Below are 117566 nucleotides of genomic sequence, written 5' to 3' on the forward strand. Positions count from 1 at the left end.
CTGAGGGGTGGCTGAGCGTCCACCGCTGAGACTGAGGGGTGGCTGAGCGTCCACCGCTCAGCCGAATTGAACGGTGATTGAGCGGCGGCCGCCCGCCCGGCGCCGCTAACGGGTGTGCAGCGGAGCTGCGCTGTGGTGTGTTCAGCACTTATGGGGCTGCCCTGCCGAGCAGCCTGCGCCGACGCCACCAACCTCCGCGACCCAGTCTGCTGGACGAGCATTCCAACAAACTGAAGACTGGTCAAATCACGACCGCTTTGCGACTGTAGCACTCGGCTCCGTCCTGGACGACCTCAGCCTAGGGTCACCTTGCCACTTGCCGCCTTGACTGTCTGCTATGACGGCTCGACACTGATGACCCTGGCGGCCGTGTCCAAGAAGGCCATGGAAGTCTCCCCAGCTGGCAGCGCCTGCTGTAACGGTATGCACATCGGCGGCGTGTCGTGATGCTGTCCACGAAGACGATTCAGCCGCGTCATCATGCGACGACGATCAGTGCTGGCTCGACGCACTGTGATTGCATTCAGATACATGAGCCCGTCGCACGTGAGGTTCAAGTGCCGCCTGAAGCCCCTAACACTGGCCTTCAGATGACGCGGGGAGAGCAAGCGTTGACAGAGAGACTGCTGTGGTGGGCGTTTCGATGAGTAATTGTTCAACAAGCTATTGTCCTCCCATGCCCAACAAGGCACATTCATACACATTGCAAGAAACGCTGGCAAATTAGAGCTCATCGGGGAAGGGGAGTGCAAATACCACATTTTGCCTGTAAAATCTTACGAATTTGGGACAATTCTTACAAAATTGCCCTGTGTCTGGTGTAGATCCCTTGGCCCACGAGGCGACGGGGGAGGGCGAGGAGGGGGGGGGGGGGGGGTGGTACACTTAGCCCTGTACTCGGCTGCGTCCCTGCACATGGCATGGAATCGCAACAGGGGCCTGTACCGCCCGCATGTCGACCCGCTTAATGCTACGCCCCGAGCCGCTCCCGTCCCTTGTCTTTACAGGGTGCCAAGCGCGGCCGCTTGCGTGACGCTGCGCGCGGCGCGGCGCCAACGGTGACTCGGCGGCTGGCGCAGGGGATGTTGACCATGGCCGCGACATGCCGTCACTGGGTTATCAAATCCGCTTGATGACGTCATAAGCGTTGGAGGCCGACGCCCCGCAGATATCCTCGTTTCGCGAAGATTAGGTCCGGTTCCTCCCTGCGTGCGTCACATGGGCAGTCAACAATTCGCGAAGATGGGGTTACAAAGGCAAGGAAGTTGGTAATCTTGCGAGGCTTTTGCGTGGAAGTCATGGCCCGGAAATTGCTCGTCTGGACAAGATTACTGGATAACGCACAGATTCAAGGCACAGGAGAGTAGGTATTTACCGGCATGTTCAGTATCGGTGACTCAGTCTCAATCAGTGCTTTTCTTTTGCTCTTTTCTGCTCTTTTCCGCAGTGATGCATGCCACGAGCAAATTTTGTACTCAGACACAGACACACAGGCGCGTGCGCGCATGTACGCACTACGCACGCACACGTACGCACGCACGCACGCACGCACGCACGCCACACACACATACACACACAGCTGTATATATATATATATATATATATATATATATATACATATACATACAACACGCTTGATTAAAAACGCCATGTCGCCAAAGTTCGTGCCAAAATGAAGAAGAATTCTAATCTCGCTGCATATCCTCAGCCATTGCTTTACACCTGCTGCTCCAAAATCATTATCAAAGCCCACGTTTTTCCATATATGGCTTACTGTCCTTGCGTATGGGGTTATTAGATCAAGTTCCAGGTGCATAGGATTCAAAAAGTTATAAATTTTGCCGTCAGGATGGTCTTTGGCATGAAACGCAGCCAGCACATAACACCGACTCTGAAGTCTTTAGGCTGGCCCAGGTTGATGGCTTAGTGAAAGAGAGGGACGTGCTGAAAGTATTCAAAGCCCTAAGAGCAATAAATTGCCTGAGGCTGTCCGATCTCTTCCTCACTTCCTCACTTCCTTAGCTACGTTCCTCGCTTTCACTAAGGGAGACGCTCTCCTCCAGGGCAATGTCTCTTCACCTACCCAGGTGCCGATTGGAAGCCACCAAGCGAGCCTTCCGGATCTTGCTGCGGCAACTTGGACCCACTTGCCTCCGACCACCACAAGGTCTTCAACTCTGACTGAGGAGAGATTAAAAAGTGGGTTGTTTTAAACTCAAATGTTTAGGCCATGCTGGGTACCTGGCGTTTACCTGGCGATTATATATATATATATATATATATATATATATATATATATATATATATATATATATATATATATCTCTCTCTCTCTCTCTCTCTCTCTCTCTCTCTCTCTCTCTCTCTCTCCTCTCTCTCTCTCTCTCTCTCCTCTTCTCTCTCTCTCTCTATCTCTCTCTCTACTCTCTCTCTCTCTCTATACACGCTCTCTCTCTCTCTCTCTCCTCTCTCTCTCTCTCTCTCTCTCTCTCTCTCTCTCTCTCTCTCTCTCTCTCTCTCTCTCTCTCTGTGTGTACGTGTGTGCACGTGTCTTATCTTTTTTGTTCATCCGTTCGACTTTGTACGTAGTTTATAGCTTCAAATTTTATCGTATCATATTTATCGTACTGTATCTTATCGCATTGAATCGTTCATGACATCTTATTGTATAGCCTAGTTCGTAGTGTCGTTTTTTGTAGTATACTTCATACTATCGCCTTTTATGGCATTTTTTGTAATGTGTTATGACGAGTAAGTGAGTAATGTAACAACCGGAAGCTAGCAAACGTTGTAACGAGCCAAAATCTGGAAAGCCACCTCGTGGATGGCTGTCCAGCAAGCAAAATACAAAAATGCGTACAAAACAGACCACTAATTTCGCATTAGCAAGCTTCTTTATACATACCTAACAAAAACAACATGAAACCAGACACCGTCGTTAAGTAGACGATATCTTTGTGGAGGCTAAATACACTGACAAGCTAGAACGTCTCAAAGCTAAACGATCTGGCTTAGGGTTCACAAGAAAACTATGTGTGCAAATAGGAATATCCCACCTTGATGTGGCTGTTGATGGATAACGCTAGCGATTTAGAACGACTGTAAACTGAGAGCAAACTATCAATGGACGGTTCTTAAATGCTGGCAGTGATGGGTATCGACGCTACAAAATTAGCATCATAAGAACGTTCATTAGACGTGTATCTAAGTACCGTTTTGATTAGACAGCAGTACATTCAAAATTGACACGAATCAGACAGACCTTGGTGAATGACGATTTGTGAAATTCTGAAGTTAAAAACAAAACAGCATGACATATGACAGGACACTTTGACAACAAACCCAGGCAAGGCAAGCGGTCAGCCGCCATAATGCATCAAATCATCATATCAAAATCAAGTGACATCTGCTTACGAACAGGACGAACCAACTCTAAATAATCCCCCGGATCTTAAAAAGCAAGAACGATCGCAGAGAAGACACTGCCATTTATTATCGCAACAGGAGGATCTCCAACTTTCTTGTGAGAAACAGCCCTGGCAAACCCGCAAGCTTAAATGTATCAGTGTAGTACATTAATTAATATGTTATCTCGAAAAATGCAAACTTCGTTCCATATACTACACTGGCGTAGCCACACCGACACTTTTACTACGTCTGGCAGCACAATTGCAAGATGGGGCACCTGCGGAGCACATGCCACACAAACATGAGAGCACATTAATGCAATACTGACGGGCAACGCTGACATGCTTCAGACGTGCAATCACACCTTCAAATTTGGGAAGGCATAATTTTCAACAAATTCTTTCCAATCCTAAGCAAATACATTTTTGCCCAACTCTTGAGTTATTAGGTGTTCGGCGGTAGCCACTGTACATGCGATTGTGGGTATGTGTCCTTGTATTGTTTCATGACACACGCATTTTGTACGCTCCAAGTAACGATGCGAGTTTTTGTCTTCTCCGTGCAGAAAGATTTTAAGATGGCGATGCACAAGTGCCATTTTTAACAGCTCAGACTTGCTACTTGCACCATTTATATCTATTCGATGATGAGATAAGGCCCCAAAACTTAAGAATGTACAGGTATCGACGAATATATGAGTGATTAAGTACGAACAATCGTTTATCTTACCGATACTGCTAAGTCAAAAGCCCGGAACCTCGAACGATATATCAAGAAGCTTGTTAATGCAGTATCAGAGGTGGTGTTTAAAAAACATGCATACAGGAAAGCAATCTATCGAGATACACCGACACATCCATGTATATATATATATATATATATATATATATATATATATATATATATATTGTTAGCCTGTCGAGGCCTAGTGACTTGTCCGAAAATGGACAGGTCGTTGGCCATCGAAAGTAAGCAAGCCTAAGAGGATTACCGCCAACTCTGGCAAGGGTTTTTGTTGCTGAAGTTTTCTGACTACTAAAAGTGGATGTATGTTTGCATATTGTTATCTTCTTTAGTAACCTGACTCTTCCTGGTCGATAGCTCCGCCGTCCATCGCACCGATTTTATTCAGTATAGCGCAGTCTACTCTGCAAACATTTATGCAGCATGGACAATCGCTGCAAAAGTAAAGGCATGAATCCATTCTCTGCGGCCACTGAAAAAGGATGCAACAAGGAACATTGTGCGGCAAGCTTTGGATTTTGATCACCGTCCATCTGTTGGGTGGGGACTGCATTACTGAGAGTGGGATGCCGAGGAACGGCAGCGAGCCGCCGCCGGGCCATCTCGTGAAGTAAATACTGACGGGTGCTGAAGGCAAGAACAGAATTAACGCCGGTGTGGAACTGTCGTGCAATTTGCAGCTAAATGATTGCCGATTCGACGAAAAGTGAAGGCAAAATGGACCTGACTACAACGAGCGGTGCGAAGGTGGATGAATGAAGCAAATGAAACCAAATGTGATAAAGCAGCACAAGGTGAGGCCTTAACTATGATTACCACGATCCCATCACCATGTTCGCTAACTTTGGCATTGATCAACAGGCGGAACGTAAATGACCTTGGCAGCTGTGACAGGCACGATTATCGTCATGCATGGCCAGACTGGGTGCGCCAGAACCACAGAAGCCTGACGCAACATACATTCTTTGCTGATACCTTTGTATGATGCACAGTATGCCAGAATGTGTGATCAATTTTATCGATCTTTAATTGCACAATGCGCGCTGAATATTGGCTGTAAAAAAACGTCAAAAGCCATAGATAGACCGGCTGCAGACAAAACTTGTTTCAAACACACAAAAGTGGGAAAGAATGAATTGTAAACCAACAGGCAGAGCCATATTCCATGTAAGGTAAACACATTTCATTTTGCATTAGTGAAGTAAACCTGGATCGCCACGATCTTATTGCTACCACAACGAATGGAAAATGACAAAGTGATGGCAAAAAGTTTCTGACGTTACGTCGTCAGCAACGTGACAAAACAAACTACAACACGCAGATTTTCCGCGCCAAACGGCAGCAAAAATGTTGTCCACTTTAGACTTTTATTGAGTTGATATCGGTATAATACTGAGTGTTGCCATATTTCAGAGCAGCGTGATAAAGACTGCCATGTTTGATACTTTGCAGTAATAGCACAGCGTACTGTGTAAACTCTTCGCTTAGAACACTATCCTTTTATGCACTAAGCAAGCTCCACTTCGTTTCGTCCAGTCCGTACTATTTGGACATATCTACTTAGCAATCGTGTTTTGCACACTGCTCGTCCTCAACGTTTCGTGAGTGCGGTGCCCCCTGGTGCTTTTCATCAATTTGCATGTGCGTATTTGTGCACAAAGAATTACTAATCGCAGGAAGTCACAAGAGGTTTGGGTCTGTACAGGTTCAATGGTTGCCTCGGCAGGGCTGAGCCTGGCCCCGCACGGGTCGGCCGTGGGAGTTTCGCTCCTGCGAATCAAGCTATGGTCGGCCAAACGGGCGGACGTGACCACACCTGGTCCGAACACTCCTATTCAAGGATTTGACCTGAATTTGGTTACGGGCCTGCAGTCAGGGTTCGGCTGAGACACAGCGTTGTGGCAGCTAACTATGCGTGGTCGGCGAGGCCCTCGTGATGTAAAGGCAGCTGTCATCCACGGAACCGCGCCGTGCGCTGTATCGGCACCAAAGCAAGCTGCAGTGTGGAAACCCATGTCGGCGGCGGTGAATCCGGGCCACACATCCATTGTGTGCGGCGGGTAAATCACCCGACCGCGCAGTTTTTTGCGGACAAGGGTGGCGTGACCTTCCTCGTCGCTGATTGGTCCGGCCCTCGCCGCCGCGCCGTTTGATTGGTGCAGTCGGTGGCGCGGCCCGCGACGTCGCGCCGCGTGAGACACGCGCGGGGCCGCGGGAGGCACGCGGGGGCTACGTAACGGGGTGTGGCTGGGTGCGCCGCGAGGGCATGCGCGGGTGGTTCTCAAGCCGGCCAACGGCGAGCACTGAATAGATCGAAAGATAGCAACGGGGAGATAATGTTTCCAACTTTCAGCTCCGCTTCCTTGCGTTCAGGTTTGAGACACTGGTTGAAAACGGGGAAAGTGCTCGATTCTTTTCGAAATTCATAATTTTGGTCCCCAGTTCCTGAGTGAAATGAATTTTTCTTGGTTTCGGTTGTCTTCGGGACTTGGCGAATAACTTCCTGTGTGATCTCATCAAATCAGTCATTGCAGTGGAGGAGGACGAGTATCATGAAAATTGTCAGGTTTTTAGGAGCTTCAGAAAACTGAGGACCTCCACGATTGAATCAAGAGGCATTGTTCAGGAGATGGAATCCTTGCTCTAGTAGATGGTCCACGTACCACATGCACAAAATAACCTCAAGCACGCAAACCCAGTGCAGCGGCGACTGAGCGTCGGGAAAACAAAAAACTGGGTGTGCATGGGACCTCAATATCTTAAATAAGTATACTGCTTTGTATAATGCAAATTCTTTTACTTTCAGTGCGACATGACCCTTTGCGTGTTGTGGACGCGCAACCGTATTGCTTGCCGCTGTCGACATTTCCTCTCAGTTTGGTGGGAATGGAATCTGGCGCTGACCCGTCATGTGTGCCACTCCGCTTCCCAGGCTGGGCCGTGTTGTTGGCGTGAAGCACAATGTCCCAAGCCTTTTTGACACTACGCAGTTTGAGTTGCTGTATGATGCAGTATCGGGGTCCATAAAAAATGAGACGAGTGTCCCATCACCCCACCCCCGCGTGCCGCCAATGGCATTCAATGGCCGGTGCGACCATGAGTGAATGAAAAGGATAACAACTCAAAGCAAACAAAAATCAGAGTGCAAAAGTGTCCAAGAGTATGCAAGTTAAGAAGCACAAACCGATCTGCAACAAACCATGAGTCCAACTGTTGGTCTTATGCTCCCCTGACGGAACCGATCGATAGCCAAAGCTCAAAATCATATAGATCCCTGAAGTAGGTGACGCTCAATCTGTCCAAATCTCATAGGCGCGGCGACCGACTGTCATTCTGTTGCCCACAAACGTTCATATTGGGGCTTGCCTACTCGTGGAGTAATGTGCACTTAGAGGTAACCATTTTGACCTCAGCGACATATGTTTGCATTTGGCTTGGGTCACCTGCGCCGGTGTTCATCGCTCCTAACGTGATCGAAAGTGTTACCCGATATCTATCTCGGCTCGGCTGGCGGTTCAGTGCTTATTCCACCTCCCTGTTTACGTGCCGAGGGTCAACTATCCATGGCTGCCATTGTGACCTTTTGCTGCTGGGATTTTCTCCATTGGAACTTTCTCGATTTAGTTTCGATGCCTTTTGCAGCTCGGAGTTTGTTTACAAAATTATCCTTTGAGACAACCTGGACACCTTCTGACGCCTATCCCTGATAGATTTTGTTCTTCGCTTCCTATTACGGCAACTTCCATCTTTTGATGATGTTTTCGTTGTTTTGATTTTATCATTTTTTATTCGAATTCCTTTTGGCTTTCACTTTTTAATCTTTGTCGTTTACCTTTCCTTGATTTTGACTTTTCGCCGCGCTGAGTTGGTCCTGCCGATCTTTGCCGTCTGACCTCTCTCAACCTACTTCTTTACTTTGTGTTTTGTGTTTCCAAAGCCACCATTGTTCGGCTTTTCTTGTTTTACTTACGTTTGGCAATTTCTGCTTTCATTCACGATTTGCCTTCTTGAATTTTGCATCTTGTTGTCGTAATTTTTGACCCGTAATCTGAGGATAGCCGTGGCGTATCCATAATTGAAGCGTGAAATAGTAATGACGTTGCAAACTGAAACAAACATTTTATTTATGACGTGAAGGCATCTTTTGCTGTCCTCGTTTTTTGTCCCTAAAAGCGCATAACGTAACACCGTAAAGCTAAATTGTATTTTGTCGCATAAGTGGACCAGTTGCAAAATCAGTTGCATGGAGGCGGCATCTGAAATTATTGCATTGCTACGTACCAAACATGTTAAAATCTTGTGCATAACCACATGTATGTTCCAGCTACTGCTATCGTCACTGTACCGTTCCAGACCCATTACCGTTACAGGTACCATGCCACCGTTCCAACCGTTCCGTTCGTTTGAAACTTTAGTTGACTTGGGGATGCCACACAATCCTGGCAAATATGGATAACCTTCGAGCAAACTGTCGCAGCACTTCGGGAAATCCGTGGAAGTTGCGATGCCTCAGCAAGGTATCCACGGTATTATATATTTTTGCCTTTTTCGTGACGAAAGCATGCTTTATTATGTTTATGTGTAAAATCACGCGACCTCGTGCGTTTGCTCCATACTACAGATATGGAGGATCTCCAGGCTTGCAGAAACCGTAGCATACAGAGTGAGGCCATTTATTTTCATAATGGAGCTCTAAACTGGCAACAAGACTGGCGATTCTGCAATACTCTTATGTGCACATACTAAGACAATGGGAAAACGCGCGCGTGAAATAGCAAATCAATACTCTTTACGCATAAGTTTGCAAAACAAATCCCCAGAATTGCGAACGATCGGTGGAGACAGAAGAAGCCAAAGAGACAAAGCATGCGAGAAAAGGCGGTGTTCGTTCACACGTTTGTTCAGGGCCGGCCTGGTTCGACATGACAGCAGCACGTTTCTTCAGGGCCGCCTCGTTCGGCACGACAGCAGCATGTGTCTTCAGGGCCGCTCGTTCGACACGACAGCAGCATGTGTCTTCAGGGCCGCCTCGTTCGGCACGACAGCAGCAGTGTCTCAGGGCCGCCTCGCTCGGCACGACCAGCAGCATGTGTCTTCAGGGCCGCCTCGTTCGACATGACAGCAGCATGTGTCTTCAGGGCCGCCCCGGCCGACACGACAGCAGCATGTGTCTTCAGGGCCGCCTCGTTCGACATGACAGCAGCATGTGTCTTCAGGGCCGCCTCGGTCGGCACGACAGCAGCATGTGTCTTCAGGGCCGCCTCGCTCGGCACGACAGCAGCATGTGTCTTCAGGGCCGCCCCGGCCGACATGACAGCAGCATGTGTCTTCAGGGCCGCCTCGTTCGACATGACAGCAGCATGTGTCTTCAGGGCCGCCTCGGTCGACACGACAGCAGCATGTGTCTTCAGGGCCGCCTCGTTCGACATGACAGCAGCATGTGTCTTCAGGGCCGCCTCGTTCGGCACGACAGCAGCATGTGTCTTCAGGGCCGCCTCCTCGCTCGCATCAGAGCAGCAGCATGTGTCTTCAGGGCCGCCTCGTTCGGCATGACAGCAGCATGTGTCTTCAGGGCCGCCTCGCTCGGCACGACAGCAGCATGTGTCTTCAGGGCCGCCTCGTTCGGCATGACAGCAGCATGTGTCTTCAGGGCCGCCTCGCTCGGCACGACAGCAGCATGTGTCTTCAGGGCCGCCTCGCTCGGCATGACAGCAGCATGTGTCTTCAGGGCCGCCTCGTTCGGCATGACAGCAGCATGTGTCTTCAGGGCCCTCTTTCGGCATGACAGCAGCATGTGTCTTCAGGGCCGCCTCGTTCGACACGACAGCAGTATGTGTCTTCAGGGCCGCCTCGCTCGGCACGACAGCAGCATGCGTCTTCCGGCAGCGATTCGCGGGCAAAGTTCCGGCTGAGGTCGCGTTTAACGCCTATGATTGTTATTTGCTGCTCGCTGGAGGCGTCTGTGGTGACGTGTGAATCGGCCATAAGCGGGCACAAGTGTCGGTCCGCAGAGTCACGCCACACGGGCACGGCTGGCCGACTCAGTTTAACCCGTCGTCGGCCGGCTATGGCAACCGTCCAGCTAGAGTCGTCTAGCCATCTGGTGCCGCAACTTTGACCTCGGCCTCACTGGCCCGGTTACAGTGCTGCACAGATCCGACCGCCCGGCCATTCATCAGCCCTGCCTGTAGCTGCGGTGCTCGGCCGGCGGGAGGCGAGTCTCGGTCGACCGATCTGCCCCCTCCCCCCAAGTCCTACATGAGGGACTTGCCACTTAGCCGCGCTACTCTGCACATGTTGCTATGTGCTGGAAAGCTCAGACGCAGTACGGGATTGGTTTAGGCTTGAGTAAATGATTGACATGATGGCTTAGTGTGAACACTCGTATTCAAAATATTGTCAGAAGGGAATCGAATGCATTCGGCCGCGCATGTTATGCGGCTAGGTAACTTCCTTCATCTTACCGATAGGCAAAGGTGCTTTCGATGGCATGATTTGCTCTTGGTATTTGAGCTGAATGGTGCCTTTCATCTTTTGGCTTTGGCACCCCGAAACCCAGTAATTACGCATATAATTGCGTTTGTAAATAATATGTGGTTCTTCTTCTGTTCAAGCTGTAGAACAAATAAACATTTCCCGATACGAAAGCTGTTCTATTGAATCTATACGCCGTGTCGATGTCTGCCAGGCAATGCCGTCCCCTGTTCCCTTCTGTGAAGTTTGCAAGCCGATAAAAAACCGCTTCAATCTGTCACTTAATTGGCACCACGCTTCATTTATTTATTTTTCTTGTCCCGATTTCAGGACCAGCGGTGGGCCTCAGCTCTGTGGCAGTTGTTGATCCCGCTTACACCAGTTCGCAAACAGCGCGGTGGGCCCTAGCTCGCCACCAGCCCACCGTAAGCCGGGGCCTGGCACCCCTCAGGCGGCCCAGAGCCACCCCGAAGCACCCGGCGGCGCCGGCGACAGGCGGCGCGGGATCGCCGGACCGCCTCGGGCAGCTGGCGTTCTCAGACCGTCGGCCGCGTCAGGTTCGCCGAAGAACGCGGCCAACGCCTCGGCCGCCGCTCGGATTCGGCGTACAGGGCCGACGAGGCGACGCAGCCAACAGCCTCACAGTCGGCCCATCGTCACTACGGCAAACTGAGACGACGACAGCCGGAGGGGGGGGGGGGGGGGGGCTCACTATCTGCACATCGAGATCCACGAGCGATCACTGTACCAGCGCAGCGAGATCCAAGGGCATATCTAAACGGGAATGTCAGCGTGCCGCATCGTATGAAAATCGCGGGCAGAGACTGCTCTGAAAATAACTAGTTTTTTAACCGCCCAGTTTCATAAGCATTCAGCTTTTCATCCATCCAGTTTTTTAACCACTCAGTTTTTGCTAACCGAGCCTCCCGCCGCTGGGGGAGGTGCAGTGGTGAGAGGTCGTAATCAAACGCCTGACTACTCACCCAGTCGATAGGGTTTCAACACTGACTTACAAGCTATCACAGGAAGTCGAAGCAAGTTATGCGGCTGCTCGTTATGCTGGGCAGCCTGCTGCCAACGCACCATCCCACTTGACTCGCAAGCACTCAATGGAAAAACATCGCATTATAATCCGGTATTGTTTCTCTCGGATGCACTCATCAGCTTTTAGCTTTGCTGTGCCACTATACAATAATTTTTAAAAATCCATGCTGTAAGAAATCCCTAAAATGTTTTGGAAATGCAGATTTCAACGAGACAAATCAATCTATGCTTGGTTTTTTAGAATCGGCTCGATAGTTCATGACATCTCAAGGGGAAGTTCATCTACCCTCGCCCAACAGAAGGCTAAGGAAACGAAGCCTGAGTGAGTACATTAGGCAGGGCAAGGGATTTCCCATCCTGCTACGCCGTTGGACCACCAGGAATTAATACATTGAAAGGCTGCACCACAATTAGGTGACCTTCGTCCCTTTTGAGAGATGCTTTGAGACGAGTGCAACGCTACTTGACATAAGAAATGCCTTTTTAGCCCTAATGTTGTGTGACTCCGAGAATCTCAGCTTGTGCGGGAGGTTTTGTGCTCTTTCAGCCTCCACATCGGATTGGAACTTATAAAACATAAAATTCTTGCAAATGCCAGCAAGCGAAAAATGGGAAGCACTTCACCAAAAATAAGCATCGATAAGCTCATTGTAAATTGAAATATGGTGCAAAAGCTTAAATGCAAGTCGTCGAATCGCGTCTGCTATAATCTGGCGACTTTTGACAAAACATGTGTTGCAAAAATAGAAACTAAAAACTCCATTTTGAGAGCGTTTTGGCATCTATGACGATCACAACTACATGCTCTTCAGAACGAAGTAATTTATAGTGCCCTAACATGGCTTGACAAGCTGACATATGTGCAAGAATTATAAAGAACAGGCGACGACTGTAATTTTGCTGATCTGATGCCACTAAGTCAGGTGGCGTCAAAATGTGCTCCCTATGTCAGTTCAGTCATTCTGTCATCATTCATAAACGTCACAAAGCATCATCTGTACTTCGCCTCCGAGAGTGAAGTGAAGAAAGTAGAATTCCTGCGTTGAAGTATGAGATATGTTTCACCTTACCCCCGGCTCAGCAGAATGGACTGAATCCCCTAAAGACGCCTGCATGCCTCATCAGTACAGTAATCGCCGCTGGCTGCACTAGAAACATAACACATCTGAGGTAACACGCATTCTTCACTCTCGGAGGCAACTTCTGTTGAATTCGCACCTCCCGGTTAAACGGCTCTCGGATGAGGTGCAACCCCAGGTTTCTGTCTTCTCTTTTGAAGGAAAAATACTCAGGCACTGCACCGGCAATGCATCTCAATCCTAGTCTGTATGCTTCTTTAGCTCAGTGTTCGAATAGTTGCAGCTCAAAGTCTCGCAGCAAAACCACAACATCCTAGCCTCTTTGATTCCCAAGCGATCGGCTTCGTAACTAGCCGGAAATCCTTCCGTCCATGCGATGGACGACTGGATGATTATTATGAGATAATGACTGCGACCTCCTCAACGTCTTAGCACACAAAACAGTAAATATTGCGTCACAGAAGATCGCCACAGCTGTCTGTAGTACAGCCGCGGTACTGTAAGGATTGCCTTCTTGCAAGTGGGGGTAAACCGAATGTTACCCGCCTTGAGTTCCAGCCATCTGATAAGGCGCGTAAGACGCCAGGCATCCAAGGCCAGTGCTGACGCTTCTGCAGTTTTCGACCACTGCCGGCTTCTTACCAAGAATCGGCTCTCCACCTACAAAGTCTGCATTGGAATCGTCCGCGTGCCGTCTGGGCATAACATTACACTACAAGTTTGGGCAAATAGGAAGTCACAAAATGTTTTATAAAAATCACCTCACCAAGCCCTCTAAGCCTCACCAACGCCCTTGGTTTTGGCTTCTTGCACTGCTGACCAGTGTCCTAGAATTGCCGACTTTGCGTGTAAAGCAACACCCTATGAGGAGGTGTTGCTTTCAAACATTTCCCTATGGAAAACATTTCCCTATGCTCTATGTAAATTTTTCACTCCTGCCTGACATTGTCTAATCGCACATGCCAAACCCCTATTTCCCTTTCTGAGGTTTTCAGATGTCATCCAAAACCGAGCTCACTTGAAACCACCGGGCATAAACGAGGCTCCACAGAACATGGACACCTATGGTTATGTCCTGCCTCACCTACATCTGAATCATGTCTATGTATGCACAGGGCAAGGGCGCCAGGTGCCTCCAAGCCTAAGAACCCCAGTGACTCCAGCCGCTTGCACGCATTAAGTTTGGTTTGTTTACAAAATGCATGACAATCGGCAGCTGTGTGCCAAATGCAAGGTTTTCACGCATTACATATGTTTTTGGTCTCACCACCACACCACGAAAGCAGATCCTGGTAGCAAGGCCTGAAAGAGAATTTTACCCCACGCTTTTTTTCCGAGGAAAGTTGACCACTAAATTGCACCACTCCCGAAATGCAAGAATAAAAAATTCAAGAAATGTGCTCTGAATTCAACTTACAAGATGAATATCACCATTTGGGCACCCATGTTAACATAGTTTAAGTCAAATCAGCTGACTGCAAAATCTTTCCAAAAAGTCTTTCATAGTCTTTATATTTATTTAACTACTTCTGTTTTCTTGGTATCATACGAGTGTGACACCACTATATTCTTCCTGCCTTTTCGATTTCCTTTAGAGGTGTCATCTGTTGCTTAAAATGTTTCACAATTTCTCTGCAAGATGCTCCAACTGCAAACTTGCAGGTATTTCATACATAAATTGGATTAATTCGCCAGCCGCCCAAACATGTTTTATATGCACCCAAGAGTGAACAATTCACAGGAAATGAAGGGGACAATTTAAACACGGAACTTATTTTTACCGCCATTTTTGCCCTGTTAAATCCTCGGTTAACCGTTCTCTTGGCTAATAGCGGTGCTCCATAATGATAAATCTAAGCCTGTAGAGTGTAGAGTGTAGAGTGAGCTTGAAAGACAAGCAGCATTACTGGCATGGTCCTCTAAAAGTTATGTAGCTTTTGGAGAAGAGAGATTGTTTGGTGGAGCATACCCATTATTGCCTTGACATAGGTTAACCATGGCAATCAAAATAAGTTGTTGAAAGTGATTTAAAGTGTTCTGATTTGTGTGTTGTCAACTTTGTCTAATGTCAACAAGCATACACAAATGAACTGAATAAAAGTCCAAGTTGAAACCAGCCAAAAATTAACTTTATTATGTTTTTATTACAAGTGCTGCCGCCAACAGATGTTGACAGCAGCACTTGTGAGTTGACATGATGAGTTGAGATGATGTTCAACATATGGGCTACTCTAAGTTAGGTTATGTTGGTTAAGTGCATGGTAAATGGTAACAAGAATTGTGCAAGAATCAGCAACTCACAACTGCTGCTGTGATACAAACAGGTTAGACAGGATGAGATGAGTAAGGCCTCTTTAGGTTAGGCGTAGTTACGCTACTTTCATGGAAATAGGCATTGGTATTTTGTAAGAAACAGTGACAAAGTGTTTGTTTTCCCTGACCCCATCTTAACAGAAGCCAGATGTATGTCTATTGTGTTTGACTTGATGATGGGCTGATGTGCAAGAGTCCAAGTTTGTTTTTTTTTTGGTTTGAGGGCTTTATGCCTGTTGAATTTTCCGTTGTTATTTTATTATTGAATTCATTTGCTTTGTTTTGTGTTAAAAGTGCTGTGGATGGAAAGTGCAAAGGGCAGTTCAAATTTTTGGTATCCATAATTCTTTATGCTCATTTTACTGTCATAGAATTACTATGCTTTAATGTTTCTGTTTCATTTTAATGGCCTAAGATGTTAAAAAACAAAACAGTTTTGCTAGGTTTATGATATTACGTCCATGCCAACTTGAAATAGATGTTTTTGTTTGCTAAAGCACCAGTCACGAGCTCGTAAGTTCCATCTTTTGTGAATTGACTTTTTAACTCCCGGACGATCCTTTTGTGATGGAGCTTTTCACTCCCACCCTAGTTCAAAAGCGATTCTGGCTCACTGCTGCTGATGGAGAAGCAAAGTAAATACGTGCTTATCTATCAACTAGCTTTTTTCTGTCGGTCTTTCACTGTTCAAGCAAAGCCGTACAAAATTCACTGGATAATGTTTTGATTGGTATTCCAATATCAAGCTATAGATCCAAGAGCAAGTGCATTGGAACATTCCGCTGTTCTTTATTGATTTTAAACCCAGTTACCAACTGATAGTATTTCGCTCTCGTAGTTGTTGGTGAAAATATTAAGGGTCGAACCATTTCATTAGTGATCACATATGTGTCATAAAGCAGTCCTCGTTTTCGTTCAAACGACGCTATTTGGTTTGATGGAAACATTTCGGACCCGACGAACCATAGCAATCACGTTGTCAAACACTTTCATGAAAAACGCAGAAACATCGCCTATCAAGGTTGACCACGGGATGCCCTAGATCGTGGCGAGTTCTAGGAAACTTCTCCTGGTTACGTTATCGGTCAAGACGCACTTAAGTACCGACATTGGGCATTAAGTCCATTTCACCGGGTGCTATCATAAACTACCACTCCAGAGACATTACGTAGAGCGAAAAGCCTCGGTTCATTTATCAAGACATTATATGGGGTCTGCTGCCTCGCCTGAATAACAACATTTGGAAGTGCGTTTTGACAGCCGAGGCGACAGGTTGATCAGACGACCGTTTGCTCTTCGTTGTTTTCATTTTTTGGATTGTTGTCAGGTATCGGCACGCGTACTAAATGGACACCTATGTAGAGCCAACCGCATGGGGCAAGCGTGGATGCATTAATGAATCGCTCAAACATCTTAAGCAGTGTCTTGCTTGGGAAATCTTGGTGCACACCTAAAATCAATAACATGAAAAGACTGGTATCAACTGTAAAAAGAACAAACATCTTCAGGGTATTTAATGAAATGACAGTGACGGAAGACTTGTACTCCAAAGGGACTAGACGCAAACTCTCCCACATATTTCGGGTATATGCAATTGTATACCAATTCTAAATACCCCGACGAAAAGTACGGTCAGCATGTCATTTCGGCTTTTCAATGTAGGTGCAAGACGGACCAATAACGACCAGAATGGCGATACCAGCAGTTAATCTGTTCAAGTAATACCAGTGACGAACCAGTAACGACAGACAAATCTCTTATCGGCACCCGGCACCCGATTTACGCCCCCAACTCGATTTCGTTCTGTGCATATTAAGTAGAAATGTTGAAATAATTAGTATGATTAGGTACTTTATTGAAAAAAACAACGAAACGTTTGCTCTATAACACTTAACTTCTTCCGTATTTGAATTATGCTGCCCGAATTGGGGTGTATATTATGCTTCTCAACTAGATGGGTTGGTAATTTTGCAAAAAGGGATGTGCGTTTGATAGAAAACGTGTGCACCACACGAAATTCAGGGCCAATCTTTAAGCTGTGCAAAATTTTGATCTCATCGGATATTTCTAAACCTCAAATGATAGCTGTGATGCGAATAGTTCTAGCTTAAGTTAGCTGTGATGTACAAAGTCCAAACTCCAATATTTTCTGCATCATTCAGTTCAATATACAAGCCCTACGAATCAAATAAAGTGCCCATGACGTGAGCAAAATATTTAGATCAGCTATTTTCTGATCGTAACTATAGCTTATTCACAGCATCTGGCCTCGACCCTAATCTGTGAAACAATGTTGTGATGTCATATTTATCAAGAATGGCTGTTGTCTCTGGAGCAAAAGACATCGTTAAGAACATCATCTGCAAGCATTTTGTGAACACATTTTTACGTAACCAACATATCTGAAGATATTGAAATTTTTTGCTCTGCAGGTTTGCAACTCGCTCCATACTTAACCTTCATGCTCCATAATCACGTTCTGGTATGGTCATATTCGTACACTTGTACCCAAATCCACGCCGTTTGCTCCGGGAGTGCTCCCAGCAACAAGCTCCGCTCAGCTGGTTGGGCTCCCTGGAGATCCAGCCCAGAACCCAGCATGAAAATGACCAGCTAATTGCTCCTCCGACTTGCGTGGCTGACGACTTTTACTGATACTGTAAATGAGTGGCAGTAGTTAATTGGGTGCTTCTAGTGAGCTGCATTAGCTGACTTTCGCTGACTTCTTTAAGCCTTCTCATATATGGTATGTCCTTGCCTAATAACGCGATTCCTGCCGGGTCTGGTCCGGGTCCTACCTCTTCCCCTGCTTCTTTGCGTTAATTGCTCCCGGTTAACTGGGAGAACCGCGACTTAATTTCATGTTTTCTGAAGTTAACGTAAGATTCTGCGCCGCTGGGATAGAGGGAGGGGCATTCCTGGTAACCTGCTCTTGGGGAACGGTACAGAAAAAATGACGTCACTTGGGCTTACGGCGAACGCTTCTTCACAGCTGTATGTTAACATTGACGTAAAGGTGAAATTTCGATAGTCATTGCTGCTGTATGTGACTACTAATCCGTCCCGAGGTTCAATCTAAAAATTGTACTGGGCCAACAGCCACAACGCTGCGGTGAACTGCGTAGGCTTTCAGAGAGTATGGAAAGAACCCAAGACCGTTCTGGGTGACCCCTGAATGATCAAAGATGCCGATGCAGGTCTACACAAAGGGTTAACACCGCGTTAGGTCCAGGGATCTGACCCTGCGCTCCACAGTACCGTGGATGAAGATCTCCTTTCCAGCCCCCCAGAAGAATGGTGCTGTGATAAACGGACGCAATTGTCAACTCTGCGCTACTGCTGGCATGGCTTCTACCGCATGCAGACGCACAGTTTTCAGTACCTCTCAGCCCGTGTGACGAAGCACCTCAGGATTGTGGAAACCGGTCGCGCAGGAAAGGAAGCGCAGGATATCAGCTCGCTCTGATAACGAGGAGTAATGGGGCGGTGCCGGTTTGGTTCACGCCGCCCCACTTGCCCTGTCGGAACAACTCCGGCTCCATCCGACAGACACCCCGCTATGATTATTGGCGCCGGTGCCCAGTGCGCATTTCATTTCGAAAACAACTCACTGGCACGAGCTGGATTCAGAGAACTTCGCCCGCAGAGGAATCACACTTTAGACCGGCACTGGGCAGGGCGGAACAGTGAGATCGAGATTCAAAATAGCTTCCCAGTCAGATCAGACAGGCCATCCACGTGTCTGGATGGCGTGTTGGCATACGTAGGGCAGTTTTTGAATGCGCACGAATGTAGTCGTGTCGCACTAGCACCTGGCTCGGCTCCCACTGAGCTTGGCCAGACATGTCAGCTTGAGTTAAATGGTAGCGTGAAGCGTCGTCACAAATTTGTAGGGCATAAATCCGCAGTGGGACAATGCCTACTTTTAGCGTCAGCAATGCTTATATGCTAGCGAAGCAAACCGCTACCCAAGTAAGCGCGGCCACGAGAAAGCCAATCTACCTTCGTGCTACTGTATGCGTTGTGAGCCTGACCTTAACGCACCCTCCCGTAAGGTTGCCTGCACCGGGGCCAAAGGCGGCAGCATCAGCCATAACCGATCCAGCATCCGAGGCAATTTTTGTGGGAACAACCTCTCCGCAAAATGGCAACCGCATCCATAGCCGGGAGTTTAAGGTGTGCTGCATCTGCCACGATGGAGCCACGTTTCCTCCGAAACTTTCAAGGCTTGCGCGAAAGCCATGCTTTTAACCAATTGTGTTGTGCTACCGGCTCCCTCGACCGCCGCAAGTAAGCGCGATGCCCTGTTAAATACAACCGCTGACCCAGGATTCAGTCCTGGTGTTCCGTGTCCCTGGCTCTATCTGCTGATATCATTAATCTGCAGTCCGGTTCCTCTCGCACAGTCGTTCGCTAACTTGGTTCGATGCCGAGAAGCTCGTATCAAACCAATGTTTGTCAAAAAACCACGGAATGTTTCCGTATCACGATGCAGGCAAAAATAGCTGATAAATGATAAGCGAACGCGTGCTTCCGCCGAAAGCATTACCAGCCACTTCAGATAGCAATACTGGCGTCGTTTGTGTGTTTAGACCAGCTGATAACCGTCGTAGGTCAGGTGAAGGTGAGTCGCGATGCCGCCAGGTGCGGACCGTTCCCCGCCACAATCCCTTTGACCCGCGGATCTGGCGAGGTCATTGCCAAGGTCGCCGGGTGAAGCGATGTGCTAACGTCCTGCGCGATCACGCCGGCGTCAAGCAGCGTGGAGTCGAGGCAGAACGCCTTGTCGCTGGCCCGATGGCTGATTGGAGGGGTCAAGGCAGAACGCACTGTCGCTGCCCCGATGGCTGATCGGGGGAGTCGAGGCAGGACACATTGTCACTGGCCCGATGGCTGATTGGAGGAGTCGAGGCAGAACGCACTGTCGCTGGCCCGATGGCTGATTGGTGGAGTCGAGGCAGGACGCATTGTCGCTGGCCCGATGGCTGATCGGAGGAGTCGAGGCAGAACGCATTGTCGCTGGCCCGGTGGCTGATTGCAGGAGTCCAGGCAGGACGCACTGTCGCTGGCCCGATGGCTGTTTGGTGGAGTCGAGGCAGGACGCATTGTCGCTGGCCCGATGGCTGGTCGGTCTAGCTTTCTTCGCCGCGCCCATATGGCATGTCTGAGCTCGATTTAGGAGTACAGAACTCTGTGCTTGCAAGACGACGCATGGAAAGGGGAATCATGTCTGCGTTCTGCTTAAAACGAAAATGACGGACAGATGTGTGCTATGGAAACGGGGGTTATGACCATGAAAGGTCTTCACCGGTCTACATTCATTACGTGGGACATGAACGGTCCTCAAGTAGACCTCTAGGCCTTCAGTGGTCCCGCTGTCCTGCTGGTAAGCCCGACAATGTGCTGCAGTGATTGCCAATGCCGCTTTTTTTCGTGCAGAGTGGTGTGGTTCGATATTACCAGTTACTCGGAAAAGGAGGTACCGGTGGTTTAAAAGTCACTCACTGCACGTTAACATTGTCATGGCGCGGTGCCAAGACAGGATATGACTGTGTAACAGCAAGTTTCGATCATCTCCCAGTTCAGATTAGGAAGTTCGACAGCCAGTGCCTGCCTGCACGTTGCTAGCGGAATGTGAAGCCCATCATACTGCTCTAACGAGCGCATGCAGCCTACCCTAGCGTGGATTAACCGTGAACTTTGCGGGAGCTGCGGGAGCCTGGACAATGCTCGAGCCGAGGGTGACGTGGCCGCCTGGAAATTCGCGGCCGCGACGACGGACCCGGTGCCACGGCGACCGCTGCCACCCGGGCCGGCCGGTCCGAGCCCATTAACACTGGGCAGCGCTGCGCAGCGCGGGTCGATGACACCACGCAAGTGATGTGGGCATAAAGCGGCCGACGGAGGTCATCGATTGTACGGCAAACAAATGCTTCGTTGTCGTTGTGCCGAAGGAAAGATGACGTTTGCAGGCCGAGCCCCTGCTTTTGTGGCTTAGAATCCAACGAAATAAATAGGTCCAGCGATCCACTACAACATTGTCTTTACGTACTACGTCACATTAACAAACGTCAACGAGCTAGTTAACGGTGGGGCATGGACATGCTAGCGATTGCTTGCGCCGTTCATTGTCAATCAAACCTCGGTCGTCGTGTCCGATGGTGACGAGTAACAGCCACCAGTACCACTTGCATCCGACATATCACATCGAAAAGAACTGCACCAGCACCCAGGCCGGCGAGACAGATACACTTCATCCTGAGACATAACGTGATGACGTCATGTCGTCGCGATGCCCAGCCGTGATTGGTTCCAGCGGTGACCGATCGGGAACGGGGCGGGGGGGGGGAGCCGCTCCTGGGGGGCGACCCAGCTTGTCGGTCGAGTCGGACGAGTCAGGTCAAGGCGTCTGCCCGCGGGAGACGGCGCAGATCCAGCTGGCTGACCGATCCAGACGGAGCCAGTGCACGCATGGATACCGCCCACTTCCCCGTAACAGCAGCACCCGGCTGAGAGAAGAGGCCTGCCTTTGCAGCTGCACCTGCCCCGCCAGGAGCGTCGCGTGCCGTCCACAGACGGCCGCCGCGCATGGTGCTGCTCCAATCGGGAGGATCGTGTTCACGGCCAGTTGTGCAAGGGTACGTGTCGTAAGACGGTGCGAACGTCGGCGGCCTGTTGGTAATCCACCGCTGCAATACGCGGCAGCGCTGGCCCGGACCTGTGACGACCTGTTTGAAAACGCTGTGGCGATCTTGTAATACTAGCAGAATTGTGCCGTTATAATTTCTATGCCATCAATTTCGATATTGATCTATTTTTAGAACGCCCTGGCTATTCGTCATGCCGGGGTGATGAGCGCCGGCTTGCGAAGTAGGTTGCCATGATTTTATCCATCCTGGAAGGCTGGGGAACACAAAGTACGAGTGGAGAAAGCTGGTAGCTTGCAGAAATTTGCTCAGCCCGATGAAGGTGCGATAATGCGCGATTTGACTGTGCAAATACCATGTCCCAAAAATTGTGGATGTTTAATGCACTTATATCTTTAATGCACACGGATTTTCATTTCGTCGATTTCCAGTGCCGTACCGCATTACCGCTGCAGCTTGTCCCAGAGCTTACATCCGCTATGATTTCTACAATTCAAGAAGTGCGTCGCATTCTCTCAGCCTCTTCCACGAGTGATGGGTCAGCGTGTGTGATTTGTCCCAAGACGCACTCATTGAGCTCGAGCAAACCCACACTGGCATCACTAGCCTGGACTAAGAGCTCTACATCCGTACCGATTTCGAAAGGCCGCCTAGTGAGCGCAGCCGACGGTGGACGAGCGGGCTGGTGCGGAAACGGCCGCGGCAGCTTCGAGAGTGACGGACGACGCCGCGGCGCGCCACCTGCCCGCGACCGGTGTCGCCACCGCTCCCGCCGCCGACTACGGCTCAGAGACAGGGGACATTTGTTGACATCCTGCAGGAGCTTGTCGTCACGGGCAGAGAGATGCCGACGACACTACGTGACGTGACGACGATGCTGAGCGGCGTCCCTGTGACGTCGGGGATCTTGCGGTGGGTCAAAAACGGCTCGATTGTCGAGGGTAAGACTTGGCACTAGAAGAGAAGACTTAGAGAATACTCTCTTCTCACTAGAAGAGAAGACGTAGTGATCAACTTTCACCTACTTCTGAAATAAAAACGGATGCAGCATGGACATGATGCTTCGGAATTCAATGAGTTACACATTAATCTATGCTGCTTGTTGGGTGAAACGTTAGTGTATATGCACACCAAAAACGAAAGACAGCTTGAATCCAAATATATTGCTCTAAACGCTAAATGCGGGCAGGGCGGGAAAGGGAATAGAATGTTGTGGGTGGCAGTTTCTCACCGCAGCAGAATCCTGCCAAAATGCTTACGATACGGCACGGAAAGTAACAGAGAACGATGCTTACAGTGCCAACACGGTCAGGGTACCAGTGAACTGCGTCGCAACAATTTGTTGCTAACATAGGCACTTCCGCACCGGAGTCTGGTGGTGGCAGGCAATTCGTAAAAATTTGCTTTAAGAATTATCCACCACCGCCTTTTGTAATTGAACCATCACCATATACAGCACGTGCGCTGTAATGCGGACTCATATCATTGCCGCAGCTGTTTACAGAACACAAGTTTGATCTGCTGCACCAGTCGAAACGTCCGAAATTGCCGATAATGTCGCGAAACCGTGATTTCTGCGTTCGCCGATGCAGTGTCGGTCGCCTGCACCCGCGCGGGGCTGGCCGGTGTTGTACCCCCAACAAGCGCTGCAACCAGGCGGGAAATGGTGCAGTGCCTGCAACCGTCCCTCCTCGAACGTCCGGGGGCACAGCGGTGACGCGAGCCAACCGCGGACCGGGCGGCCCCGGCGGCAGCCTCTGATTGGCCGACCTCAGGTGGTCCCACCGGCGCCGCCGGTGCACGTGCACTCAGTCCCCTAGCCCCCGGCTGTCCGTGACCCCAATCAGGCGGCCCGGGCATGAGATGTGTGAACACCGCAGCGGGTCGGAATCGACGCAGTTTTCTTGGCACCGACATGTTTATATAACAGGGTACGTCGGCCTATGTTAAATGAGCCGAATGCCAGACAGTCGTCTGGTCTTGGGTTTTGGGTGTTAGAATTTGGATCTTCAAACTTGTTCGCTGCACAGCCGAAAGCAAACGCGTTGAACAACTGAAACCATCATAAATTTGAATGAGGATGACAGCAGACAAGAATCTTACAGTGCACAGCCCTCCAAAAACTGATCCCGCTAGGTACGTGGGTGCCGGATGGTTGCGTTGTTTGTCACTTAGCTGCGGTTAGTTCGCTGGTGTGTCGAGCACGTCAGCTTCCTACGACAATGATATCGGATGGATGTCGACACATAAAAGCCGCTGTATGGGCGTCATGGAACTGACGTTGACATTATTCGCCGTTCATTGCACCCGACGACAGACTCACCGGCCCGATGGGTATGTCAAGTGCCCAGCTTTGCGGGCAGCCGTCCACGCCGTTGCTGGGGTTCCGGGGTGCTGGACCGAGTTCGCATGGGCCGGTATGTGAACTGGACAGAGAGAACACCTGCACAAACATTGTGCTTCACACTCCTGTAGTAATGCTATGCATGACAGCGTGTGTCGAACCCACGAGCAGGCCACGCCGGCCGGCTGAGACGCTCGATGTGTCGTGGGCGATGAATCGCGACTTGCGCGGATGGGATGCGGCATCCAACGCAGTGAAACGTCAGCAAAATATCTGTGCCTTCGTATTTGATGTTTGAAGGGAGTGTGTCTTTTTATTTCATTTTCAAATACGGGGTAGGGGATATTCCAACGTATGCTGGTCGATAGTCAGTAGCTATGAGTCATAGCCATAGTTTTGACTAGTTTTGCAGATATGAATTATAGCAGCAATGAAAAGTGCATTTGGACGTAATTACAAGACCCACCGCTGTCCAACGGCTGTAAAGAATGCGTAGCTCAATCCATCCATTATAGTACAGTACAACGGCAAAGGTCCGGGGTGCACAAATACAAAAGCGCAAAGCATAAGCACAACACTGGGCCACAGAAGCCTTCTAGATTGCGTTTTTCCCCGCCCAGCACATTGCACATGATTCTTAGGCATGGAACATAAAAAGTCGTAATTGCTGATCGACAAATGCCCAGATTTTGAAATCTAGAAGCTTAGATTAGGAGCGTACGTCTGTAATCTGTCCGTCTGCCTGCGTGTACAATTTTTGCCAGACGCCCAGTGCAGACGGCTGCACAGGTTGCCATGAGTTTGCGCACACGAGGAGTTCAGCCGTCGAGACGATCCACGACATAAAATCACACCTGAGCAATAGCGGTGCCCGCCACAGCATGCTCAAGAGGGGGCGTGCTTTAGCGTTTGGTCCGGAGGCATTTCGGTGTATGTGGGTGGAGTAACTTATACAGACGCCAATATAGCGTCGCCACGCGCAGGGGACAGGCAAATGACGCAGACATTGAAAGCTTAGAAGAGCTTATCAAGACAAAATGTTTAACACTGAGATGCAAACCAATCGCGTGTGGCTGAAGTCGGTGCCGTAGCCGGCTTTCCGTGCAGCCAAACAAGTGAGAGCCGCGTCACGTCACGTCACGTCACGTCGCGTCACGTCACGTCACGGACTCAGCCATAGATATTCGACGTCCCCAGTGCTCTGAACAGTACCGCGCGGGCACTGTTCAGTACGGTCCGAGGGTCCGAGGGTCCGAGGGTCCGAGGGTCCGAGGGTCCGAGGGTCCGAGGGTCCGAGGGTCCGAGGGTCCGAGGGTCCGAAGAGTCCCACTAATACATGGTAGCTAAACGGTTTTAAAATGTTAACTGGCATTCTCTTCAAATTGTTCAGGCACGAGTCAGCGCTACGCTCGTGACGGCACTACCGGCACCAAGGGTTTGCATTTGCGCGCAGCGAAGCAATTGAAAACCGCCCGCATTTACTACCTAGTTGCTGCTCCCAGTTATCTTAATAGTTATTCCCTCTCCTTTGAAGCATTCCTCTACAGTTATTTGGAGACGTTGAGTAAACCATCACTGAAAAGTCCATTAAGCGGCTTATTTCGATAATCTACAAGTCTATAACAAAAAATGACGAAATCTAGTTTTCTGTGGTTAGAGTTTATTTGATGTCGATATCCTCTCACTGTAAATTCTGTTAATTGGGGAGCTGTTAAAAACTGTGCAAGTGCCCAATGAATATGTGTTCTGAACAAATGTTTCCTTCTCGATCTTCAGGATTTTTATCTTCAATTTTTTTTTCTCAATTGCCAATTTTTCTCCACTCATTATTCTCCTTTCTGCGTTCCACGCGTACTACCATTATCACCTCCCGACCTCAGTTCATTGGCCTACACCACGAGGTCGGATACGGCCGATGCCATGCTATCTGCCGTGTAGTCTGGGTTCACATTCTGGTGACCCCGCCAAGACCGCGCATAGTAACAGCGTCAGCAGAGTCGCGGCGCCGACGGTCACGTGATACTCTCGTGCCGACGAGGCGGCGGCTCACGTGAGCAGCCGCCGCGACAAAACGTGAGCGGTCAGCGCCTGCGGCCGGCGCCGGATTCCGGCTGGCCTGCGGTGATGTCCGCGGCTCCCATCGCCACCCAGTGTAAATCATCGGAATAAAAACAATAAAAACTGCGCGACCTCTGCTGCGTTCGCGCTGGCTGCTAACCAACCAGATGACAAAAAGGCGTCGGATGACGCAGCAGCGACCCTGCAAATCGTGAATTGGCTTCGAAAGAGAAGAAGAAAAAGAAAAAAAAGTTGGCATTGCGCTCGGCACTAAGCAGGTGCTGGAGCAGGCTTTCAGAAGGTAAGGGAGTAAGTGGCATCAACCTAAGACTGCAAGTTTCGATGCTAGCGAAGCGAATGCTAGGTAATTTGAGCGCACCGATAGGCGAGTATCTTGCGGGCTTGCAAAATATTCTCATTATCACGGAGTGTCGCAATGACGCTGAGGTTTCTTCAGAGAATATGGCTAACGGAATACACCGGTTGCGAGCATCATTCCTGGCCACAATCTACCCGATCTATTGTGGCCCACGGGCGACCCCGACTGTGAGCATCACTTCTGTCCACAATCCGCCCGATCTGTTGCAACTAGCACTTGATGTATATATATATATATATATATATATATATATATATATATATATATATATATATATATATATATGCGTGTGTGTGTGTATGTCACATGACTGTCAGATTTGTGTACCTTTGCGGCTGGCGGAGAGTTATACAAACCCGGTTTTCAGTATGTTTTACATTAACAACATCTAAACCAATTATTTGTCGGTATGTCTTATGATCGGAGTCTTTGTTGTGCATGATGCGCGCAAATAATCTGACCACACAACCACTGTCATCATTGTGGAATAATTTTCGAGATACCATTTTGGGTGATATGTTTTTAGGCGTCACATAATGCCATGATCCGGCCGTCGCGTTTGAGGTGTCACGTAATGTCGTTCTACGGTCGCTGCATTTGAGGCGTCACATAACGTCATGATGCGGCCGCCGCGTTTGAGATGTCACGTAATCTCATGATACGGCCGCCGCGTTTGCGACTTCACGTAACGTCACGATACGCCCGCTGCGTTTGAGGTGTCACATAACGTCACGATACGGCTGTCCCGCTTAAGGTGTCACATGACGTCATGATACGGGCGCCCCGTTTAAGGTGTCACATAACGTCATGATATAGCCGCCCCGTTCGAGGTGTCACTAACGTTATGATACAGCCTCCCCGTTTGAGGCGTCATGTAACGTTGTGATTTGGCCGCCGCGTTTGAGGCGTCACATAGAGTCACGATTCGGCGGATTGCGCCTCTGTATCTGAGCCTCCATGCCTCTGAATCTGGGCCTCAATGCCTCTGTATCTGAGCCTCCATGCCTCTGTATCTGGGCCTCCATGCCCCTGTATCTGGGCCTCCATGCTCCTGTATGTGCCACCGTCACCTCTGTGGCAGAGCCGCCCGGGCCTCCACGTGAAGACGACGCGTGTCGTATTGGTTGAACCAGCCACGTGCCAAGGCACATGCGGGGAAAATGGGCAGTACGGTATTGTCATGGAAGCCACGGTATCACGTATAGAGGTATATTGAAATAATCATGGGTAGCGTCCGGCACATGCTGGCCTCCAGCGGGCGTTAAACTGCGAATTGGGCAATAATTCAACATACATTGGAAGCACATCAGTGAGAGCACCACTTCCATGCGTCACTTACTCACTGAAAGTTTCAGACGCCTGCAATATCGACATAAAGCAGAATCCGACACCTCATGGCGGGGCAGGCAATCGGGATTTTGGCATCGCCTCTGCCAATACGAACCTCCCGACCGGCGGTTAACTCACGCGTTTACCACGCATGCACACGGCATAGCCTGAAGATGTAAAGACGCATAGGCATTTGAACATTGCGGTGAGGTGATCATGGCTGGAACGACAGGCAGAGCTGGCGCAGGCAGGCAACACGGTTAAAAAACCGAGGCCAATAACTAAGGTTCAGTCTAATGGCTTCATGCACTACCGTTACGGATATGTCAGCAGCGTGAGAGTGGCCCATTACAACTATGCAGGCCAATACTGACTTATTGACCAAAATATAAAAAAAAAACTATTAATCCTGCTCTGAACAGGGCTGTTAACACGCGCCCGAGTGGCCGGCTAGATACCCTTTGCTCGGGTGTGTGTGGGGGTGGGGGGGGGGGGGGGGTGGAGTTGACCCTCCTGGGATCTCGGGAAATAAGAAAGCTAGAAACACCAAATTTACAGGATGAGTTGACCTCTACGTGATCTCACTTAGGTCAAAGTTTGAGGCTCCTAGGTCGTGACCTTTGGGTCAAACAAGGCAAAATAGGTCAAATTACAGGTTGGTCTCCAAAAAGCTCCAGAACCTAGATAACTGCTTCCAAGCAAAAGGTCATATGCTCAGTTAAGGTCAGTGACCTTTTTTGACCTTTTGGAGGTTAAAGTGACCAAAATAATACAAGACTGCTCTGAATTTTGCATTTGAATAAACGACAAAGATTACGCCAGGCAGTACGTTTCTAAAAACAAAATGCTGACCTAGGTCATTCTAGGTCGATGACCTATTCTGACCTCCAAGAGGTCCATGCAAGATGTATAATGCGGTTCCTGCTATCAATAAATTAGAAATGAGCACCAGAGCTATCCCATACTACAAGCCCTAGAGTAGTAAAATCGGTTGGTTTTGACCTTGGTCCGATCTTTATACCTGACCCTAGGTCAACGTAATTTGGTCATTCAATAGCTGTGTTGCCTAAGAAAGCATGTCAGACATGTATGGCTTCGTCTAATACTCCATTGTTGCGTCAGATTGAACGATTCCCTAAAAATTGTCTTCTTTGAATCCATTGCCTGACTTTAACCTGCCGTAGGTCAGCGACCTTACAAGGTATCTCTCAATTTGTGACGCCAAACGATCCGCTACTCAATTGTCTACAACTACGCAAAATTTGGCGCGGCTGCGCCGCGCCGTTCTGAAACTGTTCTCGAAAAACATTCGGTGGGCTATTTGACCCCACCCGAACGCGTGTTAAATAATCTTGAAATCCTTCATTTGCTATTTACATATGGTGTGCAAACCCGAACAATCATCCAAAAGGACCCTGAATCTCAAAATGGTAAACGTTGTCTTGGGTGTGCTAGCATCGTCCAAGGCTTTAGAAATACGTATGCACTACATAGCGTATGAGAATACGAAAAGAAGGAAGAAAGTTAGTGCTGGTGTGAATTGTTGACCGTGTAATTTATATTTGGAGGTAGGTAAAATTGATTCGCGCAGTGTACTATTAGTGATGCAGTTTCGCTCGCAGCGGTATGTATATTGATGCCAGTTCACCATACCATGTTTTCGAAATTTGTTCCAAAGGTGGGACACTCGTTAGTGATATCTAGCAAAACGCGTGACAACTGGAAAGTTTATCCATTCCATTTCACAGCGCTTGGCCTACTACATATCTGAACCCGTATGCGTTCAGGTGCACAGAACGCATCTGTGTGACGGTAGAAGCGCATGCTGTTGTCTCAGCCGTGTTATTTCTGACCCGTGTTGTTACTTCCCTCGGCTGCTCAGTGCGCAGCCACACACGTGTGGAATATGTCTGCTGGACAGAGGGCCTTTAGCAAAAACACGCGACTGTACAGCCAAGTCATAGCCAAGGATTCTAGCGTAAAACGAAGGGACAGGGCTTTTCCGACGAAATCTGCAAATTTGCTGACGGTCTCGTTTCGGGCTATTGCTATTTTTACGACTACCTCTCACTCGGTTTAGGCGGCAGCGTGTTGCTTGCCAGATCGATTTCGAAAAAAAAAACGCGACATTGGTCGCTTTACGATCGGTTGGATCGTGGTCCGATCCCTCCCTACGGATCGGACAGTGTTGGAAGGCATATGTGGTTTGTAGACGGCACACACGCCTACATCATGCGGGTGGCTTCATGGCATTATGTGCATGGTCTGCCAAGATCTGACATGAGTCCTGTAAAATGCTCAGGGCCACCGGATCCGCGGTTTTTTGAATGAGCGCACGTAAGCCGCCCACATGTAATAACCCGCGCCTTTGACAGTGCGGTACCCTAAAATGCGGTTCTTAAACGGAAAACATCCAAAGTTTCCCCTTACCGTCAATTACATGGGGAGCAGACCACTGTCGAAAAAGGGGTGTTCATGTCACATCATTGTTGCATGATAATGCGTAACATTCAACAGCTCGTACTAAAATACGCGGTAAGTGTTGCAGACTACAAATGTAAAAGAATCGTGAAATGTATTACTCCTGAAAACTGCATGGAACTGCAAAACTGCCATAATGTGCCCATTCCAATCGCGTTATGGTCAAGCTGCGTCAGGTCAGGCTGGGCTGGGCTGGGAACACTATTGATTGCATATCTGTGGTGGCCAAAGTTACTCTGGTCTGTTATCTTATGGGTGGTAATAGTTTTTGTTGCCATGGCTTTCATTGAACCGTAACATTTGCATAGCTAAAATTTATTTGACGCCTGCGTGTTGTTGGTCGCCAGAAACTCAGTGATGCCTCTCTTCCGCTTGGCCAAAACGTGAAACCTTTGATGTTTCTGATGCATGCATATTAAAAGAAAAACATGCATACACAGCGTTTCCTTGCATTCATAAAATATTTTCAATCAGCCGCATTAGTAAACTAATGGTCCGCGCTAAGTCCACATTGCCTGCAAGGTTCAGACACGCATGTCTGAGGCAGCTCCGGCCGCCGTCCCAGTCGTGACCACCCGGAAGCGTCGGCGCAGTACCCTGGCCTGGTCATATCCTCAGGCTATTCAGTGCCGGGCGCAGACGTTGTAACCACGTGACCTGGCCGCCGGCCGGGAGGGTCGCATTGGCAGTGGCGATGCCAAGATACGGCCAGCCTACCCCGCCACGGGGTACCAGACGCAATTGTTAAGTATCGATATTACTGACGTCCGAAAGATTCAGTCATTGAATGATGCATTAAACTGACACTGTCACTGATGCGCTTCCGTTACATGTTGAATTATAGTCCAATGCGCTGTCAAGCCCAACGCTGGAGGCCAAAATGTGCCGGACCCTAGCCATAGCCACGCCAACTTCAGCCCCCTGTACATGGCGCTGGTCGAATATCGCGTCATTGACGTGCACAGCTCACTTTGGCGACGACCAGCCGCTGTGAACTCCTGGACCAGGCCACACCTCCGCCGAGCGGGCGTGCCTTCAGACTAACCCACTAACGGCACGCCGCTGGGCAAAGGTCGCGGGCCGGTGTGTTGGTGCCATGGGTCGCACCTCCGGCGGTCATCTGCGAAGACCTGCCGCTGTTGCCATCCGAGGCCACGTTCGCGGACCGCCGCCCTGTTGCCACGCAGACTGGGCCAGTCTACCGCCATTCACCGAGCCAAACGCAAAAAAACGGTGACCGCGCGCAAAAACAGTCGACCTTCAGCTGACACTGCTCCCTTCCCCTCCCCAGAAGGACCTGTCGGGGCATAGAAGGAGGGCCGGCCCGCACCTGGCTACTGGCATAAGATAAGGCCACATTGGCAGGCACCAACTCACCTCGACAGAAGCTAACACTACCTGCTTTGCACGCACAAAACTCGAGCCGAAGCATGTAACTTCCTTCCCATCGAGGTCGAGCGTGACTGTGCACAAGCTCTGCACTACCCTCAGTTTAAGTTTAGTACCACACGCATGTTCGAGTGGCGTTGAACTCAGTCATCGCAGATGCAGCCGGCTACGGTCGCTTCATTCGTTCATTTGTTTATTCATTCGTTTCACTCATTTCATCATGCGATTGGTTTGATGAAAGGAGGTGCGATGAAGAACCGGTGCAAAAGTAAGCATTAATCAAGGTCCTGACGATATTGTTGTAGATGCACAAACAATTGCTTGCGTATCGAGCCTTCCTTGGCGGACGAGTGGCAGGCAGCCAGGAGTTAAAGACTACCGTTGCCACGGACACGCGTCTCCACGATGCGGTGCGAACAACCCGTGGAAAGGCTAAGTACACGAACAGCATGCGCAGAAGGGCACGGCCGGTGAGGTGAGCTACCCAGGCGTCCTTGGCAACATCTGATTTTTTTGGGACATTCTCCATGCTTGTAGAATGGGACGCTACAAAAAGAGCGCTGATATATGGGTAGTTGGGGATGCGTGAACTTTCGAGAAGGTGAGGGTGCGGGGAAGAGGACGAACACTTCCGATGCAATTTTTTTCATGCAGCGTCACATGGCCCAGGTTAAAACTTTTACTGTTAGCAAGGCAAACGCCACGTCTTACCTAAGTTGAGGGGACCTACATTCCCTACCCCTACCCATTCCGACTCCCTCATAAGATATTGCCGATTGCCTTTATGCACTGTGATACACGGGTGTTAACTTGCATTCTTTTGGGTGGGTCACTACCCCCCCCCCCCCCCCCATGTCCATTTTGCTCTCCCCAACAGCGAATTTGGCCTCCCCCAACCTTTTGATGCCGGAGTAAAGCAGGGTATGTGCAATGAAAGATCATGATTACATTCATTATAAAGCGGGTTTCTTCTTATTGTTTCACAGATAAAGAAACAAAGGAAATGAAGGCTGCAATGTCATTTTCAGCTGCTAATTTTCTGTTTTCTTTGGCATGATGCATAATTCTAGTCATGCCACTAGTTTGTCTTGTCCACTGGTCTACTGTTGTGTTGGTCATTGTCTGTTTTAAGTAGCAGTGTTTCATGTCCTAAAGACTGTAACATGTTACGTGGTTTTGTTTTGAAAGCATAAGATGAAAATAAACTGATCAAAATTAAGACCCAAAAAACGCGACCAGGTTATCAGCCGTTTGCATTCGGAAAAACGGTTGAGATGTGCCGACCTCCACTTGAACGTGAGCACTCGATGGAACAGTTATGAGGACTTGATCGACGCCAGCCGACTAAACCAATAGCGGCAATTACCTGACAACATGCCTAGCGCGAGTGCTGAGTTGCCGCCTGCACCCCACCTTGCGGCTATTAGCCGGGGGATCTCCGTGGCAGCCTTCAATAGCCCCGCACATCAACTTGTACTCCTTACTCCCAAGACTGTACACTTCTAAGAAAGCCCGGAGCTACATGACATCGACCTTCCGTCGATTACCGGAAACTGGTTCCGACGATCCACGCCAAACAAACTGATAATGATTCCCAACGTTAACATCTTCCGCCAAGGAATAGCGAGGAAAAGTATTAGAGATGGGGATTCCCTTTTCGGTAAGGGGGGGGGGGGGGCTCCAACTTCATAACGTTGAGAGAAAAGTGGGTCAAATCCATTGAGAAACTTGTTGTTTAGCGTGTCTATGGCTAGGTTTTTCCCTTTCAGCTCTCCAGATCTGTGTTCCGAAATTACACTCCTTTGGTGGTGGCGGACTCGTTAATAGAGACAAGGTGGGGACCCGCGATTTGTATTGGTCGGGACCCCTGAAACAATGCGTGCTCCTGTGTCGGTCAGGCCCCCACAGTGCCTAGCAGAGGGCTCTATGTAAGCAGAGGTCTTGAATCGGCCAGGACAACATTTGCTGAACAAGGGACGGGACCCCGAACGCTTGAGGTCCTATTGCGTTGGTTGATGCCGGCGCGCCCTAAAACACAAAATCAACACCGCCACAGACCCTCTGACAACGAAAGTGGATATAAGAGATTATGACGAGAGACCAAAAGAAGGCAACTGAAGTTCCAGTGACAGTCGGAGGCTCCAGTTCAGAACGGAGAGCTTTTCATCCCATTTCAGCCAAGGGATCGCTTTGCTGAACTGTAGTCCTTATGGGGGTCACCAGGAGCAGTGAGGGATTTTTGCGCGTCAATGGGGGGGGGGGGGGCCTGCAACTATCCGGGGCCAAAAACTCGGTTCAGGGGGCTCCGGCGTCAAGCAGGCGACAAGTGTATGACTGATCGCTCCAAGGGCTTCCGTATCGATCCGGAGACCCCGCCCCCCCCGAGTCACCAGCATGGCAGCCGTCAGGCACCCTGCGCTGTAACGGAATGAGCCCTTACTTTAACCTCTGACCGGAAAATATAACGTGCCTCAAGTGTTCTGCCAACTGGGGTCTTACCCGGAAAACGTAAGGGTTTCTTTGAATTATAATAGAAAAGATCGGGATGAGGCTAAAAATGACAAAAAGGCCAACACAAATAAGGGCGTCCATCCTTATCTCATTCAACATGTGAAACAAATTACGTAAACATTTTGTCTGCGTGCTCGCAATCTTCGAGGCAAGAACACCGATGATCGGGGTGGCAGTTTCCATCAAACCGAGCGGCGTCAGGCACCGCAGTTGACGCCGGGCGGCTGGTGTCTGGCGCGCGAGAACAACCGTCGTGAAATAATGCTTCCAAAAGTTTTTCTAAATCAATCCTACCTTTAAACTTTTAGCTTTGAGCGTATGTGTTTCTTGCATAATTCTGCGATGTTCTCTGAATAGATTAACAGTGGCTGCAACCCCAATGCAGAGATTCTACCATAGCTGGTGTAGTTCCATGGTCAAATTCCAGTACCTGTCTAATGTGCTGCGAATGCCTGTGTTTTCATATTGCGAGCCTGAAAGCTGTTAAGGTGAAACATGCTCACGGGTTGCTTTCTAAACGTAAGAATTGACATCATCAAGCATTCAAAGGTGCTTTTTTGGGAACGATACCGTTTTTGTCCACCAACTGGCCTCCACCTAATATTAGCCCCAGGGCCAACCCCGCGCGGTCTGTGGAGACTGCAACGTCAGACATAAAGGTTCTTGTTTACGGCTAACACGCACGCACACGGTCAAAAACATGCGACGTATTTTTTGGCATCCGGGTTCTGGAAAAGGCTGTAAATTCCCAGACGAACAGGGATTGGGCATGTCAAAAAAATCCATCACTCCATTTCGATCTACATTCTACGTCAGCTATCATCTATGTCCACAATGTCTCTGTAAAACACAGCAGATATTCTGCCAAAGCCCCTGAACGTTATCCCGCAGAAAGAGTCCACTGAACAGGTGCAAAATGAAAAGCAACAGTTTTCTCTATGCTATCATTTATGGCCTGGTTTTTCAGGTTATTGACTTCAAAATACTAACAGAATGACATCTTTCGGTGTCTTCTGCCTTGCTTTAGTGAATAAGGGTGCATATTAAAATAAGGCGGAGCAAATTGTGTCACTTAAAATCAAGTAGGTCGCATCTGGTAATGTTTTATATGTTTTATTTTTTCTCAATCCTGTGCCCCTCCCACTACCCGGATTCTGGCTGCGCACCTGTGCGAGTGAGGTCATTGTGCCCGAGTATAGGCATATTAGTGTAATCGTATGTGACCACTTAGAGCCAGCTCAATCTGCAACGCCTTTACGCTCAAACTGCGCCGCGCATGACCTTGACATTACGAGGCTTCATATACCACACATTCGAACTGAAGCGAGTTAGGGTCGTGTTCCCTTCAGAGACGCAGGGGCTTGGAGCAATGGCCTCCAGAAACAAAGCGGGCTTGCAAAGTGCGCGTGATGAAATGAGCACAGAAAGACATTCTTAACGGAATGTCATCTACTTAAGCTTTTTGGCGAAATGTTGAGGACCATTTTTGTAACTGGTGCATGGGAGAGTGTCTGTGTTTTGTGTTACGTTAACTGACATGCACATGTTTATCGATGAAACTTCGGTTTGTTGAGAACCTATGTGTAAACAAGTTCTGATAGCCACATGTGTTGCGGACGCTATTCTCATTAATGCATAGATCAAACGTAAAAATCATCAAGCAAATAAGGGTAAATTATATGCAGATTTCGCTTTTGGATGTGCAAGATGGAGATGCAACTTCACCCTTTCAGCCACGCAAAACAAGTGCTTGCCTAAGAAACTAATGCAAACTGCTGGGCTTCCATATGTGATTCCGGTGGCTAAGCACATGAACCTTAAAAAACATGCATTTATTGCAAAGTATTAAGTATATATATATATATATATATATATATATATATATATATATATATGTGTGTGTGTGTGTGTGTGTGTATACAGCTAATAAGTGGACAAATCCGAGAAGTTTTCACACCTGTCCCCTTAACGCGACTTCCGAGACTTTGGCCCCCAATCATTTTAAGAAATCGACACCAATGCTGTGACAGTTCATGCTTTGCCAATTTGACTAACTTGATTTATTGTCCTTAGAAACTCACAGTAATGGCGCACTAGCAGCATTCCATTGACCGTGCGCTACCGGGCACTGACGCGTTGTGTACATGTGCAATCCACCCCTGACAAGTCTCCAATAAAATCTGAAGGCCCTACCAGTCGTGTTTCTCAAATAATAGACCGCTCAAGACTTAACACATCTAGCTATCAGGCCATAAGCTACTACACTCACGGGGGGGGGGGGAGGAGGGGGGGGGGGGGGGCTGAAGCTCCCTAACTGAATAGGACACAGCCAACAGTTACAGTTACATTTTCAGGGTGACGGCAAAAACGTGCTTTTTTGAGGCATCAAATGCGATCTAGGGAAGGCACAGCACTATGTTATACTGCCTCACGGCCCAAAAACGGAAGCAAACAATCGACGCTCGCCGAGTTAGCTTTCTCGGACCTCAGCTGGGCGGTCCCACGGCCTGTTTGTCAAACCGCTCTTGTCGCAGCGCGGGCAAAAACAACGGAGGTCGGTCACTAGGAGGTCACAGACGTGGCGCTGCCATCGCAGAACCCGTCCACCTCGGGACATTGCTTTAAGCTGTTTCCGTGGAGCTGCGATGCCATAATGACAGGAGGGTATGTGCTCGATTCGGTGATGCCCAGCCGGTAATTTGCATGGTGAAAGAGGAATACGAATTACGAAGAGGAAATGTTCGCCTATCAAGAAAATTACTTTACGATGGAAAGGATTTCATTTTGAGGCGTAATGGTACAGCGGTTAGCGCCTTCGGCTCCCAAGTAGGGGGCCCAAGTTCGAACCCTGAGTGCGCCATGGCCCTTGAGCGTTAATATGACCTCTGCAGTCACTGACGCTCCGCGAGAGGCTGCGCGATGTCGTGCTTCGCGTTCCCTTAAAAAGAGAAAAAAGAAGAAGCTCGGCTTGAAACGTCGTCGATTCTAGTGCCTCCTGATATATTGAAGGTCGAATACCCAGTATAAGGCCTATGAACTCCTAATGCTGCAAAATGAATGCTGAAGACCCCCCTTACTCATGCGAAGTGCAATTGTGAAGTGTTTATTTACGAATGTTCGAAAACTTGAATATGGTTTGGTGTACGAATAGACCTTCAGCACGTTACGATTCAATCGCTGCGCTCGTGCATATTTTTATTGGCCGTCTTTCATAACCTCTCACTCAGAGCTTCCCGCTACATCTCGCGGTCATGCCTCAGTAGTTGTGCGGACATGCACAACCTTGCCACACAGTGACCTTGCCGAAAGGTTTTGGCCATGCTGTGCTGGTCGGTCATTCAGAGAAGCCTGTCTGTCCGATAACATATAGTAAACATGTGATCTATGTCGTCACTCCTACCGTCAACGTTACTGTGTACAATACGCTACACTATATGCCAATCGGAGCAAAACTTTCTGTCCCCTTCACATTGGGAGAACGGACAGCGCATCCTTCTCCAAACACCAAGCCACGATACCGCGCTAGGAGCCACCCTCACTACCGGGCTATCGACAGTCGCCCCATTACATCCGGTACCTTGGAGAACCGAGTTATTTGAAACTTTCCGTATCAAGGTGTAACTCTGAAACAGACGGGCACTGCCCCGTCCCGTTCCTTTGTTTAACGCATTTCCATCAAATGTAGGCGCGCAAGCGTTGCCAAGATTTTAAGAGGTTTGAAAAAGTGGCAGAGATGTTGCGCATCCTAGGACGCCCCATAGTTTCATTGAGAGTCTAATGGAGAAGCCATGTTAAACGCTCATTCATTCTTGCTGCGTTTCAATTCCTCAAGATAACTGTTAACGAAATAAAAATTTGGATGCAGGCAAGGACCGTTATCGGGCTCTTTTAAAGAGCACCATCACAGGCCCACCGATGCCGTCCCTTTTGTGTTTTCATTGAGTCTCCCACTTAACGCTTTGATATGCTGATGTAAGCCACGGTAGATTAGCCTGCCTCCGAATGCACGTCTTTCATAGATTTCCCCTTAAAGTTTGGAGCTCCGCATACATTTAGGGAAGATCATGAACTGAACTGCCGTCCACTTGCGTTCGCCTCTGATCAGAATAGTTGTCCAAAGCGTCGGAAGTCAATGTTTGTCGTTTGTTCAGAACGTTTGCAATTTGATCACCAATTCCTTCATTGTTGTTGTGTTTCATTTATGACGCGCTTCCTACCGTTTCTGCCGCATCACGGTTCAGCTGTGAGAATTCACTGTTGGAGAACAGAGAAGTGGTTTGCGGTCGTCGCTTTGTGTTGGATTTGTGGTTGCCCAGCGTGGAGTGATCGTGCTCTGATTTGCGTTGACTCGTCTTTAAACCTACTTTTACGAATAAAGAACGTGTTGCACCATAGAATCTCAGTGTTAGACATCATTACCCTCAGTTCGGTTTAAGGACACCGATTTAGATTTCAAGCCTGCCATCATGAATGAGTTGACGCCTGAGGAGGTAAGAACGCCTGAACAAAAACAACAAATACCTGAGTTTTCACCTCAAACTTTGCCACATTCCGGACGATTGCAGGAAGACCTTTTGACTTGTTCCCATATAATGCAAAGCAAGCATGCTACCTGAAACAGGTTTGGCTCAAATTAATAATTGGTTATACTTGTAATGGGTGTGGGATATTATACAAGCAGAATGGTTTGTGGGTTCCTCATAAGTGAAAAAAATTGTGGAGAGACTTGTTTGTTGGCATATTCTGGGGGCAGGCTGGGTGTTTGTTTACTGCTCAGTCTCCCAACTTATTTCAAAACTACACTGCTTACAGGGATGGTGCAGAGGTGACAATTTTGCCATGGCTAGAATGGCTTGTGGGCTCTTGATTCCTATGGCTTGGCTGGTATTATACTTCTTATAGAGGTTTCATGCATATTGTCTCTTCAATGCAGGTCAGGTCTACTTCTAAATACCTACAGACAGGGGTGTAGTTTCCTATATAGTTGGGGAGTGAGGCTGAAGCCCTTCCCCAAATTTTGGGCTTAAGCCCCCCAACTTTGGGAAGGAAGTGGCTAAAAACTGGGGAGGAACCTGTTGACACATTTTGGGGCAGCCTGGGCCATTTTTCACCATTCAGCCAACCAACTCATTCCTTGAAACTACAGCTTACCTACAGAAATAGTGCAGAGGAGATAATTTTAGGTAGGCTGTTTCATAAGTTAACTATGTATGATGGGAAAACCTATTACCTCAGATGATTTTCATTTCTGGGTTATGAAGCTTGGTGCTTAACGTCTTCAGCCCGTAGTTTCTGTTTCCATTGACATCTTTGAACACAATTTGCTATTGGGCTCACGTTTTTGGGTCATATCCAGTGCATTATGATCATGTGATCATGCTGGGATTGGTGGTATTAGTGCATAGACATCAATCCTAATTTCAGTTTCTTCAACCTGTTTGTGCACAGTAGGTTTCCAAGTGCCCTTACCACCTAGATCATCTTCCTGTGACAAGTGGGTCCCCATACAATTTTCATGGTATGGAATAGGTGGGATTAGCAACATGAACACAAAAAGAAGCCTGCTTGTCTAGTATTTCAAATGACTTCTTGATCATGTCAAACATCGTGGAGGCCTGAGATATAACACACCCAGTAAGTAAATGAATGCCTGGTCTAATGTTTAAAATATGTGACATGCCTTTGAATGCTAATGCAGTCTGGAACTGAAGCATCTGAAACAATGAGGACAAATATAATGAAAACAAGGAGCAAGTATATTTACTCAATTTGGGTACTGTGTAACTGAGCATAGCAGTACTTAAAAAACAATATTAAAAACAGTATTAAAACAGCATTACATGTGAAAAGCAGCACCGATTATGTCAAGTGAAATATCACTGATTGTTTCAAGGGCTTTAAAGCTGAGAAAATGACTGACATTACCAAAAAGTACTTACTGTGTGTCAGCAGTATTTCAGTGCTATTCATACCAGTGATATCTGTGGCAGCAGATTTATGCACCAGAGCAATGGCCCTTGGTAGAATGAAAAAGCTGCAATAAATTGCTCATTTCAGTGGCAGGGCAGAAGAGCCAATGCAGGCTTCATAGGGGACACTATTGTCAGAGGCAGGCTCACAATAAGTCATCCCCAGCTGGTCACATTTTCTTGATCTGCAACAATCCATCCCCTGTGAACCATTCATCAACCATGTCTACATTGCATTGGTAAAATGTGAACAGTCCACAGTTGGTCAGCATCCCAATACCAGTACATCACTGGCAAAAAATATCATGGATCTTGTGCAGCTAGCACTCAGTTAGCCACTGCCTCATGCATTCTTTGCGGAGAGTATGCTGGCTGTCATTACTGGGTTGGGATGGCATGACTAGCATGTCACCAATGAACAGAACACTTACCAGCTGAAAAAAAGTTCACAGGTGATGCCAGCACTGCCTGTATGATTGCTAAGCCAATGCCAATACTTCTCTTTACTTAACTCTAATGAACAGCACAGTCTAACCACATTAATTATATGAAAAGCTCAGCCAGTGATATCCTAGGTGCAGTATTGAAGACAAATGATAAATGCCAGAGAACCTCAGCAGAGAAACCCAAAGCTTTATCAACATGTACATTGTTCCTTGATGTCAGTGGCTTCAGTCCTTTCTCCCCACCATGCTCCTCATCCTACTTAGTGTTTCTCCGTAAAATGATGTTCTTCTCAGAGGTACAGTTTCAAAAGTATATTGAGGGGAGGGAGTTGTGAGGAGAAGGTTAAACTTACCCACAAAATATGCCAAAAAGTAAGTCTTCTCAGATTTGTTCCACCTTTCATTCTCAAAGATGGTGGCTGGAACACCCACCCCTCAGCTGAATAAGTAACTGTATCCCTGATGCTGTTCATGGGCTGTTCTATGCATGTGACCATTATGTGCTCGAGAGCATTGCTTTTGACCACTATGGCCATCCACAATACAAGCCTCTGCCTTCGAACAGCTGAAACGTTGCCAGTGCCACAGACATCCTCCACTGCCAAATTGACCTATGACATCAAACCAATGCAAAACTGCGAACTTCAGTTTTCTTAATGACGTACATTCCATAGGTTTGGTATTTCTGACTTCAAAGTATACATCTTTTTTCTGTGAATGTGTATGACAGCCCAAAATATTCATTCTGTCACAATATTTGTTATCTAGTGCCCATTCTTTTTAGGTATTGCCTGGAGCTTTGCCCTGACATTATGGGAATATCTTTGCCTGGATGTTTCTAAGTGATGGAAGTTAATTCTGGACTTATTGAAGGCCTATGTAGTACATGACAAGATCAGACATGCATCTGTATAAAGCTGGAGCCCAAACTTTTTGACAGGATGGATTTCTGCCATCAGCATCCATGCCGAGCTTGCTGCATGAGCCACTTTCCCACCACCTGATTGTGCAATCTCATGTTCATGGCAGCTTGTATATAAGAAACCTAATGTGCCACAGTGCTGGGTATTGCCCGCCATGTCCTGTTCTGTCACCTGACCTTAAGCGCGGCCGCTGCCACCAGCTGCATGTCGTCCCAGTGAAGGGAAACTATTGAACATCTAAAGTGACTCAAACCACTCTTGCCTCAGATGGGTGAATCCCAAATGGTCGTGTTTCTTTTGAACAGCTCCAGTCATTGTCAAATGATTGGATCAAAATGTGTTCCTTACTAAATTTAGGTAACTCATGATTTGTTCACTGCAAAATGTACTCGGCACCACTGGTGGCATGTTTGGTGTACTTATGGGCAGCGTTGAGAATATTTTTGGTGATTCCCTGCCATACAAGTTTCTTTATGCTGTCACTGTGCCTTGTGAAGGCAAACCACGGACGTCATTTCGCCAGTGTGACATACACTAGTTTATGTTTGTGCAGTGGCACTGCGCTACACCGATCATCAGACTGGGGACCTGCCTCGTGATCGCCTACAGTGGCACTGCACTATACCCACCATCAGACTGGAGACCTGCCTCATGATCACCTACAGTGGCACCGCACTACACCAATCATCAGGCTGGAGACCTGCCTCGTGATCGCCTACAGTGGCACTGCACTACACCGATCATCAGACTGGAGACCTGTCTCATGATCACCTACAGTGGCAGTGCACTACACCAATCATCAGGCTGGAGACCTGTCTCGCGATCGCCTACAGTGGCACTGCACTACACTGACCATCAGACTGGAGACCTGTCTCGTGATCGCCTACAGTGGCACTGCACTACGCCGACCATCAGACTGGAGACCTGTCTCGTGATCGCCTACAGTGGCACTGCACAACACCGACCATCAGACTGGAGACCTGTCTCGTGATCGCCCATAGATCGGAGCGGATCGCGCGGCTTATTGTCACGTGCTCGTCGGCAGATGCGACGCCGGCGCCTGGCTCGGCTGGCCCCCTCCATGTCTGCGGCGCCCGTGGCGCCACTGGCGGACGTAGCGACGTCACAGCCCCAGCCTGACGGAGGCCAGCTGCTGGGAGAGAAGCCAAATGGTAAGCGGTGGCCCAGACAGGTGGTGATTGATGGCCGGAAATATGCAGGTACGTATGACGTCCAATAAGTGTGTATGCTCGCGTTGCTTGATACATATTCCACGGATGTCGAAATCTAGCGTTGTTTACTTCATAAAGCGAAACACAATAACTAACCTGGCCTGGCCCTGGCTTTTCGTGCAGGAAGCTGGTACTGTGTCACTGAGCCATCCCGTCCCTTGTCTTCCGTTTATTAACGAATGCTAGATTGGACAACATTTCATGATGATGTTAAAGGTATGCCACATCTCGGTGATTTGGCCAAACAAAGCTGAGCCTCCCCCAGTGTGTCGCGCACGTGCTGGGGTGGGCGTTCGGCCCCGCTGGCGCGTGCTGATGACGTGCCTCGGCGCGGACAGAGAGCGCGGCGCGGGTGTCGGTGGAGGACGAGTGCCGCATGGAGCTGGACCGGCCGCTGGAGGGGCCCGCCGAGCCCATGCTGCTCGGCCCGCAGAAGGAGCGCTCAGCCATCAGCCAGCTGACGCTGGAGCCGTGCATCGACGCCATGGAGACGGAAGAGCTGGAGCGGGCCGGCACCAAGCGGCTCCGAGTCAGTGGAACCCCGCCGTCGCCCGTTGGGCAGCCTACCTCACACCTCGGCCTATAGTCCAGCCGCCTTCATTGCTGTCGTCGTCGTCGGATGACGCTGCACCGCCTGTGTAACTGCCTCGCGAGTTTTCGCCGCAACTTCTCGCGCCTTTTAAAATAAGGAGTCGAACATGAACTCCATGCGCCGAAGCAGTGACGTTATTATCGGCATGTGCGAGTGTTAACCCGGTTCTGTGGACCCAAAGTCCAATGCATCACCAGTACCAGCGTAGTCGCCCCCTCTCGAAGTGCCGTGCGTCTGGTGTGTGGTCGACTCACCATCAAGTGACTGGTGTGCGGTTGCCCTGTGTCGGTCGGGCGTGGTCTCCGGCAGTGGATCTTGCGCCGCCTCATGCCTGCGCTGTTGTAGGCCCGTGTTTACCGTGTGACACGCGGCGTCGGTCGCCGCGCTTCGCCCGTCTGACTGCGCGCCGCCGTCCGCCGCCAGCCGAGCGAGCCGCCGTCGCAGCCGCAGCCGCCGCCACCGCCACCGCCGGACCCCGTACTGCCCGTCGTGTGCCGCGTGCTCTGCGTGTCGCCGGCCGGCGGTCCGTGCCCCGATGGTGCCCCGCGTCCGCTAACGCTGGCCGCCGCGGAGCTGGACACGCTCGGCGTCGACGACTTCGTCGACCAGGTGAGAATGTGCCGGGGGCTCTGTGGACAGCAGGAGACTGTCCGTCTGTGTGTTGTCGTTTACCAGGTGAGCGTTGACAGGCGGGTGTTTTGATGGTCAGCCGTTGCCCGAGGGGTCAACAAATGCGCTTTTGACGCGCTGGACAATGGTGCACGTAATCGGACCATGCTACCGTCAGATGGTAGACAGCGATCGTGCCATGCTACCGTCAGAAGGTAGGCAGCAATCGGGCCATGCTACCGTCAGAAGGTAGGCAGCGATCGGGCCATGCTACCGTCAGAAGGTAGGCAGCAATCGGGCCATGCTACCGTCAGATGGTGGGCAGCAATCGGGCCGTGCTACCGTCAGATGGTAGACAGAAATCGGTAACTGGAGCGGAGTCCAGTAGCTGTTGAAGTCCAAGAAACATTGAGCGTTTGAACCATCCGGGATGCATCTGGATGCCATCCATCGATTCAGCAGAAAAAGTTAGATGGACCGTACAATACACAACACGGACATATTGAAACGGACCTACGTATAGTAGCGCTAATCACGGGTCCCTACTTGCGTGATAGCGATACTAATAACGTGGGATCTCTTCATTCCTCATACTTCCACCTATGGCGAGTACATGACATTTAGACATCTTCTGTTTGTTTGGCTGTCGTCGGTCCCTGAACCTGGTGCCCTCGCGCCTGACGCGTGCCTTACACTGTGCTGCCCGCCCTTTGCATGCTGCCGCCCCTGCCCTCGCACCTGGCACGTGCCTTACGCTGTGCTGCCCGTCCTTTGCATGCTGCCGCCCCTGCCCTCGCACCTGGCACGTGCCTTACGCTGTGCTGCCCGTCCTTTGCATGCTGCGGCCCCTGCCCTAGTGCCTGACACGTGCCTTACACTGTGTCGCCCGCCCTTTGAACGCTGCCGCCCCCGTCCTCGCACCTGGCGCGTGCCTTACACTGTGTCGCCCGCCCTTTGAACGCTGCCGCCCCCGTCCTCGCACCTGGCGCGTGCCTTACACTGTGTCGCCCGCCCTTTGAACGCTGCCGCCCCCGTCCTCGCACCTGGCGCGTGCCTTACACTGTGTCGCCCGCCCTTTGAACGCTGCCGCCCCCGTCCTCGCGCCTGACGCGTGCCTTACACTGTGTCGCCCGCCCTTTGAACGCTGCCGCCCCCCGTCCTCGCGCCTGACGCGTGCCTTACACTGTGTCGCCCGTCCTTTGAACGCTGCCGCCCCTGCCCTGGTGCCTGGCGCGTACTTGACGCTGTGCCGGCCCTCGTCTGTTCGTCAGGCGCTGATGGAGGTACTGCTGGACGCGACCATGTCGTCCGCCACGCTGCCGACGCCGGCCGCCGGCCACAAACGGCCCGAGTACGGTGAGTTGTCGGCCGTCGAGCGCTCCGGGCCCCGGCCGCACCTGGGACATCAGGCACGGCCGGTGCCCCAGGCCGCCGCCGAGTGTCCGGGTGTGCCCCGGCCGTCGAGCGCTCCGGGCCCCGGCCGCACCTGGGACATCAGGCACGGCCGGTGCTCCAGGCCGCCGCCGAGTGTCCGGGTGTGCCCCGGCCGCCGAGCGCTCCGGGCCCCGGCCGCACCTGGGACATCAGGCACGGCCGGTGCCCCAGGCCGCCGCCGAGTGTCCGGGTGTGCCCCGGCCGCCGAGCGCTCCGGGCCCCGGCCGCACCTGGGACATCAGGCACGGCCGGTGCCCCAGGCCGCCGCCGAGTGTCCGGGTGTGCCCCGGCCGCCGAGCGCTCCGGGTCCCTCGTCCGCGCCTGGGACGCCGCACTAGGCGGCGTCTTGCCGATTTCGGTGTACGATAGGGAGGTGTGCATGCGGCACATTAACATACATAACATCCACAGGATGGCAGACTTGATGTCTTCACAGTCTGCTTTCACCGCTGACGAGCTTCGCAACTCGAGAGATGATTGGCCTTAGCTAGCAAAATTATGTCTGCTGTCGGCTGGTAGAGAAGTAGAGCTAGAGTACAGCCTATGGAATGGGATAGCAGCACGAGGTTGGAGTCAGAAATATACCAGGCTGTTAAGAGAAATAAAGGCGATTTGCGAAAATTAGTTATGCCACGCAACTTGACCATTGTGCCTTACATTTGCGAGTATCCAGGTATGATTCGAGACGTGACTAGACGCATTCTCTTCAGTGTCAGGCTGTCGTTCAGCTCGCGATCCGAGCGGCGACTTGCGTGCTGCCTGTTCGTCGTGGTCTGGGGATTGGCAGTATTGTCTTTTGGCTGATGTTAGCACTTTGGTGCGGTAAGCTGTTCGGCCAGCGTGGAATGCTTGATCGCGTCGCCGGACCGCAGTGCGCCGTGTGTTGTCCACCTGTCGGTTGCGTGGGAAAATTATCCACACCAACGCTGATGTCATTCACCAGTACCAGGGACCGGCGCTGTGTCGCCAAGTCCTCGTTACATCCGGGCGTGCCGGGCTGTGGCCGTGTGTGGGCTGTGCTGTCGCCCCGCTGACCCCCGCCGGCCGGGCTGTGGCCGTGTGTGGGCTGTGCTGTCGCCCCGCCCGCTGACCCCCGCCGGTCGGGCTGTGGCCGTGTGTGGGCCGTACTGTCGCCCCGCCCGCTGACCCCCGCCGGCCGGGCTGTGGCCGTGTGTGGGCCGTACTGTCGCCCCGCCCGCTGGCCCCCGCCGGCCGGGCTGTGGCCGTGTGTGGGCCGTGCTGTCGCCCCGCCCGCTGGCCCCCGCCGGCCGGGCTGTGGCCGTGTGTGGGCCGTGCTGTCGCCCCGCCCACTGACCCCCGCCGGCCGGGCTGTGGCCGTGTGTGGGCCGTACTGTCGCCCCGCTGGCCCCCGCCGGCCGGGCTGTGGCCGTGTGTGGGCCGTGCTGTCGCCCCGCCCACTGACCCCCGCCGGCCGGGCTGTGTGCTGCAGACCCGGACAGCCAACGGGAGTCGCGGGCCAGCGAGGAGTTCCGCCTGTTGCTTTACCTCATGGAGTGCGCCGGCCGCGTGGAGGACGAGATCAGACGGGCGCCGCGGGTCAGTGCATGTGGGGCTGGAGCCCCGGCCGGGTGATCTGTGGTACGCCGGGGGTGAGCAGTTAGTGCCGGTCACTGCATACTGAGCGTGGTTCCGACAGAGGTACCAGAGAGAGGGTGCCATGTAGGCTTTTGGGGTTCTCTGGCACTGCTTCAATCGGGAGGAGGGATTACACCGACTCGGACCCCTATTGTAGGTCCAAAGGGTCTCCCACGGAGCCCTCGGGTAGACGTGAGCCGTGGAAGTTATGTTACTCTAGGTTCCGACAGTGGTCTCAGTAGAACCCTGTAGAGCCCAACTGCTGTGGGCAGGTTCTGTGGACCACAATTCCGCACGGGAATCGTGGTCCACAGAACCCGCCCGGCCTGCCCTGCCGCGAGTGCACAAAGCGAGCGCCGCTTGATGCTCGCTTTGTGCACTCACGCACAAAGCGAGCAGCAAGTCCTACTCGACAGAGGCTTGGGTAATCCGAATGATAACGATATCCCCTCGGCACCGCCGAAAGAACGCCGCCAGCGCCAGCTGCTGCCGGCCGCAGCGTTCCGGCTGCCTGACGGCCCGGCTGACCGACTGACGGGTGCTCCCTCCGCCGCAGAGGTGCGGAGAGCCGCCGCTGAGCGCAGCTCTGGCCTCGCTGCGCGAGCAGGCGACGCGCGCGGCGGCGCTGGTGCTGCGCGGTCGGTTGACAGGCCACCGAGCGGCACCGCCGGCCTGCCACCGGCCGCCGCTGCTGCGCGCGCTGCTCATCGGCGGTCTGCTGCCGCCCGGCTTCCTGCAGGACCTGCTGACCGAGCTGCACTGGCAGCAGGACGCCCTGCAGCAGGTCAGTGGCGCGGTCTGGGGCGGGCGGACCAGCAGGCCAGGCTCGGGTGCAGGGGCGGGTACTCCAGGTCAGTCACGGGATCAGGAGCGGACGCTCCAGACCAGTCGCGGGATCAGGAGCGGGCGCTCTAGGTCAGACAAAAGGTCAGAAGACTTGCGTGGTCGGGATGGTGCTGATGGCAGTCCTGCCGAACGACTTGCTGTGCGGCGCGTCACGAGGCTGTGGTTAGCGGCTTGCCGTGCTGTAGTCAACAGGTGGTGCTGACCCGTGTCCCGTCAACAGGTGGTGGTGCCGGTGCTGCGCCGGCTCTCGCTGATGGTGCGCTCCGTCTCCATGTCTGAGCCGGACCACGGCCGGCCGCTGGAGGTGCTGGCCGAGCTGTGCGAAGTGCGCGCCGCCGGTCGCCGCGTCATCTGCGACCTGCTCGTCCAGCTGGTGAGCGCGCGACGGCAGACCGGCAGACGGGGTGCACGTCCGACCGGGGGTCGCGGCGCAGCGGGGGAGCCATAGGGCGTGATGGGTAGGCCGCCAGTAGTAGGCTGGGACTTTGGCACACTCAGGGAACGGCAGGCTTAGTTGTCATCCGCCGATAGTCCAAAGCTATCTGTGTGACGCCAGCGTGGGTCGGTGTTTGTCATGCTCCAGCCGGCCTTTGTCTGACGTCTCGCCGTGTGCGCGCGCAGCCCGAGTGGCTGCCAGAGCCGCTGTCGCCGGCCGGCGGACGGGAGCTGGCCGCCCTCTCCTTCCTGGGGCCGTTCATGCGCTACTCGGTCCTGTCCGAGGACGACTGCAAGGTCATCAAGAAGTCATACGGCGGCTCCTCCAGTCCAGAGGCAGTGCGCATGCTCAACAAGACGCTGCAGCAGCAGCTGGAGAACGTCCGGGTGAGTGGCCGACGTCAGGCAGCACAGCCTCATGCTCGTTCACCGTGCATTTGATTGCGGGCTGTTCTTTGTCTGCTGACTTGGTCTGAAGGCGTTAACTATGAGCGTATCCGTCAGGAAAAGTATTTAATAGGCTCAGGCTGGTATGAAGATGAGAGTTGACACCGTGGTCATCGTGATTTTCCTATGGCAGCTAAAACGGGCGAGTATGGTGGCCATACCCAGTCTGCACGACACGGGCGAGCGATGAGGCCGCCGCCGCAGTGGCGCCGGCGCAGCTGCGGTGCGCGCGGCCACTGATGTTCTCGTCTCTTACTACTGCGCCGCCCCGGCCCCCCCCCCCCCCCCCCCTTGACGCGCCGTCTCCCGCCGTCCGGCAGACGCACCTCTTCCACATCGTGCACGCGCTGCTGGTGAACACGAGCTCGCGCGATGCCACGCTGGCGCTGTTGGCCGCCCTGCTGACGGCTAACGAGCGGCGCGGCCAGCTGCACGCCGACGACCGGCTGGTGGCCGGCGACGGCCTCATGCTCAACCTGGTCACCGTGCTGATGCGGCTGGCGAGCAGGGTGAGCGACGCGGCCACCCACGGGCGCCGGTGCTCTGGTGCTCTGATGCTCTGGTGCTCTGGTGCCCTGGTCACAGCTCTGGTCACGGCCGCCGATGCCCCGCGGAGTCAGGCAGAGAGCGATGTCAGTACTGTGGGATGCTTTGGACGGTGCGATTTCTTGACGATAGAGGCTGAACTGAGGCTCTCGGTGGAACCCCGTGTGGTGTTGAGGAGGGCGATGGTTTGACAGTCAGCTGGTGCAATCCCGTGTGGTGTTGAGGAGGGCAATGGTTTAACAGCCGATGCAGCCCCGTGCGGTGTTGAGGAGGGCAATGTTTTGACAGCTGGTGCACCCCCGTGCGGTGTTGAGGAGAGCGATGGTTTGACAGTCAGCTGACAGTGTCTGTCATGATATTGCAGGTTAAACTGGACAAAGTGGACGTATGCTTTACGTTTCATCCTAAGTTTCGCTTCAAGATAGAGGACGAAACGCGAGTAAAAATGACATCACAGGAAGCTCAGGAATGGACGCAGAGAATGGGTAACGTGAACCCATCAGAGAGTATTTGTCCACCAACCTCTGGTTTGTTTTAGTCATTTACTAAATGCATGCATAACGTTGCCTTTGCTTGTCGACAGCTTCATAACATTTCAACTGGGTCATATACCTGACACTTAATTGATGACAAGGAAAATTTACTCAGCTATTGTTTTGAAATGTCCATGCATTAATTGATTGATATTGCGTGCGTCCTTTTGGGCGGGGAATCAGCTTTGGTAATGCCTATCTCCTTGAGATCTGCCGTATTGCCGGCGTTCATGTCTGTGTATGCGCACCTGATGGTGCCCAGCCCTCGCACCAGCCGGCGTGCGCGCGCGTGTGTGTGCGGCGGCTCGACCCCGTGCCGTGCCGTGTCGTGCCGTGTCGGGCTGACGCCGCGTCCGTCGGTCGGCAGCGTCGGGCGCCGTGCCGGACGTCACCTGGAGTGAGCCCACCTTCCACACCGAGTGCTGGTACCTGACGCTGCACTGCCACCACCTGTCCGTGCTGCCCGCCACCAGGAAGTACCAGCACCGGCTGCGCGCCATCCGGGACTACCAGAAGCTGGTGCGTGCCGCCGACAGTGTGCCGAGAGGCGACAGTGGGCACCGGCCGCCGCCTCAGTCTGATGCGCGTGCGCACCGAGTGGCGCGCTGCCGGTGGTTGCTCTTGGGTAGTCCGGTCTTGAGCGTTTCGTTTGAAACGAAGCATCGGCGCCGCCGGGGTCGCGATGCCGTCCATCTGTGCTTGTTCAGCGGCATCGTACAATCCCGGCTAGTTAGTTTGACTGGTTTGTCAGCGTGCCTGGGTCGCGTCAGTACCACTGACGTACTACCCGTCGCGGTGAGGGGGAGGGGGAGGGGGTGTCGTCTGATAGGGCGCCAGAGTGCGGGGAGCGGCGCCCTTGCAGACGGCAGCGGAGGTGACCCCCACGTCGTCCGCCCCAGATCGAGGAGCTGAAGAGCACCGAGTCCGTCTGGAAGGACGGGCCGCACGCCGCACGCAACAGGCAGATGCTCGCCAAGTGGAAGAACCTTCACAAGGTGAGTGCGCGCGCGCCGCGGGCCGACCTCGTCGGCGCCGGCCGTCCGTGACCCGCTCTGATGTCGCGCGGCAGGCTCCGACGTGTGCGATGTGCTGCCTGCCGTGGCCTGGGTCGGACAGCTCTCAACGGTCTGTCGACGCGTGTCGGCTCCGGCGCGGGTCAGAGGCGTCGGGCGTCGCATGCCATGCGCCATATTCGGTGTGCACCAAATCAGCTGCGCGACCGATCGATCACGCGCCGCACCGCCGGGCGTCTCGTGCGACGTGTGTGACGTGTGACGTGCGTGACGTGCGTGACGCGGCGGTCGTCGGACGTAGCGTCAGCTGGCTAATTTGACGCCGCCCGCTCCGCGGCGCGCCGAGTCTCGTCTTCTGGCGGCTCGGAGACGCGTCACGCGCGCCCCGGTGACAGTGCTGCGGTCTGTCAGCCGTGTCGTGTGACCATGTGTCGGGCGTGGTCGGCCGGCAGCGTCTGAGCGAGGCCAAGCTGTCGGCGGACGCGGCCCTGCTAGACCCGGCGCTGCTGCAGCGCAGTCTCCTCTTCTACGCGCACACGTGCCAGCTGCAGCTGCGCCAGATGGGCGCCCAGAGCGGCAGCCTTCCTTCGCACGTTCCGGACACGTTCCGCGCCCAGCTCGAGTGGTACATCGAGGACATCGCCGAGTTTCTGCTCTTCACACTACAGTGAGCACACCGGCCGGCGCCGGTGCGGGTGCTGCTGCCGGCGGGGTTACCGGCCGGGCCATCTGCCGGCCGGCCGGTCGGCCGATCTCCGTAGCGACTGCTCCCGTCGGAAGGAAGGTGTGGGCTGTGGGCTGCGTCGGCTCGGTGGCAGCTTGTCAGCAATCGCATGGCTACTGTTCACCTGTCGTTAGCTGCTGTCAGTTGTGGACGCCGATCGTCGTCGCCTTGCGCCGCTGTCCGTGTCAGCTGCACCGCTGACTGGAGCAGGCGTCTGCCCCGGACTGCTTGGTTTGCTGTGCGGATGTCGGTGAACCCCCCGTGGCATGTGCTGCAGGTACCGACCGGCGCTGGTACGCGACAACATGGATGACGCCATGCTGGTGTGGCTGCTGGTGCTGTGCTGCTCGCCGTCTTTCTTCAACAACCCCTACCTGGTGGCCAAGCTGGTGGAGGTGCTGTACGTGATGAACCCCTCCATCCAGGAGGGCATGGACGATGTCTTCCACCGGATCATGGCGCACCCGCTGTCGGGGCCGCTCTCCGTCAGTCTCATGAAGTTTTACACGGACGTCGAGTCGACCGGCTCGGCCAACGAGTTCTACGACAAGTTCACCATCCGCTACCACATCAGCATCGTGCTGAAAACCATGTGGGACTCGCCACGCCACCGCCAGCTCATGATCGCAGAGTCCAAGTAAGCGACGTCGCTGTCAACGCGCTGCGAAATATGCTTCTATTGGGTGTTGCCAGCTTGGTTGTTGTACAAGTATTGCAGTTCAGGGGAGCCCAGGGACGGTAGCCGCTCGCGCTCCTTTCATGGGATGGTCGACTGGAGAAGTATGTTTCGCAAGAGAGGCTGCGTGGTGATGTAACCTGCGTTGTTTGTTTTTTTGATCCAGACCAGATGCGTTTTGTCTCCAAGCGTTTCTGCTGACTGTTTTGTGTTGCGTGGTAAAGATGGCTCAGAAAACGTAATTTTTCGCTGTGTTCGTCGAGCTATTCCACGTTTTTGGAAGCCCTTTCCACAAGAAGGTATTCATGTGGGTCTCGACTAAACGCTCATTTTACAATCACATTAGCACCAAGACTCGGAGAACGACTTCAGTTGGCATGTCCCCCGAAATGGATGACCGCGCGGAGCTCCGTCATGATCGTCACTGAACGCGTCTGACTTCCAGCACCGGCAAACAGTTCGTTGTGTTCATCAACATCCTGATGAATGACACGACTTTCCTGCTGGACGAGTCTCTGGAGTCGTTGAAGCGCATCCACGACCTGCAGTCGGAGCAGGAGGACAGGGCGCGCTGGGAGGCGCTCTCCCGGGAGGAGCAGCAGACGCGGACGAGGCAGCTGCACTCGGACGAGGCTCAGTGCAGGTCAGTGCATGCCCGGGGAGGGAGAGGGTAGCAGCAGACGCCTACGGGGCAGCTGCACTTGGACGAGGCTCAGTGCAGGTCAGTGCATGTCCGGGGAGGGAGAGGATAGCAGCAGACGTGCACGGGGCAGCTGGACTCGGACGAGGCCTAGTGCAGATCAGTACACCACCGGAGAGAGAGGAGAAGGTTGTAGGATTGCTGGGAGCTGGGAAGACCAAACGCGTGCCGGTGCTGGCACTTATTTCTGCGCAGCCGCATCCACATCCACGGCCACAGTCACGACCGCGGTTACGTCCACAGTCAGTCATATTCACAGCCACATTCACAGCCACATCCACAGCCACATCCACAGCCACATCCACAGCCACATCCACATCCACAGCCACAGTCACAGTCACGGCCGCGGTCACGTCCACATTCACAGCCACATTCACAGCTACAGCCACATCCACAGCCACAGCCACAGTCACGGCCTCGGTCACATTCACAGCTACATCCACAGCCACAGCCACATTCACAGCTACAGCCACAGCCACAATCACGGCTGCGGTCACATTCACAGCTACATCCACGGCCACAGCCACAGCCGCGGTCACAGCCACAGCCACAGCCACAGCCACAGCCACAGCCACAGCCACGGTCGCGCATGTCGGGTCACGTCGTACACGATGAAAATGTTGAGACAGCCACGTATCAAGCCTGCCGCGTTGATTGATGCCATGCCATGGGCACGGCCAGCCTGCCGTCACTGGAGTCGCCAGCTGTCGTGCGTGACCGCCGGGCGGCGGCCGGTGGCGCCGCGGTCAGATTGTGACGTCACTCGCAGGACGTATCTGACGCTGGGACGCTACACGGTGGAGATGTTCCACTACCTCACCATGGAGATCAAGGAGCCGTTCCTGCGGCCGGAGCTGGCCGACCGCCTGGCCGCCATGCTCAACTTCAACCTGCAGCAGCTGTGCGGACCCAAGTGTGAGTGGACCGACCGGCGGCGGCCCGGCGGCAGCCAGTCTCGCTGTGGCAGCCGTGCCTGGTCCTGGCTGAGCTGTCCTCTGCGGCGTCACGTCACAGTCAGCGATATTGCACCAGGGCTTGCCGACGTCCGTCAGACGCCATGGTGCTGTTTTACGGGCGGATTCCCCCATGCTCCTGCTCTGCTGTGCGTGTTTGCGACACACGGTGGAGAGACGAACGATTCGGCGAAAGCCGTGTTTTAAAAGCGTGCGAGTTCCGTTGTTGGTGACGCAGTGGGGCATCTACTAGTGCTGCACGGGCGCCCCGCGCACTCGCGGAGCTCATCCTGACTAGTCACGTGGTTGCCAGGCAACAATCTCAAGGTGAAAAGTCCGGAAAAGTACGGCTGGGAACCGCGCCGACTGCTGGACCAGCTGACCGACATCTACCTCCACCTGGACTCGCCCAGCCTGGCCACGGCCATCGCCAACGACGAGGTCAGTGGGCGGGGCGGGGCGGCGCTGCGGCGTCGGCTCGGACCGGCGCCGGCCCGAGCGGCGCCGGCCGCCTGCTGGAGGTTGGACGTCCCAGGTGGCGCTGAGATCGAGTGGGGTCGTGGTGCCATGATCCAGATGGACGAACTCAGCTTCAGTAATGACGCCTTTAGTGGTGTCGGATTGTATGACGTCAGATTGTATGACTGTTTTTGTCGGTCACCGTGCGTCAGTCTGTTTACAGCGCTCCCTGAGGCCGCAGCTGTTCTCTGACGTGTGTATGCCCGTCTGCAGCGCTGCCTGAGGCAGCAGTTATTCTCTGACGTGTGTATGCCTGTCTGCAGCGCTCCCTGAGGCAGCGGTTGTTCGCTGACGTGTGTATGCCTGTCTGCAGCGCTCCCTGAGGCCGCAGCCGTTCTCTGACGTGTGTATGCCTGTCTGCAGCGCTCCCTGAGGCCGCAGCTGTTCTCTGACGTGTGTATGCCTGTCTGCAGCGCTCCCTGAGGCCGCAGCTGTTCTCTGACGTGTGTATGCCCGTCTGCAGCGCTCCCTGAGGCAGCAGCTGTTCTCTGACGTGTGTATGCCCGTCTGCAGCGCTCCCTGAGGCAGCGGTTGTTCTCTGACGTGTGTATGCCCGTCTGCAGCGCTCCCTGAGGCCGCAGCTGTTCTCTGACGTGTGTATGCCCGTCTGCAGCGCTCCCTGAGGCAGCAGCTGTTCTCTGAAGTGTGTATGCCCGTCTGCAGCGCTGCCTGAGGCAGCGGTTGTTCTCTGACGTGTGTATGCCTGTCTGCAGCGCTCCCTGAGGCAGCGGTTGTTCTCTGACGTGTGTATGCCTGTCTGCAGCGCTCCCTGAGGCCGCAGCTGTTCTCTGACGTGTGTATGCCCGTCTGCAGCGCTCCCTGAGGCCGCAGCTGTTCTCTGACGCCGTCAGTCGGATGGAGAGGGCTGTCATCAAGCCGCAGCCGCAGATAGAGGCGTTCCGGCAGCTGGCGGCGCGCAGCCTGGAGATCCGGACCCGTAACGCCCAGAAGGCGGTGGAGTTCGGAGACGCGCCCGACGAGTTCAAAGGTAGCCGCCGTCGCCGTGTCCCGGAGTCAGATCGCGGAGAACTCCGCTGCGGAAGCAGACGACACCGGGCTGTGGGAGGCGAGATGCATGCCGGGAACTGAATCCTGCGCTCTGGTCTCTGCATCGTCAATAGTTGCTCACGAAACGCTGTCACTTGGCGGTTTGGCGGTTCGCACAGGGTTCAGGGAGTGTCTGTGTTGACGGCCTTTGCCAGCGCCACTCCCCGCATTGTGCATCACGACATGACCTGGAGTGGTATGATGGCCACGGCGGTATGATGACCATAACCACGGCGGGACCGCTCTGCGGCGTACCATCGGACCGGCCGACGTCCGTTGAGTCTGTCCTCTGCTGACGCGCCGCGGCGCCGCCGCCGCAGACCCGCTGATGGACACGCTGATGGAGGACCCGGTGATCCTGCCGTCGGGCAAGGTGATGGATAGGCCAGTCATCACGCGCCACCTGCTCAACTCGTCCACGGACCCGTTCAACCGGCAGCCGCTCACCGAGGACATGCTGATCACTGGTCAGTGGAGGCTCGGGGAGGAGGCTGACACCGGGGTGGCTGGCAGCCGGTCACCGAGGTCATGCTGATCACTGGTTAGCCGAGGCTCGGGGGGGGGGGGGAGAGCTGACACCGGGGTGGCCGGCAGCCGTTCGCCGAGGTCATGCTGATCACTGGTCAGCCGAGGCTCGGGGGGGGGGGGGGGGAGAGCTGACACCGGGGTGGCCGGCAGGCGGTCGCCGAGGTCATGCTGATCACTGGTCAGTCGAGGCTCGGGGAGGGGAGCTGACACCGGGATAGCCGGCAGCCGCTCACCGAGGACATGCTCATCTGGTCGGTGCTGTGGCGCTGGCCTGGAGCAGCGGGAGGCATAGTGGTCGGGCGGGCGGTGTTGAGTCGTAAGCTCGTGACCACGTGGCCTTGCGCCCTTACACGGAAATGTGTCCCAATTGTAAACAATGTCTGATGTCCAGTGTCCAAATGGTGTCTGGCCGACTGTCTCAATGTGCGGGGCTGTATTATTGACTGTCTTGCACATCTCGACAGATCATGGCATGGTATTGTTCGGAATGGGGGGCCGCGGTGCCTTTGTGATGACCTTGACGTGCGCAGGCGGTGGTTCGTGACACATTAGACTGCGGGCTGATCAGGTCGGTCGCGGTCACGGTAAAAGTAATGACGCCAGGGTCAGGGTTCATTTTACCGTGCCGTAAAGCGTTTGGAGAAAGCGTATGCGCTACCCCGCATACGACTCGGGAAGGTATAACGCATCAGTGCTAAATACCACTTTCTTTTGCAGCCACGGAGTTGAAGCACAAGATAGAGGACTGGAAGAAGGCCAAACTAGAGGGGAAGAAGTGAAGCCGTCTCCCCCGCCCGTCTCTGCTGCCTCTGAAGTGTGGTTGTGCCGTGTCGGCAGCTCTGTCCAGCTCGGCCTGGCCGGCGGCGGCGGCGGCGCGCACCGGCCAGGCTACTGGCAGCCCCGACAGACCGAGCGCGCCGGCCGACCCCACTCCGTTTGTACCTTTGTAATGACGACCGCCGCCAGCGCCGGACGCGGTCGCTTCCGCTCGCGGAGAACAGGCCGGGCGGGCGCGAGCCTGTGCCCACATGTGACGCGGTGCGCGATCCCATGGCTTGGACACGGCAACGTGGGTGATGTGGGACCGCGGCCGTGGCGGACGGAGGTCGCGTCCCTGCCGTGTGCAGATTGTGGCGCGCTGTCACGCGATTCTGACGTCATAAGCGCACACCGGGCCATTCGAGGTAGCGCGTGACTTGTATTTATGACGTCCCCAAATGGGACGACTCAAGCGGCCTATTGTCGCGTGCGTTATCGAGCAGCGTACGAGAACGTATTGCTTATTTATGCGCGCGGTGTGTACATATGTTGTGTATGTTGGTATATACAGGAAGCCACGTACCACGCGGTGTTTTTCATCGCCATGGGGGGTGCGTGGCACGGCGGAACGTTTGGACGCTGGGACAGACGCAGCCAACAGGGGCGCGGTGTGGGACATCCGACCGGCTGGACAAGCGGGATGTCCTTGCACCCGAATTTTTCGGGACGCAAGTTTGCATGCGAGTCAGGACAGTCGCACGGTACGGCGCCCATCTGCCATCGAGGGCCAGCAGCTGGTGCAGCCTCCGGCCGGTGTCCATTGGACGCGACTGAAGAATGTCGACAGAAATCATCCCTCTGCGAGCGGCTTCCATTTCAGCTGCGCCAGCGCACCGTTGTGGGGAGTGAACACAACGGGTTCGTCAAAACTGTATGCCTTTATCAAAACCAGAACAAACGTTTCAGCTATAGACTACGTAACTCTGCCGTAATCACCGCCCTAAACTCGACACGCGAGTGACTGCTCCCGTCAGGATGAAGCCGGCGGCTGGGCGCCAGGCACGAGCGCGCCGGCGCTGGCGCCGCGGCTTCACAGCGCTCATCCGAACGCTCGGCTCGTCACCAGACACGTGGCACAACAGGAGACGGCGGAGCGCCGACGGCACCAGCGGCACCAGCGGGCCTCGAGGGACGCAGCATCGCTAGACGCGTGCCGACCACTGGGAGCTGCCCGACCTCGACAGCGGCACAGCTGGCAAACGGCGGCGGCGGGCCGCTCGTGAGCGGGCGCCGCTGCAGGCTCGGCCGGCGGCGGCGCACCGGCTCCGGCCGCGCGCGCTGTCCGTGTCGAGGCTCCGCCACACACGTGACGCGACCGGGGACGCCCGGACGCCGCTGGCGGACGAGGACGACGGACCGGCGACGGCGATCACGGCCGTCGGGTGGCCTCGCGCAGGTTGTGGTACCAGCGTATGACGGGCTCACGCCGCTCCCACACCTGTTGCCGGCCGTACAGCGACCAGTACCTGCAACCGGACGCTGGTCAGCGACGCGGCTCCGGGAGCGGGACCGGGAGAGGGACCGGACGGTGATCAGCGGCGCAGCCCCGGGAGCGGGACCGGACGGTGGTCAGCGGCGCGGCCCCGGGAGCGGGACCGGCGCCGGAGAGCAGGCCTCTGTGGACGGAGCGGCTGCACGTCCGGTCAGAGGGAAGCAGGCAACCTTGGAAAGCTGCCTCTGTGGGGATACCAGGCACGGTGACGTGCGGTCTCGGAAGCGGCTGTTATTGTACAACACCTGAGAGCACCGGCAAAACACGCGTGCAAAGTCTGACACCGCACCCGATTTAAGTTTAGGATATGCCTTCGACCCACTCGCACCCTTCTCGTACAATGTACCGCTCTTTTAATTGGTCTACGCTAATAAAAAACAACAACCGCAGTCAAGAATGAGCAGTTTGATCGCCACTTTCACCGGGCACGGGTGTGCCAATACGCATGGCGCCTCGGCGGCCAGCTCACGCTGATGGCGTGTTGGCAGGACTGACGCTGGAAACGGCCTCCGAGAGACCTCTGCGAGACGTCCTCCGAGAGACCTCTGTGAGACGCCCTCTGAGAGACCTCTGCAAGACGCCCTCCGAGATGCCTCTGCGAGGGACGCTCTCCGAGACCTCTCCTCTCCGAGAATGCTCTCCGAGCCCACCATCCCCACACGGTGCCCGCGCCCCGGAGCTCACACGCCGAAGAGGGCGCCACCCAGGTGGGCGGCGTGGTCGAAGAAGTTCCAGCGGAGGACGGCGCCGAGCGTGTCGAACGCCATCACCGCTTTGATGGCCGTGCCGGCCGTGAAGGTGAACATCGGCAAGAAGATGATGGCCAGCCTGGAGTCGGGTGACTCGGTGCAGACGAACCCCAGCACGGCCATGATGGCGCCCGACTGTCAGGCGCAGAGCCAGCGGACCGAGTCAGGAGCAGGGTCGGGCAGAACGGGCCGAGGCCCACGCGCCCCTTGGCACCGACGTGGAGGCCGCGCCAGCAGGATATTGCGGGCCCCGAAATAGTTTGTCGAGGTTCCATCACACATTAGGTCAACTTGAACGTGTCCCAGGGACCTGCAAATATTCACACAATACGCCATTCTAACATTTATATGGTCACTTATATAATGTGGTCAATTATATGGTGACCTCATTCACCTAAAATACTTGCTCACGACAGTGTAGGGCAGTCAAGAGCATTGCGCCTGGAAAGTCAGAGACATTGTGTGTGGGGGGTCAGGAGCGTTCTGTCGGGAAAATCCGGAACACTGTCAGGAGAGTCACAAACATTTTTGGGGATTCAGAAGCGTTGCGCTGGGGGAGTCATGAGCCTGGTGTCTCGGGGAAGGGGGTCAGAAGCATTGCGTCGGGAAAGTCAGTAGCATTGTGTCGAGAAAATCAGAAACATTGTGTCTGAGGAGTCCGTAGTTTTGTGTCGGAAGAGTTCGGAACATTGTGTAAGGAGAATCAGGAACATTGTGTTGGTGGGAGAGTTAAGAGCATTGCGTCCGAGGAGTGAGAAGCATCGTGTCATAGGAGAGAGAGAAGGATCGCGTCATGGGAGTGAGCAGCATCACGTCATGGAAGTGAGAAGTCAGTAGCATTGTGTCGAGAAAATCAGAAACATTGTGTCTGAGGAGTCCGTAGTTTTGTGTCGGAAGAGTTCGGAACATTGTGTAAGGAGAACCAGGAACATTGTGTTGGTGGGAGAGTTGAGAACATTGCGTCCGAGGAGTGAGAAGCATCGTGTCATAGGAGAGAGAGAAGGATCGCGTCATGGGAGTGAGCAGCATCACGTCATGGAAGTGAGAAGCATCGCGCCAGTCTGGAGGAGAGCCGGGGCACTGAGCACTCGTGTCAGGGGAGAGAGAGCAATAGGTGAGGATTAAGGGGCATTGCGACTGCCTGGCATAGAGTTCAAAGTTGAAGAAAACCCCTTGAACCCCACAAACCAGTGTGCCAGGAAGCCAACACCGGTGTGCTGTACACTATCCGGCTGTGTCGTCTCTCACCGCCCCCATGGAGACGGCCGGCGTGAAGACGAACATCTTGTAGAGGTAGCTGCCTAACGAGGAGACCAGCGCGCCGCTGAGGTACAGTCCGAGGAACTGCTCCTTGCCCAGCATCGCCACGGCACCTGGAGAGAGACGGACGCACGCAGTTCATCCACCACCCCCACTAACGCAGGCCCGCTGTCGGGCACGCTACAGTCGGAGGCAGCGGCTCCAGGTGGCGCCGCGACAGCACGCGCTGTGGGGAGCTGCGTGGAGCTGCCAGCAGTCCGTGTGGTGCGCGAGGCGAGCCGTCGCCGGCGCTGGTGTGTCTGCACAGGTGCAGTGGAGCTGCCAGCAGTCCGTGTGGTGCACGAGGCGAGCCGCCGCCGGCGCTGGTGTGTCTGCACAGGTGCAGTGGCTCACGGATATGTCGCTAGGGTGCAAGCTGAGCGAGCACTGAGTTGACGGTTGTGGCGGATCACGGTGTCACGTGACCGGTCGTGGTGCCGCCCCCAGCGTGACCGTGGCGGACCGGGTGGAACGGACTCGTCGGTCCCCACCGACCAGGCTGGGTGCGGGTGGGCTGCGATAGTTAATGTGCGCGACTCTTCGTAATGGGCCGTAAATCCAGTCACGTCACCTCGCGTCGTGGTAGATGCAGTCGTTACAGCCACGTTCCGACAGGGGTGCACGACGCCACGATAACGTCACACACACGCGTGGCGCGTCAACGTTGCAACGGTGCAGAACTAGCGCGTTATCATGACAGGTCCAGCCAGCTGCAGTCAGTGCGTGGCGCACAAGGATGCTAGGATGTTCACACACACGCGTATCCGTGTCCACGCCCAGCTTTTGATGCCCGAATAAGCGAAGAGGCGCACAGAGCATCTCATGCGCCTGACATCTTCTGTAAAGCACCAAACACATGGCAGACAGCTCATCACATGGCTAGTCGTTCACTGTAGGGACTGATGTGCGGGAGCGAGGGCCAAGACGTTCTGGCGGCGCCTCAGCCTCGGATCTCTCCGGAGCGGAGGTGTCCACCGACGACGACGCGGCACGCGGCGCGCCGCCCACCACTCACCGGTGGAGAAACTGTGCAACACAAACATGTTGACAGCCAGGTGCGTGAAGGAGTAATGACTGAAGCCGGACAGCAGCATGGGCAGCCGGAACCAGGCTGCCGGGCGGAGGTGAGTCGCGTCAGGGCGCAGGCACGGCGTGGCGGCGCAACGCGCTGTGGTCCACGACAGATCGCGTCCATTGACGGGACTACCACGGGCTCCTCAGTGCCGCCGAACATGGTCAGACAGCGACCAGGGTCAGCTGAGCGTTACGAACATGGGTCCACCACAGCTCCGGCATGGGCTCCAGTCGCCCGCCGTCACCACAGCTCCGACATGGGCTCCAGCCGCCGGCCGTCACCGCAGCTCCGGCATGGGCTCCAGTCGCCGGCCGTCACCACAGCTCCGACATAGGCTCCAACCGCCGGCCGTCACCACAGCTCCGGCACGGGCTCCAGTCGCCGGCCGTCAAGGAATGCAGCTGCCCTTAACAGCTTAACACCTGCGCAATCAGCAAAAGCACTGGACTCGCATCTGCTCGGCCTGCAGCCCAGAACACCGCTCCGCCACGTGGCCCGCGTGCCGTAGAACTTCGCCCGCCTCCCTCCCCTCCCCAGCCAGAGCCTCAGACGTACGCGAGGCAGGGGTGGAGGCGAAGTAACGCAGCATTGTGGGCGAGAAGGCGGGCACCTTCCACGCCAGGAACACGACCACGTTGAGCAGGCACAAGGGCCAGAAGAGCTTCTGACCGTCGGTTTGCGACGCCCACCAGCTGTGCAGTTGGTTCCGCCACTCGGGCTGCGGACGTCGGCGGACTCGGTCATGGTGAGACGCGGACGGCAGTCACGCTGTCGTGTCAGAGCGGGGTCATGGTGCCATGTCGGACCGGGGTCATGGCGTCACGTCAGATCGATATCATGGTGCCATGTCGGACCGAGGTCATGGTGTCATGTCAGACCGATATCATAGTGTCATGTCGGACCGGGGTCATGACGTCATGTCGGACCAACGCCATGGTGTCATGTCGGACCGGAGTCATGACGCCATATCAGACCGATATCATGGTGCCATGTCGGACCGATATCATGGTGCCATGTCGGACCGGGGTCACGGTGTCATGTCAGACCGATATCATAGTGCCATGTCGGACCGGGGTCATGGCGTCATGTCGGACCAATGTCATGGTGTCATGTCGGACTGGGGTCATGGTGTCCTGTCAGACCAATGCCATGGTGTCATGTCGGACTGGGGTCATGATGTCCTGTCGGACCAATGCCATGGTGTCATGTCGGACTGGGGTCATGGTATCGTTTAAGAGCGGGGTCAAGGTGTCGTGTCGGAACGGGGCCATGGTGCCGTGTCAGAGCGGGATCATGGTGTCATATCGGACAGGGGTCATGGTGTCATGTCGGACCGGAGTCTTGGTGTCAAACCGGGCCGGGCCATGGTATCATGTCGGACCGGATTCATGTCATGCATGACTGCATGACTGACCTTACATGCTGTCATATTGGTGGGTACTTAATGGCCAATCCGTTCAAAAATTGTATTATAATCATCGCATGAACTTAGGCATCTGTTGATGCCAGATTCAAAGGCCGACGCATATTTAGTTTTGTGAGGTTTCTCCCTCGTTTCTTCAACAGTCCTGGTAGCCGTTTTGTGATGGATCGGGAAAGTCTCCCTTATGTTACAAAGTGAGTTAATACCTATTTGTTTAGTTGACGTTGAAGAGACCCACTTTCCATATCTTTGCCACGGGGAACATGTCTCGGAAACAACTGGCTAGTATGCTTAGGTATAGTATATATGAGCTAACTGGCAATTGATTGCAAATTTGCTCATGCATAACAAAGAGCTATCGATACTTTTGAAAAAAACGCCCGAGCAAGTCATATATATGCTATATTTTATGTATCATAGTATATATATATATATATATATATATATATATATATATATATAAGGCAAGACGGGTGGTCGTGGTAGTCGCGTGGCAGAGCGACGCCCAGTTGTTGCTGATGAAATCTGTCTAAATCAAAACCCAAGTCACACGTGTTGAACAAGGTAGGACCGTGACGTCAGGGACGCAGTTCTGTTGCAGTTGAGACAGGCTTCCGTGACGCATCCCGTGTTAAGGCAGTCTCTGCCCATACCGGACCTTGACCCGACGCGTGTCCGGGGACCACGAGTCCCCCATGGGGTGGCCGTTCCAGAAGCAGTCCCCTGCCTTGTACCGAACCCTTGACCCGTGGTGTCCGGGGACCACGAGTCCCCCATGGGGTGGCCCGTTCCAGAAGCAGTCCCCTGCCTTGTATCGGACCCTTGACCCGCGGTGTCCGGGGACCACGAGTCTCCCATGGGGTGGCCCGTTCCAGAAGCAGTCCCCTGCCTTGTATCGGACCCTTGACCCGCGGTGTCCGGGGACCACGAGTCCCCCATGGGGTGGCCCGTTCCAGAAGCAGTCCCCTGCCTTGTATCGGACCCTTGACCCGCGGTGTCCGGGGACCACGAGTCTTCCGTGACTCGTTCCGGAGGCAGTCGCCTGCTCCGTCCTAGATCAGTGACCGGCGGAGCACGGGGCGGCACCACTGACCCGCTTGAAGCCGTGCTCCGCCTGCCTGCGGCCCCACAGCAAGCCGCGGTCCATGGAGCGACGCATCATGGCCCGCACGCCCTCGTACTCCCAGATGACGCAGCCGGCCAGGATGGCGCCGGACCCCTGTGGCCATGGCGACAGCGTGAGGCCGCGCCGACACGTGGCGGCATCGCGGGCGAGGCCGAGGAAACGGACTGGCGGTCCTTACTGCAGCCACCACACATTGTATCCAGAGGGGCATCAAATGAAAATGAGACGGACACTCAGGACACCCTAAAATTAGAATCACTTCCACAAGACAGCGGCCTCACCGAGCAGAACACCGGAGCGACTGCGGGCCTCATGTAACGCATTATGGCATGAAGCAGCCCCGGTTCCACGGAGTACTGGAGCCAGCACAAAGCCCCTTACACAGTGGGCGTAAGTCAAGGTTTGCGTATTCAAAAATTAATTGCGGGATATGGACGGCAGTGTGTTGACTTACCACGACGGTGAAGATGCTGGCATGTACAAACTTGCTCCAGGTGACATCGCCCTGTTCTGGGTTCACTACAGGCTTGCTCTTGCCTCCAAACCGCGCAAGCCAGCCCCCTGCAATTGGTAAAGCTTTCGATGAAGCACGAAAGCAAGTCATCTTTAAAACAAAAGCAGTGTGAATAATCGAACGAGATAAACAAGTGACAAATGCTGGGTGTAATACGAGATAGCCATGTATCGCACACGTCTTCTTAAGACATTCCATAAAGACAATAACATGGAGCAAAATGAAACAAAAAATTAACTTATGGCATATTTATGACCTTAGTACTAGCCAAAGTGCAAATATTCAAGCTGGATAAAATCGAAGGTGTGGCAAGTATGCAAATAAATTATCAAAGCATCTTGAATTATGCCTCAAATGGTGAACAATTTACTCTTTTTCAGACCTAACTCAAGGCAATGGGTTGAAAACCGGAGCCTACATTTTCCAACTGATACCCACTTCCACTTCATGGTTTTGCAGCAGCACCTGAAAACTGCACCAAACACTGACCCCTGTTACATTGCTGTCATACTTGATGCCATGGAAATCTACTTGACTGCTAAGGCTGTGCAGCATGTGAGCACATTCTGACCCACATTAAACAAGAAACAAATGCCTGTATACATATTATTGGATGTCATGAACAAGATGCGACGAGCCCAAACATATGTTAGAACAGCTAACACATCACGACACAAGACTTACTGCCTGTGAACAGTTGCCTATGCGCTTGAACATGGCGAATGCAGCTCCGTGGAATTTGGCTGCCGGTCAGGCGCAATGCGGCGGGCAAAATAATTCTGCAATCAGATGGTTCAAGTGAGGAAAATAATCACGCTCGCAGTGAGAGCCGTGGACATCGTGGTAGTAGAACAGGTCGCAACGCTCAATAAAACCCACGTTTGCAAAATGTATTGTGTCCTTCTTCCAGAATGTTTTTTTGATCGGTATTTTGCAGGGGCGTGGCCGATGGGGGCATAAGCTGCTGCGTTCCCCTCCCACCCACTCCCCACTCCTCACGTCTGCACGATTCTATTGTGTTAATGACTTAGCCTCTCAAATAGCCAGTCTAGACGGTCCAGCAGAGGGGATTCCTTATCACCCAGCAATGGTTCTCCCTGTCCCAACACAGGGTATCTGGTTCCCATCTCCTTATCCAGAACAGGATCCCTTCGATTCACAAACGGGGCCTCCGCATACAGAAAAGGGCCTCGTTATCCCAAAACAGGGCATCCTAATCCGGAGCGATCGCCTTCTGACGTACCGGGTCGACCTCCTAAAATATAGAGGGCGACTCCCCATTCAAAACAGGAGACTTATAGTTCACAATGAGGCCTCCAAAGCCGTTCAAAAGACCTTCTTAAAACAGAATAGAGCCTGCTGATCCAGAAAACACACTTCATGATGCAGCAAAGAGTCTTCTGGGCCCAATTTAGACTCGTTTATAAGTCTACTTAATTTTTTATTATTCTTGATCAAATATCTATTATCCTTGATCAGTTTTTTAGTAGCAAAGCTGCAACAACAAACTCTCAGTGCGGCTAAAAAGAACCCCACAGCATTTAAAAAATTTTATGTTACAAGCGAGGCCATGAGCCATTTGTGCAAATTGGTATTTGGTTGGAGGGAGGGGGAGGGGGGGGGGGGGTAACTCGGCAACCCCTCATCGAACTTAACCGTCAGCAATCACCTTTGACAGGAAGGTGGCCTAAATCGACGGAGAAATTTGAAGTCGCGTGAGATCAGGGCTGCGGTTGCACACTTCTGCCTCTGACGTACGGCGATCCTGTCCTCGCTTCAAACTAACCATGTATTTTTGTATCTATCTAAGGCACACAACATGGCTAGTCACAGCTTTTTTATACATCTTTGCAATCACCGAGCGTGACGTCACGAAGTTCTCAGCACTAAGAAGATTAACTTCTTAGAGGTCATGCTGGAACATTTTGAAGATATTTGGAAGATGTTAAAATGGGGACAACTTTCGCATAGCTGCAGAAACAAAACAATGCCATATTTCACATTTGACTAACACAGAAAACGTAATGTTCGCAGCAAGCAAAACAACAAGAACAAAACACTGTAGAACTGGCCACAGAGCAGAACCAGGGACAAATCTCGACAACTAGGGGTCCCAATGGCAAGGCATCAGCACACTCAGATAAGGAAACCAGCAGCCAATGGCAGTGGCACACATGTGTGTCCCTGCATGCAGGTGGTCCGGTAGCTTGCGCCCACTCGGGCACAAGTCATGGATTGACCTGCGTGCAGGTGGTCGGTGGCTTGCGCCCGCTGGGGCACAAGTGATGGATTGACCTGTTCTTGTACTTTCTTCCAGATTTTAGCATTAACATGAGGTTTCAGCAGTCATAGAAAATCAACACTTGAGACGATTTACATGAGAAGGATGATGCTACCCCCAGCAAATCATCTAGAAGGCTCTACATTAGCTGATCCATGAGGATGGCAGTAATCGACCAATAAGGGACTGGTGTTGACCCAACAGCCCTCCAATATATGTCAAACCTGGGCCCAAACAAGCAGACATTTACCATCGCTGCATCAACTAAGATGGCAGGTATGAGGCAGGATGTAATTTCAGCCAATTTTCAAACAATGTTGCATGTAAGTCAGCTCATTAACTCTACAAACAATTGATGATGATGCCCATTTTTACCCATGGTTATAAGTATTGGGTTGAAAAGGTACCTGATGGTGTTGATGCCTTGCTTAAGTTTTGGTATCATCCTCATCACAATTTTACTCATCTTTCTGGTTGATTTGTTTGTTCTTTGCCACAAAAGGTGCATTGTGAAAAAATGTCTCTCTGCATTTGCTTGAATGATGTTGTGATTATGTTACTCACTAAGCAAAGCTTATTGTGTGGACAGTAGTCCTTCCAAGCAAGTTGTCCAAAAAAATGGAATAAATCTGCAATAGTCTACCAGTAAAATACCACCAAGACCTTCAGCATGCCATTCAGCGCTATGATAAAGCTTCCCATCATACATCCACCTTTTGTCTCAAAAACATGATACCTTGGGTGAGTACTGAACCCACAGGATGATGCACCTTAATGAAATGCTATCTGTTGCTCAGGTGTCTATGGATAGGTCAACTATGACACCATTTTACAATATCCACTCAACTAATAATTGCTTTCCCAGATGAATCCAGGGTGCAATGAGGAACTTCCAGCATCACAGTGCCCCAGGAGGGTTGATAAGGAACAAATTTCATGAGGATGATTTATTTTAGTGCAATTAACATTACATTTCAAACTTGGCTCTTCAGGTAAACTAATGCTAGATTTGGCCTTCATAGTTGTAGAGGAAACATAATCCATTTGGTGACAAAATGGACTGCAAACTAAAAAGAGTACAAAGTCTCATATGCAATGTTATACAATACTATATGACCCCTGCGGCACAGGCATGGGCCATGCCCACCTGATCATCTTGGCTATTTGCATGCTGACAGTCATTAAATATTCACACACAAAGTGCTTTGAGGCACAGACCAATATAGCCATGCCATGCTGTTCAAAACTCTCTTACCCTACAAACTGAGCTTCAGGAAGAGGCATCTCTGCATGGATAGTGAACATAGTAATACAAACACAATGTTGCAATGCATCTGCAGAGTATTCTGATGTCCAACATAGTTCTGTATCATAAGATCATGCAATATACCCATGCCTCATGACATCCTAATAATAAGTTATATAGCCTTTATAAAAGAATCACAGATATCAACACTTAAATTAATGTACATATCTATTATCATTTGGCTTAGACTGTATCCTCAGCTATTATATAATGCTTAGCAATGTTAGATTGAAGCCTAAATGTTTCTATTAAGGCATTGCATTTGAATGCTATTTCAATCTATGAAGCCTGCGCCTAGGATTGCATTCAAGGGTTACAATGTGCAGGCAGGAGCTTCACCCACTGATACTGTCTTATCACATCACTTTAAAGCTACAACCTAATAAGCTGTCAAAATAACTATGTCCAAATTAATTTTAAACACTTGTAGCATCACATGATGCAGCTGTTCCACATTCACCAGAGGCCCTTATTACAAACACTGTACTTAAGCATGTCAGTACATGCAGGTTTGTTATGCCAAAGATCAGATCACACATTTCTGTACCACTCATTCTAAACTCAGTTTGGCTGTGTGTGATTGCATTCCTTCCATTCAGTGGCAGAGTTGCAAACCAGTCACAGTTAACAGTAAAACATGAGTGGTCAAGTCATGACAAACAATAGGTCCTGTGCACTTTGTTACACCATATATGTCCTCACAACTCATACCCCACGATGCATTTACATATCGCCTACTGGTACATACCCGCCCACGGTCCGAAGCATGACTTGTTAATCAAGCGCGTTGAAGGTGGTCAGAGCATTAATTTTAAAAATGATTTTTCCTTTTTAATTGCAAACGAACCCGAAGCACACAACAATCATCCCAGTCATAACAAATCGCCATCGGCCAAGCCAATACTGTAACCAGGGCACCGTGATCATTTATATCACTAATTGTCCCAACTGCGGTATACATGAAGCACAGAAACGTCACTTGTATCCATAGCTTTAGGTGAGAGATGAATAATTGGGGAACTATCTTTGATATAGAATGAAGATCTTCATCATGCAATTTTTATTTTAATACTCAAGTATTTAAACCAACCTGAGATATTTTGAGAAGTAAACCTTGAGACGCTAGTATCTTTATCAAGCAACGCAAAAAACACACAAAATAGTCTTGATCACAGCTGCTCATTCAGGCTGTTCGGATTTGGCAAGCGGATGCTATTCTTGTGAAAACTATAATTCTATTGGGTTTAAAAGCCCTCTTTGTAGTTAATTTCAAGATCGGCTTGTTTCGAACACCCTAGATTATTGCACTGTGCTCAAATGAACGCGAGACTGGCAAGAATCGAGAAATCGAGAATATACGGTCGTTTTGGCGACGAAGTGCACAGTGGGCACGTGATCGTGCAGCCTTAGACTGGGGTGTGTATTGCGCAAAAGCTATGATTGTCCGGTGTACATACTTGCTGGCGTCGTTTCAGTGCGTGTTTAATTTTGTTGTCTGAGGCCGGTATCAGTTCACGGCTAGCGGGCTTCCATGGTGGTGTTGATTTGTAATTGGGACCATGCAAACATGAACCTATTTATCATATTTTTCCTGAATTATACAGTCTGTGCAGCACACGATTGATGCTTTCACAAGTTCTGTCTGGACAATGTTGTAACTGCTGTTTCCTGTCAGGACTGAATGTTTCAATGCTTTGTTAATTTTTCCTACGAATTTTTGACTTGCACACAAGTGGTGCATGAAAACCATGCATGGCTTGCTTGCTCGTGCTACAGACAAGCATACTAACATGCTGTATGCCTATTGCTTTTCATAGTTGCTACACACTTGATGGCTCAAAGATTGTCTTATTTATGTGGTAACAGTTTCCAAAATAATGTTACCAGGGCATTCAAATGCTTGGTGGCATAAGTTGGTACTTCTTTTCATAGTTCATGTAATCCTTTGAGATCTAAAAGGAGATGCTATTAATCTGGGAATGGTATCCATATGGTTGGGTTTTATTCATCCATATTGTGTTTCAGAGCATGTCTATGATATGACAACAGCAAGAGGACTAGCTTTCTGCTGATATAGCTATTAAGGAAGCAATCTACTCAGCACCAGTATGTCTCTAAGCAGTGAAAAAAGTGACATTGAGCTGGATGAGAAAATCAAACAACAGCACCGAATTGACAGCTTGAACATACTGTTGTATATGCTCCTTCTGATCACTACTGTGTTGACAATATGGATGTTCAAGCACAGAAGAATGCGCTATCTACATGAAACTGGATTGGCTTTGATTTTTGGTGAGACTTATGCTATGTCTGTATTTGCCCTTTGCAATGATTTTATGCTTTGACATAAAGGCTATACTTAAATTGAATTTAAACTGGAACTATATTTCTAGGTAGGATAATGTTAACCACTACTGATAATTGATATTATTTTAGCATGTGTAGTCTCCTAATATAATGCTTAAGGTACAAATCCAAATTAGAGCACTATTTAACACTTACCTTTTGCTTGTAGCAGAAGTCACTATCCAGTTTACTAGCTGATATTTTCTGAACATTCCTAGTGTTAGGAATTGCTATTTTTGAAAATGGTGTTCATACAGCCTGTTGGCCACTGCCCATGTAACCAATGCAGCATAAAACTAACTCCTTATTTACTCCACAGGCCTGGTGGTGGGTGCCCTCATCCGTTACACAGGTGACCCCTCGGCAATCACACATGTGGAGGTTCAGGCAGTGCCACACTCCGACTACAATGAGTCACTGCCACCCGACTATCTATGGTTTCGGATGAAACGCAAGAGTAAGTGTGCCATTTTTTTTTTAATGCTGGGGATGCTGCAGTTAACTGATGAAAACCAAGAGTGTAGCCTGTCAAATGTTATCTCCATGTGCACACAATCTGAAGATGCACGCATACATGTGTTGCTGTGTTAGTAATTCCCATTGATGTGGCCACAGCTTTCCTTTCTCATCTTGCCATGGAACAGTGGCCACATCCACAGACCTTGCCAATGACATATTTTTGTATGATCTTTTCATTACCAGGATTTTGGCCATTGCTTCTAAATGAATGGTTATGCACATGTTTCTGCAAACAGGTAGTCATATGTGTACCATTGGGTTAGCAGCTTTGCGGTGCTGAATCAGACTGTGCAAAACATACATGCTGGCCTTGGCACATTCCAAGTGTGGAACCCCATCAGAAAGGTTTGTTCAGCATTCATTACCATGGCAGGCAAATCTGGTGCGTGCGTGCGAGGCCGCGACTGTGACGCGAAGATTCAGATGTGTGGTGCACATGTTGAATTTGGTGCCATTGGGGGCTCAGAATTACAGCAGCTGCTGTCTGTCCAGTACTGCAGCATCTGACGATAGCTCCGTCAGCTGCAGCATGGCCTTACATTGGTCCTCTGTTTGGGGTTCAAACCTCACAAAAGGGCCAGCATAGCCCAGTTGGTGGTAAGCTTTCCAACCTCAGCGTTGGATCCAGAGGGGGGGGGGGCACGGGGCCATGCCCACCCCTTGGGCCCTGAAACGGCCCATTGGCTCCGGGGGACCCATAGGCGGCCAAACAGGTATAATTTTTAAACACCAAATGCAACAAAAATGGATATCTCTGGACTTCCATTCACCCAAGAACAGTTGTAAACAAAGATGAAGGGCTTATGAGAAGTCAGAAAAGAAAAAAACCAAGGATTGGAAAAGCTGTGAGCAGGAAATTTTAAGCACCATTGCACTGTCTAGGGGCCCTTTGCTGTTTCCGGGGGCCTGTATGCCCACTTGCAGGATCATTTCGATCGTTAATGAGCGTTCCACGTTGCCCTTCATTTCATTGCATTTACTCAGAAGACCCTGCGCTGTTGTTGGGCCCTTCTTGTTATCGCGCAGGGGCACTCTTGCCAATCACGGGCCCTTCCACGCATTCTTTCCATTCGCCAGAGGCTCTGGGAGCTATAACCGAGGTCCCATACCTTAAACTGCCGGAGTATTCTCGGTTGCCCAGGGGTCCTTTCCGTGGGTCTCGGTTAACCTACCGACACACTTGCGGTATGCTCATGGGCCTCTACATTGGTCTAGTCGTTTCCAATTATCTCTCACTTGCTTAGGGCCCTACACTCCTGTCGGGAACAAATCTGCTGGCCTGCTTGGGCACACCAGTCGTTCGGGGACCCTCTACATTGGGTCTTGGGCACTTCTTTTCTGAATGGGTGCCCCACGCTCTTGTGGGGGGTCTATCTAATAACCTGTTCGGACACATTCGAACGTTCGGGGGCCCTCCAGATTGGGCCTTAGGCACGTGCTATTTGAGTGGGGGCGCTCTGTTCGCCTCCTCGGCCACACTGGATTGCTCGGGGCCCTGCATATTGGTTCTTGATGTTTGAATTTAGGGCTCTGTGCTCCTATCGGGGTCATCTAATAACCTGTTCGGGTGCACTCCATCTCTTTCGGGAGCCCTCCGTACCGGGTTTCGGGTACTTCTTATTTGAATGGAGGGCCTTACGCTCCTGTCGGGGCCCCTTCTCATAAGATGCTCGAGCCCATTCGATCGTGGGGGACCTCCTCATCTGGTTGTGGGTACTTCCTTTTTGAATGGAAGACCCTCCACTCTTTTCGGGGGCCTTATCTGTTAACCCGCTCTGGCGCACTGGATTATTCGGGGCCCTCTACATTGTGTCGTGGGTATTTCATATTTGAACGGAAGGCCCTACGCTCTTGACGGGGCCTCATCTGTTAACCAGCGCGAGCACACTCGAATATCTGGGGGCCACTACCACCACTATCTAAGCAGTGGTTCGCGTCTGAAAAGTAGTGGCTCGCGTGGGAAAAGTAGCGGTTCGCGTTGGAAAAGTAGCGTTTTGCGCCGGAAAAGCAACGGTTGGCGTCGGGAATGCAGCAATTCGCGTCAGTTGGACAAAGGCTAAGACGGCCGGGTTGTTGCGAGGTGACCGTGGCATGCTTTTATCACGTTAGATTATTTGGCCCTATTTGGTATACAGACTAGCAAACAATGTTAGACGGCCCACAACTGCTCAACTGGGTTGATAGAGCCAGGGTTTCTGAACGGCTTTGCTTGTCGTGTTCTTTTCGTCCCAAGCGTAGATAAACGTAGAAAGACACGCGTACGTGAGTGTGGTGCATCATTGAACGAAGGAGTATGGTGCTACAATTTCTTCAGAGCAAGCGATGTGTATATCTACACGCGCACTTAAACGGATTGCGATGAAAATGTTCCGGCAGTTCTCCCTGAAATGGTCGTCAACATACCTTTACAATAAGCCTCTTCGCGAAGACAACAACTTTCTTTGAGGAAAGTCGCACGGACACCCTGTAACCTGTAAGACAACACAATTTTCCTGAAACTAAGTTTATTTCCATTTGTCTTCTTCGCTTATGATTGCGCGGTTACCGCGCTGGACTGCTCTTTACCAGCCCGAGGCCGTGCGTAGTTGCTGACCACGAGGGTTTGGCTGTGGTGAGGTGTGGAGCGTCCGTGCTGGAGGACGAGCTTGGGTCGGCCGCGCCGCCGCGGTGTCTGCTGTGACGCGGCGGGTGGTGACGTCACCGTGACCCGCCGGTCCGCCCGCTGCCGCTGCTGCTGATCTCACATTCGCCGGTGCTGACCTGGCCGTCCTGCTGGTCGGACCAAGGCACACGCTGCGTGTGGGGTGTCCTGACCGCTGCTGGCATGCTACCCTGTCCAGTACCCTGCTGCTGGCTCTGCCTCTGCTGCTGACCTGACACGTGAATACCCGACCCTGCTGACCTGACCCTTGCTGACCTGCACTCCGCTAACCTGACTCCTTATGACCAGATCCTAACCTGATCCCTGCTTATCTGACCCCTGCTTACATAACCTCCGCTCACCAGACCCTCGCTGACCTGACCCTTGCCACCTTGACCCGTGGCGACCTGACCTGCACTGATCTGACCTTGCTGGGCTCCTTCTGCCTGTGCTGAGCCGACCGCCCGCGATAGTCCGGGTGACCAGGTGCTATTTGTCTGACCGACAGTGCCGCCCGGGGAGGGGAGCGGCCCCGGTAAGGCGCCTGCCCGCTGGCATGCGCGATGTGCGCGTGCCCGTGGGTGTGTGTGTGTGTGTGTGTTTTTGGGCGATCAGGTATTGCTGCACGCATCGATCGGACGCCCCAGCCCCCTCCCCCTCCCCACTGGCCGCCGCCCGCGGCTGGCGTCTCGCGGCCACACTGAGGCGCCGGCTCAGGTTACCGACGCGGAGCGGCACGACGGCGGACACCGGCACGCCCGCGGTCACCGCCGGGTCTAACACGACGGTCCGGTCGTGTAGCGCGTCGAGGTTGGGTCAGGTGTTACCGGGGCAAGAGAACGGCAGACCGGTGAGACCAGACCAGACCAGGTCAAAGGCGGAGTCTAGCATCGACCATGGAACTTGTGTTGTTGAATTGCAACCCCGCTTGGCCGAAGTTCTCGCACAGCGATTGGTTCTGAGAAGGTGTGTGACACTGCACGGTATATCAAGTTAGAAAACGAGGAAAATGTAAAATATGGTCCGTTCGGCCATGCTGCTGATATCACCAGCGGTGTACACATATTCAACCCGGACGGCTGGAGTCTCGCAGTGGAAGCTGTCGGTCATGCTGCTAAAATCACCAACGGTGTACACATATTCAACGCTGATGGCTGGAGTCTCGCAATGGAAGCTGTCGGCCATGCTGCTGAAATCACCAACGGTGTACGCATATTCAACGCTGATGGCTGGAGTCTTGCAATGGAAGCTGTCGGTCATGCTGCTGAAATCACCAAAGGTGTGCGCATATTCAACGCTGATGGCTGGAGTCTCGCAATAGAAGCTGTCGGTCATGCTGCTAAAATCACCAACAGTGTACACATATTCAACGCTGACGGCTGGAGTCCCGCAGCGCAAGCTGACACCAGATAATGCATCATAATTTGCTAGTTCTATTTTTTCCTAGGATATTATTTCACTGGGCCGATTTGAATAAATGATTCGTCATATTCCGGCCGGGTCATAAGCGTTGGCTGTACATGCTAGCATTACTGCATTCTTACTTGTGTGAGTCACCAAACGAATTTGTTTGGTTCGTTCAGCATCCCATTTTCAGATCACACGTACATACCTCGTGCTGATGTCCCGTGTTTAAAAATGTTCTTCTTTTAGGCATGTGACTCACCGTAGTAGTACTTATATTAAAACCACGCACAGGCAGATATCATCCCAGATAGCGCCAGTGCTGGCCGTTGTTGACTGCCGTTCGCTGGGAACGGACCGTTGCTGCGGTGCACTCATGCTCGTCTCGACACGGCCAGGCCGCCGGTGCGGCTTGAGGTAGCCCCCGACGTTAATCGGCTTACACGCCCTCACGTGACGCGAGCGGGGCGTTGGCATGCTTTGTCCTAACGACTGACGGGCGGTCAGGGCAGCTCGGCGCCGGTCTGAGCGTCGGGAGAGACGACGGCGGGGTCCCGCATGCGCCTGCTTCTGCGGCAGCGAGGCGAACTGGGCGATGCGCCAGTGTCAGCGGCGTCATGGCGTCGGGAGGGGTTTTCAGCAGACCCACCATTGACTCGGTGCACGCGGTGATGGTCGAGCAACTGGGAGTGCGTGGCACGGGCGGGCGGCAGCCTGATCTCTGTCTGTCGCCTGTCCCACTGGTGCGCACCGTCGCCTCGTCAGTGATGGCGGACCGCACTCTGGCGTGATCTGCCGCTCGTTTCGCACGTGTGACGCACGGGGTTGGTGCATCGTACCGGGGTGTGGGGGCGGCGCACGGGACACCCGCCCCGGACGAGACGAGGGAGTCTCGGCGGCGCATGCCTTCCCCGCCCCCCGACCGCCGGCCGCGTGAGGCGCCGTGGCCTGACCCTGCTCGCCGCGGCCCTGCGTGATGGGAAGCGGGCCGTCCGGTTCGCAGGCGCTGTTGGGCTTGGTCTGAGAGGCGGTCGTGACCTCCCTCTATCCTTGACCCGCGTTGTGTTGGTAACATGGGGCGGCTGCGTTTGTCAGCGGTTCCCGGTGCGTCCCTTCATGACCCGGGCGTCGGTGGTACGACCCGTGCAGCGCTCCGACGGTCCTGACGGGGTGCCCGGCCGAACACGCTCTGTTCCCTGGTGGCCATGATGGGGCCGGCGGTGTGACCCGTGCCGACGGACGGTGAGACTGACCGCGCCTCACCTCGGCCGCCAGTGGAGAACAGGACGTACGCCTACCTGCTCACGGGCGAGGTGGAGGACGCCACCGGCAACGAGTTCGCCCAGCAGGCCACCTTCGACCCGGAGATCTTCTTTAACATCGTGCTGCCACCCATCATCTTTAACGCTGGCTACAGCCTGAAGCGGGTGAGCGACGCGGGGATGGAGAGGGTGGGGGGCGCGGTCCGCCGTCAGCCGTCCGGTGCCAATCGATACGGCGGCGGGCGATTCATGTGTCGGCCGCGGACGGCGCCCCCGCTCGGCGGACGTCGCGCCCGGCCGCGGTCGACGGCGCGGGGCGGCCACCCGCAGACGGCGCGTCAAGTTACGACCGCGTGGGGCCCGGCGCCGGCGGCCACCGAACACCTGTGGCAACGTCGCAGGTCAAGTCGCCGTTGTCTCGTGCAGGGGAATGACGATGCGTGTTAGAGACTTGGTACCGTGCTTTATTTTACCGCAGACGCTGTGTCTCCAGTTCGTGCTCGGTTTCTTTGACGCGTATTCAGTGTTTGACTGCGGTATGGCATGGCTTAGATGATAACCGAGGTCCTGATCCGTCGTTGAAGGCCGTCCAGTCACCTCGGCACAGCATAAACACGTCTCACCACAGCCGACGTTGTGGGGTGTCTTGCGTCAGCTGATTGCTGACGGGCTGGGGTCCGCGCGGGAGTTACCGCCATGCGATTCTTTCGCAGAAATTCTTCTTTCGAAACCTAGGCTCAATCCTGTGCTTCGCCTTCATCGGGACAACGATCTCAGCGTTTGCGATCGGGTGAGTGTAACAGCTGGCGGCTGGACCACAAGGCCGTGTTCATGTGGTCAGTACTGCGGGAGCTCCCGTCGCTGCCCCGTCGAACTAAGGCAGCGGCTCTCGGCCGACCCCGCTCCCACTGAGGCCGCGTGATTCACGTTCAGAGGCCCAACAGAGGATGGAAGTGACGTCATGCCAATGACTTGCGGTCGATGTGCCTGCTCGGGAACGTGCAGCAGCCGGCGATGCCGTGCTGGATGACCGGCGGTGACGCATATCGACATCTGAGCTCAGGCTGGATTTGCCGACCCTCTTGTTTTGTGTCGCCTCCGACAGATGTCGCGTATCTCGTGTGGACCTCTCGCTGCATTAGTGCCACTGCTAACGTTACATTGCGGCGTTTCCCGTCCGGCCCTCATGATAGAAAGGATATTCTGAATCGTGCCAGCGCGCAGGCATGCCATTCATGCAGTGGTAGTGCCGCGAAAACAGTAGAATGCCCATCGTCTCAAGCTTGCAGGAAGTCAATAACAGCTCGAAGCGTGTTTTCGCGACAAACTCTGTACGTCGTTTGCCATTTGGTTCTGTTGTATCACGCTGGCGAGTTTTGAATGGATGGTATCAGTGCAAGGTGGCGGACCTTAAGCCTCCAACTCAGGCGATACAACTGCTTCATGCTGACGGCTCATCTACGACCCGAAAGTGGCGGCCTTATCGCCAGACTAAGGCCAAGTGCGTAGTTCAAATGTGTGGACTGCGCGGGGTATCCGCGATCCGTCACCGCGACAGAACCTGCTCATAGTCGGATTCGGGCGATTTGTCGCCGCATTGTGCGGGGGCTGAGAGGAAGCTGTCTCGCAACGCTCGGATGTAAGCAAACGTCGAGATTTCGCGACGAGGCAAGAGCCGCTTCCCATGTAGTCCCTTCGAAATTCTACAGACATTGTAGATCGCCAATTGAATCACTTCAGAGAGAAACAGGCTCGACCCGTCGGTGGCTTGGACTGACGGAGTCGACATGACGTGTAGCGTGACTTCATCGACCAGGAGGGAATGGATTCGCGCACGGTTGGCATTATCTATTGATAGATATTCATATAATATTCTCTCCGTATGTATTGCAAGTGCGAGAGGTTCGCACTTACGCTTGTGGTTGCAGGCTAAGCTAATTGCCGCAATGCGGCTTAATGGCGGCGGCAGTCTGCATGCATACACCGCAGCGTGTGTCATAGTCTATATAAATGGAACGATATATAGTCATATGTATATATATATATATATATATATATATATATATATATATATATATATATATATATGTATATAGACCGGCCCATTTATCCTTCACTGTATGTATACAAGCTCGTAACAAACGCGTCATATACCGTAGGACCCAGTTTCTGCTGTGTGCCACGGATTCGGGTGGTATTTTCATCCATGTGCTTTTTAGATTGTGCGATGTTTTTTGTGCAGCTGTAGGTCTGTTAACATATTTGCTGACAACGCTATCGGCGGCGCGCATTTTGATCGATGTGGCCGTCATGGTCAGACGTCAGGTGCAGTGTTTTGACCGATGTGGCCGTCATGGTCAGACGTCAGGTGCAGTGTTTTGACCTATGTGGCCGTCGTGGTCAGACGTCAGGTGCAGTATTTTGATCGATGTGGCCGTTGTGGTCAGACGTCAGGTGCAGTGTTTTGACCTATGTGGCCGTCGTGGTCAGACGTCAGGTGCAGTGTTTTGATCGATGTGGCCGTCGTGGTCAGACGTCAGGTGCAGTGTTTTGACCTATGTGGCCGTCGTGGTCAGACGTCAGGTGCAGTATTTTGATCGATGTGGCCGTCGTGGTCAGACGTCAGGTGCGGTGTTTTGATCGATGTGGCCGTCGTGGTCAGCCGTCGGGTGCAGTGTTTTGGCAGCGTGACTGATGGCTTTCTTTGGACGCTGACATTGCGGTCCATTTCCGCTATTAGTGCCTGATCACGGTGCGAAAGTGTCGGCTTCAGACACTGTAGTGCTGCGTCTGGAAGGATTCGAGTGTCCCGCTGCGTTCTGTTGTGCCGGTGCCGGACTTGTGAGTGTCCAGTACGGAAATGTGCGTGCGTGCGTGCGTGCGTGCGTGCGTGCGTACGCGCTTGTGTGTATGGGTGCGCGTGTCCATGCGTGCGTAAATGCCTGCGTGCGTGCATACATGTACGTCGTCCTGATATATGGGCCTCCTCTTCAGAAGCGTTGGCGTTCTGTCCGGATGCCTGACTGTCCTGTGCAGACGCCTGAGTGTCGTGTGTGAGTGCCCCGTCGGGCCGCGGAATGTCCTGTCTGGCCGTGTGAGTGTCCTATCGGGCCGGTTAAGTGTGTGAGTGTCCTATCGATCCCCAGCGGCGTGCAGTACCTGTCTGACCCCGGCTCTGTCGATCCCCAGCGGCGTGCAGTACACGTTCGGCCTGCTTTTCTCGTCGCCGCCGTCGCTGCTCGACTGCCTGTACTTCGGCGCGCTGATCTCGGCCACCGACCCCGTCACCATCCTGGCCATCTTCAACGACCTGCAGGTGGACGTCAACCTGTACGCCCTGGTATTCGGCGAGTCGGTGCTGAACGACGCCGTCGCCATCGTGCTAGTCACGTGAGTGGGGCGGCGGCGGCGGCGGCGGCGACTCGTGCCCGGGTTGTTCCCGGATCGTGCCCGGCTCGTCCCTGGCTCGTACCCGGCTCGCGCCCGGTTCGTTCCCGGGTTGTTCCCGGCTCGTCCCCGACTCGTCCCCGGCCCGTGCCCGGCTCGTGCCCGGCTCGTCCCCGGCTGGTGCCCGGCCCGCTCCCGGCCCGCTCCCGGCTCGTCCCCGGCTCGTCCCCGGGCCTAGCTGGGCCGCAGCCCAAGCGGGGCCGCCATGTCATGCCTGCAGCGGTTGTGGAATGTGGCCGCCCTGTTGCCGCGGTAGCCAGAGCGCGGCTGCAATGGCCTCATTGTGTTGCCCGCGTTTGATGTTCCCAGCTACGGGGGATGCCAGACGCCGTAGTGTCAGTATTCTGAAACTGAAGTCGTCCACATCGCCGGCCTCTGTTCTGCAGCGCCATCGAGAACTACGCCAAGCTGTACGCCACCGGATCGGACGGCTTTGAGGCCATCGCCTTCCTGAAGGCGATCGGCCTCTTCTTCTACGTGTTCTTCTCGTCGTTCCTGCTGGGCTCCGTGATGGGCTGCGCCACGGCGCTGCTGACCAAGTTCACGCACATCCGCGACTTCCCGCTGCTGGAGAGCTCGCTTTTCCTGCTCATGTCGTACTCGTCCTTCCTGATGGCCGAGGCCGCCGACCTGACCGGTAAGAGCGCCGACAGACGGACTGTGGGAGGTTGTGGGGTAGGGAAGGGAGGATGAAGAAAGGCTCGCTATCGGCCAGGCAGTGGGAGGGTACGGGGTGGGGAAGGGAGGATGAAGAAGCGGTAGCTATCTGGCAGGCAGTAGGAGGGTACGGGGTGGGGAAGGGAGGATGAAGAAGCGGTAGCTATCCGGCAGGCAGTAGGAGGGTACGGGGTGGGGAAGGATGGTGAGGGAAGGCGCGCCGGCTGACGGGCACGTGAAGCGCGCTGGGACAAGAGCTCACGTTCCTACCGTGGTGAACACAGACAGCTGTATACCGGGCATCCGTTGGAGCGACCCGCTCGCCGTCTGATGTTACGGTGTCGCCGAGTGCTGTGCTCTGTGGAGCTTCGGTGGCCTCCAGTGGCGCGTGAGGACGTAACCGTAGTCGACTGGTCCGTGCCTTACATTCAGCGTGTGTTTGCATCCATGTGCCTGTAAGTACCACTGCGGCACTGGTTGATGGCGAAAGAAAGGAGAGCGGTGCGGCTAAGCGTGTTGATATCGCCTCGCCCCGCCTCGCAGCGCGGTTGCCCCACTTTTTTGGAATATTGGATCCATTTATTGATCTCAACTTCCGATTTTACTTCCCTTCTAATTGAAAAACGCTATGTCAACTCCGCAGGACGCAGAGACACCATTACATAATATCATCACATCACGTCCATTATAATTTTCCACAGCATCCAGTTTACAGTAACAGTTGTGAGTTTGGTTATTCGAGCTCGTCCTCCCTGTCCCCTCCTGCTTCCCCCCATCCTTTCACGGAACACATATCCTGTCGATCTAGTGCCCTCCCGTGGCCTTATTCTATATGGCCCGTCCCTCTTGTCTATAGAACACACATACATATAACAACACCACAAGTTCGCACGAATTTTCTTAGCTCTTATCATAACGCACCCATCAACTTTTCTGTCACGTTCCACAGTAGCATGAACTACTTGGCTGTATGTTTCATTACACGAACGCACGCTTTCGCTCTTCGGAAAGCCCTTAAACATATCAAAGACGAGGAGCGTCAGATTGCTCTCACTCTTACTTTGTTCCATATGGACGACCTGGTCAGCTTCAAAAACAGGTTTGAATCGTATTTACTGCCGGCATAAGTTCCAAAAAAACCGAGGCAGGTGTAGGTTCCATCGGCCGTATTCCCCACTGTCACTCCTGAGAGCACCTCGCACCTGGTCCCAAAACGCTACAACAGCTCGACAATTAATCATAAAATGTCAGGCTGGTCCGACCCCGTCTCTGCAAAAGACGCGCCTCCCATCAATTACTCCGGATATTTTCAGCATCTTGTTAGGTAGAAGCATTCTACGCCATGTGCAGAGTTGGGGCAACCTAAGCCCAATGTTTTTGTACTCGCGAGCTGGCGCCCCATTTGGCACGGCGTGTGGAGGCCCCACGAGCCGCAACGTCTGAGGTAGGGGCGTGGGAGTGTAAACGGTGTGAAGCTCCGCGCCCCGGCCGTCAAACCGCGCGGCCGCCAGCTGCGCGCGCCCCCGCCGCCAAGGCTACTGCACCTGTGACGCGCCGTGAGCGTGGCATATGGGACCTGCACAGGTGCGGTCTAAAACAACACCACGGCCTGTGTACTTTATTACACCTCGAGGTGTGTTAACACTGACGTGTTCAGTCTGGTGAAGACGAGGGTGGGGGGGGGGGGGAGGGGGGGGGGGGGCGAGGCAGGACTGGTGAGCTGACTATGACGAGAGGTGCAGCTGTGTATGCTTTTGACGGCTTTTTTAGCTTGAATATTGCGATACACATTAATCATAGTGTGGTTTACAGGCTCAATATGTTGCTCAGTAGCTCGGGCTTAAAAGCGTTAGCCGCTGAAAGAGGGCCCTGCGTGCTTTGATATGCGTCGCTCTGCGTACCGGAGGACCCGGTGTGGGATAAGCGGCCGGGCGCCGGATCCCAGGTCCTCCGGCCGGCGTCTGACGTCATCTGTCACGTCACTCGTGGCCCGAGCTGCGAGGCGGCGCAGTGACTTGTAACGTCACCTGTGACGTCACCTGCCGGCAGGTATTGTGGCCGTGCTGTTCTGCGGCATCTGCCAGGCCCACTACACGTACAACAACCTCTCGGATGAGGCGCGCGTCAGGACCAAGGACTTCTTCGAGATGATCAACTTCCTGGCGGAGAACTTCATCTTCAGCTATATCGGAGTCTCGCTCTTCACATTCCCCAAACATCAGTGGGATTTCGCCTTCATCAGCTGCGCCTTTGTATCCTTTGACGGGCTACGAGAAGAGCGGCGTGGAAGGCGTACAGTAGCAGCACGCTGTTTGCTTTCTTTTTTGTGTGCGGTGTTTGTCGTGTGTGAAATTTCATTGATTGATTTATGATCGAGACTTTGAGGTGCGCCGACGACCAAGGTCATTTTGTACCCGAAAGCTCCGGGTGGGACCCGATCCGACATGATCGTGTTAAGTTGCACGTTTCGGTCGTTGCGATTCGCTGGGCTCGTCTTCCACTCGGTCTAGTTTGAGGTGTCGGGGGTTGTCGAGTGTCGGGTCACTCTGCCCGCACTTGGCGTGCATGGCTGCTGGTCGATTCTCTCGGTCGCAGCCGCTGTGGCGCAGCCTTCAGGACAGTCACGACGCAGGATTAGCGGCGGGGCCTCATGTTCAGGTGGAAGGGGCTTCAGGACCACCTCCCCCGCCAACTCTGCTTCAGCCGCCCTCAACTTGGAGAGGAAAGCGGTGGGTGGAGACTTGACCACAGGTGGAGACCAGAGCGAGAATCCGTGGAGAACTTGGACTTTGCTTGAAAATGTGGGCAGCTCACAGTCCACTGGGCTGTGTCCACTCAGCGCCGGGTGAACGCCGGCTGCTGTCGCGGCGGGCCGGTGTCGGGTGAGCGCCGGCTGCTGACCGGCGTCGGGTCAGCGCCGGGTGAGCGCCGGCTGCTGCCGCGGCGGGCAGACGGAGCCGCGGCCCCGCCTGCCGCGCCGGCCGCGGCTCCGCGGGCTCTGTAGCCGGTTAGTGTCCTTGACGGCGCCGTGTGCAGGTGTCGCTCTTCATCGGGCGTCTGCTGAACGTGTACCCGCTGTCCTGGCTGCTCAACCTGAAGCGTAGGCCGGTCATCCCGCTCAACTTCCAGCACATGATGTTCCTCTCCGGTGAGTGGCTATGGCGCGGTGTCTCTCTGCCACTGATGGTCTGGAACCCCGGCCGGGGAGACTTTCAGCTGCCCTGGATGGTAGGAGCCCAGAGCAGACGCCTTGAAGTGCCAGCACATTTGAAAGTTTGGCGCGGACGCCCAGTGTGTTAAATTGCAGGATTTGGGATGAAAGTAACGCATTTTACGGGCGACTTCGGACTCTCAGTTTTAAATTCGTGTGATTGTCATCCCCATTCATGGACGGGTTAGATTTACCGCTGATTTTGGTCTCCTTCAGGGCTTTGACGAAGGCATGTCAGTCCCCTTGTCATCTCCTGTTGAGGCAATTTTGATGAGCTGCTGACGACGAGGTGGCATGCATGATTTGTGCCTATGGTCTTGTCCATAATGATGGGGCTCCCACAAATATGTCGCCCAGGAGGCGTTTCCGTTTGATCGCCGAGAAAGAATCAGCCGGCACATGCGGTCCATATATGCCGTTGTGCGGCCTGTTCTGTTACATCAGATCCGCGTCAGGAGGGGCGCGTTCCTCATGTGTGAGCTGTTTATGGACGGGTGCCCTCCACGCTCATTCGAACATTTGCGGCTTGGTATGCCAGCCCGCGTGACGTTTGCAAGGCGCTGAAGCCGCTCGCGCGGGGCGGAATCCCTCAGAGCGCCCGGCATTCGGAAATGGCCTCCAGGAGGTTCGAACGCACCGCATTGTAAACACAAATGCTGCACCCAGATCTACAGCGTCGGCCGCCGTGCGGGCCACGCCATTTACTCGCTGCTGACGGGCTGCACCTCTGGGCGCTCCGTCGTAGTTCGTCTTCAGGCCTTCTGATCTGACCTCGTGGCCGTGTCCGTAGGGCTGCGGGGGGCCATAGCGTTCGCGCTGGCGATCCGGAACACGTACTCGGTGGGTCGGCAGACCATCCTCACGGCCACCTCCATCATCGTGGCCGTGACCGTCATCTACGGCGGCCTCACTACCCAGCTGCTGCTCTGGCTGGGCATACCGTGAGTCCTGCTGCTGGGGTAGCGACGCGGCAAGCCGGGCCGTTGGCTTCGTTGGCTTCGTGGGCGGAACAGAGTTTTGACAGAACAGAGTGGTGTGTGTTTTACACTTACAGGCTAAAGCGAGGCTTTGTTTGCCGGTCGGGTGCAGGCTGTTGCCATCACGCTCCGAAACGGTGAAATAGCATGTCGAAACAAGCGTTTGGCAGTCACTTTTAACGCCACCTGTTACCAATTCTCAGAAGCGTTGGCATGCCGAATCCTCACAAATCGTCTCGCGAAGGAAAACTCGTGAAAGGCGTGGGGCTCGGTCACGTCGAATGGCACCGCCATCGGCGGCCTTTCGGGATGTGTCGGGGGCCCGCCGTGAATGTCTCGCCAGCAGGGCGGCGGCTGACCTGACGTGACCTGGCCGGCAGTGTGGGCGGCGAGGAGGACGACGAGACGACCGGGCTGAACCAGCTGCAGCGCTGCCGCCCGGTGAGTGTGGGGTGCAGCCCGGCTGTGCCGCCGGGGCAGGGGCAGCCAGCGTCGCCCGTCCGGACCTGTGTGTATCGCTTCACTCGGCCTGTGGCGCTGCTGACTGCTTGGGGATGCCCGAGGACGGCGGTTTGACGTGTGGCTCGTACAAATCACACCAGCTGTGTCAAATGGCTGTCCTCAAATGTCCACTCACTCAAGTGCGAGTCTTGGTTCCGCGTATTAATTGAAACTGTGCAAAGTTTTAAAACTTTCTCTCACTAAGACACGGGTCCGCCGTCCTCGGGTGCGTTTTTATCAGCAGCTAACGCCTCAGTATTTTGTTTAGTTTGCTTATGCGTGGCTGATCTGCTTACAATGGGATGCGTTTCGTTCTTTTTGTAAGCTTGCCGTCGTTCGTGGACCGTGCGTATGAGTGAGTGCGCGTGCGGCGGGGTATGGTTTGTGACGTCGAGTGGCACGCCGTGCATTCAACTTTGACTCCTTGTTTTGCATGTTGCAGGTATATAGCGCGATGGAAGGAAGGGTAAGACTCTGCACCTTGCTTGGCGCAATGCATGGCCGGAACACCGTGCGTTTTAGACGCTTGCCCTCCTGTTGTTGTTCGCCAGCCGTGCAGGGCTGCACAAGACCAGCCATGTGACGTCTGCTCCCTGTCCCTCCACCCAGAGCTGGCTCAAAGTCGGATCGTGACGTGTGCTCCAGTGTTTGGGATGTAGCGGCCTGTACACTTAAATTCTACTAGTCTTCCGCTGCACGGTGTCGTTTATTTCGTGGCGTAGCCATTCAGCCTTCTGGTTTTCGCGTGGACTGCGCGTTGAAAACCTTTGGGTGCAAATGACTTTGCCATTAAGCAGTAATGTACCCCAGTCTAGTGACTCGGGTTCACTCGTGCCGCGTGCCGGAACGTTTTCGGTGAACGATTATGAGGTACGGGGCAGTTTCATCTTTTGGCCCGTGTATTTCGAGACAAGCTGTTCCGCGAATGGTTGATCGTTCCCCGATCAGACGTTGTGTTGATACCTTTGTCTGAAGTAACTGGTTTCCGTCCGTTGAGAGGGTCTCCGTAACTGAGTGCCACTCGGCGGTAGGCTATGCGCGCGCCGGAATTGAGACACCGTGTCGCTTTTGATGTGGCCTTTGTCTAACTTATGGCCATGTACAGATTTGTGTCGAGATACGCGGTCCGTGACCACGGACACCCGGCGCAGGACCCGTACACTGTGTACCGGCCTGCGAGAGGCTGCCGGCCGTGAGGGGCTGCCGGCCGTGAGAGGCTGGCTCTTAGAGGCAGCCGACCGTAGAGGCCGGCCGTGAGAGGTAGCCGACCGTGAGAGGCGGCCCTGGGAGGCAGCCGGCCTTGAGAGACCGGCTTCGAGAGGCAGCCGGCCAGGAGAGGCTGCCGGCCGTGAGAGGCCGGCCGCGAGAGGCAGCCGGCCGCGAGAGGCAACCGGCCGTGAGAGGCAGCCGGCCGTGAGAGGCTGCCGGCCGTGAAAGGCCGGCCAGGAGAGGCAGCCGGCCGCGAGAGGCAGCCGGCCGTGAGGGGTTTCCGGCCGAGACAGACAGCCGGCCGTGACAGACAGCCGGCCGTGAGAGGCAGCCGGCCGTGAGAGGCAGCCTTGAGTGGCAGTTGGCTGTGAAAGGCCGGCCGTGAGAGGCAGCCGGCCGTGAGAGGCAGCCGTGAGAGGCTGCCAGCCTTGAGAGGCAGCCGTCCGTTAGAGGCAGCCGGCCATGAGAGGGTGCTGGCGGCTGTGCGCTCTATGGTGTCCCATCCGGCCGATCAGCCGGCGCCGCACCGACGCCATCCGTACCTTGTCCGCCAGCGCGGCCAGCAGAACGAGACGGGCGCCAGAGACAACCCGGAGAAGGCGCTGCTGGTGCGGCTGTGGTCGGACTTCGACACCAGCTTCATGAAGCCGCTGCTGACGCACTCGCGGCCCACCCTGCTGGAAACGATGCCGCTTTGCTGCCACCCGTTAGCCCGCCTGCTAACCAGCACACAGCAGTTGACGCAGGTAATGATGACCTGCAGCTGACGCTGGTAACAACGCTCGGCGCCCAGCAGCTAACATTGGTAACAATGCAAAGGATATACAAGCTGACACAGATAACAACATGCAACAGCAGACAAATAGACCAACATCCAATACTCAACATTTGACATTGGTAACAACACACAGCATACATTACTTTGTGCAGGCAACAGCGCGTGGCAACTGGCCCTGGAAATGACACTCAGCACTTAACAGCTTATGCTGGTAATGACATGCCACACCCAACAGCCGACACAGGTGCCACCAACCAGCCCCCAGCGGCTGACACAGTGACAACGCTTTACACCCAATAGCTGGAACGTAGTGGGATGCATCACCGCCGACTCATATTAGCAGCCAATCATGCCCAGCATTGCCTATCAGCTGACAGGAAAATAACTTGACCTGACGCTCCGCCCCTGCTCTCCTGACGGCCCGCCCCCTGCCATCTTGAAGCTCCGTCCCTGCCCTCCTGACGGCCCGCCTCCGCTCTCCTGACGGCCCGCCCCCTGCCATCGGGAAGCTTCTCCTGCCCTTCTGACGCTCCGCCCGCGGTGGCAGGACACGAGCAACAAGTACGAGGAAGACGGCGAGCTGTGCCTGGAGGCGGACGAGGCCAGCTTCCAGCACGGCGACAACGGCTCGGTGCACTCGAGCGGTCACCAGGTCAGGCGGCCGCGACGGACGCCAGGGCTCGTTGGGGCCTCGGGCGGGCCCGGGCCCGCTCTGGGGTCAGGGCACGCTTCCGATGGGTCTGGTTGAACCAGTAATGGCTGGGGCAATCAAGTCAAGGCTGGTACGTCGGGTTCACTTTGGCGGGGGCCGGGTTTGTGGGGCTACAGCTGGGTCCAGACGAGGGTTGCTGCCTTCCCTGGAAACAAGACGGGGCCGCTGTTGACCCGGCTGCGGGCCAGTAGGTGTGGAACGCTCCTGCGCGCTCCCTGACGGCCGCCTCGAGCTGCGGGTGGGTCGCGGACCCCCGGACAGCCGCGCCCTTCCGAGCTCACGACGATCGGCGCCGGTGCTCGCTCCCGCACGCGTTCTCATCCATGCTGTCACAGGCAGAGCGTGTATGTTGTCAATGGCATCGCCTTCCGCCGGACTGGGGCCTCGCTCCGGAGTGCGATGGTCCCTCGGTTTTATATTCGGGGTAATCCTGTTGTTGCTTTCCTCTCATTGTCGGCAAATTCTTCTCTGTGTGCACTAACTTCGGTGGCGGCGTGGCTCGTCTCATTTTTCTCCTGTGGTTTGATTGTATAGCCATGAAGGCTGAAACATTTGGCGCTGATGCACGCTTAACGGTCAGATATGCATGAAGGCCTCGTTAGGTAGACCGCAGTTATGACCAACCTTGGCGCGTACACGTGACTAGGTGTCGTCTGAGATCGACAGAGATAGGACAGGTTAGCTCCTAGGTTACGTACGTTCTTAGTCGCACCCCACCGGTCCGTTGTGATTGTAGCACCGTCGCAGTGTTGTCGCCCCATCGCAGCGTAGTCGCACCTCCCGTGTCTCACCAGTTAGCACCAGTGTACGTCGAGTGTCGATGATCTCCAGACACGCCCCCGGCTCTGTCCAGGGGTTGTCTTGTCCCAGTCATGGCGCCTTCAGGTGAGGGGGGGGGGGTCTCGTGTGCGCCGCTAGCGGTCCCATGGCTCCGCGCAATTGCCGTTACTCTGGCCGGGGGCTGGCCGGCCCTCCGTGACATCCTGCCGTGGATTCCCTGGCGTTGCAGTCTCCGTGATGGGCTCCCGCCTGACCTGAGCTGGCGTCTGAGTCAGCACTTGGCTGTGATGTTCGCCTCTCGTGTGTCCGTGTGAGCCTCAGAGGCGTGTCGTCTTTACCAGTTGTGTGGTGTCCCTCACGGGAGCTACACTCCGTGATCCCCTCGTGGGAGCGGTATACACTTTGAGTCAACCCGTCCGGTGGCTGTGCGTGTAATGTAGCTACATGACTGGCAGCACTTAAACGTGATGCTGCGTTTCGCTGAACGTGTCCGATTATCAGTGGCCGTGGTCGTGTTTGGACTATACACGCTCTGATGCGTTCTAAGCGTGCTCGCCGTGTCTGTCTGCACCTGTAGTGGGGGTACACGCTGCTCCCCGTCTCTGAGTTGCGCCAGGCGCGCGCGCGACACCTGCTCTCCTGAGCCGTGAGTGGGCGCCGGCCGCGCAGCTGACCGCGTACGGGAGAGCCTGCTGCACGCCCGGGGGATATAGACACTCTGGCGGCTGTGTTGGGCTGGGGAGCGCCGACTGCGGTGGATCGGTGGACGAGGGCCGGGCTTGACCGGCGGCAGCCCCGGCCGGCGGAGGCCCCGGTCGATGGAGGGCCCGGCCGGTGGAGGCCCCGGCCGGTGGAGGGCCCGGCCGGTGGAGGCCTCTGCTGTCTGCCGCCGAGGGTGATTGCGGAGGTATCGTGCACGGCAGATCGGCAGAGGTGACGGTTGTGGTCGGCTGCTTCTTGGTCTGGTGGTGACGGTCGTGGCGGTAGGCGGTTGGGGACGGTCGGGTTGCACGTTTCATGCGGCATGGTAATGGCGTTCCGGGAGGGACCGCCTGATGCTAGCTTCATTGGGATGGACGTGGGCAGCATAAGATTTACTGGCCCCCGTCGGCCAGTAACTTGAAAACTTGTCGATGCAGTCTTGACCGATTTCACCAACCATTTAGTGTGGTCGGACTGGGCGTGTATTCAGTGACGTTTCGACGGTGGTAGGGCCAGTTCCTGTCGCCATCCCCCCCCCCCCCCCTGTGATGGACGACCGCTCAAAAGCAACCGCCACACACTTGCTGTGCAGAAGCCCCGCATCGCACCCGTTGTTCGGCGTGGCCACGTTACTGACACCCTGTCTGTTCCCTGCGCATGCGCGATGACCCAAAGCAGTCATCCGGTCCGGACGTGGACGCCATAGATCTGACACCCGCTGCCAGCCACATGTGGTAGGACGGCGGCTGGCCTGCACGGCCGATCTGTGTGTGTGTTTGTGTGCGTGTGCGTGTGTGTGTGCGTGTGTGTGTGCGTGTGCGTGTGTGTTTGTTTGTGTGTGTATGACCACCATTCTGCGCGAGATTTTCCACACGGACTGGGACTACCTGTGGACACTGTGCTTGCCTCTCTCGCAATGATTGGCGTCGGGTCGTGGGGCCCCGCACGTCCGAGGCATAGTGCACTGGGATGATGAGAGGACCCCGGAAGCAAGCGTGCGACCGTTGTCAGAACTGGCCCGCTGTTCGTGCCTCAACGGCTCTAGGTGCCAGATGAGACACGTGGGCGACGCCGGACACTGGCTGCGCCGTTCGTGAGACACGCCCTGTCCAACGCTCGCAACACGCCTTGCGTCTCGTCCTTGAGACACTGCTCACCGCATGCTTCTGGGGATTGGGTCAGTTTGGCCGGTGGCCAGTCTGCGCCCTCTGCTTGCGTTGGTGTGGGTCTGGCTTGCCACTCTCTTGTCTCTAATGCGCTTCAATCTCATCTCTGACTGCCTGTGCGTGCGGCCCACTCCTCGCTTTTTCCGAGTTGTTTGTCTGCAGGGAGCTTGTATCGATACTGTACGAGGTTACAAACGACTAACTAGCTCACGCTCATCGCTGAGCGTCATCATGATTTCACCATAGTGCTCGCCTTAATCTCGTCTATACGAATGGAAACTTGTGACTTGGACGTTTTTTCGAGACAGGCGTTGCATTCAAAACATAAGCTACGTATGCGTGATTTCTTGCAGCCCGGGAACGCTCTTGTATGAGCGTACGCGCAGTCTGTCGTGTTCCGTTGCGCTTAGCCAGGTGGCAAGCTGTTTGTCATGTTTTTGCTCTCATGTGTGGGAATATGACGTCATATCGTGTGCGATATGGTTTGAACTTTTAGGTCGTTGCAGACCGTGCAGCATTTTGCACCGCAAAGCTCTTTCCATTGAGTCTGTAAGTCAAACATCGTGCGCGCCTAACCTTTAGCTCTCTATTATTCAGGCAGGCGTGCCTTCGTTGACTCTAAAGGCCAAACAACGCTGAGATCTGAGGTTATGACCAGACTTGTGCTTCGCCAGGTCTTACTCCGCATCAGCTTGGTTTCGTATGCAGGCCTTGGCAGTGTCGGTATTGGACCTCAGGCCATGCTATTATAGGCCAGTTATAGCCTTTACTCGAGACAATCCAGCTTCTAAAGCGGTGTTGGCAGTTTGCATATATTCTCACCTGTTCTGACCACTGGGTTTATTTTTTCGCCTTGTGTTGATCACGCGGAGGGAACGACTCAAGTGAAAGAGCCGCACTGAACTCCAGTCGGCTTTCAACAGCTAAGGACGCGGCGGCTTTGTCTTTTGGGCGTTGGCAATCTTGGGGAAAGGATTGCGTAGTCAAATCAACCTATTTTAGTTCTTATTGCGCATGATTGACGCGTCTGAACATGATGGGACATGAAGACGTAGTCTCGTATCTGAAGACAAGAGAATTCAGTTTTGTGTGTTTGGATACGTAAGACTTAACCGAAGATTTACAATAGAAATCATATCACAAAAGGTTATGCTATTACAAAAAGCTACGGTCCCTATCATGACATCCGCACAGAATATTGGACTTCGGTGATTCTTCTGTGACGGCGGCTTCGCCTCCCTTGTAAGTGACGCCACCGTCGCTCAACTTTCTGTACGGTTACACGAATGGCGAAACAGCACTGTTCTGTCGCCATTAATTTTGTCCCCGTCTGGCGGTCTGGCTACCGCTCGCTGTATTGTGACCTGGCCACCGGTTCATGGCTGTGATGATAACCCTACTCCTGCCCCCTGTCTGGCGACCTGACTCCTGTCCCCCGTCAAGTGCCGAGGTTCCCGTGCCGTGCCTGGCGCCGCAGTGGTCGTCTCGTGTGTGTCCTGTGCGCCGCGTGCCGCCCGTCCGATGTCGCTTGGCGCCGCCCTGCTCGCTCCGGTGGCGCCGTCCAGAGCGTGCCGTCGGGTGACCCCAGTGGCCGGCTGCACGCAGATGGCCGCCGTCTCTGACGACGGCGACCTGGGTACCGGCTCGACGGCGGGCTACCAGCGGACGCCGGCGCCCCCCGTCTCCACGCGCGTCCACCTGCAAGGGCACGGGCGCGGCGACAGCTTGTAGGGGCGGCCGCCGCCCGAGCTCGGCCACGCTATGTCGGAGGCCGCTGTGATGTCCGCCACGAGGGCGCCGCCGCCGCCGCCGCCGCCGCCGGCTCTGCTGCGATTTTACAGGGCTCAGCTGCTTCGAGATTATCGGGGCGGTGCTGTCGTGGCGCTTCTCTGCTGCGAGGAGAAGCGAGGCGCAGGTCCATTCCTCTGCTGCGGTGGCAAGGGCGGGTGGGGCGGGCGGGGCGGGGCGGGGCGGGGCGGACCGGGCCGGGCCTTTTCCCGGCGAGACACATTCCGAGACAGCGTAAGAGACGTCGGAGGCAGCGCAGAGCTAGCCGGCTGTAAATAGGCCAGAGAGCGTCCGCACCTCTCACACTCACTGCACGTTTGTCGCACCCAGTCTGCGCATGCCCCGACCGTCTCGGCCGCTGATGCGACGCCGCAGCCGGACCTCTGCCGGTCCGGTGTCCCCTGGTCCTTCGCACACTGCAGCGGCCGAGTGCGGTTGGCCAGTGACCGGGGATGGTGTCTCAGAGCGGCGCGCGTGTTCGCAGAGGAGGCGGCCGCCCGGCCGCAGCACCAGCTACGGCTCCATGTCACTCTGAGCGGGTATCCCGCTGGCCGGACTCCCGCGAGTTCCGCGGCGGCCCTGCCGCGCGCGCCAGTGATCAAACGCCATTCGCGCCAGTCGGGCGGCGGCCGCTGGCTCCGAACGCGCGCCAAACACGACGGAAGCGGGAAGCAGCGAGTGTTGTCGATATTGTGGTGGGCTCCGGCGGTGGAGTACGAGCTGTTGTTGCATCGGTGTCATAATTTACTTCGGCGATTGTTTACGTTGTTATTTTTTACTCCCGTGTCGACAATATTTATGGAGAGGGAGTCGCGATATGCTTAGGGGCAGACGGCTCCGGCATTCCGTACCGCAGCCCGTTTACGACTAATCTCTGGCTCCGAGCCGGTCTATATCACAGTCCGCCTGTGTTGAGTGGCGCAGTGTGTGCAAGCATGTCAGTCATTCAACTTCTAAATCAAGGATACGTATCGTGCGTTCAGCCAATCGGTGTTTGTATCCTTCGGTGCTTATTATATGGAATGTCGTAAGCCACGCGTCTCATTCCGTTCGGCCAGTTTGCACGCAACTGCGGGATGGAGCCGCGTCGTCCATGTATGATGCCGCCATCAGAGGCCATGCAGCCCGGGGAGCGAGACCGCTGGACAGCGCGCCGGGCGTCCAGAGCGGGGCAGACGCCCGCCCAGCGCCGTCATGGGCGTCACCGTCCGAACAGCTGGCGCAACACCAGCCAACACACGACGCCTGCTGCCCGACGGCGCCTGCCGACCAACTGAGCTATTTCCCAAAAGCGAGGAGTAAACATCTACGTGGACGGAGTTCGGAGATCGTGACAAACACTACTCATGGCGGCAGCCACCACACCGCACATCACGTCTGCGGCCGCATATGTGCCGAGATCACGGCCGCGCACAGCGCCGACGGCACGCTCAAACACACTCAAATCTGACTAGAACGGACGGTGGAGCCGCAGCTACTGAGATCTCGAGAATACGCCGACAGGGGGTGAGGCGCCCATGGACGACTTAAACATTGCACTGGCGGAGGAGGGCCGCTGGCGGGCCTGTGGACCCGTCAGCCCACCACTCTCCGCTGATGGTGCTGCGGACTGCCCGGACAACGCGACAGATCGGCGCAACAGATCGGTGCAACGGATCAGCGCGACAGATCGGTGCGAAGGATCGGTGCGACAGATCGGTGCCACACGTGTGATTCGATCAGGGCCATAGAGCTAGCCACAGAACGATCGTGGTGGTGTGTCGGCGCCCCGACGCCCTTCCTCCGGCGCTCGCAGACGCCAGCCCCGCCGGCAGCAGGTAATCCAGTGACGCCAGCCCAGCCGGTTGCAGTGACGTCACCGTGACGTCATCGACGGCAGCATCTCGTCTATATGCTCTCCTTGTACTCAGGGATGAGCTGTTCGCGCACGTACAGCGAGTAGACGAGGCCCTGGCGTTTGTCGCCGCTCGTCACGGCCCTGATGAAGGCTGGCTGCTTGGCCACCTCGAAGTGGGTCTCAGTGCCGTCGTCGACAAACTCGCCCTGCCGGCGGGCGATCGGTCAGGCACCGCTGGAGGCGACGGCGGCCGCTCGTGGTATACAGCGCTGTTGGCGGCGGCTGCCGCGCTTGGGCCGTCCCACGCGTCTGGTGTGCCGAGGCAGATATACCCACCCGGGGAGACGGCGAGCTGTCGATAACACAGGGCACGGACTTGGGACCTCAGCTGTCCACAAAGTCCGCCGGCGTGCCCCGCCCTCTTCGCGTCCAGGCACACATAACAAGTACTGCCCAGCAAACAACCGTCAAAACATGAAATCTATTCGCAGAAGACGCCCCCCGCGCTCGGGAAACGTTCCCAGTGCGTATGAGACGGCTCCAGTGCACAACGGCCCCGGTGCGTGACGGACCCGAGCTGAACGCTTTGCCCAGCACCTGATACAGTGGCTTACCGCTGTCTCCAGTTTCCGTCCGTTCACCCATACGTCCAGCGTGCCCTTCTCTGAAACACCGCCGGCGGACGGTGAGTTCTGGCCCTGGCGGTCACGGTGATCGACACGAACTGGCGACGGCAGCGAGACTCCCGTCACAAGGTCTAGAGATGCACAGCTGACATGCACGGCATTTGCGCAATTTCACTATTTTAAATTTCTCTAACGAGGCTTTAAAATGTCTTTGAATGCCCAGAGGTGTGCTGCGCCGCCGTTGCCGCCCAGCGTTCCCTCCCAAGACACCGCACGGAGCCGCGCCGTGTGTGGCCACCTCACCCCGCTGCTTACCGAGGACGACCCTGTATGTGCCTTCGGAGGCATTCACCAGCCAAGTGCGCATGACCTTGGACTGGTGCTGGGTGAAGTTGCGGAAGGCCTTGCCGTCGACGTCGAGGGAGTACTGATAGGCGAACGCGCCGAACGGCTCGATTTTGACGGTGCAGCGGACGCGCTGCTTGCCCACCTCGAACGACTCGCTGCCGACGAGGCGGAACATCCAGTCCCGGCGCACCACCTCCTGAGGTCACGGGAACAAGTGAGCATCCAGTCCCACAGCACAACCTCTTCAGGTCAGGAGAACACATGAGCATCTAGTCCTTCAGCACCGCCTCCTGATGTCATGAGAAATGTGAGCATCCAATCCCACACCACCACCTGAGATCAGGAGGACCCGTGAGCACCCAGTCCCGCAGCATCACCTCGTGAGATCATTAGAACACACGAGTGTCCAGTCCCACCACACTACATTCTGAGGTCAGAACACAAACATCTAGTCTCACTGCACCACCTCCTGATGTGAGCAGAGCATGTGAACTCCAGTTCTCCACACCACCTCCTGAGGTAGTGAGAAACATGAGCATCCAGTCCCACTTCACCGCCACCACCACCTGCATTTATGAAGCACACAAGCATCCAGTACAGCCACACCACCTCCTGAGGTCAGGAGAACACATCAGCATTCAGTCCTGCCACACCATCTGAGCCATGTGAACATGTGAGCATCCAGTCCCACTGCACAACCTCCTGATGCCTTGAGAACACATGAGTGTCTACTCCCTCTGCACCACCTCCTGAGGCCACAAGAACAAGTGAACATCTGGTTCCAACACACCTCTTAGTCAGGTCACAAGAACATAAGAATGTCCAGTCTCACCCTACCCTTTTTCCTGCCACATCATCTCCTGTCTGACCATGATGCATGGCAACATGCCATTTCATCATGTCATACCAGCATTATAAAAAAAAACCAGAGGTATGCATCTGTTTGGATTCAAGAAAATTTAGGAAGTGATGCTGTGTCCATGCTGCATAATGAAGCATGGATTGTCAATGCAATCACATAAAGAAGAACAGCTCAGTCTCTGTATGAAATTTAAAAAGGCTTACTTGTCCATCAACCTTGATGATACGCTTGCCAGAGATGGTACCATGCTCAACTTCAATTTGGTGGATGCCATCATTGCATGGTACATCCCACACAGCCACCAAGTCCAGAGCCATGACCTGGAAGCATTCATGTTTAGGTATTTTTTAACTTTGAAAGTACATATTGGACAACATTATGCTGAGTGGATGTATATGCACAGGTAGTTCCAAATTCAAAGAAGCTGCTAAGCAAAGTTTAATGAGGCTATGTTAACCCGCCATACACGTTGTCTAGGCCGGTTTAACAACTGAAGTGCTACACAATGCTCTGACACAACATGAATATTAGCAGCAATTGTTCGTCAGACGCAGGGATAACATATTATTATTTCAGCTTATCACCACTATAAAAGGCGTTACATTCTGTTTGGTCTAGTTTTGCATACCTCCAACCCCTTCAACGCCCGCGTGCTGATCAAAACTCTTATGCGTATGCGTCAGTCTCCGTAGGCCCCTCCGCCCCCGTCCCGTCAGTCAAACTGCCAGCTGTCTTTGCGAATCAGACTCTGAGCATATGTCTCTCATGCGCCATTTAGTGATCATTAGGTTAGTGATCAACGCATTGCGATAACCTTGAGCATACAGCTTCTTTGTTTAGAGAACCCCAGAATCTCCGCTGGGATTATCATAGCACCCAGTGCTGTACTGCGCGGGCGCTGGGTTGCATCTGTCCGTGAGTTGCGTTTCCATTAAATTCGTCGCGAGTTCTGCGTGACCTAGGACGGTCATCAATTGTGCAATTTATTTGGTAGGCCTAAGGTGTTTGCTGTCGGGAGTTGGCATTTTACCGTCTGCATTTGTAATTTATGTATCAATGGCAACGCCCAGCCCCACTGCCGACGTATTCTTGCGTGTTGGGACCTGGTTGGACCTTTGTGAGATGCTGATTTGCGATGCTTGTGGCGTGAACTTGCCCAGCTCGACAACTATTCCAGCATAATTTTCCATTCAGGATTATGGGCCCAGCAAAAACATTAGCCCTGCCACATCAAATGCATGGCTTATCATGTGATGGAATCCTGATCCAGCAGGACACAAACAACTTAGGTGATGTTGACATACATCCATACATGTGCTGTTAAGAAAGCATACATGCAATGCATTTTGATTGCATCTGATTATGCTCAACCAAGTCACATGTGACAATAGGCTGGGACTAAAGTGTACCATCTTATGGTGCCCAAGGTGCTGCCCTTTTTGCCAGAGTGACATGCAGATGTCATTATATACCCAGCCTCAGCAACTGAGTGCCTTGTAAAGCACCACTCCTTTGACATGAGGGTTGAAAGTTGGATGCAGAACATTGTGCATGTATTGGTTTACACCTCTGATTCCAGATGCCAAGCACAACAATTATGTTTATACATTGGTGAGCTGAAATGATAGAAATTTCATTGTAAGGTACCATTTGAAGTTCCCAATGAGCAAAACTTTCACAGATATGCAGAAAATTGGTGTGGGCATGTGTATCTGTGTGCATTTTTGTTTGTTAGGTCAGATATTTTTCTTTGAGAGGGCCTAATGGAGTGTAATTTATTTCTAATCTACATGATAGGAAACCTGTCACTAGTTTATGAGAGACTTCTAGATAGAAACAAGTTCATAATGGTAATTATTTTGTAAATTTATTGTGTAAATTATTTTTTACCCAACTTTGGTGTATGGTCTAACAGGCATGCTATGTGGTGCATTACAATTAGCCATCCTTAATTTACCTCGCAATACTTGATGCCATGTACCATGACTGCCTTGTGAAAGTTCAGTTATGATTCAACTCAAGCAAAACAGCAAGAGTTTTTAACATGAACTTGTCTTTAAACAAAAAAGCAAACAAACCATACATGTGTAGAAATGTAGGTGTATGGTTGCCAAGGTTGTGGCACCCACTCTTTCCAACAATGTTAAACATGATCCCCATCATGACAGATGAAAATAATTAATTGCCCTCAAAGCTGGTTATGGCATCACCTCTTTCTGGGAAGTTTCTCCTATCACCTATGTATATCACCACAACATTGCCATGTCTCTCCATGCCATTCACTACCAGCTTCTGCTATTTCAGACAATTTGAACTTGAAAGGTCAGAATGATGGAGGAAGATGCCATTTTGGCTACATTGAAAATCCTGATCATAGGTGAAAGCGGCACTGGCAAGTCAAGGTAGGTCGCTGTGCATGGCATGGGGAAGGACCCATTTGAAATATATATATATATATATATATATATATATATATATATATATATATATATATATATATATATATATATATGTATATCCAGAGATGAGACTGGCACATCAAAGCATTAGGAGAGACTTAAAAGGATTTTTAACCACAATTATGTGTTCATCAAAACTATCCCACCTTGTCTCTCTGGCCACCTTAAAATGAATGACAAAATGCATGTAAAACTTTAAGCAGATTTAACCCATCTGTTTTGCATATGTTGTTGGCAGAAATAATTCCAAATTAACAAAGCTACTCTAGCTAGACCACAAAATATGGTACAGCCTCACATGCTAGTTGGCACATGGTTGTTGGCACTTCATTATTACAGGTGAGGCCTCAGGTCAAGTGAATCTCAATCTATAAATAACTAGAGATTTGGCAGCTTTGGTGGCCAAGCCAATCACAATGGTGATGGGCTTCCTCACATCTGCAACCACTGATGGGACCAGAGGGAAGTTTGGCATCATGACATTTTCAATAGTTTAAAAATTTGTTCTATATGTTTGCAGCACTTAAGTTCAGACTGGTTTGATCAGGGAACATGGTTTTGCAACATCACAACACTGCCATTGTGTTTCACAGTTCAATTAATGGGAAACACAAATTGACAACTTACAAAAAGCTAAGGAACTAAGGGTTAGGAATGGGTCCAGATCTCAGCAACCAGGGGTCGCAGTAACATGACAATCGCTAGTACTGATGGGAGAAAATGGAAGTGTGTGCCATAAAGCATGTGTCAAAGTGTGCTGATGCTTGCAGTCATGCATAAGCCATGGAGCATCTGTTTTGGGGTGGTTTTAGGTTTGATGCCAGGTCTTGATCAGATCAAATTAAAGTGCACACCGCAGCAAAAAATTTTACTGGTCACTTGGACCCAGTGATCATTTCAGTTTTTTTCATTTGTGTGTGTATAAATTTGACTGTAGCAGATCCAGCTGGCATCTAGGTCAGCCCAAAAATGGTATTTTTGTGTCTGGGATACTTTTGCTCCACAGCTGCACCCAATGCAATAAACTTTTTTGGAACCACATGGTGAGAGAAAACCGAAAAGCGTCATTCTTGTGGCTATTGGTGGACCAATTTTGAATGGTCAGCTGACCTGAATGCACCATAGCGGGGGAACAGAAATGGTCGGAATGAACTCCCCAGAGTTGTCAACATAGGTGTCAACTACATCTATCGGAACGACCGTTTTTGACCTTTCGTATCCTCTGGGGACCTCACAGTGACCTTAAGTTAAACAATCTGGTGCACATTTTTCATGATTTGACGTGACCTTCGCAACAATATCTTTGTTTTTTTTTAGTAAGATGTTTAGAAGTTGGATATCCCGGGGGAAATTAGCTGCCCCCCCCCCCCCCCCCCGGCGGGGCGCGGTTGTCGCGGACCCCCGACCGAGCGCATGTTAACTATTCCAAGCCCCCTCGTCTCGTCGATCACAGTAACCAGGCCTGTGGGGCCCGTCGCGTGCCCATATCCCAGCAATATGATTCATAAACTTGTGTGCGGAGTGACCATCAACGCACCTCTATCAGTGACATCGCGCCTTGATATCAGCACATCTTCACCTACCAAAGTCATCGAGGTGGGATATTTGAACGCCTTTGAAGCTCGTTTCTTAAAGGGCCTCAAAGCTGACAGGTTTCATTCGCAATTTTTCGTTTGTTATTTGCGCGGCGACAACAATATTCTCCGCCGTCACGTTGCGCGTCGCAAAAGGCGACTGACTGCTAGCATGTTTGTAACTTGGCAAGCATCAGATGATACGCTGTTTACTTAAGCCAGCCAGGAGCTGTGCAGCAGTTTTTGGTTGTTGTAGGCCGAATATGCTGTTAAGTTGTCAGCCACCACGACGGAGCTACTTTGTTTCAGTTTGTTGCTGCGTTTTGTGGACAATACCTTCGATCCCGACCAGAGCGCTACCATCGGGGTCGACTTCAAGGTCAAAACCATCAATGTCGAGGGCAACAGGGTCAAACTGGCCATCTGGGTATGTCAGCTCGAAGTTTGTGGTTTTTATAAAGGCCCCATATGTCATTAGTTGTGATTCGTCCGGACAATCGACATGATCAAGGTGACGTCAGATCCCGCGCCTGTCGTACCCATGTTCCGTGGCTGTGAATAATGCCCGGACAACGGACATATCACTATCGTTGTGAATTCAGACCCGGGAGTCGGATTTACACCAAGCCATCTTGTGGTCCATTCATGTACAGGCAACAATGACCCATTGTGGTTAACTTCTTCAGGCCATGGTCAGCTGATGGGAGCCTGCTTTGTCGCGTGACCTGGCTGTTCCACCCGACAGGACACGGCCGGCCAGGAGCGCTTCCGCACCCTGACGCCGAGTTACTACCGCGGCGCGCAGGGCGTCATTCTCGTCTACGACGTGGCCAACCGGGTCAGTTTCAGCAAGCTAGATATGTGGCTCAATGAACTTCAGACCTACGCCAACCGTTCCAACATCGTCAAGATGCTGGTCGGAAACAAGATCGACAAGGTTTGTATGCAGACACTAAGCATGCGTGTACAGTCGTACAGTGACTGCTGACGGAACCATTGTCGTCGTCCCGTTATGATGCATAGCTCGTGCGTGCTCGCCTGCTGCACCCGATCCGAGCGAGCTCGCCCGTCACCGTGTATCGATGTGTTCGGTCTCAGTCACGCGGTCGTGCCTGCCTGCCGCACCCGATCCGAGCGAGCTCGCCCGTCGCCGAGTATCGATGTGTTCGGTCTCAGTCACGCGGTCGTGCCTGCCTCCCGCACCCGATCCGGGCGAGCTCGCCCGTCACCGTGTCCCGATGTATTCGGTCTCAGTCACGCGGTCGGTCCGAGCGAGCTCGCCCGTCACCGTGTCCCGATGTGTTCGGTCTCAGTCACGCGGTCGTGCCTGCACTGGTGGCGCTGACTCGCCGATTGGCGCGCTGTGACGAGGCCGCGCGCGCGCCGCCCGCCAGGAGGAGCGGGTGGTGAGTCGACAGGAGGGGATGGCCTTCGCCCGTCGCCATCAAATGCTGCACATCGAGTCGAGCGCCAAGACGCGGGAGGGCGTGCAGCTGGCGTTCGAGGAGCTCGTCCAGAAGGTGAGGCGCCCCGCCGCCGGCTGGCCAGCCAGTCACCGCTCCGCGAGCGCTGACGCCACCCGACTGATGGCCAGCGATGTGATAGCACACTGCCATCGTGAACGCTGCATTCCATCCGGTTGTTGTCATCTGCGCTCTTTCGAAACCCTTAACTGGCGTTGTCTGCACTGTGTTTGATTAGTACGGCGTCGGTCAATCGGTGTGTTGACCGACGTCGCCTGTTCAGTGTTGTGCTCACTGAGGGTCGTTATCGGGCCGAGTCACATACAGCATTCTGCATCTGTGAAAAGGTACTGCGCTCGTATACCCGAGATCGCGTGCCACCGGATACAGTCGGTGCGAGATTTTGTGACCGTCCACGGTATTTCGGAGGGTTCTATGCTGCCGTCCATAGTGTGTCGGAAGGTTTTGTGTCACAGCCCGGCTCCGTGAAGAAATCCTGTGTTGCGCTCCGTTGGTTGTGAGGCCTGTCTTACCGTCCCTAGTCTGTAGGGAGGTCTCGTGTCTCCGTCCACAGTCTGTGTGGAGGCCTCGTGTCTCCGTCCCCAGTCTGTGCCAAGGTCCCGTGTCTCTGTTTCCAGTCTGTGGAGGTTCTGTGTTTCCGTCCCCAGTTTGTGGGGAGGTCTCGTGTCTCTGTCCCCAGTCTGTGCCAAGGTCCCGTGTCTCCGTCCCCAGTCTGTGTGGAGGTTTCGTGTCTCCGTCCCCAGGCTGTGTGGAGGTCCCGTGGTGTCTCCATCCCCAGTCCGTGCAAAGGTCCCGTGTCTCCGTTCCCAGTCTGTGTGGAGGTTCTGCGTCTCCGTCTCCAGTCTGTGTGGAGGTCCTGTGTCTCCGCCTCCAGTCTGTGTGGAAGTCCCGTGTCTCCGTCCCCAGTGTGCTAAAGGTGCCATGTCGGCCGTCTGTGGTGAGGTGCCATGTCGGCCGTCTGTGGTGAGGTGCCGTGTCGGCCGTCTGTGGTGAGGTGCCGTGTCGGCCGTCTGCGGTAAGGTGCCGTGTCGGCCGTCTGTGGTGAGGTGCCATGTCGGCCGTCTGTGGTGAGGTGCCATGTCGGCCGTCTGTGGTGAGGTGCCATGTCGGCCGTCTGTGGTGAGGTGCCATGTCGGCCGTCTGCGGTGAGGTGCCATACGGCCGTCTGTGGTGAGGTGCTGTGTCGGCCATCTGTGGCGATGTACCGTGTCGGCCATCTGTGGTGAGGTGCCGTGTCGGCCATCTGTGGCGATGTACCGTGTCGGCCATCTGTGGTAAGGTGCCGTGTCGGCCGTCTGTGGTAAGGTGCCGGGTCGGCAATCTGTGGTGAGGTGCAGTGTCGGCCATCTGTGGCGATGTACCGTGTCGGCCGTCTGTGGTGATGTGCCACATGACAGTGCTCTGTCCACAGATCATCCAGACTCCCGGCTTGTGGGAGTCGGAGGAGACGCGCCGGGAGGGCCAGGTGCGCCTGGGAGACGCCGAACGCGACAACCGGGGCCTGTGCGGCGGCTACTGCTCACTGACCTGACCTGATCCGACCGGACCGCACGGGGGCGCCGGCCGACCGGCAGCGCCACGCCCGTGCCTGTGGTTGTGAGGTAGACAGAAGTGGTCCTGTGGACGAGAGAGCGTGATCGGCCTGGTCAGTGACTGGGACAGAGGACGCGGCGTGACACTGTTCTGCGACGGCGCTCGAGCGCCCGCGTGACCGTGACAACCCTGGCGCCGCCCCCTGGAGACTGCTGGGTGCAGTGGAAACCAGAGGAGGCCTGACCGGGATACGCCCGCTGCCCTCGCCTGGGGACGCGTGCCGTGCTCTAGCAGAGGTAATGTAGCGTTTATTTTCTGCTCAGCATGACCAGCTGAGTGACGGACCACTCGTTATTCATATGGTACGCATGGCCTTATATTTTTGCGTGTGTGCGATAACCATGCGATCCCTAGGTATGCATCTATATTAGAACATTCGATTAAGGTCCTTGGGTTCTCACTGAAGCACGTTAGTTTGGCGTTCAAGTCTGTCCCGTTTATCACATAGGCATTTCCGCAACATAACGGTTGGGCTAGCCTCGCGTACTGGTTGCAAGGTCAGCCGACCTTAGCGTTCGCCGGTCCTGAACCGGGTCACCAAAGCGGGCTGTTCTTATCGAACCCGCCTTCCGCGCCTATCCGAAGCCCGAAAGGACACTCTCATTGCGGAGGTGCTCACTCAGCAGCACACGTCCACGGAGCGCGCGCCCAACGACGGAGGGAGGGGGCGCCCCGCTGCGGTGGTGGCGGTCTGTCGGCGCACCGACTGCCTACGGGCGGCTGCGGCAGCTGCAGCTGGCGGCAGCTGCCGACGGGCCTGCTGCTCCAGCCGATCTCAGCCGCTGGACGGCGGCGTAGGCGATCGATGACGTCTGTACGGCCGGTGCCGGCGGTGGCAACGGCGTCAGGACGCTGCGGCAGACATGAGCTTCTGAATGGCGGGATGTGTCTGATGCCACGCATGAATGAGGTCGGACGGTACCATTACTATCCGTCGTGTCTTGCGCGACGCGTGTGTGCGGATTTGCATTAGCTCGTGGTGTTCATGGAAAGGGAACGGACATGGAGTGGGAGGAGGCCGTGAGGGCGGATTGTAATACATTTCGGGCTGAGAGCTCCTGTTCACTGCTGGAGCCGCTCTTGGTGGCAGACCGTAGTCGCAACCAGCCGCCTTTGTCATCGACTGTCCACTATGCGGCGATGTCGGTAAACATGCACCATCGGATCTCCGTATGACGATTGGGCTACTTATTGGTGGTGGAACGCAAGCTCTGCACCCACTGCCACCGCCGCACCCCTGGCCAATCGTCCGCTAGCCAGAGTCGGCGGACCTTATCAGTGGGCGTCCTGCGCCAGTGAATCAGGAGGCGTGTCGTTGCATGCTGGCCGCAGCGTACCCCGTAAATGGACGGGAGTTTTCCGATCCGCTGGCTGTCCGTACACTTGGAACACGATAAGTACTGATCGCGGTAAGCCGGCAACGTGAGGTTTTGGTCGTCGAAAACAACGAACGAGGTGTTTGACTGAGAAGACTGATAGGCCGAAAAGGCTGTTGTTAGAACGAGCGCTCGGGGCGCTACAGCTGAAAGGCGTTGCTATTTACACCCTGCTAGCGATGGCGCTGCCCGTGATTCAAAATAAGTTCGCTTGTTTCGGATCAGCACGTTCTCAACCCCTACTGTAACAGCCGTATTCAGGTGACAGCGTGGACAAGCTCCGCTGGGAACTTGACTAGACGGCTCGTCCGTCGCGAGTCAGCTCAATCTCCCGTGTTCTGCTATCTGCCGGCCGATCACATTACCATGCGCCCTCAGCCGTCTCGCATTAGGGCTCTCTCTAACAAGGCCACCCCGCCCCGGCCGTGGCGGTCGCCGCCTGCTCCTACTCAGCTCGCCAGGAAAACACGCCGGCACGAAGCACAGCTCTGTTATTTGTCTATGGCGATGCGATGGCGACACGCAAAATATCCCGACACTGACAACACCGACCTTTGCAAAAATAATGCACCCTTTTCGCACAAAAGTGCCACGACAACTCACAAGTGCTAAATAGGCAAGGCAGATCACAGAGCAACGAACTCGAAGCATGTGCAGAGCCCAACGGAGAGCAAAGAAAACGAGGACAGACCAAACACGGCAGTGCGCCCAGCTAGTCATTCTCACAGAATCGCGATCGTTACGCACAGTAGCGGAACACCCACAGATCGACAAGCCCACGATACGCACGGGCGATGCCCGGTTTGACAACCACCTGACGGCCGGCCGTCACCAGCACACTGGTAAGTATCCGCCCAACCGCCCCTCACCGACCATCTTCGACCACGAGCGTGTGTCCGCCCCACCGGGCCGAACGGCAAGGCCAGTCCGACGGCTTCGTGCCCGGGCCGAACGGCAAGGCCAGTCCGACGGCTTCGTGCCACCCTGATCGCCCCGCCGGCGGCCACGCGGCGCGCCTTCCGGCGCAGGCAGCGTCCCGCCCGGCCGGCAGCGCGCCGTCCGAGAACACGGTGCATCCGGCCCTCTCCTGACAGCAACGGCGCCACCCCGCGCTGCCGTCCTCACTCACCACGCGCACACACGTCACGGCAGCGTGACGTCACGCCGACGTGACTAGGCGTCGGCGGAGCGCGGGCTGACCGAGACCCAGACGTCCTCGCGCGGCGTGGTGACGAGAGTCATCAGCTGCTCCTGGCTCTGGTCGGGCAGCAATTCCAGCTGAGAGGGGGTCAGCAGCACGTGCAGCACCTCTGTCACCAGCTCCTGGTACAGGCTGTCGGCGAGACGGACGTCAGACGCCAGCCACACGGCTCACAGACGCCAGTCGCACGTCTCACGGACGCCAGCAGCACGTCTCACGGACGCCAGCCGCACATCTCACAGACGCCAGCCGCACGGCTCACAAACGCCAGCCACACGGCTCACAGACGCCAGCCGCACGGCTCACAGACGCCAGCCTCAGAGCTCACAGACGCCAGCCACACGGCTCACAGACGCCAGCCACACGGCTCACAGACGCCAGCCTCAGAGCTCACAGACGCCAGCCTCACGGCTCACAGACGCCAGCCGCACGTCTCACAGACGCCAGCCGCACATCTCACAGACGCCAGCCGCACGGCTCACAGACGCCAGCCGCACATCTCACAGACGCCAGCCGCACGGCTCACAGACGCCAGCCGCACATCTCACAGACGCCAGCCGCACGGCTCACAGACGCCAGCCGCACATCTCACAGACGCCAGCCGCACGGCTCACAGACGCCAGCCGCACATCTCACAGACGCCAGCCTCACGGCTCACAGACGCCAGCCGCACATCTCACAGACGCCAGCCGCACGGCTCACAGACGCCAGCCGCACATCTCACAGACGCCAGCCGCACGGCTCACAGACGCCAGCCGCACATCTCACAGACGCCAGCCGCACGGCTCACAAACGCCAGCCACACGGCTCACAGACGCCAGCCGCACGGCTCACAGACGCCAGCCTCAGAGCTCACAGACGCCAGCCACACGGCTCACAGACGCCAGCCGCACGGCTCACAGACGCCAGCCACACGGCTCACAGACGCCAGCCTCACGGCTCACAGACGCCAGCCGCACGGCTCACAGACGCCAGCCGTACGTCTCACAGACGCCAGCCTCAGAGCTCACAGATGCCAGCCACACGGCTCACAGACGCCAGCCTCAGAGCTCACAGACGCCAGCCACACGGCTCACAGACGCCAGCCTCAGAGCTCACAGATGCCAGCCACACGGCTCACAGACGCCAGCCTCAGAGCTCACAGACGCCAGCCACACGGCTCACAGACGCCAGCCACACGGCTCACAGACGCCAGCCGCACGGCTCACAGACGCCAGCCGTACGTCTCACAGACGCCAGCCGCGCGGCTCACAGGCGCCAGCCGCACGTCTCACAGACGCCAGCCTCACGGCTCACAGACGCCAGCCGAGCGGCTCACAGACGCCAGCCTCACGTCTCACAGACGCCAGCCGCACGTCTCACAGACGCCAGCCTCACGGCTCACAGACGCCAGCCGCACGGCTCACAGACGCCAGCCGCGCGGCTCACAGACGCCAGCCACACGGCTCACAGACGCCAGCCCAAGAGCTCACAGATGCCAGCCACACGGCTCACAGACGCCAGCCTCAGAGCTCACAGACGGCAGCTCCACGGTTCACAGTCGACAGTGCCGCCGCATGCGCTCCCAGACAGTGCAGTGCGGTGAAAAACACCCAGATCTACTCTGGGCTCACGAGTGCTCATGAACCGAGCAGTAACTTAACACTGCACTCGGTGTTTGAAAAGTTACGACGTGGCGTATTTCTCATTTTACGGAAGAGTGCACGACCTCAGTTTGTCGGACAGCCCGCATTCTTCCGGTCGGGAGGGATAAGGGATGAGGTGGGCGACGGGCCATACCCGACCCATGACTCCGTCAATGACGAGTCCGCGGCGTATCGCAAGGGGTGACTGAACGCGGGCGAGGTACAGACCCAGGTTATCACGCGCGATACCCTGCGCGGCGACCTGTATCCTGATCAGGCCGTTTGATATCTCGGCACGCGTAAGTCACGCGGTCCAAGCGTCCTGAGGTCGAATTATCACCGGTGGCCCACTGATTCCGGGCTCACTGATCTCCTCACTTTACATTACCAGCGACAGCTTGTGCGTTGTGGGAAAGGTGAGGGGGCGACCGGGCACCATGTAACCGGCGTAGACAGCGCAGCCTACAGCCCAAAGCATCAGCGAGCAAACAGCAGGTGTAAGTTATCGTGTGCCATCGCGTACATGCCAAAAATAATACAATGCAACCAAGTACTAGATGACCAGGCAATCGACACCAACGACCAAAATGTATTTTTTATGTGCATTACACCTAATTCTAAGCTTTTCACAAGGCAGCTCACATTAACTTGAAATATAAATCCATTCATCCACAGGAAAATAATTATGACCTACGGAATAAATAAAAAAGAGAAATTCAAGTGGTCGAAATCTGGGAAGAAATGAAGTTTTGTAGGCAGGATAGGTCAACCTTTTCAGCTGAGTACCCCTGACCAATTTTGGAAAATGACATCCCTGACTGCCAACAATGACATCCCTGTCAACAATGACATCCCTGACTGCCAACATTGCGCTGGAGACCGCGCTGCTCCTGAAATCTCAGCGAAACATGCTGATATAGCCTTTCATGTAACATGATGTAGCATTCGCTGGCTGGTTCAAAAATAGCAACGCCTGAAAAGTGGTTGTCGATTACTGGTGCATCCTTGATTCTGGTGCACTTTCGTCTCCGCCAGTTTTGAAATGTTGTAAAATGCAGCCGGTGCATTCGCCAAAGCCCGGAGGTTCGTCCCAGGTCTTCATCTGCTCCAGTTGCCGGGCTCTGGCATCAAGCCTTACGAACATCACAAAAAAGGCAGACGCATCGCTTGCACACGGTAGCGGGGGACCGTCAGCACACATCAACCCAAACTCTTGCCAGCGTGATTGCAAATTCGCTAGCCTCGTGTTGCTGCGATGTCTGTTCATCCGGACCTGGACCCGGTTTCAACCAGTGCCCTTCAGCTTCCTCGCAAGCTGAAAACTTTACCTGCTACGTTTTCATTAGGTGGGGGCGGTGAAACTGTGTCGATAACGCAACGCAACACGGCAAAAAAGCCAGCTGATCGCACTGCATGCAACCACAGAACAATTCAAACCGCACAATTCTTCGAGAACTGTCCTGTTTTAATCAGGGAGCCATCATCGCAGCTTGAGAAATTGGTCGGGCTGGCGCCTGGTTAACGTTCGGCGGTGACGTCACAAAGCCGCAATGGCTCGCTCTGCGGCGTTGCATGGCAACGTCGACTGCGCCGCGTGGAAAGCAGTCGTCGCGCAGAAATGCTGTGGTTGGTCTTGTCTGTTATCGTGAAGGCCGCGTAGTACCAATGTAATGTCTTGAATGTAATAACGTGATTATCGTGCAGTGTGGCATCAAGTTTGTATTGTGTTGCCTCAGTGCGAGCTATTATGTCGCGGATGGGAGAATTTTGAAGTGGTGTGTGAGCGTGGGGCAAAAGTGATCATCAAAGGCAGTTTTTTGGCAGCAGGATGCTATTATGTGAAGTGGCTTCTTGCAAGAATGTGAAACGGCACAATACAAACCTTTTTTACTTTTCTATAAAAAAACGATACAACTGTCCCGAAAACATGAGCGAACCGTTCCTCTTGGACTAACATTATAAATGCGGAGAATGCGATAATCTGGTCTGATCATTTTCAAGATTATGACTATGATCCTGGCCATCTGGTTAAGGCCCGTCTCATACCCAGTGTTAAGCCGTGCCTTCGACCAAGTGCAGTTCCTTCCATGCGACTGGACATCGCCGGCACGCCAAAGTGAGCATGCGTGTGCTTAAAAGGAAAATTTCCGCCTGTTTCATGCAGAAATATTTGAACCCGATTCACAGTCACTACTGCCTGCATAAACCGTGCCGCTCTGTGCAGTTCGTAGACTACAATACGAGATTAAAGCGAAATTGTCCGATCATGATCTTGTTTACGAAGTGGGGCCTGACTACCACACAAGTGGCACAGCCATTCATGCTACGCGGGCGGAGGGGGGGGGGGGGGGGTGGGGTCAGGGACGTAGCCAGGGTTTGCGACGGGTGGAGGGGTATGTTTGCACGAGCGAGTCCAAGCCCCATTGACAGTACATCTACGCACTGTGAGCTGACCAACAAACCCCACAATCGTTGGTATGTTCAGTACCTAGCACATCAATAAGATTCTAATGTTGGTTTGCCCTGGTGCCCTGTGCAGTTCTTTCACCTACGTACCGTACATGTTCACTCGGCTTCTTGCGAGTCTTGTTACTTTTGAGCCACTTTTGGGCTCTTCGTGTTACTGTTCATGGTGGTGTCTGAGATTTCAAATAAAGGCTATTTGCCTGGTCACCAAACTCCGGGATTACATACAGTAATATCGTGGTAAAAAACTGCTGCCGTGCCTACGCCACAGGCCTTGAACCTCACGGGCAGACACGATTGGAGGCGGGGGAGGATGGGGGGGGGGGGGGGGGGGTTTGGAGCCTCGGAGGGCCGTGCTGTTCTCGTGTATTTTTACGTCGCGCGGTTATGACCTGGAGAGGGAGATATCAGAGTGGTGCACGCAGTGCAGTACTCGTCGGCCGTTGACTGTCCCTCTTACCCGCTAGGATTATGTCACACTGGATCACAAAAAGGTGGTTGTGTATAAAAACAAGCATGCCATAACAAAAGAATGGGCATGTCCGGGTCCAAGACGTTTTGCTCTCGTAATGAAAACCAAAACTGGTGATATGTAAAAGGGTCTGATTAATGCGCCTGATAGGTACGCGGAAATGGCTGTATCGTTGTGTCGTAGATCCAAGACCCAGCTGTGGTGGAAGCGGCAGCGCATACGGACGACGTGGAGGCCGCCTACCAGCAAGCAGCCGCGATGCCTCCAATGCCCATCCTGAACAAAGTGGACGAGAACGGCGGGTTCGACGAATCGGGCAAAGGCAAGCTCCATGGCGGTGACGGCGAGAGGACCGAAAATGGCCCCCACTGCGGCGACGAAATGGACGAAGACACGAACGTCGAGCACGGGGCGCTGGCCTTCGTTGCCGGCTTCGTGGCGGTGAAGTGCAAACACCTCGATCCAAGTATGGGACTGTCGACCCGAGAGGCACCACCCAACTGTGTCCCAGACAGCTGGATACACACGATTAGACAGGGTGGTCTGATGGTGCCGTTGCCGGCCTGGACAAGCGTTGTCGAGGCTTTCGAGATCGTGTTCCAACAAGTGATGGACCGAGGCATGGACCGAGACATTGGCGTCGTGGACCGCGACACACAAAGCTCCTACTAAGAAAGCTCTGCGCTGGACAAGCGGATTGCTCGGAAGCTAATGAAGACGCGCATCCATCTGCACCTCAGATGCCTTAATCAGGCTGGGGCTGAGCGAGCTACTGCCAGGCGCGCAGCTAAACAGGTGCGACGTCAGGTGGACAGCGCGAAGTGAACATCGTTGTGCTTATGTGAGCTCCGCCCCACCCGCCCTGTTTTTTTTGGGTCCTCGCCAAGTGTGTACAATGAAGTGCATGCTGGGCGCAAGAATTCTCTCCCCCCCCCCCCCCCGTTTCTTTGGGTCCTCGCCAAGTGTGCACAATGAAGTGCATGCTGGGCGCAATAATTTTTCCCTCCCTCTCCCCCCCCCCCCGTTTTTTTGGATCCTCGCCAAATGTGCACAATGAAGTGTACGGTGGCGCAAGAATCGTTTAAGTGAAGTATGGCAAATTATGAGTCATACGTGTGTTCGATAACTTGGCCGCATGGCGTGACGGATATGATCTTGATTAACGTCATGCACCGCGACCTTCGGAGGCTTCGTGGCATAGCTGACGCGACGTGCAATGTCCACAATGTCCTATGTTCTACCGGGCAGCGTACCACTTCCGTCGTCTCAAAATGCCTCAATCGCACACCAGTGCAACCCAGCGCGTCATTATGTATAGTGCTGAGGCTCAACGCGACAGGTCGGATGATAATCCTGGTGCCACTTAGTTCTTCCTTTGGCAATGACTGGACCTTGGCCAGGTTCGCTAACCCGCATTTAAGCAGCTGTAGGCTGACCAGCTTCAATGCATCGCCATGGACTCAATGTTTGGCATCCTCAGCAAATGGGAGTGCCATGGCACATGGGTTCCTGGTTTCTAGGCCCATGTTCGCTGTTTAACGACAGGCGTGACAAAAATCCCCTTTCATATGTCCTCATATTACTTCTTGAAGTGCCCTGTGGCGATCACCAGACGCATTTGTTAGAAGGTGCACCGGTGTAGCAGACGCGAAGGTAATGCAGCCGGCGCTGTGATGCCAGGTTGCGACTTTGTGACGTCGCTGTAATGGTGAACGAAAGGTGCCGGAAAAATTCCCGGATGACCATACCTTATTACATGGCCTTGGTTTTAATCTAAAAACCACGTCACGCTCGTGGCGCTCTAATCACTACACGCGTGAGTTTTAACTTCTACAAAGCGTGACGTCCATGTCGGGGCCTCTCACGCTGAGAACGTCCTCTCACACTGTGGGGGAGACTCGCTCGGCCTGTGAGCTCGCCAATGACTCGGATCAAGCGGCCTGGGGTCAAACTCCGATAAACCGTTAAACTCCCCAACTGTCGGCACTCAGCCCTGCAGGGCGGCGCACACTCCAGCACACCGGGACGCACGCGTGCGGGCGCAGGGGCCGGGTCACGGTGGCGGCGGGCGGCGGCGCTCACCTGGAGGCGCCCTCGATGTCGTCGTGTTTGGAGAGGAATGGCAGCGGGTTCAGCTCCAGCGGCGGCGTGTCGCCCTCGAATCGGCCGGGTCAAACCTGAGGTCACCAGTTCATCACTATGGGCGTGACCAATCGCATTCTTCCAGGGCACCGTCATTCACAAATCAGACCACAGCTAACACACGCCGTGTTTGAATAATCATTCGGAGCTGGCGGCTTCTCATGACATGGTCCACAGTCAGTTTTTGGCCACCGCTCCAACTACACACCTTGTGGGAAACACCACAGCAAATGCCAAACCCCCACTGCCGGTGTCAGTGTGACAGGGCGGACAGCTGCCGGGTCCGTACAGACGACACATGCCTGCCCGCGCGTGTGCCGGCGGCGGGCGGCACCAACCTGTCGGCACGCGCCCAGCCGGCGGCCGTGTTCGCCACACAGAGGGCGCTGACGATCGGCGTGCGCGCCGGCAGCGTGTGGCCCTGGACGGCCGACGGCGAGCTGTAGCAACGCGCCGTCAGCGGCACCACCGAGCTCAAGCGCCAGGCCTCGCGGATGACGCGGCCCACCAGCCTGCCGACGACGTGACAATGGGTCACCACAAGCCCACAGGGTCACCACAGGTCCACTCGGTCACCACAGGTCCACTGAGTCATAACAGGCCCACAGCAGGCCCATCGGGTCACCACAGGCCCACAGGGTCACCACAGGTCTACTCGGTCACCACACGTCCACTGGGTCACAACAGGCCCACAGCAGGCCCATCAGGTCACCACAGGCCCATCAGGTCACCACAGGCCGAGCAGATCATCACAGCCCCACCGTGTCACAACAGGCCGACCAGGTCACCACAGCCCCACCAAATCACGACAGGCCCACTGGGTCACCAAAGCTACACGGGATCACCACAGTCCTGTCAGGTCACCACATGGCCAAGGTCCGCCAGCTTACGGGAGGGTCGGTCATGAAGTCCTGCAGCCTGCCGACGGGTCACCACCAGGTCACAAGAACCACCCGATCATCACAAGGGCCGCTACCCTGGGATAGTCACCACACGGTCCTGCAGGTCACCGCATGGTTTGCCAAGCCACCGTCCCACCCGCAAGGTCACCACACTGCTCAAAATGTCGTCAAAAGACATATAATGCTGAAAAGATCATCACTGCAGGCTGTTCCAGTTGCCAATCTGAGAACAGGTCGCCAGGCCATCCCACAATACGCCTCACACGAGTTACATCTTCCGAAGATCTAACGACTGAAACACCCGAATGGGGTCCGGCTTCCCCACAGGCCACTTGGTGGCGGCCTCGCGTATGACAGACGTCAGGCTATCACAAGCTACCGCAAGCTGCCATGGGGAGCGTGTTTTCCGTTCCCTGGCAGGCGTCAGCCCAGCAGGGCAGCACGCTACAGATCAGGTCCCAGCCAAAGACCCCTGTCAGGGTCCCAGCTCAGGACCTCAGCTCAGGGTCCCGCTCAGGATCACAGTTCAAGGTCACAGCTCAGAGCCCCAGCTCAGGGTTCCAGTCTAGGGTCATAGCTCAGGGCCCCCAGCTCAGGACCACGGCTCAGGACTCGAGCTGATTGCCCCAGCCGAGCAGCCCAGTTAAGGACGGCAGCTGAGGCCCGCAGCTGGAGACTCGGCAGAGCGGAGAGGCGTCGTCACTGACCCGGTGTCCGTCTGCTCTCCGGCCAACTGTTGCCACCACGGCGTCCTGCACGGTTCTGGGCTGCGCTGGATAGGTAGTACAGCGTCCAGCACAGCCCTGCCAACATACCACACGGCGCGGCCCGGCGTTAAGCCATCAGGGACCCATGCTGCACGCTCCCGGAAGACACACCCGCTTGGAAACTTACACTTTTGTCACCAGACGCGCACTGGCGAAAGCAAGGTCCCCATGCGCGAACGCGGATGTACACAAAAATAGACGAGCATTGAGAAGATGCACCGTCTCCACATAGTGGCTTACACTGCTATAAGCCACCGGGGAAGGTCACGCCTTGCCCAAGGCAGGCACAGCTGGAGTCCACAGAGGGAGCCTTACTGAGTCAGAGGAAACGTGACGAGCAAAGCACGGACCACACAAGGGATGTAGCGGACACCGGCTCAGATCGCATCCCCCTTCTGCACATCCGCTTCACATGGCGAAGATGATCAGCTATTAGAATGAGCAGTTGCTCCCGCCTATTTTGGCCAGGCTGCAATACATCATGCTGTGATGTTTACACAACTGCTCACCGCTCGACAGTGTTTCGCAGAAGAACATGAAGAGGGCCAGCAGGTCACTGACGTGCGCCTCCGAGTCGCCGCCGGCCCGACTGCCCTGAGCCGAGAGGGCCACCCACTCCACCAGCGACACCTGGCGACAGCGGGTGACGAGCTGAACACCGCAGTGCTGGCCCTCCATGGTCCGCGCACACGGGCGCCCTGCCAACGGTGTACCCCTTCGTTGACAGTCAGCACGGATGTCACATTAAGCCAGACCCTCGCAGGCGATGCCGTAATCACCCAGTCGCCAGATCTCAGCCAGTTCAGAGCGGTCCGCACGGAGCAGCGAGACTGCCAAGCCAGCCGCCAGACTTCGGCGTGGACCGCACCGGAGCCGCCGTCGTCGGCCAGTCCGTGTCGGCTGGGGCCGCGCGCTCCGGTCCGACACCGCCAGGCGGCCGGCGTCGGTAGCGCACCCACCGTGGACTTGTTCTCGCGGCGGTGCTTGCGGACGATGGCGGCGGCCACGTCACGGAGAGCGGCGGCCGCCTCCAGCAGGTGGTCCTGCTGGCTCTCATACAGCTGGCGACCGCACGCCTCGCTCGTCACCTCGGCCGTCACCTGCCGCACCAGGCGGGAGTCAAGACCACGGCTAGCTGACGTCACACTAACGTCACAGCGGGCATGGCAGAACGGTGACGTCATCTGCAGGTAGACGGCGTCGCAGCGACGGCAAACCGGCGAACAATGACGTCACAGCGGAATACGACAGAGCGCTGACGTCATCTGCAGACAGATGGGCGTCGCAACGACGCCAAGCTGACGTCACAAGTCGGCACACGACAGCCAGACACATCGGCGTCATCTACCGACACACAGGGCCAACTGCCTGTCACAGTGACGTCGCCCACCGACACCAGATCAGGCGTAGCAGCAACGTCAGCTGCACACCTACACACACACATGGGATCTGACGTAGCGCCGACTCCACCTGGTCGGTACACAGGCAGGCTTACAGACCGGCACAGCCAGGCGCAAACAGACCAACACAAACCAAGCGGGCCATCGAGCGGCCCCCGGGCGCGAGTGTGCCGGGGCGGTGCAGCGCTGTGTGGCGTGATCCTCCGGCCTGCAGGTGCCGGCGCCGGCACCAGGGCCGCCGCCACCTCCACTCACGATCTCGTACTCTGGCGTCCGGCCTGCAGCCCGTCGGCGCCGGCACCAGTGGCCGCCGCCCACCTCCACTCACGATCTCGTACTCCTGCGCGTCCGGCCTGCAGCCCGTCGGCGCCGGCACCAGTGGCCGCCGCCCACCTCCACTCACGATCTCGTACTCCTGCGCGTCCGGCCTGCAGCCCGTCGGGCGCCGGCACCAGAGGCCGCCGCCCACCTCCACTCACGATCTCGTACTCCTGCGCGTCCGGCCTGCAGCCCGTCGGCGCCGGCACCAGTGGCCGCCGCCCACCTCCACTCACGATCTCGTACTCCTGCGCGTCCGGCCTGCAGCCCGCCGGCGCCGGCACCAGTGGCCGCCGCCCACCTCCACTCACGATCTCGTACTCCTGCGCGAAGCTGAGCATGCTGTGCTCGTCGTCCATGTGGTGTCCGAAGCAGCAGCGGGCCACGATGTGCAGCGCCAGCGCCGAGGTGTACTGCTGCAGCGACACGTGCTCCTCCGACGAGAGCGACTGCAGCTTCTCGGAGACGCGGCCGGCCGCCTGACGGCCAGCAGTCGCAGCTGATCAAGGTCAGCGGGGCGCCGGGCGCGGGCGTCCAGACGCTGGGCGGACAGCACACAAACCAGCCGCGTCGTGTCACGCAGTGGAAGGCTGGGCTCACGCTCTGGCAAAGCAGATGCCGGGCTAGGCGAACTTGTATGACAAGTCGGTGATTGTACACCTAGTTTGTATGTGCCACGACAGCACAGCGCCAAACAGGCGTACTTAACAACACCCAACAACTGCACCCAGCGCACGACACACGCCAAACAGGCACACTAAACAACAACCAACAACTGCACCCAGCTCACGACACACGCCAAACAGGCGTACTTAACAACACCAACAGCTGCCCAGCGCACGACACACGCCAAGCAGGCACACTAAACAACAACCAACAACTGCACCCAGCTCACGACACACGCCAAGCAGGCACACTAAACAACAACCAACAGCTGCACCCAGCTCACGACACACGCCAAGCAGGCACACTAAACAACAACCAACAACTGCACCCAGCTCACGACACACGCCACCTTCTCCCACCGAGCATGGACAGTGGAATTTGGCACGGGCCATGCCACAGACACGGCCCAGCCTAGACGCGACACCGGCACGGCAAGAGGCGCGGGCGCAGCATCGTGTCGCATGTAGTCCAGCCCAGCGGCGCGACACAGGCCTCCAGCCCGGCCGGCGCCGCCTCCAGCCCCCGGCGGCGGCGACGGCGGCGCTCACCTCTCGCGCCGCCTGCCGGTACACGGCGCGGCACTCTTCTGAGAAACCCTGCTGGTAGAGCCGCCAGCGGCGCGTCGTCTCGGCTCGGTCCGCCCACACGATACTCTCGCGCCCTAGCAGCGGCCGCAGAAACTCGAGGTACAGCTCGGGCCGCTCGGCGGCGCCACTATGCTGCTCCATCAGCTCGTACGTGCCGAGGCTGATCACCAGCTGCTTGCCCAGGTGGAAGGAGACGAGGGGGCCGTACTGAGCGTGCACCTCGCGCAAGTACTCGCCCAGCCCACCAGCCATCTCCACGTCCGTCAGGTTACCATCACTGCAACACGGTCGACCAGCTCATCTCAGTCACCGTTGGAGGATCGCAGAGGGGGGGGGGGGGGGTCAGGTCAGGGGGCGGGGCACTGCCAAACAGTGTCCATTGAAATGTGATGGCATGCCCCAACCACCAAAGAGAATGCAGCAGGACCAAGGCATCAAGAACAGTGAACTCCCAGAATTGGCAAGATTGTTTAGTCCCTCCCACTCAGTGCAAGCCTCTTCAGTCTGGTGTGCAGTTATATAGGCTTAACCCCACCCCCAGATGACAACATGCCCCTCCAGCATCTGACCCTGCTACCCTGTTACGACCCTGCACCCCTGGCATGATACAGTCACCCAGCTATAACAATGGCCCTCTAACGCGGCTCCGCCTCCCCCTCTCCCATCAACAAATGCACATGTCGGCCGTGCAAACATCATTCTGTCTGCC

The 117566-nt window shown here is 54.3% G+C and overlaps 5 protein-coding genes and 1 long non-coding RNA gene across 15 annotated transcripts; 3 read left to right on the plus strand and 3 right to left on the minus strand.

The window, feature by feature from the left end:
- The first annotated feature begins 38468 nt into the window (after window positions 1–38468).
- LOC119097509 (ubiquitin conjugation factor E4 B) lies at window positions 38469–57315 on the plus strand. The gene is made up of 22 exons (XM_037220541.1): window positions 38469–38690; window positions 42584–42710; window positions 43109–43299; window positions 43786–43971; window positions 45243–45327; window positions 46856–46962; window positions 47558–47629; window positions 47741–47785; window positions 48068–48220; window positions 48469–48669; window positions 49050–49238; window positions 49640–49760; window positions 50176–50327; window positions 50708–50803; window positions 51274–51488; window positions 51823–52182; window positions 52667–52864; window positions 53691–53836; window positions 54188–54315; window positions 55207–55381; window positions 55761–55907; window positions 56686–57315. Exons 1-22 carry the CDS (start codon window positions 38667–38669, stop codon window positions 56745–56747), a joined length of 3180 nt encoding a protein of 1059 aa, XP_037076436.1. The 5' UTR covers window positions 38469–38666; the 3' UTR covers window positions 56748–57315.
- A 339-nt stretch (window positions 57316–57654) lies between these two features.
- LOC119096879 (presenilins-associated rhomboid-like protein, mitochondrial) lies at window positions 57655–68933 on the minus strand. Its single transcript, XM_037219863.1, has 9 exons — window positions 68801–68933; window positions 65150–65244; window positions 64406–64512; window positions 63919–64044; window positions 61958–62120; window positions 61343–61438; window positions 60277–60401; window positions 58964–59163; window positions 57655–58253 (listed from the first exon to the last, which is right to left on the minus strand). The coding sequence occupies exons 1-9, from the start codon at window positions 68818–68820 to the stop codon at window positions 58157–58159; spliced, it is 1029 nt and encodes a 342-aa protein (XP_037075758.1). The 5' UTR covers window positions 68821–68933; the 3' UTR covers window positions 57655–58156.
- A 450-nt stretch (window positions 68934–69383) lies between these two features.
- On the plus strand, window positions 69384–93158 carry LOC119097087 (sodium/hydrogen exchanger 7). 8 transcript variants are annotated; one of them, XM_037220128.1, is made up of 17 exons: window positions 69384–69468; window positions 70078–70344; window positions 70718–70855; window positions 74067–74093; window positions 76238–76389; window positions 76938–77014; window positions 79414–79614; window positions 80058–80308; window positions 82378–82580; window positions 83365–83476; window positions 84330–84480; window positions 84897–84957; window positions 85460–85483; window positions 86781–86972; window positions 87552–87656; window positions 89874–89932; window positions 91970–92055. In XM_037220128.1, coding segments are annotated over exons 2-17 (1938 nt in total). In that variant the 5' UTR covers window positions 69384–69468; window positions 70078–70160; the 3' UTR covers window positions 91971–92055. The 8 variants fall into 8 exon arrangements, with proteins under 8 accessions (XP_037076023.1, XP_037076024.1, XP_037076022.1 ...); XM_037220129.1 differs by having other exon boundaries at window positions 89877–89932; XM_037220127.1 differs by lacking the exon at window positions 89874–89932 and adding an exon at window positions 89074–89142 and having other exon boundaries at window positions 91970–92039.
- A 114-nt stretch (window positions 93159–93272) lies between these two features.
- LOC119097090 (fas apoptotic inhibitory molecule 1) lies at window positions 93273–96576 on the minus strand. Its single transcript, XM_037220134.1, has 5 exons — window positions 96454–96576; window positions 96029–96145; window positions 94931–95159; window positions 94604–94653; window positions 93273–94195 (listed from the first exon to the last, which is right to left on the minus strand). The coding sequence occupies exons 2-5, from the start codon at window positions 96140–96142 to the stop codon at window positions 94040–94042; spliced, it is 549 nt and encodes a 182-aa protein (XP_037076029.1). The 5' UTR covers window positions 96143–96145; window positions 96454–96576; the 3' UTR covers window positions 93273–94039.
- On the plus strand, window positions 94590–103989 carry LOC119097089 (ras-related protein Rab-18-B). 3 transcript variants are annotated; one of them, XM_037220132.1, is made up of 6 exons: window positions 94590–94674; window positions 98130–98227; window positions 100168–100285; window positions 100604–100795; window positions 101253–101378; window positions 102754–103989. In XM_037220132.1, exons 2-6 carry the CDS (start codon window positions 98154–98156, stop codon window positions 102871–102873), a joined length of 630 nt encoding a protein of 209 aa, XP_037076027.1. In that variant the 5' UTR covers window positions 94590–94674; window positions 98130–98153; the 3' UTR covers window positions 102874–103989. The 3 variants fall into 3 exon arrangements, with proteins under 3 accessions (XP_037076027.1, XP_037076026.1, XP_037076028.1); XM_037220131.1 differs by lacking the exon at window positions 94590–94674 and adding an exon at window positions 96702–96740; XM_037220133.1 differs by lacking the exon at window positions 94590–94674 and adding an exon at window positions 96797–96815.
- Window positions 103990–112239: 8250 nt separating this feature from the next.
- LOC119097091 (uncharacterized) lies at window positions 112240–113856 on the minus strand. The gene is made up of 3 exons (XR_005094126.1): window positions 113827–113856; window positions 112556–112729; window positions 112240–112252 (listed from the first exon to the last, which is right to left on the minus strand). It is a non-coding gene; the product is annotated as an uncharacterized LOC119097091 (long non-coding RNA).
- Between the last annotated feature and the right edge of the window lie 3710 nt (window positions 113857–117566).

This window comes from Pollicipes pollicipes, unplaced genomic scaffold (genome assembly GCF_011947565.3).
Source record: "Pollicipes pollicipes isolate AB1234 unplaced genomic scaffold, Ppol_2.1 Scaffold_4295;HRSCAF=5057_pilon_pilon_pilon, whole genome shotgun sequence".
In the NCBI taxonomy this organism is placed as follows: domain Eukaryota; kingdom Metazoa; phylum Arthropoda; class Thecostraca; order Pollicipedomorpha; family Pollicipedidae; genus Pollicipes; species Pollicipes pollicipes.

Coding starts and splice junctions, on each gene's coding strand:
- LOC119097509 (XM_037220541.1), top strand. CDS start 38,667: ATGAATGAGTTGACGCCTGAGGAG. Junction 42,711..43,108: donor GCTGGGAGAGAAGCCAAATG/GTAAGCGGTGGC, acceptor CGGCGCGGACAG/AGAGCGCGGCGCGGGTGTCG. Junction 52,865..53,690: donor TCGGACGAGGCTCAGTGCAG/GTCAGTGCATGC, acceptor CGTCACTCGCAG/GACGTATCTGACGCTGGGAC.
- LOC119096879 (XM_037219863.1), bottom strand. CDS start 68,820: ATGCTTCGGACCGTGGGCGG. Junction 65,245..68,800: donor ATGCTTCGGACCGTGGGCGG/GTATGTACCAGT, acceptor ATCTGATTGCAG/AATTATTTTGCCCGCCGCAT. Junction 58,254..58,963: donor GGTGGCGCCCTCTTCGGCGT/GTGAGCTCCGGG, acceptor GTCCGGTTGCAG/GTACTGGTCGCTGTACGGCC.
- LOC119097087 (XM_037220123.1), top strand. CDS start 70,161: ATGTCTCTAAGCAGTGAAAAAAGTGACATTGAGCTGGATGAGAAAATC. Junction 70,345..70,717: donor TGGATTGGCTTTGATTTTTG/GTGAGACTTATG, acceptor TTTACTCCACAG/GCCTGGTGGTGGGTGCCCTC. Junction 83,477..84,329: donor GCACATGATGTTCCTCTCCG/GTGAGTGGCTAT, acceptor CCGTGTCCGTAG/GGCTGCGGGGGGCCATAGCG.
- LOC119097090 (XM_037220134.1), bottom strand. CDS start 96,142: ATGGCTCTGGACTTGGTGGCTGTGTGGGATGTACCATGCAATGATGGC. Junction 95,160..96,028: donor TCATCAAGGTTGATGGACAA/GTAAGCCTTTTT, acceptor CCGTGACCTCAG/GAGGTGGTGCGCCGGGACTG. Junction 94,654..94,930: donor CACATACAGGGTCGTCCTCG/GTAAGCAGCGGG, acceptor GCGGTGTTTCAG/AGAAGGGCACGCTGGACGTA.
- LOC119097089 (XM_037220132.1), top strand. CDS start 98,154: ATGATGGAGGAAGATGCCATTTTGGCTACATTGAAAATCCTGATCATA. Junction 98,228..100,167: donor AGCGGCACTGGCAAGTCAAG/GTAGGTCGCTGT, acceptor ACTTTGTTTCAG/TTTGTTGCTGCGTTTTGTGG. Junction 100,286..100,603: donor GGGTCAAACTGGCCATCTGG/GTATGTCAGCTC, acceptor TCCACCCGACAG/GACACGGCCGGCCAGGAGCG.